Below are 144,179 nucleotides of genomic sequence, written 5' to 3' on the forward strand. Positions count from 1 at the left end.
ACATTCGGAATCCCACCAAGGAGGGGAAATTTTCCTTTGTGTAGAAGATTTGAGTGGAATATGTAAACTGGCAGATGAGGTGAGGGAGTTGACAAAATCATTGTATGAAGATAAGCAGTTTTCAGCAGAGACTACGGGGAGCGCAGCTATCTTAGAGTCAATAGAAGATGAAAAGTCTGACCAATTGGCCTGATTCAGTTTAAATTTTAAAAGAGGGGAAGGGCGAGTAACGTTCCTTAAATTGGTTGGGAGATCAATTAAAATGGGGAAGTGGTCACTCCCACAAGTGCTCTTAAAAACACGCCAGGATAGAAAAGGGAAAAGATCAGGAGAGCAAAGTGATAAATCCACTGCGTTAGCGGGATTCTGAGATGGAAGACTCCTTCTCGTAGGACAACCATTATTCAAGACACTTATGTTTATATCATCGAGTAAATCTAGTAGAAGGGACCCAAAAGAATCTGAGGAATGACAACCCCAAGAAACATGGTGGGCATTGAAATCACCCAACATGACAACAGGAGGAGGAACCGAAAGGATAATAGAACGTATATCAGAAATGAGGTCGATGTGGGGGTGGGGAATATAAACAGAAATAAACGAGATATTAAAAGCTCTCATAGCAACAGCATTAATACCATCACAATGAGGAAGAGATAATGAGTGGAAGGTGAGGGATCGGCTGACCAAAAAGGCACAGCCAGCATAGCCATCATCCCTGTCATCTCGGAGACATCGATACCCAGAAACCCTAAAGCGGGAACCCGGCAATAACCAAGTCTCCGAAATGGCTAGAATAGATGGAGCGAATTTATTGATAAGAAAGGTTAATTCTGATTTTTTACTGCGAACACTGTTACAGTTCCACTGAATTACTAAATTCGCCATTTTTGGTGACGAATGAGTGGAGCAAATTAATTTTTTGGGCAACGTGGGACGGTATGGGGATGTCATCATACTTGGATAGCATGTTACAAATGACTGCCCATAAGCAGTCGAGAAGATTTTCATTTGGGGATACTTCATTGTTTGTAAGGGAAGGGGAGCTTACGGCACAACCATTGGGTAAAGAGGAGGGTAAATTGGAAGTAATGGCCTCATGGGCCGCCTTATCAAAGGATTTTCCTGATGTAGGTCTAGAGCGAGGAGGGAGAAATATAGTTTTCCTGTAAGATGTAGTCTGACGGGAATCTTGGGAAGGTAAAGTAATGGGCTGGGATAAAGAGGAGGGGGTTGTTTTAACAGAATCTGCAAAAGTTTTGCCACTGATAGGTCTAAACCGAGCCGATGCTTCGATATAAGAAATGTTCTCTTGAGACATACAACTTTTTATATTTTTTTGTCGATTATGTTCAGGGCAAGCTTTGTTGGTCGCAAAGTGTGAGGCAGTACAAAATAAACATAATGACTCTGTTTCAGGGATATTACACTCATCACCAGAATGGGCTAGACTACATCGAAAACACCTAGGCTTCGATCGGCATTGTGACTTTACGTGACCAAATCTACAACAGTTAAGGCACTGAATTGTAGGGAGTTGGTACGTTTCAACGCGGAGGGAACTATGACAAGAGAATATTCTCTCAGGAAGGGATTGACCTTGAAAGGTTAGAACCACAGTTTGAGTTGGTATCCAATTAATTTGACCATCGGAGTTTGTCTTGCGGTTAAGGCATCTGGCCTTGAGGACTATACCAGTACCTTCGGGAACTTCCAAAGTTTCGACAAATTCCTGCATCGACCAATCAGCTGGGACACCTCTCACAAGGCCCATACGGGAAACATTATAATTAGGAATCGTAACAGAATAGTTGCTGGAAGGTACAATGGGATTAGACACAAAATTATTAGCATCTAAGCCCGACTTAAACTCAACAGATATTCTATTACGTCCCACTCTCTTAACACCATCTCGAACAATGTTGGGTATTTTATTTTTAACCAAGAAATGACCAAATTTAATTGGGCGGATTGATGTACCAGCGGATGGGTCAGATTCAGGGCAAGAAACATGGACTAAAAAAGGGCCCTTGTCATTGACAAGGTATGACTTGGGAGAGCCAGTGAGTGATGGATGGGAGTAAAATCCTGGGTTGACGTCATCAGCAGATGACCGGACATCAGTCATTGGTTTTTTGGAAGGTTCCACTAAACTTTCATGGACAGTATCGAGTCTGCGCTTGACACCAGGTTGGGGAAGCGGTGGGGTGGATAAATCCATTGATTCCACCGGAGAAGAGACCCTATCCGGAGGATCAGGGGGGTCTGGAGGGCGTTTCTCCATTATAGACTACCAAAAATATAACAAAGTAAAGGAAGAAATATAACAAATAAATAAAAATAACTTACGTAATTAGTTGATGTTATTAATTAACCACCACCAATAGGATAAGTCAACTTATATTCATTAAACTACGAGAAAAAATAGAAAATACTAAATAATGATATCCGAAACACGTGTAAACACTTATACCCGCAACGACGGAATCCAACCAAATGTGTCTCGTCAAACAAAGACAACATCAGAATTTTATCACTACTATCAAAGATAATGACACTATCAATGACATTGACATTAATATTTTTTATAACCACAGTTTAGTTAAGTGTCCTAGATAATATATACTAGAAGATGTACGTGTGTTATATTATTATTATGTTATAATATGACCTATAGTAATAGAAAGTAATTTACGATTATTTTCATTATTAACGATAACAAAACGTACAAGCAACGCTTTAGATGAGCGTTGTTTGCACGCCTGAGTTTCATCCGTTTGTTGTTGATATCCCCAAGTGCCGCACTGCAAAATTTGGACCACCGTCTCTTGTAAAAAGGTGTGAAATGAACCAACGTGAATAACGCTTAGAAGGCTGTTACTACATATATCTGAAAATAACTCTGAGCACTTTGCCGTCATTTCTGAGCGGTACAGGTGAGTACGTGAGTGAATGGAATTTCTCAGGTACAAATGAGGAATTACGACTATTTATTAAGGTACGACTTTGTTATAGTATATAGATGATTAAAAATAAGTGTCGAAAAACCTAGTGCCGTACTAAAATGGTGGTGCCGGAAGTCAGTGCAAATTTTTAATTCGACGATATTTGCAGAAGCAATATAGGTCATTTATAATATTTTCCAGCATGCCGTATATTTTTTGTGAAACATGATGGATGATATTAATTTATCCCTAATGGGAAACCGTAAAGAGTGACTTTCCGGTGACTTTTATCTGTATGGCAATAACACAGGTTATTAATACTTTAGACAGTCTTCAATAAAATATAAATACCGTACACTTTCGATAGCCCGCTAGTCTGAAATATACGTTACAGCCTTATGGTAGTATACTCAGATACGTTCACTTGTGGTGCAAATGAAGAGTAGTTTACCATGTTTGCAATATGCCAAATAACAGTAACATGTTTTAATAAAATGCTTCGATACCGTAGACGGACTATGGTATACACCAGGCATCAGCGTACAGCGTGTGAGATAGCGAATGATTGACATATATGCGTTGGTATTGATTGCGAGAAGCTCGCGAGAGCATTACTTTTGAGAGTGCTCAATTGTGCGAAGCGTTGCTGTAGTTGGTACATTCAACGTTGACCATTATGCCGCATAATGCGCTCTAGACCCTCTAGTGCTGTAATTGGAAAACGCACATAATGTCGTATTTACAGTTTTAATTCATTGAAAATTGCTTATTTTTGACCAAAATACACATTCGAATGAATAATTCTTGGACAAAGTTACTGAGTCGTCAAAATAAGCTACTTACCGATGAAAGGTTATGTTTGGTTCTTTACGTTCACTATAGCTTTTACGGCCAATTATGCAACAATTCACCATGACTGACACTTTAAATACACCTCTTAAAAGGATAAAGTCACAGATTTATCAATAAGCGGTGAAAACTTGTTTACCACCAATGGCTCGGTGGTAAACAAATAAAACCCGATACGCAAATAGAGACAGAAAAACTGATACTCTGTTTCGCTCGCACTTAAGTATTTCACGTTAATGCTTTCTCTCTTTAGTTATTATTGTTATTTTAGAAGCTCATCAGCTAGTTCTATACTCTATCTACGTTCGACACGGACATTTTTATTATTATGTTGGCTAACATGAAGCATCTACCTGTGTAACCAGTTCCAGCAATTTTGAAGCCAACAGGCATCGCAAGAGACGATGGTAAGCGACCGGATGGAATGTCGTTGATCCCTTGGAAAATGGGACGGGCTTTAGTATGGGACGCTACTTGTGTGGACACGTTTGCCCCGTCTCACCTCCTTCGGACAAGCAAAAAAGCTGGGACGGCCGCAGAGCAGGCAGAAAATAATAAACGGCACAAAATATTATATAAGACTCTTTCCTCCAACTTCGCTTTTGTTCCCTTTGGAGTAGAGACTCTTGGGCCGTGGGGTTCAAGTGCACAGGCGCTTATTAAAGATTTAAGTTAGCGCCTAGTAGATAGTACCGGTGACCTCAGAGCTGGCACTCTCCTGGCTCAACGAAGAAAGTATAACAATACAGCGAAAAAATGCTGCCAGCGTTATAGGTACACTGCCACAGAGACAAAACTTTTTAAATTTGTTTTGATTTTCTTTTTTAATAATTTTTATCATTACTTTGTAGGTTAAGAAAATTGTAGTTATACTGTTACGTTTATTATCTATATTTTTTTAATCATCTGTGGTTCACACAGACTGCACAGAGTACTCCTAAGTATAAAACTTTGATCGCGTTAGGTGAGGGGTACCGGGTTCGATTCCCGGTTCGAGGGCAAGTTTTAATTTAATTTAAATTTGTTCTCGGCCTTTCGGAGGGTTGTGCGGTACCGGGCGAGTGCCTAAACCGTACATGGACGGACACGGCCGAATTTCTAAAGACAAGCACGAATTATAAAAAATCCTATACTTGACGCTGGCTAATGCACAAATCGTGCCAGAGCCATAAAAAAAAAAAAACTTTGATCGCGAAATTTTAAAATTGCTACAAATGCAAAGGTAGGTACTTAACTACTTACTATTTGAATAACTAAAATACCCTCACTTTATTTGTCTTCAAATGTTTTAGTACCTAATATTTTTAGTGAAATGGCATCTAAAAATCTTGAATCATCTAAATTTAGCGCAGTGTATCGTCTTGATTTTTACAAAAACAAGGAAAAATGGAAATTATCTGACCAAAAGAGAACTGAAAGTAATAAAAAGTAAGTACACATTTGTAATAACCTATTGAGCGTCTAGACTAACAATTTTACGTAATGAAATCTTTCAAAATTCAATATTTCAATAGCACCATACTTCGAAGTTGATATTTGTTACAGGTAAAATATATTTACACCGTTTCTTTAGTCTTAATTTTCGGAAAAATATTAATAAATTAAAACGGCAAATTCTCAATGCCCCTTCATCTTCAATTTTATTGCGGACTTTGCATAAAGTATTTTAATAAGATTATATACATAAGAATAGAATACATAAGAATGATTTGCTATTTTAAAAGAGTACCGAGAGTTTTTTACGCCGGCTTTTTCTCTCGGCCTACACCCTCTGTCTTCTTTGCCGATGAGTAGGGATGTCTGAAAATTCAAATTTAATGATGTGGAATAAGTGATACATGTATTTTATGTTCCATAATAAACATATTTTATTTTATTTTTTTTATTTTAAGAGAAAAGCAAAGTTGGAATTGAATCTTTTATGACCAAGAATTGTTACATATTGGACATCAATTTATTCCTATATAATATTATGTCTTATTGAAAATGGATACTCTTTGTTATAACCAACATTTGTTTTGGCAGTATTACATTATGTCCTTTATTTAATATCACAATAATAATAATTCTAATATATCTCTTATTACAGTTTACAGTGTTTCATATATTGTATAATGCACCATAAAAGTAGACAATAAGATGCCAAATCCCATAGATACAAATATATGCATCAAGCCAGTCTTTTAAAACATGAATTAACCGTTATAACATAAAATAAAACATATACTACTCATATTACTGTAGTGTATTATTATATTACAGCTTAAAATCTCTTAATATAGTATATAATATCTTAATATAAGAATATTAAATAAATGATTCAAAGCAACAATCAAGTCTTGCTACTCATGGAGTTATAGGCTTTGTAGGGTTATCATTTAAGCAAGACTAGCAATATGACTTTATTGTTACATATTAAATACAGAGTTCAAAGCCTTATAATAATCTCAGTGAGCAACAAAGATTCCATTTACAGAACCAGTAGGGCACAACCTGGTTCTGGCCCCATATTTCTGTTTTATGATATTTTTTATTATAATAGGCAAGTCTTAATGGTTTCCTCCTTCTGCAAATGTTTAATAGAATGATTACACCTTAGGGATGAATGTCACAAACTTATGTCAACACTGCTCCTAAAAGATTTCATGCATTTATTGAAGAGTTTGAAGCATTATCATAATGATCGCGGTAATATTTATAGAATAGTATAGTAGTTTTAATGCATTGTAATAAATATCTTAAGTGCATCTTCAAATATAGTAGATATATCTTCAACCTACACTGAAATCAGTGATGTATGCAACCTTGCGTCATTATGGCAGACAGTATTTAGATAGACTGCTCCAAGATCTTTAGGTTAGAGGCATTTTCATCACTTATAAAATAAAATAAATTTCAGAAACACACTAAACATAACATTTGATATGGAACAAAGAGAGAATTTAAATGATGCATTTATTGAGACAGGCTCTGGTATGTATCTATTTTATCTATATAACACGTGCGCGATAAGTTGGGACCTTCGAGGAATGCGGCTCCCCGCCCGCTACCCTGCACTTCTCCGATGGCGCCCGTATTGTACCGTTCGCATCGCAAGTTTTTTACTAGGATTTTTAGTCTCGTTCTGGCTTATTCAAATAGTGTTAAAATAAAATAAAGATTAGATAAAAGCACCATCATCCCTGAGTAACATAATAAATTAGGTTAAAAAAAAACAAGGACGAACCCGCGGCGGCTGCTCGTTGTGTTCGCTTTTTTGCGGACGTTACAAACACGCCACTGTGACGTCACCGCGCTCAGGTCCCAACTTATCGCGCACGGGTTGTACATAGGGTTGCCAACTTTTTTTGACAAATAAAACGTATAACAGTGGTTTGGATAGGAAAAAAATAAAGTATTAGGAAGAAAAAAAAGTATATTTCAAATTTTATGTTTTTTTTGCTTTAAAAACGTATTTTTGTGTGCTTTTAGCACATGATAACAATTTCTTGTTATCTTTAAATGTTACAAAGCTTGTTTGACAATCAATATTTAAATTTAAATAGATAAACAATTCGTTTTTAATTAAATTTATTGATGCTCTATTTCTCTCTTCTCGCCACTTCAGATTCATTACAGAAAAAACTCTTTCAGTAAAAGCTGAAGTTGCAGGAACGGAGAGTAGGTAAGAAATAATTTTTTTTATATTTGGTAAGCTATCAGATGCATTTTTAAGTATATATTGCCATTTTTCTACTGTAATTTTCACTAAAAATTCTTTATCATCATTAGTGACTTTTCTTTGGATTTCTCTAAGTCTTATAGATTCGGAATACATATCGTCCATCTTAATATTTAATCTGTCTTGTAATTTGGCCTTTGTAATAACCATTTCAAAATGTTCAAATTTTACCTCATTTTTCAAAGACATGTTAGGAAGTATTGAAAGCCAGTTATCTTCGCTAAACTCAAACCATTTTATCATATATTTTAAGCTCATATCAATAAAAAGCGAAAAGTTACTGACAACTGTATTGAATGTTTCGGGTGATGACTTTTGAATTTTTTGTAATCTCATTTTTGATTCATAACCAAAGTACTTATCAGTTTTTCTTTGTTCTAATTCGTTTCTTAAATTATCCATAATATTATAGACATCTAGTATAGTTACATCATTTCCTTCCAGACGTTTTATCGTTTTATTAAAAATATTAAGCATGTGGCTTGTAAAGTGTAGATAAATTTCCACAACCTCCCTATCCTGATGATCACTTAGTTTTAATAATTCTTGTATAATTATTGCACAATTATCACCTAAACTTATAAAATAATTACATATTGGTTCCCAATTAAGTAAAAGGGTGTCAACGGCTGGATGTAGTGATAACCACCGTGTACCAATATGACGTTTGATTTCGTGAAATTCACCATCAACCATAGTAACAAATTTTTTTAAATCATCTCGTCTACAAGCAGATACCGAAAAATGACTGTATATTTTCAAAACAATATTTTCTATGTCACAAATCAAGTAGCCCATAGCATGTTTCACTGTATTATGGATAATGTGTGCATGACAGTTGCCTTTTATAAGGTTTGGTACTTCTTTTTTAATATTTGTGTACAATGAGTGATGAATGCCAAAATTAGCATTGCAATTGTCTGCACTGAGACCTGATACTTGATTGAATGACAGGTTGTGGGAATCCATAGACTTCTTTATAGCTTCTAACATGCCATCAGCAGATTCATTAGAATTTTCGTAAAAATCGATCAGTTTATTTTGGATCCCTTCATTTATTGAAAAATATTGCACTACAAGAGGAAATAACTTAATATTTTTTTTATTTGATGCATCAGTCTGGAGACAGAAAAATACATCATCATGTAAATCATTTATTACACTTTCCACAGAATATGGACCTAACACTTCTATCACTAAAGCTTCCATTTTAGTTCTTCCCAAGCGTATTTTACTAGCTATTTTAGAATCTACAAATACAATTTTGTTTAATTTACTTAGACAATCCATGCTATTATAAGATAAATTATGCTTCACAGTGTGAAAAGTCAATGCTAATTCCGCTGCTATAATATTCTCATCATCACTAGATCCTTGACATCTTGATTTAGTATCTGATGTAAGGAAATTTTGTAATGCACCAGATGTTTTCTTCATTTCAGTTTTTATCTTATGCTTCTGAGTATTTTGATGTTGCTTAATCTGTAGAAAGAAAAAAACAAAAACTGGAACCTCCACCATATTAATCCATCACCATTTTCAAAATAATACTGAATCATGAATTCTTCAAATATTCTTCAATTCAATGACAAATATTAAAATGTCTATTAATATAATTTTATCCAAAAACAATAGGGATGTCTCCTGGGTTAAAACAACAAGATTCTAATTAGTCCGTCAGTTAGATTATAGAGAAATACTCGATACGTATTTTTTTATTTGTCCATACGAATAATATTGACAAAGATACAGCACATTCAAATTCAGGAGTAGGGGCTCGTGACGTCACTCTTTCGTAAAAATTTTACGAAATAATGACGTAGCGCGAACTTTCGCCGCTCTGTAACTTTGTTATTTTAAGTTTTAGAAGCAAAAGAAAAAATACGTATCTACTATTTTCTGGCGTTCTAAAAGATGGACTAATTATTATTTTTTAGTCATCATCCCTATTATGTGAATGAGAATATAAACATTTCAGAATTCTGACAATTAGTATGAAAAATATATATATTTTTTATATTATTATAATAACAAGTAATAAGATTATTTTTAAAATAACTCATAGAATTTGAAACATTGAAACTAATTTCCCATGCTCATGCTTAAAAAATAATGTATAAATTGTCAATACAATCTAAATTTCAAAAATACATGCTGTTGCGACATTGCGCAATGTTTATATCAGGCGCATTCTTTCATTATAATAATTGTAAGGTGGGGCGACGTGCGCCATCACTTCTCTTTGTACTCGACTAGCGAAAGGTCATATTAAACAAGTTTGTACAAGAAGTCTTAAAGAGTTTCATTTACCGGCCCAGTCATTCCCTAAAGAATGAACATGGTGGCCCATGAGGGGAAAAAAGAAGAAATAGAAGATTAATCAAGAAATAATCAATCGAGCAGTAGTACAGCTAAAGTGCCACATCGAGAGATTTTACCAAAAGTTAAGTGTTCCTTGTCCTTTTCTTTTTGTGTTCCAAACTGTGTCCTTAATTCAATTAATTGTGCAAATAAGTATTTTATTGATAATCCTTTTTTAAAGTAGTGAGATTAAGTAATTGGTTAAAAATTTAATTTTTCATAGCACGTGGTACCTACATCTACGACCTACATTAAGGAAAAAATTGGTGTAATTTTTATTGTTGTTTCGTTTGATTTCGTTATATAACATTTAATTAGATACCAAAGACGCGGAGATATACAATATTATTTTTTATATTTTCGCATATAGGTATATATATTATATATGTATATTTTTTGTAGTATTTCGTCTTAGACTTCGTAAACACTTATTAGGTATCTAATTGCTATCTAGCTAATTCCGTGTTTAGGTAGCTAGATTCAAGCGCATTTTCCGATTTTTTCCGATTTTTTTTGTCGCGTCGACGCGGCAGTTGCGTTGCACCGGCCGGGAGCCGTGAGTAAGCAACTAAAGCATTGCGTGACAGGTACCACCGAATGAGGAGAGTGAGCCAATTTTGTTTAATTTAAATATTTTAAGTGTTTGTTATTATTTTGATTCTAGTTTATCATGTCTATAGAAGCAAAGTTAAGATTAAAAGAATTAATTATAAAAAGGTCGTCTGCTAAGGGACAGATAACAAAATTTAAAAATTATTTAACTGGTATTAATGATAAGCTGGAATTAAATAATATAGAGTTTACCGAGTTAAAATTAAAATTAGCTAAATTTGAAGCTTTGTCGGTTAGGGTTGACGATTTGCAAGGTGAAATAGAAGTTTTAAGTCCTGAAAACATTTCAACCGAAATTGATGAGCGTGATAATATCGAACAGGATATTATAATAAGCATTGCAACCGCCAAAACTTTAGTTGAAAGGTTTTCAAAGGTATTTGAGTGTGAACATAAGCGAAATTCAATGCATAACGTTTCATGTTGCGTTGATGAATCTAATTCTTGTACTGACCTGGGATTAAAATTGCCACAGATACAAATTAATAAATTTGACGGTGCATATTTCCGTTGGCTAGAATTTAAAGACACATTTGAGAATTTAATTCACAACAATGACCGTATACCACCAATTAATAAATTTCATTACTTAATTTCTTATTTACAAGGTGACGCGGCTAGGGTTATATCTAACTTCGAGGTATCTGCTAACAATTATGTCAGCGCATGGGATTTATTGTGTAGCCGCTATAATAATAAACGTATTCTTATTAATCATCACTTAAATTCAATATTTAATATTAAGCAGCTTCCTCGAGAATCAGAGCGTGCTTTGCGATTTCTGGTAGATCAAGTAACAAAGGATTTGCGTGCCTTGGCAAGTTTAGGGCAACCTACGCATACATGGGATACATTAATAGTGTTTATGTTATCTTCAAAATTGGATAACAACACTTTATTGAAATGGGAAGAGGTTCGCAGTAGTTTAGATGGTGATGTACCCAATCTGGAACAATTTTACAAATTTTTAATAGATCGAGCTGATATATTAGAATCTTTAAATCGAAATAGAAAGTCAGATATTAATGTTGGTAAACCTCATGTTCAAGTGCGTTCTAACTATAATAATAATTATAACACTAGTAATCAATTTCTAAAACAAGGACAGGGACAAGAAAATCAAATAAAAACATTTTTTAGTTATAAAAATAATAAAAATAAACAATCAAATACAAAATTTTTATGTATAATTTGTGATAAGAATCATAAAATATATGATTGTCCTACTTTCAAGGACAAAGGTTTAGATGAGCGTATGCAAGACGTAGTGAAATATAAACTATGTCAGATTTGTCTAAGGCAAGGTCATTCCGTAAATCATTGTCGTATGGGACCTTGTCGCGTGGCTGGATGTACGGAAAAGCACAACAGTATGCTGCATTGCTCATCCAACCCATCTACATCAAGCTCTCCTAAAAGAGACAGCGATCAAACAGATATTTTTGTAAATTATGCTAACGAAGACACATGTCACGTACTGTTGTCTACTGCTTTTATTGAGGTGTCGGATCCACTTGGTCAGCAAAAGATCAAGGTTCGCGCGCTTCTAGATTGTGGAAGTCAAGCTTCTTTTATAACGAAATCTTTGCAGAACAGATTGTCATTAAAGCCTAATCAAGTTGACACTCTAAAGGTCATCGGCATTGGCAACTGTTCAAGTAGTGTAACTGAAACTTGTAACATTCAAATAAATTCATTAAATAGCAATTACAGTTCAATGTTGTCTTGCTATGTTTTAAAAGAATTAACAGGGCAATTACCTAAAGGCCCAGTAGAAATAACATTTAAGTTGCCTAGGAACATGCAGTTGGCTGATCCAAGGTTTGACCAACCTGCTCCAGTAGACGTTTTGATAGGTGCAGACTTATTCTGGGATATAATAAGCGATGGGCAATATTCGCTAGGCAACTGTGGTCCACAGTTAAGAAACTCCCATTTAGGTTGGTTAATGTGTGGTCCTATTTATTCGGCAAGGTCTAGCAGAGCCATACAGTGCAGTCAATGCTTAGGACCATCTCAAAATAATGAATTGGATGATTTGTTGATAAAGTTTTGGGAGATAGAGGACTTTCCCTATAACTCAGTGTGTGGGAGAGGTTGCGATGATAGGGAAAGTGAACAGCATTTTTTAGAAAACACTACTAAAGATAGTGATGGTAGGTTCAATGTAAAATTACCTTTTAAAAGGGCTATAACTTGTTTAGGAAATAGTTATGGTTTAGCTAGACAACGATTTTTTAATTTAGAAAAAAGATTTAGGCGTGATTCTCAATTAAAGATAGGCTATTCCAAATTCATTGATGAATATAAAGAATTAGGGCATCTGTCAGTTTTATGTCAGGGTAAGATATTTGATGAAGGTCCACATTATTATTTATGCCATCATGCAGTGATCAGGTCAGATAGTGAGTCCACTAAGTTGCGCGTAGTGTTTGACGGTTCAGCAGCCACTACAACTGGTTACTCGTTAAATGATCTATTAAAGGTAGGACCGAGCATACAAGATAGTCTTTTTTCTATTTTAGTACGAGCAAGGAAACATAAATACTTACTTACGGCTGATATAGAAAAAATGTATAGGCAAGTAAATGTTAAAGAAGGTGACAAAAATTTTCAGCTGATACTTTGGAGGCCGAATGAATATCAGCCTATACAAACATTAGCTTTAAATACCCTGACATATGGAACAGCATGTGCAAGCTACCTTAGTACACGATGCTTATGGCAAATAGGCCAAGAGAAAAACGATGAACTCATAAAGGTCATCATCCAAAGGGATTTTCTTGTAGATGATTTGTTGACTGGAGCTGATGATCCAGAAACATTGATTTATATACAAAAGGCTGTTTCATGTGCTTTAAAGTCAGGGTGTTTTAATTTACGAAAATATAAAACTAATTTTCCGTCAATTTTTACAAAATTTGAAATAAACAAACAAGATAATTTAATATTGAGTGAATCCTCTAGTACTTTGGGTTTAGGTTGGACTCCTTCTACTGACACTTTTCATATACCAGTAAAAGAAAGTATATATATAACTGGACCACCAATCACAAAACGATTTATTATGTCAAATGCTTTTAAAATATTTGACCCGTTAGGACTATTAAGTCCAGTTATTATTATTCCTAAGATAATGTTGCAACGTCTATGGCAACAAAAGATTGGCTGGGATGAGCCTGTTAGTCAGAAGATAAAAGATGAATGGATAAATTTTGTAGATAATTTAAAGTATTTAAAACAATTGAATATTCCGAGATTAGTATTGGGGAATTCACCTCAGATCATAGAATTACATTCTTTTAGTGACGCATCGCAAATTGCTTATGGTGCAAGTATTTATGTGAGAACAATTAGCAGCAACAATCTCGTCACTGTTCGATTATTATGCAGTAAATCAAAGGTAGCTCCTCTAAAGCCTACTACTATCCCAAGGCTAGAATTATGTGCGGCGCAACTAGCCGGAAAACTCACAAAATCGGTGTTAGAGTCAATTAGATTTACACCTACGCGTATAGTACATTGGTGCGATTCCAGTGTTGTATTATGCTGGATAAAAGGGGATATAGGTAGATTGAAAACATTTGTAGCCAACCGCATTAGTGAAATAAAAGAAATAACTTCTTCTTCAGCATGGCGATACGTGCCATCGGAATTTAATCCTGCTGATCTTATATCTAGGGGAATTCAAGCTAAGAATATTTTGAATATGAACTTGTGGTGGTTAGGTCCTAGTTTTTTGCATGAAGACGAGGCTAAATGGCCTGTTTTAAAATCTTTTGATTTAAATAGTTTACCTGAAATTAAGGTTAATTCGGCTGTAATAAATGAATCTTTTATTGATTTTAATAGGTACTCCTCACTGACTCGATTACATAGTACAGTTTCATATGTGCTTCGATTCATATTTAATATAAAAAATAAAACTAATAAACGTCTAGGTGCACTATCAACTAGCGAATTGAGTAACGCCATGAACAAGTTATATGAGTGTGCTCAAAGGCAATCATTTCCAATTGAATATGATTTATTAATCAAGGGTAAACAGTTGAATAGCAAAAGCAAAATTTTATCTTTATCTCCATTTCTTGATGGAAATATAATACGCGTTGGCGGGCGTTTAGATGCATCAAATTATTACTCTTATGAAAGAAAGCATCCAATCATATTACATAGTACCAACCGCCTTACTCAATTATATTTTGAGCGAGAGCATTTAAAGCATATGCATGCTGGTCCTTTATTGCTACTTGCAGCTGTGAGAGAGGTTGTCTGGCCAGTTAACGGGCGTCGTCTTGCTCAACGGGTAGTTAATAGATGCGTTATTTGCAGGCGTATGCGTGGGCAAACTCTTCAACCTAAAATGGGAAATCTTCCAGAACAGCGGATTGCCCCAGATTACCCTTTTTTAGCTGTAGGAGTTGACTACGCAGGTCCATTTCTTATATTGAATCGCAAAGGACGAGGAAGCCGCTTAATTAAATGTTATTTGTGTATATTTATTTGCTTGCGTTTCAAATGTATACATTTAGAAGCTGTTAGTGACTTAACTAAAGAAGCATATATAATGGCACTTCGTCGTTTCATTGCTCGTCGAGGACGACCAACGGAAATATTTTCTGATAACGGTACCAATTTTGTAGCTGCAGCGCGAGAATTAGGTTCATTTATCAAACAAAATAAAGATTCTCTATTTGACTTTGCAAGTCAACAATCAATTAAATTTCATTTCATTCCGGCATATACTCCTCATTTCGGTGGTATTTGGGAAAGTGGGGTAAAATCTGCTAAGCACCATATACGGCGTGTTATGGGAAACTGTCATCTTACTTTTGAGGAAATATCAACTTTATTTGCACAAGTAGAAGCAATCCTAAACAGCCGTCCCTTGTGTCCCTTGTCATCTTCTCCCGATGACCTTCTTACCCTTTCCCCAGGACACTTTCTTATTGGTCGACCATTAACTTCACTGCCTTCTAAAGGTCTTGATGAATTCAAATTTAGTCACTTACAAAGGTACCAGAGAATTGAGCAATTAAGACAGCACTTTTGGAGACGATGGCAAAAGGAGTATGTGGTGGAATTGCAACAGCGCACTAAATGGAGAGAGAACTCTGCCAATCTTAATATTGGGGACCTAGTGCTGATAGCCGAGGACAATACTGCCCCTCTCTGCTGGAAGTTGGGTCGAGTGCAGCGGCTGATAAATGGCTTAGATGGAGTGGCCAGAGTGGCAGAAATTAAAACCAGCAGCGGCTGCATTACACGTTCGTTGGTCCGGCTGTGCAAGTTGCCGGTACAAGAAGATTAAATGAAGAATGTTGAAAGAGTTTCAACGGCCGGGAGTATGTTGCGACATTGCGCAATGTTTATATCAGGCGCATTCTTTCATTATAATAATTGTAAGGTGGGGCGACGTGCGCCATCACTTCTCTTTGTACTCGACTAGCGAAAGGTCATATTAAACAAGTTTGTACAAGAAGTCTTAAAGAGTTTCATTTACCGGCCCAGTCATTCCCTAAAGAATGAACACATGCAACTATAACTGTTTTTAAAACTTTTCAGTACAAAGTCCTATCATATACAAACTGGTGACTTTTTTCTGTAAAGATGTAAGAAAACCTAATGAATTAGGTTAGGTAAGTAAGTTAAAAAATGTAAATAAAATAACTATACGAAAGGAGAGGCAACGTAGCTTTAACAATATTTGAACACATTTACAAATTTTCATACCTGTCCAATGCCAGCTGAACTGATTGTAAAATTCACGCCGCAGATAATACATTTTGCATTACTTTTATTTTGAAGATCACTTGTTAGCCAGTTGTATTGTTTTTCCCACTCAGGTTTATATTTTTGTAAAACTTTTGTTATTTTAGCTTTTTTAGGAGTCACTGGTGTGTCGCTATCAGAATTACTCGTCATTTTCAGCATTAATATTTACTCCTCATTTTCAGCATTAATATTTACTTTAAAATGCATTCTTCACTTATAAACAAAACTAACGGACCAGTTTTGTACAATTTCGTCGATAATGAAAGACATCTGTGACAAATGTCACAAGTCACAACTGACATCTAACATTTCGTTCAGTAATTACAAATTGTTTCCATTATCCGTTTTAAATATTTCGTTCAGCAATTATGAATCGTTAAGTACCCATAATGAGTATTTTGTTTTACGCACCACAGTAAAGGTTGACAATAAAGTATTTTTGCATACTTTATTTGTATGTAAAAGTATAAAGTATAATTACCAAAAATAAAGTAGGATACGTTATTATATAGTATGGTTGGCAACCCTAGTTGTACATAATATTATAAAGAGGAAAGGTTTGATTTTTTGTTTGTTTGAAATGAATAGGCTCCGAAACTACTGGACCGATTTCAAAAATTCTTTCACCGTTGGCAAGCTACACTATTCCCGAGTGACATAGGCTATGTTTCATTTTCAAAAAAATTAGGGATGCTTACTAAAACTTGAATAATCTAACCCAAGGTGTATAAAAATAAACAAAAGACTTCCTTCAATCGTGTGCGCTGCGAAAACTATTAATGATAGAACAAAATTATGTATTTCAATTATTTAGGACACATCACTGTCTATAAAAATTGTCGCGACAGCATGTCTGTTGAAATGTATATAGTACGGACGCGGAGCACGAAGAATTTCGTACATAGACCCCTCATCTTATGTCTTTGTCGCTCGCGCATAAACATATTGCCGTTGCGCTCACACAGATGCAGTGACCGCCGTATTCAGAGATTGTAAACCTTGTAGTCATAACCATAAAGACTAGTGGTGGTGCACATGTTCTTTGGTTTGTTTTGTTATAAGTAGTAATTCTTTTTTTTAACCCTGAAATAAAAGAACATTCCGTGCTGGGATACGCTCGTGTGTAGTTGTTGAAATGTTTAACAAAATATATACCTACTAGCGCCATCTGCTAGACTGTGTGTTAATATTGTTTTTACAATAAAGTGTCAGTTGACAGTTGTTACCCGACCTCTGTGCGTATCATTTACAGGTTATGGGCTATCACGTGAATTAAATAAAAATTTTGGTGGAAATATAGTGCAAAAATGTCGACAAACCTTATTGCTAGTATTGCAAAGTTAAGGGGCAGAGAAAATTACGAAGATTGGGCATTTGCTGTGGATAATTATCTCGTATTGGAAGGCGTGCAACAGTGTATCACGACTGAAGATGATCCGAATGACGCGAAAGCGAAAGCAAAAATAGTGTTAACTATAGATCCCAGTTTATTCGTGCATATAAAAAGTGAATCAACTACAATGGGACTGGCAGAAACTAAAAAAGCTATTTGATGATAATGGCTTCACGCGACGCATCGGACTACTTCGTAACCTATCAATTCGTCGTGAAAATTGTGATTCTATGGCACAATATGTGACTTTATTGTTAGAAACAAGCCAGCGATTGAATAACACTGGATTCAAAATTAGTGATGAGTGGATCGGGTCTTTGTTGTTAGCAGGATTACCAGAAAAATTTGAACCAATGATAATTGATAATGGCGGTGGAGCATTCATGATTCGGGTATTGAGTTAACAACAGCTGACGTCATTAAGTCAAAATTATTGGATATGGAAGATGGTAGTGAAGTTGGTACGAGTTCTACACAGAATGCGTTTGCGTCGAAATGTTGGCAACAAAAAAGAAAACAAACGCATAGACAGTCGGAATCGCGTAATGTCGGCAAGTCAAATGTCAATGTCAAGTGCTTTAAATGTAAACAAATCGGACATTTCATGAATAAATGCAAATTAAACACTAATAACAAGGAATCTAATGCATTTAGTGCAATATTTCTAAGCGGTAATTGCGGATTTAAAAGCGGGAGTGTTATATGTACCAAACTTGGCTACGAACTTATTATCGGTCAGCCAGTTAGTGAGCAAAGGAAACAATGTGACATTTGATGAAAAGCACTGTTATATTTATAACCAAAATAACGAAGTTGTAGCAATCGCAGATGTAGTCGGAGGTGTTTATAAATTAAGAATCAAACAAGTGGATTGTTTGTTGACTTCGGTGTCTGGAAATATATGGCATAGAAGATTTGGTCATCTAAACAGCAAAGATCTTAATGTGATGAGAGATGGTGCTGTAAAAGGTATGTCATACTCGGACAAGGCTCAGGTTAGTAAGACTAGCTGCATTGTTTGTTGTGAGGGGAAGCAATCCAGGCTGCCTTTCAGTCATGTTGGCAACAGGGCACAGGAACTCCTCGAGATAGTGCATGCAGACATCTGTGGACCTATGGAAGTCAGATCTATTGGTGGAATGAAATATTTTTTGTTGTTCGTCGATGATTTTAGTCGGATGGCATTTGTTTATTTCTTGAAGACCAAAGATGAAGTATTTTCTTTTTTCAAAGCATTCAAGACGTTAGTAGAAAATCAGACAGGCAGAAAGTTGAAAGTGTTAAGGTCAGATAATGGTACAGAATTCTGCAGTAAGGAATTTGACAATTTCTTGCAATTGGCCGGAATAGTACATCAAAAAACCTGTGCATACACACCGGAACAAAATGGTCTCTGCGAAAGGTACAATTGTAGAAAAAGTGAGATGTTTGTTATTCGATGCAGGATTGAAAAAATTTTTTGGGCAGAAGCAGTAAACACTGCAGTTTATCTGCGGAACAGGTCAATCGCATCAGGATTGGATAACAAGACGCCTATAGAAATATGGACCGGTACTAAGCCAGATGTCAGTAATCTACGTATCTTTGGAAGTAAGGCTATGGTACACATACCAAAAGGAAAAAGTTTAAAATTGGACAGAAAAACAACTGAGGGTATTCTTGTTGGTTACTCAGACAACATAAAAGGTTATCGAGTTTACAATCCCAAAAATAACAAAGTAACATTAGCAAGAGATATTGTTGTGATTGAGGAGGGGATTGACCAGAAACAAGAAGTGATACACATTAATATTAGTGAGGGCACTAATAGTATCTTTCCTATGAAAGAAGAAAGGGAAGAATGTACCCAAGAAGTGGGGAACATGATGCACACAAAACCAGAGAAAGATCAGGAGCAGAAAGAGGAACTGAGTCTCAAAGAAAGCTACGACACTGATGAAGACAGCTTTGAGGACTCCGAAGACGTACTAGCAGCTGAACCTGCGGAGCCTGTGCCAGCCAGGCCACAGCTTCCTTCTCAGCCAAGGCACTCTCCCGTGTTGCCGGTGGAAATGCCTGCCAAGCGCCTACGCAAGCAGACTGATCGTTACGGTTTTGGTGTTGTGTGTGAAGGTCAAACCAGTGAAACAAGTGCTAGTGAAATATCTCTAAATGAAGTGTTGAATGGACCAGAAAGAGAACAGTGGAAATTAGCTATACAAAGTGAATTTAAATCATTTGAAGACAATGATGCTTGGGAATTAGTGGACATTCCTCACAGTGGCACTGTAGTACCATGTAAATGGGTTTTCAAGCGAAAAATTGATAATGATAATAATGTCAGGTATAGAGCCAGGTTAGTTGCTAAGGGCTTCACCCAAAAGCCAGGCATTGATTTCGATGAATGTTTTTCACCCGTAGTTAGACATTCTAGTTTGAGATTGTTATTTGCTTTAGCAGTTCAGCTTCAGTTGGATATTTGTCACTTAGATGTAGATACTGCATTTTTAAATGGTTTTCTTAATGAAAATGTGTATATGATGAAACCTCAATTTTTTCATGTTAGTCATGATAATGTGAACAAGGTTCTGCGTTTAAAACATGCTATTTATGGCTTAATACAGTCATCAAGGGCATGGTATAAAAGAGTTGATGATTTGTTGCAATCCTTAGGTTTTAAAAGAAGTAAACTAGAACCATGTTTGTTTATAAAAATGGATAGAAATGTAAAAGTTATTATTGCATTGTATGTTGACGATTTCTTTGTATTTTCAAATAATCAAAAGGAAACAGATTTGTTAAAAGAAAGTTTGTCATCTAAGTTCAAAATTAAAGACTTGGGATGTATTAAAAATTGTTTAGGTATGGATGTAGCAATGGATAAAGAGAATGGTATTATAACTTTAAGTCAAGAAAGGTATATTGATGAATTACTGTTAAAGTTTAATATTTCTGATTGTAAGTTTGCAGATACACCTATTGAATCTAAATTGAATTTAACTAAAAGTGAGAATTGTGATAAAAAGTTACCTTATCAGAAACTAATTGGTTCGCTTATGTATATAGCTGTGCTCACACGTCCTGATATTGTATTTTCTGTAAATTTCCTAAGCCAATTTAACAATTGTTACACTAAAGAACATTGGGCCTATGCAAAGAGGGTTCTAAAGTACTTAAAGAAAACTAAATCTATGTGTTTAAAGTTTTTAGCTAGTGGTAATAATCAGTTAGAAGCTTTTGTAGATGCAGATTGGGCAAGTAATGTAATTGATAGGAGATCTTATACAGGATATTTCTTTAGAATGTCAAATTGTGCAATATCTTGGGAAACTAAGAAGCAGGTTACTGTAGCATTGTCAAGTACGGAAGCTGAATATATGGGCATTTCAGAATGTTGTAAAGAGGCTGTGTATTTGCGAAATTTGTTATTTGAATTAATTGGAGTAACTTATCCAATACCAATATTTAATGATAATCAGTCAGCCCATAAGTTGTCAGCAAATCCTGTCCACCATAAAAGGTCAAAACATATAGATGTGCGGTACCATTTTTGTAGAGAAAAAGTTGCTAATGAAATTGTAAAAATTAAATACTTGTCGACTTCAGAGATGCCCGCGGATCTACTTACTAAAGGTTTATGTAAAATGAAACATTATAATTTTTTAGGAATGTTTGGTTTATTTGATAAAAATTATATGTAATGGATATATGTATTGTTGTGTGTTTGCATCTTTTATTTTGTTAAGTGGGGATGTTGAAATGTTTAACAAAATATATACCTACTAGCGCCATCTGCTAGACTGTGTGTTAATATTGTTTTTACAATAAAGTGTCAGTTGACAGTTGTTACCCGACCTCTGTGCGTATCATTTACACTATCTTTTATAGTTACGTCACAATAAGCGTCCTTTTATTAATTTTGTTTTATTAAAATACCACCGCTAAAAAAGGCTCTTTATTCGTACCTAGGTATTGATCCTGTAGGAGATGTAGGTGTTCGTGTGTATTTATGAAAACACAATTAAACTGTCCTGACACTTCTACCACTGTTTATTCATCAAACTAAACTAATATAATTTACATCAAGCGTAAGCAAAAATAAATATAACAGAAAAGATAATTAACAAAAGCGTAAGCGGAAAGATTAGCGAAGTAAAGCAAGCGTGTGTCTGCCGTGAGCGTGCGAGACGGACTGAGGACAGCGGGCGCGCGCGTCACTGCGCCGGCGATCATTCGAGACTTCCTTTGTTCTCACAAGTAGCGGGACTTCGTGCGCGCTCACTCGGTGCGACACGACACAAGGACGATCCGATAATGCTCGGGGACCCGACGATACGGCTATATAGAAATTATATGTTTGTTGGATGTATGTTATGTTATGTGTTATTATGCATGTCCAATATTTGTGTAATTAGTATGTAAAGTATTTATATATTATATTATTGTATTTATATAGTAGTTAGTTTAATTAATGTATTATTATTATAAATGTATTGTGGCTACGCCACATGACTCCCCCCTTGAGACCATCCTAGGATGGGCGATAATAGTCAGGGAATCTCACTCTTCTTCCTGAGCGAGTAATTCTTACTTCTTTATCTATGCTTACAGGGTTTGGAATTTCATCTTCAAACGAACGAGTCTCTGAATGAGTATCTGGTGTAAATATATAGGCTGGTTTTAACCTCTCTATCGATACTGTCTGTTCTTTTCCTTTAACAAGTAGCTTAAAGACTTTAGTGTCTCGTTGCAGGACTAAGTATGGCCCAGTGTATGCCGGCTGAAGGGATCCTCTCACGGTGTCATCTCGGACGTAAACGTGAGTAGCAGAAGGTAAATCTCGGTACACGAAGATGTTACGTTTGCTGTGTCTTGCGGCTGGCTGAGGGCGGATATTGTTCATAATAGAACGCAGTCGTGCTGAGTATTCGATGAGGTCACTGGTCGTATGCTGGTCGGTTGGTTGCAGAAACTCTCCGGGAAGTCTGAGGGGTTCGCCGTAGAGGAGTTCAGCGGGTGATGCTTGTATGTCCTCTTTGAAGGCGCTTCTCATTCCTAGTAGTACTAGAGGTAAGCTTTCTGTCCATTTAAGACTTCCATGGCATATTATGGCTGCCTTAAGTTGTCTGTGCATCCGTTCCACCATTCCGTTGCTTGCAGGATGATACGCAGTGGTTCTATTGCGTTGAAATCCGGCAAGTTCTGATAACTGTTTCAGCAGTGCAGACTCGAATTACTTCCCGCGATCTGTCACTACTTCAGTAGGGCAACCGTAACGTGATATCCAGTTGCAAACGAGAGCTTTGGCGACTGTTTCAGCGGTAATATCTTGCAAGGGGATTGCCTCGGGCCATCTAGTGAATCTATCTACGGCGGTTAGACAATAACGGTAGCCATCCGAGAGAAGGAGTGGTCCGATGAGATCAATATGCACGTAGGTAAATCTACCGTTTGGTAGCTTGAAGTTGCCCATCTGTGGAGTTACGTGCCTAGTGACCTTTGAACGTTGACATGGGTGACAGAGCTTGGTCCAATCGCGACAATCTTTGTTTACTCCTGGCCATACATAACGCTGAGCCACTAGTTTTGCAGAAGCCTTAGCGCCAGGATGGCTAAGTGAGTGCAGGCTGTCGAAGACTTGTCTTCTGAACTCTTTTGGTACGTAAGGTCGTGGGTTTGGCGTGCTGTCGTCACAGTAAAGTTCCAGTTTTGTTCCAGGTACAGTTACTCTGACAAGTTTAAGCGAGGTTCCACTTTCTAGGAGTTGCCTTAGTTCTGGGTCTTTACCCTGTGAAATGGCCAAGTTCTTTGTTTCGACAGGTTGTACTATTTCCTCTATTCTTGAGAGAGTATCGGCAACTACATTATCCTTTCCTGATATGTGTTTGATGTCAGTTGTGAATTGAGCTATATAATCTAAATGCCGAAACTGGCGTGGTGAACACTTTTCTTTGTGACTTTGAAATGCGAAGCAGATTGGCTTGTGGTCTGTAAATACTGTGAAGTGCCTTGCTTCCACCAGGTGTCGGAAATGTTTTATTGATTCGTAAATCGCCAGTAGTTCTCTGTCATACGGCGAGTATTTCTTTTGTGATGGACTCAATTTACGGCTAAAGAAGGCGAGGGGTTGCCATTCCCCGTCTTTCTGCTGCTGTATAACACCGCCGATTGCGACGTCGGATGCATCCGTGACCAACGCTAGTTTGGCGTCCATGTCTGGGTGCGCTAGGAGAGCAGCCCTGCGATTCTGTAACTCACTTCACACACCCTCAGCGCTGATTTTTGCTGTCAAATCGTTCGTTTCGGTGTCATGTTACAATTTGGTATTCTGTTAAACAATAACCGCGACAAAAGCGCCGCTCAAATGAGGTTGTTCACATTTGGAACTAAAATTTGGCACTGCTACACTTACGCTCCAAAATTGTTATATATATAAACATTAAGCTTTGTGAAATTGAACTTTGTTATTGTTACAGAAGGCCCGTTTCCACTTTTAAAGTTTAAACCTCTATTTCAAGAAATAAATGATGTAATCCATTAAAAAATACTTAATATAATATCTATAGATGGCGAAGAAAATGTAGGCACGAAACGACCAATTGGTTTCTCGGCGTTGGTTATTATCGCTTTTTTCCAATACTCAAGAAATTATATGGTATTGACGAAACCTAGAACATATGCTGCTGAGATGAACGAAGAGTCTAGTAAATACTAAATAGATGATCTAAGGTAAACATTTTGATTACTTTAGCATTAAAAATATAATTATTATCCTAGAACCAATTTTTCGATGCAGTCTTGATCATGTCTTGTCTCCAGCAGAGATAAGTCGAACAAAAAACGATAAATAAGATAGGTAAATATTGTAATATATTTGTATTTTTCTACTATACTAAAATTATAAATCTAATAATTTCAGAGATCCCCAAATGTTCAAAATTCCTGATAGAAAAATACATTCTGCCTTTGAAGAAGAAGAATATTACATTTGTATCATACAACAAGGCCCCTGGATATAAAAAGACACAATAGTGCAGACATTTTCAAATTATTGAATTTCGACTATCCTTCAATTTATAATAAATGATAACACACACAATACAATACAATTTCGGTTCCTATATTTTTATAAAATATATTGATATAACATTAAGGTTTTGGATAAAAACATTATTCTGCTTTACACAAGTATGAAATACCATCATTACATACATGATGGTTTAAGTACTTATTAAGCTTTTTTAAATTTATCGTTCATAACTATTACTTTTTACAAACTAATTAGAAAATATATTAAAATAAATATATTTGTCTACAAAATAAAGTAGATGTTATTGATTAGCTCTATGTGAGGCTGGGTTTTAATTAGTTTTTATTATACTTAAGTTTGTTTTACTGAAAGTTATTTTGTAGTGTGTTAAAAGTTTACTATAATCATTAAATTAAATGTTTAAGTTATTATATTGTTCTTTTATTCACCTATAAAGTAACATGGCTTATATATTTTTCATTTCGGCTTAGCTATGTATTTAACTCGGTTACTACGTTTTCTATAGGCAGTCATTAAATAAGTGGTAGATTTAATTAATCATTTTATTAATATAATATTATTAGATACAAAAAAAATATTATGAAGTACACAATTATCTTAAACACGGTAATACAATTTTTCATATAAAAATCATAGTTGTCCAAACTGCATTCAAAATAGATTAGTGGTCTCGGTTTAATATCTCTTCTTAACATTTCAATAATTGGTCATTTTCTTCCTCATTCTTGACAACTACCACTGATGGTTGTAATACAATGATTATCTGTTAAAATTGTAAATAGGGAAATGTGGTAGGTCACTGTACTGACACAATAATATTGCATAGCAATTTAATTATTGTAAAGTTAAGGTAAATAATAAAAAAAAACTTGCATAAAACACACAAAAACTTATATATGGGATATCTTTGTATTTCTAAGTAAAGTATCTTAAAAACATGTTTGATAATATTATAACTAAGCCAAATATTATTAAAAGTTTTATGGTAACAAGGCTTAGTAATTTCGCACAGTATTTGATTCAGTACTATGAATAAAAAAAATCTTGAGCAAACCTATATTTAGACTCAAAAATCCAAATCCAAGTATGTACTTTAAAAACAATTATTTATTAATGAAACAAATCCAAATATGTTTAGTGTTAAAGTGTAGTCAGCAGCAATAACTATCTTTTGATTGCTTCATTAAATAAGTTATGGCAATGTTGTTTCCAACATTTAAAATTAACGTTGATCACTTGAAATGGTATGAATTTGAGCAATTGAAAGCTTATATATTTGATCCAACATACCTAAAATGATTATTTATACTTGTATTCTGAAATCTGAACAATTAAATTAAATTCAACTTGATCAGTTAAAATTAATACTTCTTATATTTCATGAATGGAATTTGAAGTTAGGAAACCTAAAAATATTTTTTTATTTGACATTTTTAACCAACAATTTCATTATTCTTTACAATGTCGCTTCGATTTAACCTATTACATTTGACTTCAAATTTGCCATCAAACAAACAAACTTTGTTAACTGTTTTACTAGACACTACTTATTCCTATTTATTTACTATGATAGTTATTATATTTCTAAAATAGTTTTAATAGAATTCAGTTTTTATGAGTGTTAGTAAAAACATAGGTAATTTTGTTGTTGTGTGTTTGACCTCTGAATCACTTAAAAAGGTTGCAATAGTAGTTTCATGGCATCTAAAAAGTACCAACACTTGCACTTACACAAATGAATAAATATATAAACACTAATTTTTCTTCTTTATAGATAGGTACCCTTTTATTTTATAATTACTCAACAAAATATTATATGAAAACATTGGTATTAACCTTGGTTACCTTTAGTAACATTTTGAAAATTTAAAACACCTATCCATCCTGTTTACTTTGAATCCGTAGCCCATTTGCTGAGAGAATCACTTTTAGCGTGACATCATCTTTTATCTTTTTGTTAAGATAATATTCTTAAATTTTTTACAATATATCCAGATGTTAGGTATCCCTTGTTTCGTGCTGAAACATAATTAATATTTTTAAGTTTCTGTCGCTCATATACACCACGGCTGGTCAGTTGTCGGGTAAATACGAAATATAAACTCTTAATTGGAAGTTATAAACAAAATACGTAATTTTGTTTTATTAAAAATATTTTGCTTATGTATGATGAAAATTTTGACAATTAACTCTTTTTATAAAATAATAACGCAGTAACAGCGCTCCCTTCGTCACTGACGTAATTTTTGGAATCTCATGGTATTCTGTTAAGAAATTTTACATTACGTCTTGATAAGTGGAGGGAGGTAACCTAGTGAGTTGTTGTCTATTAATATCGTGACAATTGACTCATTTTATTTTATAAAAAGAGTTAATTGTCAAAATTTTCATCATACATAAGCAAAATATTTTTAATAAAACAAAATTACGTATTTTGTTTATAACTTCCAATTAAGAGTTTATATTTCGTATTTACCCGACAACTGACCAGCCGTGGTGTATATGAGCGACAGAAACTTAAAAATATTAATTATGTTTCAGCACGAAACAAGGGATACCTAACATCTGGATATATTGTAAAACATTTAAGAATATTATCTTAACAAAAAGATAAAAGATGATGTCACGCTTAAAGTGATTCTCTCAGCAAATGGGCTACGGATTCAAAGTAAACAGGATGGATAGGTGTTTTAAATTTTCAAAATGTTACTAAAGGTAACCAAGGTTAATACCAATGTTTTCAGATAATATTTTGTTGAGTAATTATAAAATAAAAGGGTACCTATCTATAAAGAAGAAAAATTAGTGTTTATATATTTATTCATTTGTGTAAGTGCAAGTGTTGGTACTTTTTAGATGCCATGAAACTACTATTGCAACCTTTTTAAGTGATTCAGAGGTCAAACACACAACAACAATATTACCTATGTTTTTACTAACACTCATAAAAACTGAATTCTATTAAAACTATTTTAGGAATATAATAACTATCATAGTAAATAAATAGGAATAAGTAGTGTCTAGTAAAACAGTTAACAAAGTTTGTTTGTTTGATGGCAAATTTGAAGTCAAATGTAATAGGTTAAATCGAAGCGACATTGTAAAGAATAATGAAATTATTGGTTAAAAATGTCAAATAAAAAAATATTTTTAGGTTTCCTAACTTCAAATTCCATTCATGAAATATAAGAAATATTAATTTTAACTGATCAAGTTGAATTTAATTTAATTGTTCAGATTTCAGAATACAAGTATAAATAATCATGTTAGGTATGTTGGATCAAATATATAAGCTTTCAATTGCTCAAATTCATACCATTTAGAGTGATCAACGTTAATTTTAAATGTTGGAAACAACATAGCCATAACTTATTTAATGAAGCAATCAAAAGATAGTTATTGCTGCTGACTACACTTTAAAACTAAACATACCCTTTATGGGTCTTGGATTTGTTTCATTAATAAATAATTGTTTTTAAAGTACATACTTGGATTTGGATTTTTGAGTCTAAATATAGGTTTGCTCAAGATTTTTTTTATTCATAGTACTGAATCAAATACTGTGCGAAATTACTAAGCCTTGTTACCATAAAACTTTTAATAATATTTGGCTTAGTTATAATATTATCAAACATGTTTTTAAGATACTTTACTTAGAAATACAAAGATATCCCATATATAAGTTTTTGTGTGTTTTATGCAAGTTTTTTTATTATTTACCTTAACTTTACAATAATTAAATTGCTATGCAATATTATTGTGTCAGTACAGTGACCTACCACATTTCCCTATTTACAATTTTAACAGATAATCATTGTATTACAGCCATCAGTGGTAGTTGTCAAGAATGAGGAAGAAAATGACCAATTATTGAAATGTTAAGAAGAGACATTAAACCGAGACCACTAATCTATTTTGAATGCAGTTTGGACAACTATGATTTTTATATGAAAAATTGTATTACCGTGTTTAAGATAATTGTGTACTTCATAATATTTTTTTTTGTATCTAATAATATTATATTAATAAAATGATTAATTAAATCTACCACTTATTTAATGACTGCCTATAGAAAACGTAGTAACCGAGTTAAATACATAGCTAAGCCGAAATGAAAAATATATAAGCCATGTTACTTTATAGGTGAATAAAAGAACAATATAATAACTTAAACATTTAATTTAATGATTATAGTAAACTTTTAACACACTACAAAATAACTTTCAGTAAAACAAACTTAAGTATAATAAAAACTAATTAAAACCCAGCCTCACATAGAGCTAATCAATAACATCTAGGTACTTTATTTTGTAGACAAATATATTTATTTTAATATATTTTCTAATTAGTTTGTAAAAAGTAATAGTTATGAACGATAAATTTAAAAAAGCTTAATAAGTACTTAAACCATCATGTATGTAATGATGGTATTTCATACTTGTGTAAAGCAGAATAATGTTTTTATCCAAAACCTTAATGTTATATCAATATATTTTATAAAAATATAGGAACCGAAATTGTACTGTGTTATCATTTATTATAAATTGAAGGATAAGTAGTCGAAATTCAATAATTTGAAAATGTCTGCACTATTGTGTCTTTTTATATCCAGGGGCCTTGTTGTATGATACAAATGTAATATTCTTCATCTTCAAAGGCAGAATGTATTTTTCTATCAGGAATTTTGAACATTTGGGGATCTCTGAAATTATTAGATTTATAATTTTAGTATAGTAGAAAAATACAAATATATTACAAAATTTACCTATCTTAACATATTTATCGTTTTCTGTTCGACTTATCTCTGCTGGAGACAAGATTTTTATATTTTTAATGCTAAAATAATCAAAATGTTTACCTTAGATCATCTATTTACTAGACTCTTCGTTCATCTCAGCAGCATATGTTCTAGGTTTCGTCAACATCATATAATTTCTTGAGTATTGGAAAAGAGCGATAGTAACCAACGCCGAGAAATCAATTGGTCGTTTCGTGCCTACATTTTCTTCGCCATCTATAGATATTATATTAAGAATTTTTTAGTGGTTTACATCATTTATTTCTTGAAATAGAGGTTTAAACTTTTAAAGTGGAAACGGGCCTTCTGTAACAATAACAAAGTTCTATTTCACGAAGCTTAATGTTTATATATATAATTTTTTCGTAAAATAATGCTGTATTATAAATATTATTTTATAAACATACCCCAAGATACATATAGATTGTCCTATGTTAGAATATTTTCACATAAAACAAGTTTTAACTTCGCTAAAAATGGCTAACTCACTGGTAAATGACGATTTCAGCGAGGGAAGAGCAACTTTTAATTTGACGTACAAAATGAACATTTAAATGAGTTGAGATGTCAAATGGCATTATCAGAATACCAAATACCAACCACTTTGGAGCGTAAGTGTAGCAGTGCCAAATTTTAGTTCCAAATTTGAACAATCTCATTTGAGCGGCGCTTTTGTCGCGGTTATTGTTTAACAGAATACCAAATTGTAACATGACACCGAAACGAACGATTTGACAGCAAAACTCAGCGCTGAGAGTGTGTGAAGCGAGTTACAGAATAGCAGGGCAGTTTATCTTTTTTTTAATATTATTAATTTTATTTCAAACGTCGACCATTTTGTTCTCTATTTTGTTTTATTAAAAATATTTTGTTTATGTATGATGAAAATTTTGACAATTAACTCTTTTTATAAAATAAAATGAGTCAATTGTCATGATATTAATAGACAACAACTCACTAGGTTACCTACCTCCACTTATCAAGACGTAATGTAAAATTTCTTAACAGAATACCATGAGATTCCAAAAATTACGTCAGTGACGAAGGGAGCGCTGTTACTGCGTAGTGGACTCACGGATTAACAGTGAGTTACAGAATCGCAGGGCAGCTTGGCATAGACTCTTCTTGCAGTCTTCGAATGCCTGGAGTGCTTCTCCGGTGACGTTTATGGGGTGATTGCCTTTTATGGATCCGGTAAGTAAGCTATGCAATGGCGTCTGGAACGAGGCAGCGTTTTTGATAAAACGACGGTAGAAATTAATCATCCCCAAAAATCTCCTTAACTCTCGAACAGTTTTCGGGGTGGGGTAGTCCTTAATCACTTTGACTTTGGTATCTAGTGGTCTGATACCTTTGCTAGATACGCTACAGCCGAGGAACGTTACCTCTTGTGCCCCAAAAACACACTTGGATGTGTTTATGACCATACCGTACTCTTTCAATCGCTCGAAGAGGAGGCGTAAGTGACGGTAATGTGTCTCCTCGTCAGGGGAGGATATCAGAAAATCGTCTAAATATGTGTAGCAAAAGTTCAGGTTTTGAGTCATTTCATCTACAAATCTTTGAAACGTTTGACCTGCGTTTCTTAGGCCAAAAGTCATATAAGGAAACTCGTACATTCCGAAGGGCGTGGTTATGGCCGTTTTCGGAATATCCTCGGGATTTACTGGAATTTGATTATACGCCTTGATTAAATCGATTTTTGAGAAGATTCGGCAGCCAGCTATGTTCTGGGTGAAGTCCTGGATGTGCCGGATAGGATATCGATCGGGAATCGTTCGTGCGTTTAACATCCTGTAATCGCCGCATGGTCGCCATCCGTTGTCCTTTTTTGCGGCGAGGTGAAGGGGCGACGACCATGGGCTCTCTGACGGTCGTGCTGTCCCTATTCTCAGCATTTCTTCGAATTCCTGTTTTGCAATCTTCAGTTTGTCTGGGGCAAGTCTTCTTGGAGTGCAATATACGGGCGGTCCGGCGGTTGTTCTTATGTGATGAACCGTATTGTGACGTATGACCCGATGTGTACTTGCTGGTCGAGTGATTTCTGGAAAATCTCGAAGAAGGTTCAAGTACTTGGACTCGCCTGTTATCGTTTTGACTGAAGTTATGGCATCAGATGCAGGAACTGGATTTGCGTTTGCTGACAAGCTGGTCTTGTTGTCGATCAGACGTTTGTTACGACAGTCTACGATTAAGTCGTAGTACGATAAAAAATCGACTCCGATGATAGCCTTCGTAACGTCAGCTATTATGAACTGCCAGGAAAATGCACGCCGAAGACCTAAGTCGAGTTCCATTTGTTGGACACCGTATATGGCGATTGGTGTTCCGTTCGCTGCGTAAACGTTGAGTTCGGTTGTGCGTGGTCGCCTTTGTTTCAGGGCGGAGCGGGGGAAAACGCAGATGTCACTCCCAGTGTCAACTAAAAACTGCGTTTTTGTTCTTCTGTCCGTTATGAATAAGCGACCAGTAGTAGGGCTACGGCAATCATGTGTCGCTACTGATGACTGCCTTTGGCATTTCCCGACCCTGATTTATAATCACAAGGTTTCAGGCATCTTCGTGCCTTGTCACCATATCTGTGGTGGAAAATACAGGTAGGGAACTTCCTATAACTTGACTGGGAACGCGTGTTGCTTCTTCCCCGTTGACTTGTACTCCTCGACCTGGATCTCGAATCTCTTGCTGAGAGGGCCTGCACTTGGCGACTAAGTTCTGCAATCTCTCTTGACAGTTTCTCAATGATTGAATTTGGGACTGCATCCGTGGCGGCCACTTGTGGCGCGGGTGGTACAAGGTCGTGCACTTTATCAGCCAGATCTGCTAATGCTGATAGTGATGACTCTGGCTGCGATGCCACGACGATTTGTATATTGCCCGGTAAGCGGCTAGTCCACACAGTCTTTATAAAATCATCCGGTATTCTCGGGCCTGCTAGATGCTGTAGATGCCGAAGAAACGCGGATGGTCGCCTGTCTCCCAATTCCTCATGCATCAGCAATTGGGTTAATTCCTTCTCACGTGACGCTGATAACCTTTTGATAAGCTCGCTTTTGATCTTTTCATATTTGCCACTTGCCGGAGGATGAATTAGAATATCTTTCACCTCAGCCGCGTAACGGTGTTCAAGCTGTGCACTAACGTAATTATATTTGGTGTCGTCATCTTTGATACCTGAGAGCGCAAAACTCCCTTCAATTTGCGCAAACCAGACTGCCGGTTCTTCCGGCCAGAAAGGCGGAAGTCGTACCCCGACACGACAAATGTCGGAAGGCATAAATGTCCTTTCTTTGGAATGCGAACTGCTTTCATCACTTTGTTCGTGGCTTTTAGGCATTTTAAAAACTGATATTCACTAGCTTACGGTTTAAGTTGCGTACGTAATGTTGCTCCGTGATATGTTCTTGATTCGGGGTCACCAATGTAGGAGATGTAGGTGTTCGTGTGTATTTATGAAAACACAATTAAACTGTCCTGACACTTCTACCACTGTTTATTCATCAAACTAAACTAATATAATTTACATCAAGCGTAAGCAAAAATAAATATAACAGAAAAGATAATTAACAAAAGCGTAAGCGGAAAGATTAGCGAAGTAAAGCAAGCGTGTGTCTGCCGTGAGCGTGCGAGACGGACTGAGGACAGCGGGCGCGCGCGTCACTGCGCCGGCGATCATTCGAGACTTCCTTTGTTCTCACAAGTAGCGGGACTTCGTGCGCGCTCACTCGGTGCGACACGACACAAGGACGATCCGATAATGCTCGGGGACCCGACGATACGGCTATATAGAAATTATATGTTTGTTGGATGTATGTTATGTTATGTGTTATTATGCATGTCCAATATTTGTGTAATTAGTATGTAAAGTATTTATATATTATATTATTGTATTTATATAGTAGTTAGTTTAATTAATGTATTATTATTATAAATGTATTGTGGCTACGCCACAATCCTTATCAAAATAATTACCAACGTTTCACATAAGCTACAATTTCATGGCATAACCACCAAAAAAGCATGGTGGATTGGTGTTCTCCTGCCGTTTCTCTTGAATAGTTTACTACTATGTAATATAACAAAAATCTTAGCCACAGCAACGCTTGGCCGAGTCTACTAGTTTAAGATAAATTTGTATGTAACAAATATATAATTGAACTTCATTACATTAAATAACACGAGAGTATATTAAAAGCACTACAACCCTTTGTTTTGGCAAGTTGGTGATACTGTTCCTACATCATTAGTTTCTTAGGTTAGGTTACTAAGAATATTCAGCCTAGGTTCTACCTCTGGGATGAGAGTCTTCAACCCCACTCTTTATCTACACAAATATAAAGAGAAAAATTTGATTGTTTGTATTAAATAGGTTCCAAATCTTCAGGATTTGAAAAATCCTTTCACCATTAGAACCCTACTATGATAAACTTCGGCTTTAGAATTTTGAAAAAAGCTAGGTGTAAAGGTGTTAAAAAGACTAATAAAGATTCCTATATGCTGCGGAAACTATTGACAATAGAGCAATGTACTACAGTTTTATAAAAGATATCAATCTACAAAAATGTCCGGGATACTATATGTTTATGACATATTTAATAATATTTAGCCATTTCTAATAAACGTGTTGTTTATAATTTTATCCTTTAATCATCTTGTGTACATACCAGAAAGTGCAGGATCACCTACCAGTGTATAAAGGTCGCCGGTCGGTGACACACCTGTAAGCCTCTCGGCAGAGGCACAATTTCGTTTAACAGTACAATATTTTTAGAATCGGAAAAGGCGTCTAAAACAGATTCATCCCCCCGGCCATCGAACCTGTCTCAACAATGGCTGGAGAATGTCAATATTTGGCCCGCTGACACTCAAAATACGCAGAAGGGGTTATTAATGGGACAGGCAGAGGACGTTGATATGATATGTGATGGAAAAGGACAGAGCGATGCTAAATCACTGTTTACATTGCAAGAATTTAAGGTGAGGAAACGGCCTATTTACTTTAAAAAATATCTATATTATATAGCTTCGAAACTACTGGACCGATTTGAATAATTCTTTCACCATTTGAACCCTACGTTATCCCTGATAAATATAGGATATAATATTTGTATGATGCTTTTTTTTTTTTTTTTTTTTTTTTTTTAATGGCTTTTATATGTGCCAACTGGGCACAAGGTACTTCGCCAGTGTCGTGTAGATGGAGAAGGCACGATGGAGATTGATCGGTGAAAATAATAATTAAGTTATTTTTGAATATGCACCTAAACAAAAACAAAATAGTTGCAATTCGATTGTTAGTTTTAAGGCTGCACAGACAACACAAATATGAGTGAGTAATAATACCATTATTAAATACTGTTTCCTCTTTATAATAATTTTTATATATATATTACACTTTAATTTTATTGCTTTCTATATATTTACATAAAAATCTACAATATGGACTAAACACAAACATTAACAAACATTTAACACTTAAAGGACGGGGGACTTTACGGGGAAGAACGTCATAGAGAGGATAGGTTAGTTTGGGACAATTAAATAGAATGTGAGATACAGTGCCTTCATCCAAGCCACACTCACAGATAGAGTGATCCCTTATCCGGAGCTTGGCTAGATGAACAGGGGTGCAAGCATGACCAAGACGAAGACGTGAGATTGTGGATGTAATCCAGCGATTTGCATTCCGATAATGACAAAACCAGGGTTGTCTTGGTATGTTTGGTTGGATGGAAGCATAAAACTTACCCTTAACCGATTTGGAGTCATTCCAAAATGTCTTCCAGGTTCTGTCCAGATATGTCTTTGCAAGAGAACAAAGATCCTGTGCTGAATTTTCAAAATGATCTAGAGAACCTGACTCAACAGCTGATTTGGCACATGAATCAGCAGTCTCGTTTCCAGGGATACCTGAGTGGCTAGGAATCCAAACTAGTATGATAGACAATCCTTTTTGATTACAAGAGAGCAGAGTCTCCCTGATTTTTAGAATAATGGGAAAACGTGATTTGCTGCGAAATGGGTTTTCTTTAATGGACATTAAACAACTAAAAGAGTCTGTCAAAATAGCTGTCTGTTGTATGTTATGGGAGTGTGCAAACAGGATTGCTTCCAATAGAGCAGTGGCCTCTCCTGTGAACACTGAAGATTCGGGAGGACATTTAAATTTCAGGATAATTCTATACCGAGGAACCCAACAGGCAGCACCAACACAGCCGTCTGGAGACAGCTTTGATGCGTCAGTGTAAATAAGAAGATGATTTGGCCAATTTTGATTAATATAGCTTTGTAATTTGATGTTGGTATCTGGGGCTCCTTTGATCAGACCAAGGTCTGTGATGATGGGAGGTTTGTATACCAGGGCTTTATAAGAAGTAGAATACAGGGGATTTATTGGAAAAGATATCAGGGGGTTAGGGAGGCTGGTGAACTTTAGATAACTATCTAGCAGATAGGAAGATGAGTTGCGGGTACAAGGAGAATGTGATAGTTGGGATAATCGATGCCAAAGAGGGTGGGATGATAGCTGTAACATCTTGCTAACAAAGCGGTCACATAAATACTGCCGGCGGATGTGTAGAGGAGGATCAACACACTCTACCTGCAAAGCATTAGTGGGGGAGGATTTCATTGCACCTAGAATGATTCTAAGGCACCTATATTGAATTTTGTTTAGTTTCTCAGCAGCTGATTTGTTAAAGGGATCCAGAACAAACATACAGTAATCCATATGACTACGTACTAAGGCATTATACAATAACTTTAAAGAATAGGGGTGAGCGCCCCACCAAACTCCCGCTACTGCTCTTAGTACGTTAATACCTTTTTCGCATTTTTTGATAATGTGTTCAGAATGGGCAATTCCGTTCAGCCGGTTGTCTAAATAAATACCTAAAAATTTTGCTTTATCTGTCAGGTTGATTGCTTGATTTTCAAATGAAATGAGTAGAGTGGGAATGTATCTCTTCCTTGTAAACACCACTGCCTGAGATTTGCCCACTGACAGGGACAAGCCGTGGTCAGACAACCACTGGCCTAGATAATACAAAGCAGAATTGATACGACAGGATACTTCCCCTATACTGCTTGAGCTGTGATAGAGGACAATATCATCAGCATATTGTAAAATATTGCAAAAACTGGTAACAGACAGTTCGAGGTCATAGGTATAAATGCTATAGAGCAGAGGGCTGAGAACTGAGCCTTGAGGGAGACCTTTCCAGACTAGTCTGGGGGGAAGAGAGGTATTCTGATGCTTTATCAAAATAGATCTGGTAAATAGCAGATTACATATGAGATGTACCATCCTCGAAGAAACCCTCAGCTTAAGCAGTTTCTGCCTGAGCGCTGGAAGTAGGACACTGTCATATGCAGAAGCAATATCAAGAAACACACCCACAAGGTACTCTCCTTTTGTAAAGGCTAGGCGAATGTCTGTTGTCAGTATACTGAGGCTGTCTGTGGTACTCATACCCTTCCGGAACCCAAATTGGGATGAGGGGAGAATATTTCTACTTTCCATTAACCATTCCAGTCGGTTTTTAAGAAGGTGTTCCGTTACTTTAGCTAAAGTAGATGACAAAGCTATGGGACGATAAGAATTTGAATCTGAAGGGTTTTCTCCAGGTTTGAGAATGGGAATGACTATTTGAGATGTCCAAGATGTCGGTATAATACCAGTTTCAAAAATTTTGTTGATTATTTTTAGATAGTAAAGTTTAGCTTTGTCATTTAGTCTAGTCAGGAAGGAATATGGAACGCCATCTTCCCCTGGAGTTGAATCTTTGAGACCATTAAGAGCGATTTGAAGCTCAGAGAAAGAAAAGGGAGCATCCATTTCATTGTTAGCCGGAGCTGGCGTAGAACTTAGAAATGAGTCCACATAGGGAGCGAAAGGTGGAGCCAGTTTATCCGCAAAGTTGTTAAGCCAGTCAGAAGGGTTATTTGAAGAAGGATTAACATGGTTCAGGGAACGACGGAATCTCCTCACATTAGACCACACAATAGAGGATGGAGAACGAGGGCTAAGGGATTCGCAAAATTGTATCCAACTACATCTTTTCTTCCTGGATACCAACCTTTTAATTTTAGCATCAAGCTTCTGGTAATTAATAAAGTTCTCCTGTGACATACTGGCTGAGTAGGATTTCTCTGCAGCCATTCTCTTACCAAACAAATCGCTGCATTCATCATCCCACCAGGGAGAGGAAAGCAGCTGATTTTTAGGAGAGTGCTTTTTGGGGATCTGGGAATCGGCCGAAGATATGAGAGAATTTAAAAAAAGATCATAGCAAGACAAGACATTTTCTTCGCATTCCAAATCAGGCAGAGTGTCTACCATGCAATCAACGGATTGGGCATAATCTTTCCAGTTTGCTTTTTTGAGTTTATATTTTAAAAGGGGGTTGTGGTAAGAGGGGGGTAAGGATTTGTTATTTAATGAAATAATTACAGGAAAATGATCACTGCCATAGGTGAACTCAAGGGCGTTCCAAGTTAGTTGCGAGGCTAGGTTAGGGGAACAGAGGGTGAGATCCACTGCAGATTTGGGATTCTGATTAGGGTATACCCTGCGAGTTGGAGAGCCATCATTGAGGATGCAGAGATTGACATCGTCGAGTAAGTCAATCAGCAGTGGAGCAAACCTATCACTAGCATGGCACCCCCACATAGTGTGATGGGTGTTAAAGTCACCCATGGCTATGATAGGGCTGGGAAGGGATGATAAAATTGATTGTATCTCAGGAAGAAGAGAAGGAGAAGGGTGAGGAATATACAAAGATACAAAAGAAATGTCTAAGGTACGAACAGCAACAGCATTAATCTGATCGCTGTGGGTAGGGAGAGGAATTTGGGAGAATGGGAGGGAATGCCGTACAAAGACAGCACTGCCCGCATACCCATCATTCCTGTCATCCCGCAGACAGGAAAAGCCAGGCACCCGAAATCGGGAACCAGGTCTCAGCCATGTCTCCGAGATGGCAACAATCGTGGGTTTATGGAGGTTTATGAGGGAAATTAATTCATGTTTTTTTGAACGTAAGCTTTTACTATTCCATTGAATTAGGGTTATTGGGTCCGTTTTGTAGTAATTTAAAAAGTTGGGATAGGTTTTTGGCAACGTTGGGCGGTAGGGGGATTTCGCTACATGGAGCGACAATACTTAGAAGAAATTCAGAAATAAATTCTAACATTTTTCCCTGAGAGGGAAGGGTGTCAACATTATTGTTGAGAGCACAACCATTTGGGAGGGATGAGGAGCACTCACCAACAATAGTCTGGTGAGCTGTTCTATCGTACCCCTTTGCTAGAGGAGCTTGGGGACGAGGGGAGCGATAAATTGTTTGGCGATAGGAGGCATTGGTAGGAGTTTGGGATTTTTGAGTAGATTTTAGAGAATAGGCAGGAGGGGTAAACATTTCTTTTGTCATCTCAGCATATGAACGTCGGACAGGAGGAAACTTAATTGCTGCTTCAACGTATGAGATGTTGTCCTGGGACATCACCATTTTTATGGATTGCTGTCGAGTAAATTCTGGACAGCCCTTGTCAGAAGCAAAATGTTTGCCTGAGCAATGTAAACATGTGGATTTTTCTAAAGTGACTTCACACGTATCACCTGTATGGGGCTGAGCACACCTGTAACATCTTGGCTTAGATCGGCAAATCGATTTGATATGTCCAAAACGGCAGCAGTTCAGGCACTGTATGGTTGGGAGTTGGTAGGTTTCGACAGGGAGGGAAGTGTGGTAGGAGTAAACCTTGGCAGGGAGCATTTGCCCCCTGAAGGTAAGGACGACAGATTGGGTAGGCACCCAGGTGGTGACACCCTCAGTGACTGTTTTTCGGTTCAGCCGCCTTGATTTTAATACTTCACCACATCCAGGAGGAAGCTCTAATGAAATCACGAGTTCGTCCATTGACCAGTCCACCGGTACACCTCTGACCAACCCCATTCTGGTAATGTTGTAAGTGGGGATAATAGCTTTAAACTTGCACATACTAAGAACCGGGTTGACCAGAAAGTTGTTGGCAGCTTCAGCAGAAGAGAACTCAACGGTGATTTTATTACGACCTATATTTTTTACACCATCGTGTATGATTGAACTAATTTTGTGCTTATGCATAAACTGGCCGAATGTAATAGCACGTAAAGAGGCTCCGGAAGATGGGTCTTCTACTTCACGGGAGACTTGGACAATGAACGGACCTTTATCTTCATTAGAGTAAGACCTAGGTCCATCGGAGAAGGAGGGGTGGACATAAAGGTGTTGTATAGACGGGTTCGCCTGAGCGGGATCCGTAATAGTTTTTTTAAAGGATGGTTCATTTCTCTCCTCTCCTTGTCGTTTGCGAGACGTAGAAGAGGTTCCCGGGTCAGGAGGCTCGGGGTCAGGATCTAGATCCATATTACTAAAACTGCAGCAACTATAATAATTTAAATTTTATACTTTACCAGCACCAATAGGGTTAGTTTTATCTAAATAGCACAATAACAACTATTTCAGCTTAGGAAAATCACAGAAACACCGAGAAAAACACGGAAATCTCACTAACACGTGCGTCAACCAAAGCTAACGCGAGTCGACCCCGTATGATGCTTTGTCTGTTTTATACATGACGTCAATATCTACAAAAAATTTCACGACAGTCTATAATAAATATCTCAGTGTCGCTACAATCTTTTTAGGGCTGGGCCTCAGATATCTGTATCTGTTTCATGAATTTTGGTTGTAGCACCACTGATTTATTTTTATCTTATTTTATTTTAAGGAATTATAATAATTTTCAGCCCACTACAATGCCCGCAGTATACCAAAATCCATGCGAAATAGAATACTGTGGTTTTGATAATGGTGATAACTTGGAGTTTCGTGGTTATAGGGGTATGGTATAGTTTGTATATGTATGAGCGAACAAAATATGTCAAAAAATTAACGGTCAACCGCCCATGGACACCTCAACGATGGGGCTAGCAATGTTGCCAGGAAACGGTATGCGAGAAGACTTCATCTTCTAACGCATTTACCATGGAGAGTGTTCAGAGGAGTTGTTCGGATTAATCATCAGACGCCGGAGCAGAATACAATATACCACCCGTATCACCTCGACGTCCCTTCCACAACTGAGAGTTTAAAGGCAGTTTTTGGCATCACCACTATGTGGAACCAGCTGAGCTCAAAAGTATTTCCGAACCAACTCGACTTAGGATCTTTCAAAGAGCGTACCAATTCTTAGCGATGCCAGAGCATTGAGACTGTCTTTGGGTTTTACTTAACATTAGAGCCTCCTGCCTGTTTGCCACCTGTTCCATAAAAAAAAAAAAGAAGACCAAAATGTCCATCAATTATCAAAAGTGGGACTACGGGTCTATATGGGTCTTGGGCTCAGACTTTTTTCAGACGTTACTTTGGATATTTTTATTAATAGCCATGGTGATAAGTCTTCTGTGCCTGACACATATCTAAGGCATGCCTTACGATGTTTTCCTTCATACGAGCGAATGTTCATACAATGTGCACCAAAGTAGGTCATCGCTGTTATCTTAATAATAATTAAAGCCTTTTATTTCCGATACTTTTACACTTTTTTGATTACTTATTTACTCTATCTCTCTCTAGTGTTTTTCGTATAAAACTAATAAATATCCTCAAAGAATTGTGTCAATTTTTGATCTAAGTTCTCAGTTTAACGTATTTGCAGGTTCTGAAACGAGAAATGTGTTTCCCGAAATACAATGGATGGATGTACAAGAAAGTATGTTTATTTCCACTTACGAAACAATTGTAAGCCAAACGAGCTAACTGTAACCTTGTTGATCTAGTTACTTTGTTAATTTTCCAAAGGAAACTAGATGGAATATTCTTTTTTTAGGGAACAGATCCTAAATATAAATCCTAACAACATTTAAGACATGCTTTTTAGGTTTATAAGCACAGCTGAGAGAGCGAGTTGAAAGAGTCACATATGAGGTTAGCGAGTTGACCGAGTTTCCCACAGAAATGAAAATGTATGAAAATCATCGTTACGAGTATAGCGGAGGTCCGTAATGGGTCCGTTCCGCTCGCAGTGGAAGGCGGGCATTAGTATCCTTAATTATCGTGGTGCCCGATAGCTTTGAGATAATCTCACCACCTTGAATCTCTGATCCTACCGGGGCTCCGTCTGTTACTGTTACCTCTCGTGGTGCAGACATCCCGTAATTCTTTATTCACTATTTATGTGTTAGGGTACGTCTGTAGGACTTAGGTAACCCTATGGTTGTTAGGTTCCTAGGTCTCACCCTCTCATATATTTAGTTATCTAGTGCAGTTTGCTGACACATTCAGATACTCCTCGAATTTATTTCGTTTAAATACACATCTAACAGTCCAAAGGCTGGCAAGCTGCACAGATAAATGTTGGTCCTTCGAGCCGGATTTATAAAATTTATTGAATAGACGCACAATTTTTTTTTTAGATTTTAGTTTGGTTACTGTATGTACTTCACCCTTAGTATTTATGTATTTAGGGCTGCCTGGATAGGATCGCTTGTTAGCGTTAGCCCTTAAATAATTGATGTTAAAAAAGGGTGGAGAGTTTCTTGCCAGCCATTCTCCGCCCTCGACTTACGAACAAGTAGTAAATGTAAATTTAGAATCAATTGAACATCTTTTCTGTTGACGTTTATAAGTGTATAATAATAATTTATCGCAAAGCCTAAGTCAGGTAGAGCATGTAGTGGTGAAAATGGCTTCGTTTCCTCGCGATGCTTTCCTTCGTACGAGCGAATGTTAAATGCGCAAAAAGTCCATCGATGCACAGCCGGGGTTCCACGACCTCAGGGATGAGAGACACGCTGAAGCCACTAGGCCAACACTGCTTTAATGATAACAAATGTATATTTTTTAAATAAATGATATTAAATTGATTAGGAACAAAAATTGTCAATTTCCGTGGACAGCTACAGTGCTTTCTGCCGCGGGGCCGATCTCAATCCCCACTGCTCGGAGGTGGAGTTGCCACTTAATGATTGTGAGTACATTCATGGGAAAGTCAATATTGTATCTGTAGTGTATGAGTGAAGCGCGTGTGTGCGTGCGCACACATTGAGATACCTAAATGTACCATTGTAGTGTGCTGTGCGTCAGTCACCAATAAACCTTGATTCATATTACACGTCGTGTATTATTTATCTCAGTGGCGACGAGGATTGGTTTTCGTAAAAAGTTAATAGTTTCTAGACAAAATGCCGATCGGGAAATTGACGGAATTTAATGTAAGGACTGGAAATTGGACTTTGTATATCGAAAGAGCGGAGATGTTCTTCAAAGTGAATGAGGTGAAAACAGATTTGTGGCTACCCACTTTAATCGCGGCTATGGGAGATGAGTCTTATGAATTATTAAGTAATTTGACTAGTCCAGATTTACCAAGCTCAAAAACCTACACAGAAGTCGTAAGCGTGATTAAAAACCATTTACAACCGAAACCATCATTTATATCGCAAAGGTATCATTTTCGACAGAGGAGACAAAATGCGGGTGAGTCGATATCGCAATATATCTCGGAGTTGAAGAAAATGGCCAAATATTGCGAATTTAGAACTGCTTTAGAAGATAACCTAAGAGATCAGCTGATTTGTGGGTTGCGGAGTGAATTAATCAGACAAAGGTTATTCGCGGAAGAGAATCTGGTGTATGGAAAAGCAGTAACCATAGCCTGTGCAATGGAAGCGGCAGAAAAAGATGCAGCGGCGGTGGAACAAAAGACGACGGGTGGCGTGACCGACCCGGGTGGCGGCAGCGAGACCGGCAGCGCGGCTAGTGCGCTGAACGCCGTGAACGCGCACTCCGCGCGGCGGAGCGGACCGGGCCACCGGGGGCGAGGGGGCGCACGCGCACCGGCAGCGTCGTCGGGGCCGGATCGGAAAGGACAGGGTGACTCAAGATACAATTGTTATGCGTGCGGAGCCGCGGGACACGGCAGCGATGAGTGTCGCTACCGACGCTTTATCTGCGGGAGATGTAAGCAGCGCGGGCATTTACGTCGTGTGTGCCCATTGAATAATGGGGGGCCACGAGGATCGCGAGGAGGAATACACAGCAACATGGTAGCCCATGTACGAACCATGGATGAAGCATCGTCGGAGGGGATGGATTTTCCTGAGTGGTCGGGAGATGATGAACCTCCATCAACCTCGGACGAGGAGGACTGGCAAGTGGAGGAGCTACATCAACTAAGTTTAAGTAGTTATAAGCCGGTAAGTGTTGTAGTGATAATTGATAATAAGTCGTTATCAATGGAAATTGATACAGGGTCCTTGGTGTCTTGTATAAGTAAGGAGAAATACGACAAATACTTTTGGAACAGACCTATAGAAAAAACTAATTTTGTTTTTAAATTTATTGATGGTGCTTTAATTAAACCGTTAGGTGTAATAAAACCATTAGTTAGTGTGGGGGACAAAAGTAAAAATATGGAGTTGTTTATAATCAATGGCGGTACGACTTCGATTTTGGGCCGTCAATGGTTATCAGAATTGGCAATTAAAGTACCTATGTATAAACAAAATATTATAACAGCCGGTTTAGAGCAGAAAATTTCAAGTAATGGGAATAACTTGTCACAATTACTTTCCAGGCATAGCGAGTTGTTTTCGGAGGGATTGGGCCGGTTCACGGGAGGGGTAGCCAGGCTGCGGGTGCGCGAGGGGGCGGTGCCGGTGTTCTGCCGCGCGCGGCCGGTGCCCTACGCGCTGCGCGAGCGGCTCGACGACGAGCTGGAGGGCATGCTGCGCGCCGGCGTCATCGAGCCGGTGGAGAGCGCGGACTGGGCGACTCCCCTCGTTCTTGTGCGTAAGGCTGACAATGAACTCCGTATCTGTGCCGATTATAAAGTAACACTAAATCCGGTTCTGGTAGTTGATAGGTTCCCGTTGCCGCGCATCGATGATCTATTGGTGAGATTAAACGGTGCTAGGATTTTCTCAAAAATTGATTTATCGCAGGCTTACAACCAAATTGAACTCAACGACCCTGATAACTTAACAGTGATCAACACACACAAGGGTTTATATAAGTACAAAAGATTAGTATACGGGTTATCCTCCAGCCCCGGTATTTTTCAACGGATAATGACAAATCTTTTCAACGATATTCCCAACACAGGGGTATTTTTAGATGATGTGATCATCGGAACGTCTAATATACAAGAACATTTAGCAATTCTAGAAAGAGTGTTACAACGCTTATTAAATAATGGAATGAGGCTTAAGAAAAGTAAATGTTCATTTATGATGAGTGAGGTAAAATATTTAGGATACTTAATATCGGCAGATGGAATAAGAGTCGATCCCGAGAAAATTACGGGAATAATAAATATTCCCCGTCCCAATAACGTAACGGATCTGAGGGCATTCTTAGGCACAATTAATTTTTATGCCAAGTTCATTAATAATTTGAGCGCTACACTCGCCCCACTGTACAACCTGTTAAAAACAAGTAAGTGTAAGCAGGAATTATATGAGGAACTGGGGTGCATCTTATGGGGACATAGGGTGGTAATTCCGGAGTCTTGTAGGGAAAAGGTACTTACAGTGTTACATGAGGCTCATATGGGGATCGTAAAAACCAAAGCTTTTGCGAGAAGCTATGTGTGGTGGCCAGGGATGGACGAGGCCATAGAAGCTATGTGCCGGGGGTGCGGGGTATGCGCAGCGGAGGCGGATATGCCACCGCGACATGCGCCGTGTCCTTGGCCATGGCCGGATAAGCCTTGGTCACGTATACACATGGACTTTTTAGGACCGATAGCAGGGAAACTTTTCCTCGTCATAGTAGATGCCAGAAGTAAGTGGATTGAGGTTAGCCAAGTGCCAAGTACAGCAGCGGGTTATACGGTTAAAGTACTTAGTGACGTCTTCGCAAGATACGGTTTGCCTAAACAAATCGTCTCTGACAATGGGCCACCATATACAAGTCAGGAATTTGCACAATTTTTAAATAGTAACGGTATCGAGCACATTTTTTCAGCGCCATACCACCCGGCATCGAATGGGGCGGCAGAGAATGCAGTTCGTACTGTTAAAAGGGTAATTAAAAAAGCCATAAGAGAGAACAAAGACGTTACATTATCGTTAAATAGTTATTTACTATATTATAGGAACACGGAACATTGCACGACGGGCGAAACGCCAGCAGTGTTGATGGTAGGTCGTAGGCTGCGTACCAAGCTCGATGCACTTACACCGAGCCGGAATGACGCGGTTAAAAAGGCACAAAGTCGCCAAAGGGACCAGGGGCCGAAGGGGACACGTCAGCTAGGCAAGGGGGAAGAGGTTTGGTTACGTCAAGGCGGGGGAAGAGAAAGATGGGTGCCGGGAACAGTAGAGGAAAGGACAGTCAAGGGGCGATTCACCGAGAACCCCCGAGACGCCAGTGACGCCGATGACGCCCGCGACAGTTTCCGTTTCTCCTAACAGCGGTGGGCAGGATGAATTCTTTGAGAGTAGGGAGCACCAGAGCCCGGGTACCTTTCAGGCTTCAACACCTACCCCTGAACCGGTTCAACCTCGTTGTATTCGACAATGTCGATTAAACTATCCACCTAATTATAAGTTTTGATTTACTAGTAGTCATTTATAATTTACCTAAGTTTAGTAATAAGTATGGTGTTGGTTTATATAATTGTTAGACAATAAGATAGGCTTACCTGTAATAGATCTAAGTAAGTAATTAGTTAATGTAAGTTTATTTTTTTAGTAACAGTTGTGTCAAATAAGGGTGGAGATTATGTAGTGTATGAGTGAAGCGCGTGTGTGCGTGCGCACACATTGAGATACCTAAATGTACCATTGTAGTGTGCTGTGCGTCAGTCACCAATAAACCTTGATTCATATTACACGTCGTGTATTATTTATCTCAGTATCAATATAATTTTACAAATACCTGGACCTCAAGTGGGAGGCACGGCACAACTGCATCAAATCAAATGGCATCAAAGAAAAACTTTGTCTAATATAATATTTATATTGAATGTTTCAGCGATGAAGGAACCAGATGCAAATACGATTGCTCGCATGTCGTCCACTGAACTGAACAACTCCATACAAAGGCACGCCAGAACCCTGGCCTTATTGCTGAGAGAAAATAATGAAAGACTGGTAGGTGTTATGTCATTAGTCGATCATATTATGTACAGGTCGGTGGTTGCATCATGCAGTACATTGATGTTATTGTTTCATGAGTTCAAATAGAAGTTACGCCAATCCGGCGCCAATGTGACCAACGAAGACGCGGATGTCACCCGTGACCATGCGGAGTTTGTGGCCGGGTCATTCCACATTAGAAACTATTGTATCCACATCGAATACGGTCGACCCGTGAGACTTTCCCAATGCACTTAAGTATTTACTTCAAAAATCTTTTTTTTTTTTGTGAAATTGTTTCATTATCCCTTTTTTTTTATCTAAGTTAATGTTGTCTCTGTCTTTCGTTACAGATAAACAAGAGACAACATTATATATACTATAAAATGGGACGGTACATAGGCGAATGCTACACGCTCGATATTTATCGTGATATTTATCTGGTATTTTTTTAGTATACTACACACTCAATACGAATCGCGTCAGTACGACGGTAAATTTCATTGAGTACACTCGTACGTTTCGTGTTACAATATGAGTAACAATATTAAGAAAGCTTGCGTTGCCATTATTATTATTATTATCAGTATACGCTGATATATATCAATATCCAAGACTTTGGATTGTAAACATTTTCCGCTGCAGCACCCGATCGTTTCAAATCTGTTATTTTTTAAATTATTTTCCTATACTTATAGGTAATGTTTCTAATACAAGTATGAATTCTCTATATTATTCCGCCTCCATATATGCGCGACCTCTTCCATCGCTGGAAGCATTAATAGTGACGCGATAAATATCGACCATACCCTAGACGCTCGATATTTATCGACGATAATTGATACAGATCGTGGATTTTTAGATTTCTAGAAATCCAGCGATCCGTATCACGATACGTGATACGCCTGTACTACACATCCTGATTCTGGATTACGATCCAAATATCACGATAAATATCGAGCGTGTAGCATTCGCCATAGTGTCGTCTCTTTCTTTCGTGTAAGATCTTACGTAGTTTACTATTTACAAATTTATGCAGATTTGTATGCTGACGGAACATCCAAAACAAGTCTGATTTCTTTATTTAATTGACAAAATTTAATTTTGTATAATTCTTAAAATCCAGTTAACGACATTACTTTGCTGACGGTACATTCTAAACACGTTGCCTGATTAAGTGTAAAGTCAATAATTGAATTAACAATTATTGTCAAAATTCCTGCGAAATGTGAGAAATGTCAAGTTGATTCCAAAGTTAGAATAAGTTTTGATTTTTATAAAGTTTATTTGCAAAGTTTTGTTTTATTTATGAATTAGATTATAAGAGGGAAACAAATTTTTAACCAAAAATGACAATAGTTCGTCTACATATCAATAGATGGCGGTATACGCTAAAGATAATTTAGTTAAACGCGCTTGCACAATACGTATTACGTACACAAATATACAGTATAACTGTTGTGATCTTTTCATCTGCAGCCGCAACTCTATTAAACTTAGAACACGGCTGTAGGTGGTTGAAGGTGTCAAGTTAAATATTAGGATGTTGTAGTGCACTCTGCAGTCTGCAACTATGCAGCCACCTGCCACACACCGACTGCTAAAACTTCAAAGCCAAAGCCAGTTTGGGCTGATGGTGATGAGGAGTAGACCTCTTTCCAGAGTTGTGGTTAAAGAAGAGAGCTGTATCACTGGCGAGTGGCGTAGCCAATTCCTCTCGGCAATTTGAAACACAAGTCATTTATGTATACTAGGAAGTCAGGAACAGTATAGGACCGAGAATACCAGTTAGCACCCTGCGGCACTGCATATTTCCAATAATTCCATAGATTTTTCATGAACCCTACACAACATGTTAATATTCTAATAAAGCAGTCACTATTTGCAAATTGCAGTACTGAATTGTTTTAATTATTTATTTTTTTAAGTAATATTGCAGCTACACAATTACACATTATAAACAAAACACTTAGACGATATACAAAGCCAAAACATTATATTCATAAACAATATGTTATGTTAAATCGTTACTTCTGCTAAATAAAGTCAACCCTCTTGGGTAAGGTGGAAAATGTCATCATAAATTGTGTTATAGTCAGCTTAAACCCGAAATATTGGCGAATTACACAGACAATTGTTCAATGTTTTCTTGATAATATTCTTTTGTAGGTATACTCGCGCTGTTACCCATAGTTAATTTTGCGTAACTTAGCACCGGTTTTATTTGTTATAAAATTCAACTAAATTTAATTGAAAACGTGTTCCTAGTTTTTGAATTGTTAAAAAAAACAAGATTACTTCTACAACGCGATTTTACTGAACATTCATTATAAGCTATATATCACAAAAGGGCCGATGATTGAGTACGATATAAGGTTAGGAAATAAAACAGCTAGAATATTTAACTTTAATAAAATATATTTCATACAATTGACAATTTTAGTACATCGCCATCTGGTGAGTAGGTGTGAAAACAAAATAGATGGCAATATATTAAGTTTTAATGGACGGAATTAGGTTTTGAAATTAAACCTTAAAATTGCATAATAGACGATAATACAATTATTATAATTTATTACAAATGAAAAATATAATGCTGTCTCGCTCATAATGTCATAAGTGTAAGAGAGACAGCAAATTGAAACATATTAATATTTCGAGTCAAATAAAAAATGTGGTTGCGCCGGATTGTTATTTTTATAATAATTTTTGATTTTTAAATAATGATTGCTCAATACATATACCCATCCTAATAGTTCCTAGACGCATGTCTCATCACCCACCTATTTTATGTCCCAATCCTATGTCGGTACTAGTTCCGGAACGGGCTATAGGTGGCGCGCACGTCGATGAGTCTCTAATAAGAATTAATTAGTGACAATTTTGATGACCCGCGTTATGGTTGATTATTCGCCGCACGCTCGCAACGCTTCCTTTTTCTTTTAAACATTTAATTTTTTATTATAAACTTTAACTATACTTAAATTCAATTAATTTTAACTTGATTAAGTATAATTTGTGAAAGTGATTGTTCATTGGTGTACAACAAAGGAAAGAAGCCACTAGAAGAAGCCACGAGGTTGAAGGTACTGTGCCGACATCCTTTCTTTCTTTTTCCCATTGTCCATTATTGAGCAATCATATTAGGTATCAATAAGAAAAAATACAGTCCACTATATAACCACTTCAAATATTTAGCTTATAGGTATAAAGTTTTATAAAGTAACATCCCGCGCCTCCAAAATGAAATACCCTACCCACCTGATAAGTGCCCACGGTTTCAATATTCTATCTAGAATAATCAACGACTCGTAATATTTACGCGTCGTAGTAACGACGAACGAGTTTTATTCAAATGCGTTCCCTTTAGGGAATCAAGTAGATTTGAAATACTTATAAATTATAAGTGTTATTATACTTTTGTTTTAGTTAAATTGATAACACCAGTGCCCTTACTCTGAAAAATTCTCATCTTAAAATAAAAAATAACTAACTTCATGTGGTTTTACAAGTACATATTTTCATTCTTCAAGCAAAAAGCACAAAATACAACAGCTATTTAGAATTAAATTTTATTTTAACTATCCCACGACAGATGGCGCTTTAATCAATTTACTAAATTATTAAAAATAGACCACTAGCTCACTTTTAATTAATTAAACTACTACATGTAGTCGATAGAGGGCGCTACCATCGATAAAGTTATTAATGCAATTTAATGTTGAATGAAATTCGCATATGTACAAATCTACTTATAGTAATTATAAAAATAATATATATTTTAAGTACTACACAGTCTTACGAGTACCCTTAAAGCCGAATTTTATAATTCAAGACAAGGACAGCGACATTCTTTCTTTACAATGATCATAGACAATACGACCTACGTTTAATACAACAGACATTTTGGCGAAATAAAAAACCGTTCACTCCTCTTGGCTGGAACTCTCGGAAGACGAGTCCAGCCGAGCGGTTCTGGCGGTCGATGTGCGTTCCGTGGTTTTATTCGGCATCGTCAACTCGCCGAGAAGATTACTGAAAAAAAAATAAGATCGAATAAGTTATTTAATTAATATTAAAAAGTGATTTGTCAAATGATCCCACGGATGGCGCTGCGCCAATAATAAAAAATTTTTGGTCTACTCACGCGACATCGTCAGCGTCCAACTTCCAGTTGAAGAACTCATCGCCGATGTTGAAAGTCAGATTCGATCTCATCACCAGACGGACGGGACGACCGTCGTTCGACTGAAATAATACGTCGTTAAAAACTTTATAAACTCCTCGGGCCAAACGGCTGAACCGATTTTTGTGGAATCGAGAATGTTTTACAATTATGACGTCGGGTCACAGGTGATTATATACAATACGTATATTTGTTAAACGTGACATAGGCTATATGAGACTGCAACGCAACAGCGCAGGCGCAACGGGACAGAAATAGGTAGATTAAACCTTCGACTGATATATATATATACATAGTAAATATAATATGTATATATATATATTGACAGGAATGCGATAACACTTGAAATGTTTAATGTCTAAAGAACTTTAAACTAACACTCCTCACGGTGTTAAAGAATTGTATTTGATATTGACCAAAATCTGCCTAAAAGTGATTTTAGTCTGTAAAAATGTTTTATAAACCTTGTACATGCCCTAAATATATAAATATAGGAAAAAACTAAAAATAAAGTAGTGTTATGAAAAAAATTAAAATAATCAATGTAAACTTGTTATATCAGACTATGCCATCAATGCCACATCTAGTAAAAACTCAAATTCGTACATCCGTGTTTTGCTTGGTTGACTGATCAAGTTTATTATGTCTACCCACATTTTTGGTGCTGTTCTGTTTTGTTATTTTATATATGTACCTACATCTGTGCGCTCTAATTTCTAATTTTTAATCTTAGTTTTAAATATGTGTTTCTCAGTAAGTGAATTTTGTATGCAATTCTTATGAGAAATAAAGTTATTCTTAAACTGATACCGTCTTTGTGTGAAGCCGAGCTTAGTGTAAAAAAAACACAAATTTAGTTAATTTGCTCATACCCGCAGAATATTTTTATAAATTTCATGTTAAATTGGGTCAGGTTAAAATTAAGCAGAAATGTCTGCCCCATGCCCCAGTATAACGCGACATCCCGAAGACGAATACACTCACGGCGTTATAAAGGAAGGTCCTAAGTTTTTTTTAATAGAACGGGAGGCTCATCTGATGTTAAGTGATACCATGGACCCTCCAAATGCCAGAAGGCAAGTGAGTTGCCGGCCTTTTAAAATGTGGTTGTGTGTGGGAAAACCCGTTACCGTGGTAACAGAACTTTTGAAATACCTGTATCTGCGTCCCCTTAGCGATGCTCTCCTCGCTGCGTAGTTTATCATAATTTTTAATCAAATTATCATCAGCACTCATTAATTTGTATCTCTTTGTGTCACCTTTGACATACGTCACATCTGTCAGACTGTCATCTGTCACTCCCGCGTCCGGCTTCATCCGCAAACTATCATCCGTCGCGTCCGTCAACTTTGACGTTCGCTCGGACGCTTTGCCTAGATCTATTCCGGACACATCGACGCTTTGGAAGTCTTTACGAACGTCCTCCGTCGGTGATAGAACTGTGTCCGGTTTGTCTTCATCATCGGCGTCATCGCTGCTCTCATCGTAACGTTTATAAATATCATCCGGTCGTTCGGGATCTGGGGAATTAACAGTTATGTCATCTATAGCCGAGCTTTGTTAAGGGAAGAGTGGAGTAGACTGGATTTCTTAGCTTTTTGGTCTGTATAGATTAGATCTGTGGAGCTTTAGTGACATAGACGATCGTGTCTATGAATAAACTATTTTCTTAAATTTTAAACAAACAAATTAAATATTTGTGACAGACTTAACGTCACAAAGAGTAAACGACGATGCTATTTTGCCAAAGTTGATTAAATATGCCCAAAGAGCTTAATCCTACACGTTTGATTAGATTAAAAATAAAAAATAAATTTTAAAAATGCTGATACTGGATCCGGGAACTGAAGAATTTAAATTAATTAATGGTTTCTTTTAAATGTAAAAATTCGCCAATAGGGCGAAAAACCTCTTCCTCAGTCCCAAAGCAATTACCTGAATGCGCCCGTGGCGAAGTCATCGTGTCTTCTAACGGCGAGTCCTCAATCGATATTGGTTTTAACACATCGTTACTGCAAGATTAAATTTAGCTTTATTTTATTATTTGCACTACACTTTGCTAAAATAACACTAGAACACATACTTAGTGTCAAAAATAGATTACAAACGGCCAATTCGATAATGTCAAAAAAATCGCCTGCCATAAGAAGTTTGACCTCGTTAGTAGAAGTCAGAAATAATGTTTTATTGTGTTTACAGGCATGTTACGTCACAGGGACTGCAACACCGTCTCGGTTTTGGTGGGTTGTTGAAAATGTTTTGAATTTGTTAAGGCAATATTTAACAATTTATACAAGTTCTACTGTCATTAATAAATAAACTAAAATGGTTTTTAAAATCCTGTAAACATTATTAACGACGACCACACAAAATTTCATCCAAATCGGTCCAGCCATTTAGGAAGTGTTTAAATACACACACGGGATATATTTATATAGATTAAAAAAAAATACTTACTTAATCATCGGTAGTATTTTCTTGTGATGTTTTCGTTTTCTCTGAAAAGAAAATGTTTCAAATTTAGCGGCTAAATTGCGCTGCCGATAGGATAACACGCGGCGTTATCGGTGTAGAGCTTTGTAATAAAGCTCGGTGAACAAACATACACCGAACCTAATATATAATTCATTATTGAATTAACTTAATAAACCGATAGCTCTTAACTTATAATGTTATTACTTTTTTTTTAAATGATAAAAGTAATACCTTAGGGTGGAGAGTGGGCTTCGAAGTGATCTCCACGAAATCCTCAATAATAATCTTCTTCTCGTTATCCTGGTTCAACCGCACAACGCCCGGGGCGGTGTCGACCGGGTGAACCGGTTTCTCGGTTATACTCGTTTTTATCACTCGAACGTCCGGTTTCACTTTCTTCGGCTGGATTTCTTTGTGCTGTAAAATGATATAAACGATTCGAGACGAGTAGAAAGATAAAACTACTCTATGTCATATGGCGTGTCAAAGATCGACGGAGAGATGTATGATAGGGAAGAAAAGATTAGGCTAAATAACGAATACAGCTTTAAAAAAGTTAAATAGCGGAGGCCAAGGAAACGGCTGATACGTGGCAGAGAATGGCACAGTCGTGTTCCGTGTTCGCCTCTGCGCACGGTTTGGCCGAAATAAGATACGGTTCGCTGTAGGCATACGGTAGACGGGCGAGTCCATAAGCGGAGTTGTACGAGCCAGAGTAATCAACGTTTCTACTCCATACAATCTTATTTCGGTTTGATAACAACTAATCTTTTCTTCCAGGCGACTAACATTTATCAGTAACTACTAACATTTGAAAAGAGGTACCGACCGATTTGTGTTTATGTGCGTGCGCATGCGTATGGAGTGGTGAGACTCGATGTTTTTCGAACACACGCCCATTGTTGATAACCTGTAAAAATATTTAAAATGATATAGTGTTATCAGTGTTGTCCGGCGGAAGCCTGATGTCGGGCGTTCGAACCCCGTCTGACCCAACCGATTACTTAAATTCAATTTCAATCTCAGGCTTTTTGGCTCAACTAGAGAAAGAGCGTCTCCGAGAGAGACTCGGGCCGTCGCAGGGTGGTCACTCGCCTGAATTCGTCCAAGGGATTCGATGATCATCGATGTCAAAAAATATTGTATCATCGACGTTAACTCGTGGCCTTCTTATACGCTTCTTTAGTATCTCTATCTGTTCCCCTTCCTCCCAGTATTTCTTTACTTCTTCGAGATTTAAATCCCCTTGTATATAGTATTATAGGTATATTTATTGTAAATAATAACATTAAACTATAATTTTGATGAATTTTTCCCCTTATGTAACTATTCTGATTTTGTTGTAAATTGAATGCTACGTTATGTCGCGATTAGTTTCCTTTTTTGCGCCCAGGTCGTTCCCTTTCTTCGTTCTTCGTAGTCTCGCTCGCTCTTTCTCTCTCACACTTCCTCACAGTGGTGACTAACTGCTAAAGAATTATATTAAAAGGTTCTTCTTTATCAACATTACTTTTAATTCGGTCAGTTGATGTCGGTCTTCCGATTAATGTCCAGGTACAATAAGCTTAACTCAATTGTCATTTATTACCAAACCTGCGTTTAAAGAGTAGCGTTTTATTTAACAAGTGCCGCCATCCAGTATCGGAATATAGAATCCCGAAAACTTACCGTAATATCCCTATCGTTGAGCACGCTGACGATGTCCCTCACGAAGCTGTTATTCGGGTACAGGGTTCGATGCTTGCAGTAAATATCCACCTCCAAATGCTCCTCGCTGCCGTTCGCTCTTCTCACCAATTTAAGTATAAACTTATCCTTCTTCCTCTTCTTTTTGCTCTTTCTGTGTCGACGTTGGTCCGTTTCGTTCACTGATAATAGAGAACGGGAGATGCGTCTGTGAAAATACCAGTGTTGCCGACTATTAATTACGAATTTGTCTTAAATTTGGTTAATTTTTAAGTTATCGCATAGATTTTATCGCGGGCTTCGATCGACCGAATCGAGAAATTCCGTAACGAAAATAAACCTAACAAACGATGACGTAAAAAGGTCCGGCCGACACGCGTTAGAACGGGACAAAACGCATACTGCGTCTCATATCAGTCTGGTGTGATCGGTGACGTAGCACAGGTGCGTTAGAGTGGGACAGAACGCATCCTGCGCATTCATATATCTCTGCGTAAGCGCGATCTTCGCAGTCAGCCAGAACCAAAAAATATTATATAGACATACCTCTGCCCTCTCAACTTCTGCAATCTGAGTTCTTGTTCACTCGGTTCACCTTTATCTAAAAAAGAATTAAAATCAAATTACAATATAATTCTAATCTGTGACCGATAACGTCATAAAATTTGGACATTATCACTGGATTGTTTTATTTTGATGTCTTTATTCGACACAACAAATTAGAAAACAAATTTTAATGAATATTAATAATTCAAAATTAAACTCACTGTCAAGTCTAAAGTCATTCTCCTCAGTATAGTCTATGGACCATTTCTGCTCCACACCCGGCACACACTTGGCCGCCGTGACGTCACCGCCCGCTTCCCTCGGCGACGTCAGACATAGGCTAGTCTCAATGTGCTGAAGCTGTTTAGAGGGCAGGTAGCGCCATCTCTGACAATTTTAATGATAAAAATGAAGAACTCGAGATCACGGAGAAAGCTTTGGCGTGACGCCCACGAAGCTACTAATGACGATGTCCATTAAATTATTTGCAAAATTGGTATTATATGTTTTTTCTTTTACCTCACCAGACGTTAAGTGATATCGCCGCCGATATACATAGACACTCACGACACCGGCGATATAGCACTTCACATAACTCGCAAGAGTGTCGCCGGCCTAATAATAATTTACTGGTGTCAGAAAAGATCACCTCGCATATTGAATTCTGAAATGCTCACCTGGCCTCTCAGTTTGCCGTGGCAGGTGACCATGAGCACCCGCCGACCGCTGGCTTCGTTTTCGCCCGGAGCACGTCTTAAACCACAATTGAAATTTGAACATCTTTTGGAAGACGACCCCAAACTGGAGCCAAACAAACTCTTGTTTGGATCCAGTTTAGGGAACCAGAGAGTATAGAGAAGGACTTTACCCTAACATTAATAAGTGATGGCTTTAAATTATTTAATTCACAGCGTAAACACAATCTGACAGAGACGAGAGTTTTGATAGAGTTATCATACAAATAATTTAAAAATATCGCGGGATATTTACCTAAAAATTAGTGTAAATGATATAAAAGTTACAATATTAATTCGGGATAGTAATATTTTTAAAAAATCACTTTGTTTAGAAGCATAAGTGCGACGCCATCTTTTGTATCGTTTTGACGGGTTTTTGAAATTATAAATAGACCAGCTCTTACCTCATATATTGCAATTCAGCGCATCTCTCCTCGTCCCTCAGTTCTCCTTTCAGTGAAAGAGCGAAGTACTGAGTGGCTTCGAGGGTGTTGTGACAAGGGTAAGAGCCGAGAGGAGAGCCTTCGCCCTCGCGTTGGAGACTGTCCAGGCAGAGACCGGACGGATTGCGGAACCTGTAATGACTCCCGCTTGTTTAGATCCATACGTGTACGATCAACTTAAGAAGTACTTCAGTGTCTCTCGTCCCAATGGTCGTCGAACCCTAGCTAAGGGTGCGTACAGACTATGTAACATATTATATAACTTGTGTTTTATAACACGTCCACATTATGTAACCTTGTTATTCCACATTATAACATAAAACAATACTGTACACATTAGAATAACAATGCAATATAACAATGTTATATAACCATTTTAAATAACAAAAGAAAAACAAAAAACGTAGATGCTGGGTTAACATGTTATTATAACATGTTGTATAACATTCAGTGTCCACATTATCTGAAACATGTTGTATAGCAATGTTGTATAACATGTTATGTTATATAGTCTGTACCCACCGTAAGCAACAAAGGACTTTTTGGATGGAAGGAAACATCGTAACGAAACTGGTCCTAACAAAACGAGACCTAGAGGCTAAAGTAAGTCCAAACCAATTTGATATGAGGTCTTTCAAGAAGCGTACCGTACATATGCTTAAAAGGCCAACAACGCACTTGCAAGCCCTCTGGCAGTGTGTGTGTCTATGGGCAGCGGTATCACTCAGCATGGTCCTTCAAGAAAAAAGCGTACCATATTTAAAAGGCCAACAACGCACTTACGATCCTTCTAGCAGTGTCAGTCCAGCTTCATGTCTATCCCTGTTTTATAAAAAAGGCTGAAAAGGTTTCTTTCAGAAAACAAACGGTGCCTTTTCTTCTATGGGTGAAGACCTAGGATTGTTTCCTCTTGATGAATGGGTTTTATTCAATGTCGATATTTTCTTTCGTTCCTAAGAAAGAAATCAGTACAGCCAGGATCTGAAGGTACCCTCACGGACGCTTAAGCTACTGGACCAAAAGCGCTTTCTAGCCAAAAATATACCGTCATTTTATAAATATTTATTAAAAATAAAGCCACATGGCCAATACCTGCCGAATCCGAAGACGTCTCTGACGGGCACAAATTTATCCTTATAAACATGTTGGAGATACCACGCGAAGCTCTTGCATTTGAGCTTCTCCCGGAGCACCTTTCTATGTGTCACGTCACCGATTTTTGGGTTATTCTAGAAGGAAAAGGAGAAACTTTAAGGCACAATATAAGAAAGTGCAGCGCCCAACGAGGATACCCTTCATCGTGACAAGCTAGTCTCATGATTACAGGTACTACTCTTGCACTAGAAGTAAAGTCAGAGAAGAAGAAGACAGGTCTAAATGTTTAAGGCTGTTCCATGTAGTTGTTAAAGATGGAAGAGGCCTTTGAAAGAAATGGCCTTGAACATATCAAGGAGAAGGTCTCCAACCGAGGGTTTAATAAAGGGAATTGGGCGTTGTCCAAGTTTATACTATCTCTTTTCATCACAGCGTCAACTGAATTTGAGAGAAGGAATAAAAGGCGGATGGTTTAGCCCGATGCAGGACGCTCACCTTATGTTAAATAATACCGTCCATGGACACTCCGTATGCCATTGAGCCCGCTTAAGCTCTTTTAAGAATTGTTACGTTCTTGCTTTTTTGGCACCACCATTAAGAACCAGCCCACTGAAGTATTTCGGAACCAATGCGACTTAGTTCTTAAGAAGCCGGCAATGAGCGAGCCTTCTGGTAGTGTGTCCATGGGCGTTATATAATATCAGGTCATTCTTCCGCCCATACGTCTTCTTTAATGAACAGGAGTTGACTCCTAGGCAGTTCGATAAAAAATGTTGTATTTAAGTCAATATGATATTTTTTTTTTGCAACAGAAGGCAAACAAACAGGCGAGTCACTTTGAATAAAGTGATAACCGCTGCAACGCCGGTGTTAACCTTTAAAATGAATGAATTAAATGTCATACACTTAACTATATATAGAATATACAAATTATATTTTTAACGCATCCAACAAAAACTGCTCCTCAGCATTCATATATGCGCGTGTGCATACATACCACGAAAGTGGAAGCAGTGCGGTCTCACATATTACTGAATGTTTGTAACAGCAACTTTTTATTTTTGATATTTAAGTCTTACCCTCAAATCTGGTCGATGGAGATAAAATAATTCAGCATATTCATCCATCCACACATCGGCCATTCGGGCTGTGTTAATTCCTGAAATATTTCAAAGTATTTACTCTCCTACCCTCACTATTCCCATCCCTTTCCCACATAGGTGCGGAAAAGAGATGATAATAACGAGAACAATTCTGCGAAAACAGGAAAAAACAAAGTGGTCATTTTTTAATAGGCAAGCAGCATAAAAGCTAATCACCTAGATCAGCTTTTATAGAACTGGGGCCAAACGGCTAGTGGCTCACTTGATGTCGAATAGCGCCCATGGACACACTGCCACCAGGCTCGCTCTTGCTCTTACGAACTGGTACGTTTTTTGAAGGAAATCAAGTCAAATTAGTTCAGTAGTACCCTGCCTTATGTGCCTGACACATTCCGTCGACTTTTAGGGTCTAAGACCAATTTCCTCACGATATTTTCCTTCATACGACGGAATGTTAAACAGATAGAAAAACCGTTGGGGAACAGCTACGACCTCAGGGGTGAGAAATGGCCAACACTGTGCAAAAAGAACTGAAATATATAGTTACCGTGCGTGTCTGTGTGTGCAGGCAGGCCATATGGATGGAACGATCGAAACACATGTCCAACCCGTGAACATGGAATTGTTTCGAGGGTACCGCCGCCTACGAAATAAGAAATCTGTTTAGTGACAAATAAAGGAGGGTAGGACCACGAAACTAAAATAAAATACTAAAAAGTATTAAATATCATTATTTTGTAAATACAAACATTTTAATATTTGATTAGATGCCTCTCTCATACCTAAGTCTAGTAAATCCCACATGCCAGAATGCCATAGGGCTCACTAAGAACAGTATCTTTCTTTCTTGAAGAACCCTAAGTCGAATTGTTACGGAAATACTACAGTGGTCTATTTTTTAAACCCAGTGAGTCAGTTCTAACAGTTTAAACCTCGGCTGTGCAACTGGACTTCACAGAGTACTCATCGTTACTCGTTTATTTTACATACAGCGTTTATTCTACAATAAAAAATATAAATACCTAGATCTTACGAGACCTACAGTTGGCCTACGATCTACTTAGTCTTGCTGGTGAGCAACCCAAGTGTTCTTCACTCGTTTTCCTTTCTAGGGGATATGCGAAGGCCAAGGTTGTGAGACGTTGCTACTGAATGCTGTCTCCACTCTCGACATCATTCTATGTTCGCAGAGTAGCGATATTATGTATTTAATATTATTTATTTTTCGACTTTATCGTATTGGCTTAGTACTGTAAGGATAGTTATGCGTTTTTTGTAAACAAATAAATAATATCTATTAATATAACAAGCAGCCCTGTGTACAGCCAGATTATAAACAAATAGGTAGATCTTGGAAACCTTCACTGGCGTGGCGTCTCGCCAAGTTGGAGAGCAACACCATACACAATTACCGATACCAAGGAATCTCTTTAACTCCCCAAAACCTTACCATGTAGGGGCAATATCTGATCCGCGCCGTTTCTTCTCCCATTCGGGAACATCAATCCACGTGAAATGACCCATGAACGTGAACCCTCCCACCTAGAAAATTATCGAAAATCAATTCCACAGACTTCCATAGAGCTGTCGAACACAGTTAATTCAATATAATCGGTGGATAGCATCCAGAGTCGACACATTACACCCTGGAGCTGGACTAAGGGTAAAACTCAGAAAGGTTTTAACACGGTGCAAGGCAAAGACTTATAGACTGATATTTCTCTTTGAATACGGCTAATGTTTTACTAATATGTGGAGCCTCCAGCATTGCAATAACATACCTGACTCTTCAAGACTGACAGTTTCAGTACTTCATTTTTTATTTAAAACAGTTTAATTGATACAAAAACAATGTGCACAAGTTTCTACATCTTGGCTTGTGGGCAAACTAATTTCAAATTCAAGCGGTTTTGCAGTTTTTTAACCAATTAATTTTGTTTGTCTATTGTCTTCAGCGTGCGACTTTCATACCTGAGGCCTTACAACCTCAATTGTTATGTTAGTTATGGATCAATTGGTGCTTTTACCAAGCCATTGGCTACAATTCTTCCACCACGACGTACGCTTACTTCCAGGTTTTCTTCTACCTGCCACTTTACCACTTGGCACACACTAAGTCAAAGTTGTGTTGATTTCTAAATACAATACGTGATGGACATACGCTCATTTCTCAATTTTACCCTTAGTCACGTTCCTTAGTTAAAATCAACCGTCAGACTATAACCACGATATTAAACCAATGTTAAGTTAAAACTACGTTAGTATTAGGTGGGCTGAAAAGTTCGGAGACCGACTCAAAGATGGCGCTGCTGGTATTAAATTAATATGATTTTAGTTAAGCCTTACCTTCAAAAGACACGTGTATATGTAAAACGGCGTAATTTTGTCTCTAAAGATCGACGGTACATATTGGACTGCATGAATATGTGGATATGCTCAGACAGATTTTTTTCTGATGAAGACGTACTCACCGAAACTGTAGCCTATTAGAAGATATATGACCGCTATAATCGTTGTATCGCTCTCGAAGGCAACTACAATCACATCAAATATTTATTCTATTTTCCCAAATATTTATTCTATTTTCCTACGAACTTTTCAGCCCACCATGACAAACACCACATGCATTACTATTTACAGGAAAATCAATTAAGTCACATTACTACCGTCTCCTTATGACAAATTGTATTTACGCTATGATGAAAAGAGATAGGGAGGCAATGTAGAAGAGAGAATTACATAATTCTACATTGCCTGGGTAAAGGCTGTATTTAAACCTTAACCAAGTCAATGGAGCAGAGATATTAATCTCTAACAATGAATAATTTAGTTTTTGGCTTCAGATTGCTTTAAATTTAAATCAAAATAAAATTTCATACATTTTGACTTATGTATATCAAAACATATGTAATTTACATTAACTGTAAGTTCTCAAATTATTTCTCCTTTCGTTTGACATTTAAGTAAAATCTGCTTCTGGCGCATGCTGTTATGAATAAGCAACCGCATTCCTCGTCCAATCAGTTAAATCCAAATGCAGTTAGTTAAGGCCAAAATTGTTATTTAAGGACAAGTTATCAAATAAAAGGGCAAAGTTGCTATTTAAAGGCCAAATTATCAATTAAAAAGCCGAGATTTATACCAACGTTGAATTAAAAGTGCAAAGATGCAATTTTAAGTCTGAATGTTCAATTAAAAGGCCAAAGACAACATTTTAAGGCCACAATGCAATTTTAAGGCATGCATTCTTTGCATATAACCTGAAACTGCTCAGCGGCCTCAAGTTGAAACGTCGTCTGATCTATGACATCGATCAACGGTGTCACGACCGCGTCCCGTTTGTGCGAGATCCTTTGCAACAGTGGCCTCAACCAATCGGGAGCGGCCTCGCAGTGCGCGTCCAGAAATATTAACACGTCGCCTCTGGCCTTTCGCGCGCCACGCATTCGTGCCCTCATGAGACCTTGCCTATGGAGAACTAAATGTTTGAGCCTAAGCGCGAAAATACTTTAAAGGAAGAAGAAAGGTAGGAGCACACGGTGTCTTCTTCTTTTCAGAGCTTACCAATTCTAAATAGGCCGGCAACGCATCCGCGAACCCTCTGGCTTTAATAGTGTCCATGGCCGGTAGGTATTTCCGGACAAATTTGACATAGGGTTCTCTAAAGAGCGTACCCATTTTCCAACGGACGGCTACGCACCCTCGAGCCCTCTGGCAATGTTAGTGTCCATGGGCTGCGGTATCACTTAGTACCATGTGAGGCCGTTTGCCTCCTAAAACATAACAAATTATAATATCAGTGTCGACAAAGGTTTTTTTTTAAGAAAAATAAACCTAGATACTACAATGCCTGTTTTAATTTTTAAATTAAACATTTATAAATATATGAAATAAACTCACCGATCAGGCAACCGTAATATCTTGATCAGGTCTGGTGGAATTCTGGTTCGTATGTAATGACTAAGTTTACCTTTTAGTTCAGGTAATGTTGAGTTATCGTCAACTAATATTATTTCTTTTAATTATACAAATGGTGATGATGGGTCTTGGCCGGGATACCCTGAATTCATTGAAGAAAGAAAACAATATATACTTATTTGCCCACAATAATTGAAAACTTTTTGAAATGTAGTAGAACTCTCAATGCTTGGGTTGTGGCTTGAAAACTATGCACCAATGAGTACTTCTATCTATGTGTGCAATGTTTTTTTTTAAATGGAGCAAACATGCAGGTTGCTCACCTGACATTAAGTGATAGTGAGTTCACTTAAAATCACTTCCCGCTTCCAAAGACTTTCCAGAGGTTATAAAAGTACTTTAAAGTTTGCTAGTATTGTGTGGGAAAGTATTGTGAGGAAATAAATGTACATGTCTCAGAACAAAACAAAGACAAACAGAAAGTTGATCACCTACTTGCCAATAAATGAAAATGATTTAGTAGATAGATGCAGGAATATATCAAATTTAACCTTTCAGTGGATTACCATTTGATTAAGATATAATTTTGATTCTAATATGGATGCATTCATAACACTTTAAACTTGAAATTCTAGAATATTCTAAGAAATGTCTATGACCACATAATAAATATTTTTGTATCTTTAAAGGTAAACTACTATTGCAATCCTGACCTAATATACTTATTATTCACTGTATGATTTACATAATTTATAAACTAATAATCATCTTGAGATATCCTATGCTTAATCAATAACTTACCCATTGTCATTTTGGCCCCTGTATTCCTATCAACATAGTTCACCCTTCTATACCAGGGCTGGTTCCTTCTTGCACTATTCACAACGCTCCATATAGTCCTTACAACCACTGAATATGGCTCATTGTGAAAGATTATTATCACAGATGCAGATGGTAGCTCAGCATCATATAATACACGCTTACATGCAGGATTACGATGATCTAAAAATGTATAGTGACAAATATAAAAAATCAAATTAACATAAAGACATACATACAAGTCAAAGGAAAGCTCAATTACTGCCTGTCAGATAGTTATACCTTAAGTGCCTGTCTACCCTAGCTGTTATCTCATACCCCAAGACAGCGTTTTAGCCGAATAGAGACAAAATAAAAATACTTTTGAATTTATGGACCTCTTAAAACTAAACTAATAAACTTGTAATACAATAAATGGCAGTTTAAGGTGTTAAGTCAAGTGTACCTTGTGCCATAGGACAGACTGTACTTCTATTTGTAATTAATAAACTCAACATCTAAAACAATGTTAAAGGTTCTTTGACAAGGACCAGAAGATATTACATAATAATATATCTAAAAATATAAATATTGTAGTCTTTAATAAATATATTTAAAGACAAAAACTAGCACTTACTGATTTCAATAACAGAACTGTGGCGGCAAGCTGATATTGAATATATTATAACTGTTCTTACCCTCTAGAGAGCGATTATACGGAATGCGATCGCTCAAATACACATTAATCGCCAGTTGCTTCTCAGATTCCTCCCCAAGTCGTTTCGCATCACCAAACAAATGTGCTGCCACACCACCTTCTCCCAAATCGGGAATAATCCTGGTCTCGTCTTCCAGAATCTGCTTTTCAAATTCATTTTGCTCTTCGGTCTGCGTTTTAACAGTTCTTTTACCACCACGATAATGTTCGAACAAACTTAATATTAAACAAACTAAAATTAAGAAGAAACTAACTTTTGCCACATAATAACACTTTCGCACCGGCAATTTCATATTTTGTAAATACGTGAACGACGCGTCCACTCGCAACGCGTTGTGGATTTTGACAGTTGACACTGACATTTTTTGATTACTGACGTTTAGTGTTTACAATTATTTTATGACCGGAAATCCATGTGAAAACAAACAATCCATAAATGTTTTCTTTTTAATAACACGCGACCTGAAGATTAAATTAAACCAATAATAATCAACTTTGCTTCATTAATTAGTGCATACATTTCACCAGTTTTCCTTTATTGTGTCTGGTCTCCAATGTATTTAACCCATTCAGCGAGGCTGGAAAGGGTGCAGAGAAAGTTTTTATACCATCTATCCTTTAGAAATAATAAATGTGCAATGTTGAGTAAATATGAGGATAGGTTAAATTTTTATAACTTGGAATCTCTGAGTGTTCGTAGAGCAAACATCGACTTGCTATACCTATTTAAAGTAATTAACGGAAATGTGGATTGCCCAGAAATTTTAGAACGTTTATCCATACAAGTTCCTCGGGTCGGGAGTCGTTTGTACAATCGAAGATGTTTTCACATCCCACATTGTCGAACAAAGGTTGGCAGAAACTCGCCAATTAATAGGTTATGTCGCTACCATAATGATATTGCAGAGAGTTTTGACATTTTTCACGGTTCTCTGACCTCAGCTAGAGTAGAATTAGGACACAGTACCGATAATTTATTTTCTTGGTTCAAATAGTTTGCATTTTTAATTCTTATGCTTGTTTGTATTTAACACTGTTTTTTGTATCTACTTGATTTCGCTGGTCGTCCTCAACTTAATGAGCGATTTAGTGGGCAACTTCATTCTGTTAATTTTGTGTCACGGTGCGCACGCATCGTAAAATTTCACTCTCATCAATTTTTCATAACGCGCCTAAAGAAGTATAACTTCAAAAATAATAATTCTTATGTAGTATTATTACTGAATTATCATGTACTTTTAGAATTTGTCTTTAATTAAAATCACTTAGTTCTTTGACAGCTCAAACGAACATACTATTAGTAAGGTTAACCACACGGATCCTATTCTTACGATGTGTTCGTACTTCAATTTATTATTCTTAATTAAATATTCTTTCCCCCTATTCTGCCCCTAACTCGGTTGAGAAACCTCTAAATCTAGGCGGAAATCCTCTGATCTGGCAACACTGAAATCACGCCGAGTGCGGCGGGTCGGCCGACGCGAAGCTTGCAGGATCGCCCCGTCCGCTGTCTGACCATTTTTGTCAACACGAACTGTCATTGAATAGACAAACTATTGAACACTTAAAATCGTAATAAAATTGTCAGTTATCATTTGTCAATTTTTACTGTCATTCATAATGACACATTTTTTAACTTGCTAGCAATTTGCATTTTTAGTTTTCACTTTTCCTCAGTTATTGTTCGCGTTTCTGGCGAGTTGTGCATTCGAGGTGCGATGAGCGGCCGCAGTTCTCCTGTCTAAATCAGTGATATTGTGTGTTGTGCTGTGAAATATGGCTCGATTAACGGAGGAGATGGTGATCGCTAGATCGAAACAATCGGATTTATCATCGGTAAAAAAGCTAAACTGCTGGTAAGTACCTACGGAACCCAGGGCTTGCGTGGTTCGTTCCGCTAGTGAACTCGCGTTCGTTCACCTTCTCAACCCTTAAATAAATCTAGAAATAGGACTAAAGACAATAACAGCATTTGTACAGCATGGTTGATCAAACAATGGTATAATAACAGCTGATCGAAATTGCGTGATGTTTAATGTAATTAAATTATACCGTTATGAAATACACTTTATCTACCTACGTTTTTATTTCTTTATCTACTATCTACCTACCTATGTTGCGTCTAAAATTACTAATTACCTACTCTCGGCATTTCCCTAGTATCCTATAATATTTTTTGCCTTATTAAGATATTATGCGAAATTGGATAAAGACTATAAATCATATTTACAAACACAAATATTTGTATATTGTTTTGCGATGCTAAATAGTTCCATATACCAGTACTCACTAAAAGATTGCTATACATAATAAGCCTATAATTTAGATAAAAACTTCTAATATTATTTATTACACAAATTTCTTATAAATGTTATGTATACGTTTTACAGTAGTAGTACTGAAAATAAATTTCTAGTACTACAAAAAGTAAAGATAATTTCTTTGAAGAATCTTGGATGAATAATTTTCTTAGTCTTAGTCTTGCTGTTGAGAGCACCAATGGACGTTATAAATTATTTGTTATTGCTATCTGATAGAACACTGGTTTTTTACAAAAACACATAAATTTTATCTCCTCATACAAATTTACTCTTATATAAACATACATAACTAATTTACATAATACTGTAAGTGTCTTTCCGTACATATTTGCATCTTGTTAGAATCTTGTATAAATTGAAAACCACACAATTCACTGTTCAAGGTTGACAGTTGTCCTTATGACAATATTTTCTTTGCAACAAAAATTAATTGCAAAATGTAGGATGTATTATGTATTTCATAGTAGAGTAAAACCTGAAACTAAATTTAAATCTATACAATTTATGGGGCTTAGAATTGGACCTCTTTATTTCTTGCTTATAGGGTATAAAACAACATAATGTGTTGCAAGTCATAGATAGTCAAATACATTTGCTATATGCCTATGGGTGTTGTTGATGTGTTTATAGTGGTACTGCAAAAGATGGTTACAGTGGATATTACTTACTTGATTATCTGACTAGGAGCGTGCATTGTGTGTGGGGTTCGGGTTTTAACTTCGGTATAAAATGATGGTTAAAGTGCATTAAATGAGTTGTTGCATTTGATGCAGTTTTATTAATTGTAATGTTATATTGTGTTGATATATATAATATACTATACATATATATCAACAATTATTTTAAATAATTTATGCTTTCTCACATAAAACAGAAATTATAACATACATATTCAATAGTTGTGGGCTTTATACACCCTTGCAAGCTATTAGTTTTGGGAGAGCCGTGTAAGAAAAAAATGTGTAGGAAACATGAAAAATACAAAATGATTAAACTTGTTTACATGAGTTAAGTTGGCTTTTTTATAAATTTGACTTACTTAACTTCAATGCATTATTCAATGTGGCCCACTCATTCGGAAGCAATGTATGCACATTTATACTGCAAAATACAAGTAAGTAGTTGTATTTTAAAATATTCCTAACCATTTAAGGTATGTATACATGACTAAGGTGTGTACAAGAGATTGTGTCATGCATTGTTAGGCTAATTAAGATACATTTGTCAATTTCTTTAAATAAAAAAGTCATATTTCTCCTGGACTTACAGGATTTTCTTAATATAACTTAAATTATATAGTTACTGTAACTGTGTTATGTATTACTAAAGACCTTTACAGATGTTATTTCAAATGTTTTTGACACCCCTTAAGAGAGAATAATAGTTTAACTAATGCTTATTACATTAATGAAACATCTGAACCGTCACCAGTATATTTAAAGTAAGCCTTTTCATGGCATCTTTGAAAGTAAGTGAAATTAGATGAAAATTAAAATGATTTCTGTATCTATTTTGTGATGATTTTTTTTTATAATAGGCAAGTAGGTCATCATCCTTCTGTGTCTGTCTAGTCGTCTTTCTGCCTCTTTCTGGCCTGTTTCCTTTCTCATTAGTGCAGGGTTTGAACCTCTGCCCTCAGGAGCATTGCATTCTGAAGCCACTAGGGTAACACTCTTCAAATAGTCATCTATTATTTGGTCAGTCTAACTTTAACACGTCATGTGAAGCAATTGTAAATATTTGAAAGTGTTTCTTAACATTTTCAGTTCTAGAATAGTTTATTATAACCTTATCTAACTGGGTTTAACTACTGTGACTTAGTATAAAAAGTTTGGTGGGGGTTAATGGAGGGATGTTCAAATAAATGAAACACTTGTTTGAGGTGTCATCTGGTTTTAATCATTCAAAACATGGGCTTATAACATAAAATTAGGGGTAGTGGAGTTGTGATGCTGGATTAACAAAAACCAGCCCATACCCATTAAAAATATAAGTGTAGTCGACCCATTGGACATTATCGGAAGGAAGAATGTTATATTACAATTCATGAATGCATGAAAACTAAAGGCTCATTCATTTCATTTGAAGTTTTAGAATTTATTGACAACAAGTGTACAATGATTGCTAACATTTGGTTTGCGCTTCTAATTATTAACTAATATATATATATATATATATAGTTATATCAATCCGTCAATTGTTGATCATGCGTGCTATATCGCGAGCACTTTGTTGATCCGAAAACCTATGTTGATCCGGGTGGTTTTTGTTGATCCAATATAATATTTTTCATACAAATGTGGTTCCGACCGGATCAACGATTTACTCCGTTGAAATTTAGGAAACGCAACCGAAATGTTGATCCAATATACAAATCCACTCCGATAGTTGTTGATCCGATTCAAATGGGCCAATCAGAAGTCAGCAAGTCCTCCTACTGGACTTACCTAAGGTATTTGGATGGTTTAATTCCTATAATTTATTGCAAGACCACCTAATCAGTAACTTTTCTTTATTTATTCAGTTTTTATGTTTATAGGTATGATATATATTTATGGTAAGGAAATTTATGACGACACGCGCTTGTCGCTTACCCGATGTTAAGCTTCGTGGCCAGCTGCATGCATGCCAGCAGCTCCATGTCATACAGAGTATGTGATATTGTATTGCACTCAGTAACCCTGAGATATAAGATCTAGAGTCTCGAAGCCCTGTTATTACTCCGCAAATAATGCCCTTCATCCCGGGACACCGTAGCGTTGTTTAGCTACCGCTTGGCCGTTGATTAACTGACAAAGGTCTGGCCTTTCCTCAGACTGGCCTTCGCAACAGTCCTACCAATACTCGATATAGTCTTATATAAGGACAATTTCTAATTGTTATTATAATGTTTAAGTGGCATGGTTACATATATTAATTAAAGTGATAATTTAGAAAGGCAAAAAATGATCTTATCGCATCATATCAAAGTTGAGTTTGGATGACATTTAGAAAAAAACATTTGTTATCAATCATATTTTTTTTATTATATAACATCTTTAATACGTTACACATTACTAACATTTACAAAATAATTTTGAAAATAAAACAACATAAGTAACATTTCGTTTATAGGTACTCAATCGACAATTCTAACATTTATAACAAACATTATAATTAGCCAGATAATAAGAAAAAATATGTTCTCAATATTTTTATGAATAATATAACTTAAAAAACATTTTTAAAATATTTATAATCAGTCAGTCAAAGATTATAATTATTAACAGGTAGAAAAAAAATCACATACCAAATATTCTTACTACCCATTCAATAGTATATAGTCAGGTACTATCACTAAACCACTAACATTAAGGAGACATTACATGTGCCCTTGTTATGAGATCTATTATTATACATAATATATTAATTATATATTATAATAATTACTATTAATATTATGAGGAACTTGACATATCACACAGAATCTTCATTAAAATATATTTACTTTTTTTTATAAATATTGTTAACATACGTCTTTCTGTTATTTGGTTTAATATTGATATTTTTATTTTTAGAATCTTTATGATACATATTATTTTCTTTGGCTCGTCTAGTTTTACTTCGTTTCTGAATCTGTTTATCATCATCAACATCGCTTTCACTTGTACTACTTGACCATTTTCTTTTCGTGTTGCTTCTGTTTGGCTTAATTTTGGGGTCTTTATTTGTAGGATCTTGGTTGTAATGATTGTCTTGTTTTTTATCGTTTACTTCATTATAGTCTCCAATTTCTATATCGTCCATGTTCTTATTGACTGTAGTTTCTGGTGTTTCGATAGATATTTTGGGGTTTGTAAGTAAGATGTTAGATTGGTCGCTTTCTATTGCCGAATTTTTTGAATGGCGTCTCTTCCTCAAAGTTTTTAGTTTCTTGGTATGATTGAGACCTAATGGTTTCTATTATGTTACTCTTCTTCTCCATTAATGTATTTTCATATTCTAAGAGTTGAGATCCTACAACAGCTTTTTGGAGTACCTGCATAGGCAATCTATAATTTTGTGCATAAACTGATATATTATGCCCTAGAAATCCTGCCAATTGCTCAGTATAATGATCATTTTGTTTAGAATGAATTTGGGACATTGTAGCAATATGATGTCTCATTCCGGTTGATGTAATCATCTAGGGGCGTTTCAAATTACACTGTTTTTTTATCATATCTAAACACTTACCGCGCTCAAAAGGTTCTTGTGTACCAGGTCTTGGAAATAAATATTGGTTGAAGCTTGGCATTTTTAAATCTTCACGGCAAGCTATTTTTAAATCTATGTTTTCTCGCATTATTTTTGTTAGTTTAGTTAGTTTGACCATGCCTGTTTGTTCATTAAAGCCACACATTTCTTTTATGGCACTTACAAATGTTTCATATTTTTCAGGATCAATTGCGTCGGTGAGATTTTCAATAGTTGTGTCTTTTTTCCGCAATAAAATTAAAAGAGTAGCTAAATCTCTCATTTTGGAGCAAATCGCTTTACGACTTCATCGTTCTTTTTTCTTCTTCAAGAGACGAGCACCGTATGCTATGATTAATGGATCATTTTTAACTACTAATGAAATTTCATCAGAACGAAGATGCGACAGTATTTTTTTCTTTTAGCTCAATCGAAGCGTTCGCCGTATTGGGAACGATTGTTAAGCTGTGATTAAACAATGCTTTTCTTTTAAGTGACGGAAGAACATGTTCAGAAGCTTTACAATTTCTTAAATGTCTGAAAAATGAAGATCTTTTAAATGTACCCAAGCATGTTTTACAAGTAGCGTAAGTTGACGGACTAGAGGTACCCTGGTTGCTTCGTTTTGATGGTAATAAGGTTAAATGAGCGTCCCGATCAAAGCTATTAGAATTGTGTAAAAAAATTCCCTTGTTTCTCAATTTATCTATAATTTTTTGTCGTTTTAGCTTTCGTATTTTAGGGTCTGTATCATTAATAGCTTTATACTGAAGAACTTCGATTTCATCTGCGTGGTTACGTAAAAGATGTCTAGAATAATTACGTATAGTTACAATTGCTTGACAGTAGAAACATGCATTTCTTCGGTCCCACTTACATTTTCTCGCCGTATTATTAACGCTTTTTTCAACTTTACCTCCTCCAAAATCCGGAATTCCTTCTATGAGTACACTTACGCCCTCATTAGTCGATAAGTTCTGGCTACTTTCCCCACTATTGACTTGTGTGTTTCTTTCTTGTAACTGTTTTACTTTTCTATTGCAATTTTTTTTCAACTGAACGACTGGATCGTCATTATATTCATCGTTAAAAGACTAAAAGGTCAAGGTCAAAAGCCCTCGGATCAACGTTAGTTAGTAAGATTTCGCATATAAAACGGATGCACATTTGACTCGTCGGTATAATGTTTGCGACCGTTACGGATCTACAAAAACATTATGTTAATGTATTTTTTGATGGCAAGTATGTTGCAAAGCGACCGATGCAGATCCCCAAACAAGCCTTCCATTTCTAATTCGGATCAAAGTATATCAGTTATATTTGTAAAGAGCCAATTATACACTGCAAGAAGGTGGATCAACATTTCTTTTAATATCTTACTAGATCAACGTTTACATAGAACGGATATATATATATATATATATATATATATATATACATATATGTAACTACATGAGAGTTCCTTATTACTGAACCAAATAGAGTAAGATATGATATGTAGTGCTAGTTGTGACTTCAATATAGAATACTTATGTGGGTACAACTTTTGCGTTTCAATGTCGTTACCCACTCACTTCCCACATTGAAACAATGGCCTATACATTACAGATTTATTGTATGGATTATTGGTTAAACGTTTTTAATTTTTTAGTTTATTGCACAAAATAATTGTAATTCCAGTGATCGAAGACTATGTAAAGATGAAAATATCTTTTTTTTCGTGAGACAAATGTGCGTGTTTATTGAATGAACACATTGCTGTTTGGCTTAGTATTTAACACTTTATGTATAAACATTACATACATACATTTTATTCTGTAATACTAATAAGTAGTTATATAATATACTAATTTTTAAAACATTTTGGAGTTAATTTGTTTGAAAAGAATTTATGTTCTAGTCTGATTTTCGTTTTTAATTACTTAAAAGGTTGTGTCATATTTATAGGTTCTTGTTTCTCGCTGATATTAAAGTGTGGGTGAAAGAATTTTCTAAATGTAACTTCAAATTCTTTTCTTATTATTTTATACTAGCGCCTATATAACCTTGAATACGACCTTCCTTATGGACCATTCGAGATATTGTTGAAAACCTGAATAAATTCCGTCCAGAACTTTTGGAGTTTCACGAAATAAAAGGCATTATTAAGCTCCACCTCCAGAACATACCTCTCATCGTTAAGACAGCGTTTATAAGAAAGAAACTGCAAATCCGACTACCACGACAGTCTTTTCATTCGTGTTCAGCCTATGTCACAAATACCATTACCCCCTGTTATATCACAAAATGTAACTCTTTATAATATTAGTAACCTAACCTAACTTATTTAATTGTTAAGTGAGTTTCATTAAATAAAATCACGTGGGATATTTACATAAACAAAACCATAGACAAGATAAATGAAAGTTAATGTCTTGCTTTTGAGTTAGAAAGTTATCTTGCTCATTATGCTAATTATATAAAAAGTATTTCGTGGTAATACGAGTGTTAATTGTGTGTGTGTTTGAAATAAAATAATATATTTCATAATAATTATCGTAATTTAATATGATTTAATTTTTTGTACATACTTAATAAAAGGCTTTTATTTCTGATACTTTTACACTCAAACACATTTTAATATAATCACATTAATTCCTTGGTATCTGTGAGCCCATTTTCACCATCTGCTACTATAGTTGTTTCTTCTATTTGTTTTCTATAAAACTGAAATACATCACATTGCTCATTGTCAATAGTTTCCGCAGCATATAGAAATCTTTATTGGTTACACTATCGTAACTTCATACACTAACTTTTTTGAACTATGTACAACTCAATCCTATAGTTTCGGAGCGTATGCAAAATATGTTGTCTCTTGAAGTGAATGCTCCTGTTACCATAACTTGCCGAAAGAGGTGAAACAGTGGTAATTCCTTTCATTATAATGATAATAATGAACTGCTGTATCGTGATGAGGAGCATGTAATGGTTGCAGGTGCTTATAAGCCTCTAAGAGTGACGAAGAGTGTATTGCCTTTTCTTACAGTAGATAGAATTACCTATGAATAAATGATATTTTGAGTGTGCTGGCTATACTCCAACAGTCAGCCTGGCGCCGTTATATGGGTCGAGGAAGTGCTCCAAGAAATTTTAAGTGTGTTTATATATGTATGTATACTGTATATATATATATCACTAAAATTATATATCGTTAAAACGAGGACAAGCTACAAAAAACTATGCCAAATCATAGGTACAGTTAGGATTATAATATAAAGCCAATGAAATAATAAAAAACCTCAGGGCGTCAGATTTCTGTATCTGTTTCATGATTTGTTAATGTAATAGGCAAGTGGGAGATCAGCCTCCTGTGCCTGACACACGCCGACTTTCCTTCGTGCGAGCGAATGTTAAATGCGCATTAAAAGTCCTGTGGTGCACAGCCGGGGTTCGAACCTACGCTGAAGCCACTAGGGCAACACTGCTCAGAAATAAATAATTTTAGTAATAATTATATGTTAAGCGCAACTTGATGACGGCTGGACCATTTCGAGTATTTTCCTGGATATTTGAAGGATAGAAAAATTGCTTTTGCAATTGAAATTCATGATTTATGGTTGCCCATGCAAAGCCGGGGCTTCAAAAGAGGGTGTGAGTTAAGGTTGGTAAAACTCGGCGGAAGGTCTTTATGGAGTTGCTGTATATGTCATATAAATAATATGTTACATTTAATTAATTTACTCACCATTTGATTTTATGCCTTTAACCAACAAAGCTGCTCCTAAAATGGAAGCCATACATCCAAGGATATTAGAGATATGGGTAACTTGTAAAGGTGGAAAGGGAGGAGCAAAGAACCCATCCACTTAAAGGAGCCCATGGGCTTGGCTCTTCTGCTCTAGCAGATTGTTTTATATAACAGCCTTCTGAGGCATGCTGCTGAGCGAGTAATAAATGCGGACATGGAAAGTCCATTGGTGTCTGTTCCACGAACTCAGGGATAAGGAAGAAGTCACCAGACCGTCGAAGGAGCCAGCTGTCCAGCTGACTTACAAGAGTGTACCAATTCTTAAAATCTCTCGCGATCCCCCTGGGCTTGTCCATGGGCAGTATCACTTAACATCCTGCCCGTTTGCTCCCCCCCTGTTCTATAAAAAAAGACAAACAGAGCTTCTGCTATTATATGTATTATATATTATAGGAATTTCGTCAAACAGCCGGAGTCATGATTACGATGAATCATTGTGTATTGTTGAAGAGATCGTTGAAGGTCACGCACGCCTACGCTATTATACTCGAGATGTAAAACGAACAAGTTAAAGTTCGTTAATTCCGAGACCACGGTCCCGTTAATCCTTTACACTTAATAACGAGTTAATGAAATTGAAAGTGACGTCAGTTGCGTACGCGCATGCACAAGCTCAAGTACGATATGGAATATTGCTCACATATCTGGACCGGTTCTCCCAAATACCAGCTATTTCCTTCAAATTCAGAGAAGTGCTTGTCGAATTGTCAATCTACGCAGATAATAGATGTATTGCCTCTCTCTGCTTATTCTACTATGGAGAGTGTTCTGAGGAGTTATTTGGGTTAATCCATCCTGCCTCTTCATCACATTACGAGCCGTGTTAACTTCAAATTTCATCCGCTTCACCTTCGCTGGAAGTCTTCCACGGTTCACAAGACATTTTATTGTGCGAACTAGCGAACGGTGGAATCGACTTTCGGTGGAGGTCTTGGAAGGTCGTATCTTCTCTAACAGTTTAAAGAAAGAGTAAACTACTCCCTCAAAGGCCGGCAACGCACCCACTTAAATGGGTGGCCATGGGCCGCGATGACTGCCCGTACTATAAACACAAATGTTAGAATTTTAATAGTGGAATTGTGATTGGTAGCTTGTCCGAAATGAAGTTTTCTGTTTCGGTAGGTTTGAGGGTGCAACCAAGCTTTTTCACGGTTCAAACCCACGACCCCATTTTGATTTTATGTATGTATTTTTATTAGTATGTCAGTACCAACATTGTCAAATTGAAATACACAAGAAATCGATAGTTTGTGCTATTAAAAGAAGAAGTAAAAGATAGTAGAAGAGGTTACAATGAAATCTTTTTAGATTTCTGTTCCTTAAACAAGTACGGCAAGTATTACTGAAGGTCTTGTTGGTGTTGCATATCTTCCTCCACTCCCCCTTTGGCAAGCCTGTGTGGTATGGCCTGCAAGGACCTCGGTCACTCCAGCGAGTCCGAGTTATCGGGACCATTATGCTATATGTCCAAAAAAGCTCAGAGTCCTTTGGTAACTCTCTGAAGAAGAACGGGTGAAACTTGTAGTTGTCTGACATATTCGTCCTTTTAACTCCAGGGTTCACGTTAGCCTGATTACGCGTTAAATTGACCTCATTCTCGTCAAAGCCGGTTTCTTTCCCAAACAAGAAACTAGTTATAAATAATTAATATTAAACAATTGCTTATATGGCGATGAATCGCGTGACCGACGCGTGCGCAACGAAATCAAAAGTTAATATTTAAATTGTTTTCGCTTGTTAGTTAGCAGTTTTAATCTATTTTAAATATTTTTATTAATTATTAATTAATAAATATTTTTATTTTCCAGGGGAGCCGAACTCGGTGATGTCAGCGTGTTGAGGAAAATGCCCAATGTTGAAGTTCTAGCGTTCAGGTAATGTTTGAACTAGTTATAGCCGATGAGTTAACTTAACTAATTTGATAGTTCATATTTAATTTTATATAATTATATACACTCGCGAGCAAACAAATAGACTCAAGCGCTACCTCTGCATTCAAAGATTGTTTTAAGTGAAAGTATACAACATTTTAATAAAAATGATATGACATTAAAATAAATACCAGCGAGTTCAGGGACTTTAACCATTTTGGTCCTCGGCGTTTAACGGAAATTAAGTCCTGTCTAGACGGAAGGCTAGGTATTCTATAGATGCCCTAGACGTTCAATAACCTGGCTTTGGAGGCCTTGATTGGGTATTTGGACGGAAATTGTAATTCACCTCACCTCAATAATTGTGCTATTACGAAATGAAAAATACAGTATTTTTAAGAGTATTCGGTATAAGACATGGTTGTAAAGGAGTAGAATAACTTGTAGATTAAAAAAAAGGATTTATACGTCAGTCACGTGACACAAAATGGTCACAACTTAGTGGAATTGAGCAAATTAATTAAGACTGTTTTTGATCGAAATAATATATTTATAGAACGACGCCATCTTGCTTCGAAGCGTTTGGGCGGGTTCATGAAATTATTGCTTAATTTAAATTTCTTAATTTACAGAATTTAATAACAATTTGTATAGGTTCTACAGTAATAATAATAAGTTTATTTCCATAATATAAAAATTACAAAATAATACTCTATTGATCAGTTTAGTGTTATACTGTATAACTTATACACTTAGTGGTATTATGGATCTGTTCTTTGCTTCCTCCATCCATTTCTCCCCAGGAACCTTTAGGATGTACACCTTGCAATACGGCCTGCCCGCTGCTAGCTGTAAAGGGCCTGATCGACGGACGAGTAAGACCGCGGTTTTATGGCTCGTCGGTAAAGCTCGCCGGTGTATCATTGCAAAACCACGGTTTTAAATACCGCCGAGCCTGGCTCGCGGCTCGTCGTCGTGTTATATTTTTTACTCGGCTCGCCATGCAAAACCGCGTGTCGATCACGGCCGGCGAGCCGAGCCGTCACTTTTCGGCGACAGCGCTAGAGGACGGATGTGCGCCAGAAGAGCTGTGCGTGCTCAGTCCGTGTCACAATAATGGATCTACGTACTTGCAGCCACGATTTTATAATACAATTTATAAATGCCTTTCAAGACTGTCCCTGTTTATGGCAAACTAAATCAAGCGAGTATAAAAACAAAGCAAATAGGCTTGCAGCATATAATAAACTCGTGGATATTGCAAAAAAATATGAACCAAACTCGGATATAACCGATATTAAGAAAAAAAATCATTAAAAATTAAAATAATAAAAAAATAAAAACATAAAATTTATTTATCCCATGGCGAGATAACACAAGGCTTCAGACTCGGAACAAGACATGTTTGCGACTGATTTGCTTGCTAATCGATCAGCACCAACGAGCCGCGAGCCAAGTTCGTCGGTATTTAAAACCACGGTCTTACTCGCCCGTCGATCATAGGCTTTAGGCGTGGGTTAGCGAGTCTGTGAACTGAGGTTTTATTAGTTTATCTATGTTGAGTCAGTTGTCAAAGTCACATAAGATTGCCATTCGGCAAAGTTGGAAATCCAAACATGGATCGTCAATCGGTTATTGGCTAATGCAAATTCGCCGATTGTTCAATTAACGTAGACACGCTCTGATTGGCTTAGGCCTTGCGGCTCGGGAAATGCGCTATTATAGCGAGTGTTATGTAATAAAGAGGAATAGAAAAGTGGAGCCGGTATTAAACTGGTGCCTAAGGTACAATAAACGCAAAAGATTATGACAATTTAGAAGCTGGATAGATGAAAGAAACAGCAGGGACATGGCAGAGAGTGGCACAGTACAGATATAAATACAATGAAATATTAGTGAGTTTAAAATGAAATTCGGCATTTTTCAGCATTAACAAGATCCGTACGCTGGTGGACTTTGCGGGGTGCCGCCGCCTTCGTGAGCTGTACGTTAGGAAGAATGAGATCCGGGATTTAGCTGAGATCAGGCATTTGAGACGTCTTCCTGATCTGACGAACCTCTGGCTGGATGAGAACCCTTGTACGAGACATTCAGAGTGAGTAGCTTTGTACTTATGTTGTCCTGGTACCTTAACTCCTTACCTCTGTTAACGCATATATATATATATATATATATATATATATATATATATACTAGCTGACCTGGCTAACTTCGTTCCGCCCTACAACCTTATAATATCGTTGTTACTTTAATTTAACTTATTTTAGGATTTCATTAATGTTAAGTATTACATTAATGCTTGCCATTGCGAAAGAAGAATGGCAGTTTTACACATTAGGCATCTTCTCTCTAGCGTCAATATGGCGATACTGCATGTTAAGCACTTTCTGATATCCAACATCTTTTGATCAGGATCAAAGCATGGTTATGCATCTCCTCATTCACCTCAAGATCGGAATTTCTTGAACACGAATTCGACGTAAAATGATGCGTAGTTTTGTCAACAGATGGCACCATATGGTTTTTGCATTCGTAAAATTAATTAATTAATTAATTGTTATTCGATAACTTATCCGATATTTTATTGCTTATTCTGCTATTCGGGACGGAAACAAATCCAACAAATCAAAAACCATGGCAATCGGTCCAGCCGTTCTCGAGTTATAAGTGTTGTAACAAACACGACTTTCTTTTATATATATAGATGATTTCCGTTATATTTTGTTATTTTACTACAACTGACTTCTGGTCATCGAAAGACTATGTTTGTCAAGTTTTTAAAGGTAGGTAAGAATTGACACTTGTTTTAGGAATTAAATTTTGCTCTTAATGAGCATCGTCGGCTTCAGCGTGCGACTCTCATCCCCGAGGTAGTAGGTTCGATACCCGGCTGTGCGCATTAACATAAACTCAAACGCTGAAGGAAAACATCGCGAGGATACCGGCTTTCCTTAGACCTAAAAAGTCGACACGAGTCAGGCAGAGGAGGCTGATCACCCTACAATTTTTTTTAAAATATTTAATTCGAACTGGTACGGTTTTTGCTTGCTCAAAATTGCCGCTGTATGAAAATCCGTCCTTTTCAGGTACAGAATGACAGTACTTCGTAATATTCCGAATCTGGAGAAGTTGGACAATGTTCCCGTTAGACCTAAAGAGGTATGATGATTAATAACCTTTAATGCTGGCTTTTCCTTCTTTGAAGGCACGTTATTTGTGACATAGGCCGAACTGATTTGCAGTTTCTTCCGGACGCTTTACGATTAGAGATATTTTCGAGAGGTGGAGCTTGATAAAATGCCTTTTATTTCGCGAAAATCAAAAAGTGCCGGACGGAATTTATTGCGGTTTTCAGAAATGTCTAGAATGGTTCATGGGGAGGTAAAGGCGTTCAAGGTTTGCGGGTTGCCCTCGAAAAGACAGAGTTGGCTTTAGATAAATTGTTTTCACTGAGTGCACATAAGAGATCCACACGTCCGTTTGCAGGTCCAAGAGGCGATGAGACGCGGCATTCATATACCAGATTCTGATGATGAGGGGTATCCTCAGCGAGTGAGTCTTATTTTTAATCGACTTTAAAGGTGTTTGATATTGGAGGATCGTTTATCTAGATTAAAGTGTAAATACTGTAAGTAATTAACTCGATGTCATTACATTCGGGGTTAGAACGCACGAAATGAGCTTATTAGGAAATGAAAAAGGTCAAATGTTTAATGTGATATTTCAGCAAGAGCAATACAGCCAGTACCGGACCGCTCGGTCGTGCGAGTCGAGCCCCGAGAGGGAACCCGACTATTATCAACCGCAGAGCGCAAGGGAGCAGGTAATAAAAAAAATGTCTTCGTTTTCATCCCTCTCCCCTCCCCAAGAAATATGAATGTGCAGAAGAAACAGAAACTATCCCAGGTAGGAACCACACGCGCTCGCAGTGGAGAATCGCTCGGCGCCGGCTGTACTTGGCATTCTGGCTTAACATCAGGTGAGCCTTTTGCACGTTTGCCCCCTGTTCTATAAAAAGTAATGAGTTGAGTTCGCAATCGGTTCCAAGTTATTTGTGGCTAATTTTAACTAACAATGTGTTTAACTACTATACATGACTTACAAAGCTCTTTGTATCGTTTCGTAAATGCCCAAGTCATAGTTTACTACGCTCACTAGATAGCGGTATACGAGTGTATCTTTTGATTTTAGTATTCGGTTGTTAAGGGCTTAAATTAATTAAGATTAGGGTCAAAACCGCCTTCGCCGGCGTAGGCCTCGGCCTTTACTTCGTGCTTCGCTTACGGCGGTGACTTCCATCCTGCCCTTCATCCCACGAGTGGAGGTCCAAGTCTCCCAGCAGCCCTCGCTCAGCGGCAGTACATCTCTCATTTATAATTAGTTCGATGACGTCACACCTTAAAACGCGCTAACGAAGCATTTTCCCTCATTTCAATCGATCTAATGAGCTTCCGAGCTGCCCTTCAGGTTATCGTCTGCCCGGCGACGACCCGAGCTCGGATCCGAGTTTCCTGTTAGTGATTTGACTCGGTTTTAGAATGTGATTAAAGCACGAGTGTCGGAGTGTGTACGTTCATACTAATATGTGTGTGTGTGTCAGGGAAGCGACGGTTCCGTCGAAGAAAGCTCTGAACCGAGATCTCCGCTCGCGCCCACGGTTAGTATATAACATTATTAATTAAAAGTCCGGCGACGCACTCGCGAACCCTCTGGGTCGGTCCACGGCCCCATTATTGAAAAAAAAAAAACATATAATTAATATTGAGTATCGAGCTATAATGACGTAACATGGTTCTCATTTTCCTTCTCTAGTATTCACCAGAGGGTCAGTATACCATTGAGACTGCCGGGAGACGTTTGTGGCACAGGCCTAGTGTTGTTTTGTTTTGGAGTTTTTATTAACGTTAATATTTCTTAGTGCCCGGCCTCACCGCGCCGGGTGGCCTCGCCCGAAGACGAGAGGTACGACCACCCGGCGATGACCACTTCCCATTACGAGGTACGATTATAATAATTACACAAGACGGGACAAAACGTAAGAAGAGAAGGGGTCTCACTACTGAAAGCTAAAAAAAATATGCTTTTTCAGCCAAGAGCTGCGAGGTCTCCGGAGGCGGCATCTCTGAGGCATTCGGTGTCGGCGCAGAGCGTCACGGTGAGTTCGAGGCTTTCGATCCTTTCGTCTCCTGACTATTTTATGAGTAGTTAACACCTAGAATAACCACCGTTCGACTCTCCAAAAGTTCCTCCACCTTCACGAGCGCCATCTACATTACCCACGTTGACGACGCAAGTGCGGTAAAATTTCCCTGATATTTCTCTATAAAGTCAGATTCTCAAGATTTGTCCAGATTAGGGACTGTCGAGTGTGTTCATCAAAATCGGTTGGGCAGTTTTTGCTTCTTTAAAAGCATCGTCCACTCGCCTGATGTTAAAACAAACCATCCGTGGGGCTGAAAGTGGTACAATTCGCCGCTCGTGGACAGGGCGTGGCCGGCGTTTTATCAATAAAATATCACATCGCTATCTGATATATTTCAGGACTTCGCGCCGAGCAATAGCGAGTGGAGACCGTCCGGTACGCTCGCGCAAGACTTTTGCGAGCGGATTGATCGGTTCGTGATTTATTTCCATTTTTATAAGTCATATTTTTTGGCAAACTCTTTTTTATACATTTAACCATAATAGGGCGTGGTGTTTATTTTAACTACATATAATTCCAGAAGCGATACGCACTCTGTCCGGGAATGGGAGAGGGGCGAAAGAGGCGAGAGGGGGCCCAATCCGGGGGGCAGGGAGTACTCCTCCGCGGTCATGACCGAGCGGAGGGGCTTCACCAGGCGACCCGTGGCCAGGGTAAGGTCGCTCTCTCTTCTCAAATGATAACACGAAGCCACGACCTAGAGGGAGATCAAAAAGGACACGAAACACGTTTATCTTAAATATATTTCCAGAGTTCGAATCTGCTGTCGGCCGTTCTTTGTCTGGTGAAGGAGTTGGACAACCCGAGCTTAGAGGTCGCGAAAATGGCTGTCAGGCAGGAAAAATACATTTTCTCCTTTAGTTCAGTTAATTCTCTTAAAATACCAACATATAGAAATTAAAACTATTCTTATTAATATAAGAAAATCTAATGTGCGCGGACGTTGTAATGAAAATAATAGTTATTATTGGGACTAGAGTACCTCACGTATATCAAAAACCAGGTTTAACCCTAGGTTTCGCTCGAGCCGAAACCCTCGCAAGAGCTTAATGAATTTGAACCTTATGCCTCACTACTTACGGCAGCTATTTGAATCCACGACACGAAATACTCTCTCTCTCTTTTTCACGTGTTGAGTGTAGGGAATCCTTATATCCAGTGACGATAAATAAGAGATGTATAGACGAAAAGGGAAAAATTGTCGTTTTCTTTCTCACTTTCACACCGAAGAATGCTTAAATGTTATGCAAAAAAGTGGTTCATTCGATTAACCCCTATCTGTTAAACCCGAGTGTTTAGTGTCAAACGTTAACATATTGTGTATTCGGTGTCTTAATATGTACAATTACAATTAATTAAAAACAACATAAATGATTTTTTAAACTGTGTTGCAGTAGGCATTGTTTCCTAAAAAGCAAACGCTTCTCACTGTTGTGTTCAGTACTCTGTGGAGAATATATTTCGTTAAAAAAATATTTAACTATCAGATGCACATATATCTATAAATACTCGTTAAAGGTCTGTCTTTTACTGAATACGAGTCACGGCGACGCACTCGCGAGCCCTCCGACGTTGAGAAGGTCGCTTATATATACTATTTCTATATGTTCATAAACATTTGATTTTATACATTTAACATGCCGGCAGGGCCATCTCTTGGCGAAATATGTAATTAATGATTTACGTTTAAATTTTCAGATGTCGCATGGATGAGCTGGCGAATAGCCAGTGACACGAAGAGGTCGATTAATCTTCCAATTATAATGGAATTGGTACAAAGCGATGGCCATTTTGTCAAATGTTGCCAGTTTTGTAATCGCAAATTGCTAATGCGCTGGAACTTTGTGGTACTAAATCTGTAACAATTCATTGCCCGTCATATTGCTTAGTTTTTTATAAAATAATTTTAAATATTTTCAGATTACTAAACATGAGTGTAATTTAATAATATTTCATAAAAGCCTTTCTCCAAAAAAAATTTTAGTTGACTACTTAAGAAAGCGCATTAGCAATTTGCGGAACGCATACAAATAATTAACATTTAATCTGTAAAGGGTACCCCGATGCCCCAAAAGTTGGGGGAAAATAATGCAATTGTGATTTAATGTACATATATATAGCTTTTAAATTTGCATGAGTTTATTTGTGCATGAAGTTTTGAATTTATTGCAATTAATTATACACACAAATATAATTTTACTAAAACTTGTTTATTAAATTTTCTTTTTATTTGATTTTTAATGTGTTACAAATTGTTACCTCGTCTTAATCTGGTAAATATGTAATGCAAAAAATTTAATTTTTCATTTAAACTCACGAAATTCCAACGATTCTGTCACTACAAAAATTACTTAAGAAATAAATTAGATGTCAACAATGATGTAATTGAAAGTAAATTATCAGCGATTGTTAAATTTAAATATTCCACCTTAATTTGCTTTTGATGGATTTTTATACATTATACCATTACTAAGGCAGATACATTAGTTTGTATAATTATGTTATATTATAATTATATTTGTAGTGTGTAACCGTCCTCGTAATTTAGTTAAAATATACCATATTATATGTCTCGCTTTAATTATACGTTAAAGATGGATGGCACGATGTATTCACCAGAAATAGTTTTGCTATGGCCATCTAATCTCATAATATGTGTAAGAGATTGCAATGCCTAGACACCTGAATAGAAAGATAGTGAAATCATAAATATGAATGATCTGGTATTTTTTATTAAAATAATTTTTTAACGACTACATTGCTTTTGGGAGTGGTCTATGACCTCTTCAAACGTGTAGGGTCTAAACGCTTTAAACGTCATCATTATTACTGAGACTGCTTGCCTTTGCTTAATAATGGTCATGTGACCATGCATGGCTGAATCTCACAATTGGCTTTACATGTCGAGACAACCCATAAGCATCTCAACAATTTGTATCGCGGTGGTCTCGTGACCTTGCGTCAGCTGACGTCACTCCCATACAAATACTGGCACTTGAAAGTCCATAAAATTATTTCACTAAACTGTGCTTAAATCACTCCAGAACCTCTACTACGATTCATCTTCGTACTCACAATACGAATTGGATAAGAATTTGAAATGGCGTGTAAATTTGTATAAACAATAATTTTGTAAAAGGTCGCCAACGCATTTGCGGACCTTCTAACATTGTGTCCATCGGCGTTTACGCACGAGCGTCCCGCTCGTTTGCTTCATACAAAATAATATATCATCACATTGATCTGCATCAAATTAAAATTAAAATCACAAAATAATCTTTAATTTAATAGATTATTTTTCCGACCCAAATGTCGGCCAATAGAATTGCACCATTCGACGTCACGTGGTACAACCTACATGGTATTATACTGATAATTTTTTGTGAAAATTTTCTCTGGTCGTTGCTTCAAGAAAAGTATTAAGTAGTTGTTTTATTCATTATGAAATTCTTATTTGTTAACTGTACATTTCGTCTCATGGTGCAATTCTATTGGCCGACATTTGGGTCGGAAAAATAATCCCCCGAATACCACACGAGCTTCAAAATTATTGTGGTATTATAAGTGAATATTTTCAAAATTAAATGCTATACTAAATATGTTTTGGCACTTGGCTTCATAACGCTTCATTTATTCAAAATATATTAGTCCTAAAGCTAAAATGTTAAATTGTATTAATATAAGATGTAAATAATGTAGAACAAATTAAAGTGCTATAACTTGCCCAAGGTATTGTTTTCATTTCACCCTAACTATAAACCCCTAAAAATACAATAAAGAGTAGAGAGAGAATCGAAACATGACATGAGGCGGGATGGAAAGGAGTATTTTAGGTATAAAAAGAAGAGATAGAGTAAAATTTCAAGAAATTAAAAAGAAAACAAAATTCAAAAATGTACACACAATCTACAGACAGCTTAAATGGCGTTGGACCGGACATATGTTGAGAGAAAGTACAGAAAAATGTATAGTATAGAGATGTAAATGGATAGTAACTGAGTGGTATCCAAGAGATACCAGAAGAAAAAGAGGTAGGCAAACGAAAAGATGGGAAGACGACTTCAACAAAATAGCTGGTCCGGTATGGACTCGTTTAGCAAAAGACAGGAATACGTGGAAATTTTTAGAGGAGGCCTTTGTCGACAGACAAGCTGTTCCAGACGAACATCCAGTTGCCGAACATACAATGATTAAACCAATTTAATTTAGTAAGTACTTCTAAAGTAATTTAAATTTAATTTAGTAGAAAAGTATTTAGTTAGGCATGTATTAATTAATGAGTATTATTGTAAGATAGAAACAGCAATAAAGGCTATTTTATTTTTATTTTTAATATAGCAAATAATTTCTATGTACAATTATTAATTTCTTAATATTATTACTTATCCTAAGGTCTACTCCCAATAGGGCAGTAGCCGTGTCAGTTCACAGTTATAAATTATTATTTACAATTATATTAATATATTAACTTAATATTAGGGTCTGTCCCCAAAAGGGTGGCAGCCGTCAATTTGTCAATAATTGTTTAAAACTTATCCTAAGGTCTGTCCCCAATAGGGTGGCAGCCGTCAAAATGTCAAATTTCTAAACTTAACCTAAGGTCTATCCCCAATAGGGTGGCAGCCGTCAACTTATTCTAATTTTGAGCCGGTTGTCACAGAAATTTTTTTCCCGACTCTATGTAGAGTCGTCTCTACCACCCAGTCCGATTGAGCTTCTTTAGCCCTTTTGTTTGATATGTCTTGTACTAAAATCGGTTCAGTAGTTACCGAGATATAGCGTTTTTAAATTATTCAAGATGGCGGACAAAATGGCCGCCAATCTGTAAAATTGTCGTATCTCTGTAAGATTTTGCCGGAGGAAGGAGCGGTTTTCACAGTCGTGATAAGCGCCCGACGCCCGACTTGTCAAGTGAGAAAACTGGGTTTGTAGAGTCGACTCTACTTTTTTACAATTTTTAAAATCTATCCTGCGGAGCGAAGTCTGGCCTTTTAAAAGTTGAGAGTCTCGCCGAAATCGGTCAACCCGTTCCAGAGATATCAAATTTTTAAATTTTCAAGATGGCGGACAAAAATGGCCGTCAATATGAAAAACGCCTCTAACTCCGGTGTCCTTGCTCCGATTTCGTCGCGGTTTTCTCTCAGCTGTAATATTTTTTTTACCTATTTTAACTAGGGGAAAAATAATTTTGAAAAAGAGGTGGGGATGGGGGTTCTAAAGAAAGGCTTTAATAAAAGTGGAATATCTATAATACTATTAGGTTTTTAAGGCGTAAATCGCTTCGCAGGGTTGTATTGTCCTAATTAAATTTACAAAATTTAGTTATTCTTATAAAATACTCGAGAACGGTGAGGGGGGGAGGTTGCGGGGTGAATTCTTGGGGGGGGGGGGGGATTTTTTGCCTAAATATTTATCTAATCAGTTGGAACAAGGGTTGTATATGTATACAAGTCTGCCGTCAAAAATCCCGAAAACAGCACCGTTTTTGAGATACGGGCGTTTAAAGATTTCCGATTTTGAAAAATTTTTCGAATTTTCGGGATATTTGCAAATTTTGAGTTTTCGAAATTTTTAAAATGTTATATTATAAACCTAAGCCCCGCAATCATTACCAGGATATGCCATATACTGGGGTGACGATAAAAATGCCCTATCTCCTACCGTTCCCGAGTTATTCCTGGTTTTTTGATAAAACTATTCCCGTCGACTTTTTTCTTCAGCTGCTGGGTCGATTTCAATTTAGCGGCTTCTTGTAGAACTCGACGAGAGCTATCGAATGATGTGTCGCACGTCTTCTTTATCCCACGGGAACACCGACCACGTGCCACGTGGTTTTGCGGTTTCTTCTTTGTTGCTCTTTGGTTCGTGCCCGGAAAAATCCGTGCGACCCCTCAAAAGACGCGTCTTTTTGTGCTCTATCTGGATGTGATTTTAATTTTGGGGTCGCCGCTTTAGTTTTTTAGTTATTTAATTAAAAGTAATTTTTTTCTAAGGTTATGTATGATTTTGCTTTTTAAAATTTTTTTTTTTTTTTTTTTTTCCTCTGAGCCGATTTTTTACAACGATACGTCAATCTTCTCGTCTCCTTAAGACGCGTCGTTTGATATATTGGTCTTTTGGGGGGCGGCCCTATTTCGCCGACTTGTGGTCACGCCCCTTTTTTATTTTATTCAATTTTCTGTCGTACCTTTTGGCGGAAAAATCCAAGTGATGCGTCAAAAGATGCAGCTCGTTGAGACGCATCTAACGATGTGAAGAACGGATAGGGTTATCGATCTGGATCGCGCACCGCACTCACTTTTAAACAGAAAATTTAGTATTTTTGGGGTTTTTTGCACTTTTCTCCACTGTTTTTGAACTTTTCACTTAAGATGTATATCTGATATCGCCGTCGCGAGACGAACAGGATGATATATAGCACTCTTTAATTCGCGATAAAAATACTATTTATCGGATTTTTTGAAGGCGGAGCTTACTGTTTCGTGACCGTTCACGTCCGCGGCTCGACTTGTTAGGTGTGACTTGTCTTGAAAGACTTCAATGTGTTCGTCGAAAACAATGGTCTAAGATCCCGCTGCAGGATTGGTGCGCTCATCGACTATTTGTTTAAAACCAAATTTTTATGTTTATTTATAATTAAGAGAATATATATGTACTAGGGTGCCTATCAAAATTTGGCCGCAATTATTTTTAATTAAATTATTTTTAATTGATTTTTGGTAAAAAATTTCGTTCATGTATTATTTAAATAAAATAACGTCTACATCACGGTAATTAATATGAAGATTCTAAAAAATCACGGGTGCCGTTGCGCATCTGGCCGCACCTCTTTGCAGCCAGGTGTAAACAGGTATGATTTCGATAAATTTATACGTTTATAACCTATTTTTATGAATTATATGTCAAATTGAAGCTAATTTTTTTCTATTAATTATCATATAAAGTTGCTTAATTAAATCTGGCCGCAAATAAGGGCTACTGGCTGTTAAAGATAATAAATATTTAAGGTAGAGTGAAAGAGAGTTAGCGCGTTACATCATTTGTCAGACGAGGACAGCGATTGTCGGCTACGCGACGCTTTTAAGGCATTGCGCATGCGTCGAACGTTAAGCCGGGTCCACATTTGTAGCATGTTGACGTATCACGATCACTCGTATCGTATCTAGTGTTTGTATCATAAATATGGACGCTCATTTTGTCCATGTCGTATATTTAAGGCGTATCATGTAAAAAACGCGTCCATACTTATCGAATGCTGTATCATGTCGGTGTATCGGCTTTAACTTTACAAATATAGACGCTTCACTTTTCTTCCGATGTATCCTGATACGCGTGTCTTTCAGTGCACCTTTCCCTTCTCGTACGGTTCAGTCATGTCTTCGTTCCCAAACGGTTTAGCCATGCCAGCAATTGCTCACAATTTGGCGGTGACTTGCGCCTGTTATATTATAATTAATAGTATTTCAAAAAAAGTTAAATCCAGACGTAGACGGCGCTGGTGGGAGCTTGAAGTGTTTAGAAACCGAAACAAACATGGTGGAATACCATTGATGCGAGATTTAAAATTTCAGCATACCAGTGGAAAATACAAAAACTTCACTCGCATGTCACCCATTGATGTTGAGTATTTAATAAACATGATTGGCCCAGTGATTAAAAAAACTGATACCAAATTTAGAAACGCGATTTCAGTGAAAGAAAGACTTAGTATTACTCTAAGATTCCTCGCAAGTGGGGATTCTTTTACAAGTTTGCAATATACTTTCAGAGTATCGAAGCAAGCAATTAGTCTAATAGTACCAGAGACTTGTCAAGCTATTCTCAATGTATTAAAACAACAAATAAAGGTAAGCCATATTTTATTATTAAAGTAAAAGAACATTACAGGTTATTAAATCTTACAAGGTCACTAAAATCATCAGAATGTTGCGACTTTTCAGAATTAGCAACGTTCTGATTTGGCGTTGAAGCCGGTGTAGACGCTTGACTGGAGTTGGAGTCGGTTAAATAACCTCTTTCCCAGTCAAACTCTCCTCTATCAGCAGAAAACAATATGTTGTTTATCTGGTGTTCAACAGCCATGTAAGTAGTGGCTGTATAAGTTCGAAATTTGGACGCTAAATAATTTGCGTAAATTTGATATTGATCTGGTGCAACAGCTGCAGATGAAGCAGTACTGGCAAGAGTAGCAGTGGCAGCTTGTGCTGAAGACCTCATCAATTGCAATGCTTCACTTAGGATTGGGTCATTTTGCAAAACACTTTTTTTTGCCTTTTTTATTGGTACAGGATGCTTGAATTTTGTCGCTGCAGACGCTGGGTTCCTGGACTCTTGCGTCATAGTCACTTGGCTCTCATCTAGTTGACTCTCGGGAGTCTCAGGTACCTCGTTCACATGTGCTTGGTTCCCGATTCCTTCCTCCGCTGATACTTCAGATCCATCGTCGAGTACTTTTTCATTGTCCTCAATTAAATCTTCCTGTAATTATCAATAACAACATTAATTTAATTTAATATTCTGATGTTTGTTACAGTTACCGAACACGCCTCATAAATGGGAACAAATCAGCGCAGAATTTCTGAATATGTGGAACCTACCAAACGCAGTTGGTGCAATGGATGGAAAGCATATCACGTTGCAGGCTCCTTTTAATTCTGGATCTGAGTTTTTTAACTACAAAGACTTTTTCAGTATCGTTATGTTTGCTCTTGTGGATGCCTCCTACAACTTTTTATTTGTGGATGTTGGGTGTCAAGGAAGGATTTCAGATGGTGGGGTATTTAATAATTCCGTATTGAAGACAAAAATTGATAACGACTCATTGAATCTTCCACCCCCGAAGGCATTAGAAGGAACAGATTACATTGTTCCAAATTACTTTGTTGCTGATAGTGCATTTCCTTTAAGCAACTATATTATGAAACCCTATTCAGGGCAACATGCCAAAGGGTCAATGAAACGTGTATTTAACTATAGGCTTTCAAGAGCACGCAGGGTTGTAGAAAATACTTTTGGTATTCTGTCAAGTGTTTTTAGACTTTTAAGGAAACCATTGCTGCTTGAACCTGAAAAGGCTCAGTTGATAGTGATGACTATATGCCACCTTCATAATTTTCTACGGAGAAGCCCAAATTCTGTTAATACGTATACGCCGAGAGGTACATTTGATACAGAGATAGAAGGCACAATAGTACCCGGAAGATGGAGGGTGGATAATACCGCCACAACATCGTTTTTGCCAATAACGAATACTCCTCGTAGACCAACATTAACAGCGGTAAATATGAGAGACCAAATTGCTGAATATTGTTATAATGTAAGAACATTACCATGGCAAAATGATGCATAGGTAGGTTAAATAGGTACTATTTTGCAGCAGAAATGACACTTGACCGTTGGGAAATCACTTTAAATGCTTATTTTATTAATACAGTTAATTAATTTGTCAACCTAGTAAGTTAAAGCTATACTTACGGTATTAATTCTGTCTCGTGGCTTGTTTCTGTCGAGAAGAAACAACATATGTGGGTAAGCAAACCAGGATGATCGGTACACTTCATCAGAACCTGTAATAAAATAAATTAGAAGAAATTTTTACTAAAATAAGTCAATTGTTTTGTAATTAACTGTGTAGGAAGTAGGTAATTGTGTAGTAAGTAATTAAAATAGACGTAAGCAAAATAAGAGGGTACCTATATAATTCAATAAAAATACTAACCTTGACCCGTAGTTTTTGTTTTTGTAATTTTTTGTTTTTCTCGCCGAAGGGCCGCCAACAAGTAATCCATCTTCTTTTTAATTTGTTCCAAAGGACGTTGTAACTCTACCTCCAGTTCATCCCAAGCGTCTTTTTTCAACAGTTTGTTGAAGTAATTCTTCTGCTTGGGATCCCATAACAGCTCTTTTCTTTTGTAGGCATCGATAAGTTTTATAACACTTTCGTTATCCCAGCTCATTTTTATCCTCTTTCACTACCAGACAGAATACCAAAAGTATTTTCTACAACCCTGCGTGCTCTTGAAAGCCTATAGTTAAATACACGTTTCATTGACCCTTTGGCATGTTGCCCTGAATAGGGTTTCATAATATAGTTGCTTAAAGGAAATGCACTATCAGCAACAAAGTAATTTGGAACAATGTAATCTGTTCCTTCTAATGCCTTCGGGGGTGGAAGATTCAATGAGTCGTTATCAATTTTTGTCTTCAATACGGAATTATTAAATACCCCACCATCTGAAATCCTTCCTTGACACCCAACATCCACAAATAAAAAGTTGTAGGAGGCATCCACAAGAGCAAACATAACGATACTGAAAAAGTCTTTGTAGTTAAAAAACTCAGATCCAGAATTAAAAGGAGCCTGCAACGTGATATGCTTTCCATCCATTGCACCAACTGCGTTTGGTAGGTTCCACATATTCAGAAATTCTGCGCTGATTTGTTCCCATTTATGAGGCGTGTTCGGTAACTGTAACAAACATCAGAATATTAAATTAAATTAATGTTGTTATTGATAATTACAGGAAGATTTAATTGAGGACAATGAAAAAGTACTCGACGATGGATCTGAAGTATCAGCGGAGGAAGGAATCGGGAACCAAGCACATGTGAACGAGGTACCTGAGACTCCCGAGAGTCAACTAGATGAGAGCCAAGTGACTATGACGCAAGAGTCCAGGAACCCAGCGTCTGCAGCGACAAAATTCAAGCATCCTGTACCAATAAAAAAGGCAAAAAAAAGTGTTTTGCAAAATGACCCAATCCTAAGTGAAGCATTGCAATTGATGAGGTCTTCAGCACAAGCTGCCACTGCTACTCTTGCCAGTACTGCTTCATCTGCAGCTGTTGCACCAGATCAATATCAAATTTACGCAAATTATTTAGCGTCCAAATTTCGAACTTATACAGCCACTACTTACATGGCTGTTGAACACCAGATAAACAACATATTGTTTTCTGCTGATAGAGGAGAGTTTGACTGGGAAAGAGGTTATTTAACCGACTCCAACTCCAGTCAAGCGTCTACACCGGCTTCAACGCCAAATCAGAACGTTGCTAATTCTGAAAAGTCGCAACATTCTGATGATTTTAGTGACCTTGTAAGATTTAATAACCTGTAATGTTCTTTTACTTTAATAATAAAATATGGCTTACCTTTATTTGTTGTTTTAATACATTGAGAATAGCTTGACAAGTCTCTGGTACTATTAGACTAATTGCTTGCTTCGATACTCTGAAAGTATATTGCAAACTTGTAAAAGAATCCCCACTTGCGAGGAATCTTAGAGTAATACTAAGTCTTTCTTTCACTGAAATCGCGTTTCTAAATTTGGTATCAGTTTTTTTAATCACTGGGCCAATCATGTTTATTAAATACTCAACATCAATGGGTGACATGCGAGTGAAGTTTTTGTATTTTCCACTGGTATGCTGAAATTTTAAATCTCGCATCAATGGTATTCCACCATGTTTGTTTCGGTTTCTAAACACTTCAAGCTCCCACCAGCGCCGTCTACGTCTGGATTTAACTTTTTTTGAAATACTATTAATTATAATATAACAGGCGCAAGTCACCGCCAAATTGTGAGCAATTGCTGGCATGGCTAAACCGTTTGGGAACGAAGACATGACTGAACCGTACGAGAAGGGAAAGGTGCACTGAAAGACACGCGTATCAGGATACATCGGAAGAAAAGTGAAGCGTCTATATTTGTAAAGTTAAAGCCGATACACCGACATGATACAGCATTCGATAAGTATGGACGCGTTTTTTACATGATACGCCTTAAATATACGACATGGACAAAATGAGCGTCCATATTTATGATACAAACACTAGATACGATACGAGTGATCGTGATACGTCAACATGCTACAAATGTGGACCCGGCTTAACAACTACTACACTTAGCTCAACAATGTTTATTTCACTGCATTCAAGTCTAAACTTGTTCGATACGATGTGTATTCCCTTTGATGATCGCGAAAAAACCGACACAGGATGGTTCGCGGTGTATCAAGTATCGTATCGCGATACAGTATCGTGATACAGTATCAAAATACGTCCATACCACCGATCGTGATACGCGTATCGGATACAAGGTGTATCAAGATACGCGCTTAGTGCGGATCGGGCCGTATCCGATACGGCATGTATCATGAACGGGTATCATGTTGCGTCCAAACTAACGATCATGATACGCGCCGAAGCCACGCAACGGAGATACGATACACCGAAATGCTACAAATGTGGACCCGGCTTTAGTGTTCTCAACCACCGGGGAGTAATAGAGACGACTTATAAAAAATATGTAATTTTTTTCAAAATGACAAATTTAAAAATTGCAACAAAAAATTAATATTGATTTGATATAATATCGACGGTCTAGTTAGCAATTTGTTGAACATTTTGATGAAGCAATAATCCAATTACGAATTATTTGAATGATTCAAACTTAAATATTATATCTCTATTAGATATTAAATGGTTTTTTAAAATGATAATAAATTTTGAAGTTTATATTTTTTTTCACGACGAAACAATAACATTAGCGAGCACTTTTGGAATGATACATTATTAAAGTCGAGTACATTGCTTTTTTCGTTACACAAAAAACACGACTTCATCTTTATCAATTTTATTTTACATTAATTAATATAATAATTTTTAGATGCACAAATAAAATAACAATGTAAATATAAAACGTTGTTTATTACGAACTCCAAAACAGCGTGGTTTTTTATGTTAGAATAAAAATGTTGCATCTAACATCAGTAGAACCTCTATAAGTCGAACATCAAGGGAGACGCCAAAAAATATGTACCAAAATGGCTTGTAGGGACTCGGTGATTATTTCGATTAACAGAGGGTCAAGATTTCAAGTAATGGAGGTTTTGGTGTTTTAAGGGAAGGGAACAAAACATTTTTTCGAGATTTGGAGGTTTTTGACTTAACGAGCTTCTACTGTATTCAGTTTGAGAACACTGACATTCGACGCATGCGCAATGGCTTAAAAGCGTCGCTTAGCCGACAATCGCTGTCCTCGTCTGACAAATGATGTTACGCGCTAACTCTCTTTCACTCTACCTTAAGTATTTATTATCTTTAACAGCCAGTAGCCCTTATTTGCGGCCAGATTTAATTAAGCAACTTTATATGATAATTAATAGAAAAAAATTAGCTTCAATTTGACATATAATTAATAAAAATAGGTTATAAACGTATAAATTTATCGAAATCATACCTGTTTACACCTGGCTGCAAAGAGGTGCGGCCAGATGCGCAACGGCACCCGTGATTTTTTAGAATCTTCATATTAATTACCGTGATGTAGACGTTATTTTATTTAAATAATACATGAACGAAATTTTTTACCAAAAATCAATTAAAAATAATTTAATTAAAAATAATGGCGGCCAAATTTTGATAGGCACCCTAGTACATATATATTCTCTTAATTATAAATAAACATAAAAATTTGGTTTTAAACAAATAGTCGATGAGCGCACCAATCCTGCAGCGGGATCTCGTACTACAAGTATCGCCGCCTTCACCGGTTTCTCTCCAGTGGGTACGCACTGCACTACTCTGTACATAGGGCTTTCTGCCATCTGTTTACTGGCCCCTATGTACGGTTCCTGGAGTAGTGCTATTTTCACGTTCCTACCGCCCGCTTCTTTTATAAACTCCTGGATCGCGATTCTCTTTTTTCTAAGGTTCGCTTGTGCCTGGAGAAAGCCGGTAATATTATTGGTGCCCTCGGCTTTTTTAACAGTACGCGTAGCTTAGCCTCGCTGCCTTGTCCCACCCCTGCCGGGTTGGACAGCTCTGGCTGAAGGCCCCGTGCTCCGCGTTTCTTCCTTCGTGTCTTTGCAGTTTATGCAGCTGGGAGGCTTTCCATCCTTGTGGATCTGGCAATCCGCCCTCATATGGGCTCCTGCACAGTGGCTGCACACCTCGGTCTCCTTTTTACAGTGTCTTCGGGTAATCCAATAAAGCTTATTTTAGGGTCTACTCCCAATAGGGTAGTAGCCGTGTCAATATAATATTATTATTATACAATATTTGAAATATACAATAAAACTTATTCTAGGGTCTACTCCCAATAGGGTAGTAGCCGTGTCAGTAAATATTATTTATATACAATTTAAATATACAGTAAAACTTATTTTAGGGTCTACTCCCAATAGGGTAGTAACCGTCAATTTACAATAATAGTATTTTTATATTTACAATTATTAATTTCTTAATATTATTACTTAATCTAAGGTCTACTCCCAATAGGGTAGTAGCCGTGTCAGTATAAGTACAATGCAGTATTATTTATAATTGGATTATTAAATAAATAAAAAGTCAATAATAAGGTCTAATACTGCTGACTAAAAATGTATATAATAACAGTTCCCAATAGGGGGAAGTTATGTCAGTAGTTTAAAACTTAGCCTACTTTCTTATCTAACTTAAAACTAGTGTCTTTTCCCAAAAGGGAAAAGGCAGTCAATAAAGCTATTTGTTTCAGGTCCTCGGGAAGGGCTGGTATAGTTTAGAAATAAATAAATACGCGCGCTGGACCGTCCGCCCTAGTCGACGAGGATGTGTGTGTGTATAAGTGTGGTGGTTGTCAGGTGACTCCCCTCTTTGAGTGGAGTCAAATGAGCCGTCACACTTAGTGTTTATGGTGTTTTGTGTGTGTGTGTGTAAGTCACTTGTGTGTGTGTGTAATTAGGTGCGGTAGCTATATATATAAACTTGCTAAGTATACGTACGTATACAAGTCCGCTGCCAAAATTGCCGAAAAACGCACCGTTTTCGAGTTATTTACTGCCAAAAGATTTTAATATTTCAAAAGTTTTAGAAATTTTTAATAAATTTAATAAATTTTGAAAATTTTGAATTTCGATCCTGGTAGGGGCGGGCCAGGCGGACAAATCCAATACATTGATCTGCCCTTAAAAACGCGAAAAAACCAACCGTTCCCGAGATAATTGTGTTGGTCCGATCTTCTGGTTCGAACCGTCGTCAAGTTCAACTCGCAGAGGGCTATCCAACGACGTATCGCACCTTTCCAGAAAATTCGGATTTCGCCGACCACGTGCCACGTGGTTTTTGGGTTTTTATGTCGTAACTTTTTTTATTTTTGATGGTAAAAATCCTTGCGACCCTTCAGCAGACGCGTCTTCATGAGTTCTATCGAGTGACGTTATTTAAATTGGGGGTCACCGCTTTAGTTTTTAAGTTTTTGAGCTTTAAGTTGTTTTTTATTAGGTTATTTTTGGTTTTTCAGTTATATATTTTTTTCCCCAAGGCATATATTTTAGAAAATTATGTCAATCGACTCGTCTTTTTGAGCCGCGTCTTTTGGTGTATAGCACTTGTGGGGGACGGCGCTAATTCTCCGACCGGTGGTCACGCCCCTTTTTTATTTTATTTAAATTTCTCAAAAACCTTTATCTGTAAAAATCCAAGATTGGTGTCAAAAGATGCGGCTTAGCAAGGCGCATCCAGCGATGCGAAGAACGGCGGTCACCGATCAAATACGTCGCACTCACTTTTGTCACTGTTTTTTCACTTTTTTGTTGTTTTTCGAACTTTTTAGTCACTTATATTCACTTTTTATTAGACAATATTTATATATTTATCGCCGTCGCGAGACGCACAAAATGATGTATCGCGCTGTTTATTTCGCGACAAAAATCCTATTTTTGGGATTTTTAGTTTGCGGAGCTAAACGGTTTTGCTGCTTACGCGACGGCGGTTCGACTGCGACTGGTTAGGTTAGGTTAGGTTAGGGTTTTTTTTTTTTTTTTTTTTTAAATTACCTAATCAGCCTACTCCCCGGGCGAAGTTTATCCCCGGGCCGTGGAAATTCGAGCTAGATTGAAACACGAGATCTTTAAATGTTTATTTCAAAATCTGTAGGTTACATGTTTTTGTTCAATGAGTGTTATTATTTATTACATATTGTTCATTAATTATTTACATCATTACATTTTTTATTTACGTATTATCATACATAGTATCTTAGTTTACAAATTTAATGTGGCAATACGCTGTATCTGGACGCGCCGCCGAGTGGCACGGGCCCTCCCTCTGATGAACGGTTGTTATCCATGGGAAAGCCCCATCCCCACGGCGTCGTAGTCCGTCGAGTGTGTTGGCATGCTACAGTCCCTGTTCAGTCTGCGGACACTTTCTATAATTTTGTCGCAAAACTCCTCCAAGCATGTCCGAGTGTCGTCGCGGGACACCAGGTGTGGGAGCTCGTTTTCATTTAAAGAAATTCCAGTTTTCTCCTCCACCTCGTGCCTCGCGACTCCAAACATTGGGCAGCTAAGCAGACAGTGCAGGGACGTTTGCGGCGTGGTGTTGTCACATGGGCATGACGGGTCTCGCTTTAAATTGAATCTGTGTAAGTAACTGGCAAAAGGGCCGTGGCCCGTCACGATGTGCACTAAGTTTCTGAGTGGTCTGTTTTGTCTAACAAAATTGTATGCCGATTTTATGTCGGGTAGGAACACCTTAGTCACCAGACCCCGCTCACTCTCCGCATACCTCTGCTCCCACTTCTTTATTGTTTCTTCACGAATGGCCCTTTTTATGTGGGATATCGGGCATTTTGTGTACGCCGGTTTAGTCTTTAGATTGTTTGCTGCGTTTCTGGCCAATTCGACAGCTCTCTCATTGCCCGCAAGACCACTGTGCACGATTAAATTGTAGTTTTGTTTAGTTTGATAATAAATAGCATGATGCAACTGCGGGGGGCGGGGGCCGGGCGAGCGTGTGGTGTGCTATCGTCTCGTTCATTCACCTGAGGTCACTGACCACACTACACGTCGCTCGACACTGCTTCCGCAGCTGCACACTTTTTCGAAAATAGCATTTTATTTCTTCGCCTCGTCACCAACATTTTGGTCTTCGGCCGGATCTTTGAACATTTATAGACAATTAGTGAAGTGTGTAATCGTATAAAAGTGATTTGAATCGTGAAGTTTTGTGTGCAAGTGAATATTATAGTGAATCACGCGCACGCCCTGTGTTTCCTTTGTTCTCGGTTCTTATATGTTTGGTACTTTTATTGCGGAATGCACATTGATTTATTTTTAGGTAAATTGCGTATTTCGTGAAATCTAATAACTATTTAAAATTATTGTTCGTTTCGTTTTATTATTTAAATAGTTAATTAGGTATTTGTTTCGTTTCATCGAAGTACGTAATAAATATACCTGTTTAAGTGTTAGTGAGGTGAAAATAGTTGCTGTTATGAAATAAATAGCTATAAAATTATTGTTCGTTCGATTCGTTTTAAGTATTTAAATAAAATACTTGTTGAAATAGTTATTTGTTTCATACTGGTATTCATTATTTTTTTGTGATAGTGAACCTACGTAGGTACGTTTAAAGTGAATGTTAGTGAGTAATTAATAGTTGTTCGGTTCGTTATATATTTTGTAAAACTATATTTATATAATATTAAAGTGGGTGTTTATGAAAATATTAGTGTGAATAATTTTGTGATTATTTTTACGTTTCGTATTGAAATAAAATAATAGTGCTCGAGTGCGGTATTACAATTATAAATAATAGTATTTTGCTGTTGTGTTCGTACGTAATACGTAAATAATTTTCGTTTTAGTTTCGTAGTAACGAGTTCTTTTCAATAACTTTTTTTGTGTAGTGAATAAAGTTATATTTTTTTGTGCGTTTGGGCGTAGCGTGTGTGTTGAGTGTTGAGATTTCTTTTAAATTTATTAATTACTTTTTTCTCCCAAACATGCCAATTACTAGGTCGCTTAGACGTCAGGCCGTAAAATGTGAATCGGCCCCAGTACATCCTACACACGAAGACGATAACTTAGCAAATCCGCAAGCACCAGCTCCTGCATCAATGGCAGCCATTCATCATCAATCAGAGAAGTCATTACACGAATACCCTAAGGCTCCTTCGGAGAAGCGATCGGTGGTGAGCAAGAAGAGTGTGCAGCGGGCAGAGGCTTTAAAAAGATTAGCAGCTGCAAGAATAGAAGAGGCTCGCGCTACAGCCGCTTTCGCTGAAGCTGAATTAGCGGCTATTGAAGCGCAGGGTAGTGAAAAGTTAAAAATCTAAAAATATGGGGCTGGTAATCCACCCTACCTTGAGTTTAAGTTCAGGATTGCTCGGCAGCTGTTGCTCGTAATGTAGTGGTGATTGGTGTTTTATGACTGCCCCCGGAGAGGACAAGTCGTTGGTGTTGGAGCTGGAGCTGTTCCAGCTGGTCGCCTGGTGACTTGGTGTCCAGTAGGGCAGGTGAAAAAGTGTGATGTGCGGTTTGGAACTAATCCGATGGAACCTTGTGCGGGCTGTAAGATGGAGGTAGATTCCGATTTTTGGGAAGTGTGGATCCCCTGGAAACCCTGGGTTCCAGGCTATTCCTGGTCGTGGTTCCTAATTTACTGGGCGAATATTGATGATACTGGTGTCAGACGTAAGCTTATTTTCTGAACTTTGTCCTTATCGTGACTTTGATTTGGTGTTCTAATGTTTGGGGGTGGTTCACCCCCAAAAACTGTTTTCTTGGAGTTTGAGGGGATATTCCTCTTCCGATTTTAACAATCTGTATGTCTTTTGATAGCTTTCCGTCTAGCGTATCTTATTATTGTATAATATGCTCCCTAACTCTAGGGGCTGCAGGCTGGGGGATGAAACCCCTGTTTTGGTCCCCAATAAATCAGTGGTTGGTCCAAAAGTGTCAATATGGGTATCAATCGGTAGCCCTTGATAAGGACAATCTATTTAAGCTATAATATTGTGGTGTTACAGATCTAATTTAAAAGTTATTTACCTTTTTCTGGTTTTTGATCTCTATTATCTTCAAATATGAGGCCTTATCCTCAAATTTTTTGTCGAAATGTAGAACAAAATTTGCTCTACAACACTGAACTGCACTATGGATTTTTACTATAGGAACACTATTTTTAAATTAGGAAAAATTTTATGTTTTTTGGAGAAATAAAATATAAATCGTAAACTTAGAAAACTGAATTAAGCATTATTGGATAGATCGCTAAAGCGCGCATCTATTGATATATTACACTTTACTAAAATATCATTGTATACCATTGAATTTTTTAGACTTTTTCAAGGCGCGGAGCGACGTGGATTCGACCGTTTCGCTTCGCGTTTGGACGCGGACTGGTTAGGTTAGGTTAGGTTAGGTTAGGTTTTTTTTTTTTTTTTTTAATTTTTTTTTTTTTTATTTATACCCTAGTAAGGCCTACCTCCCCCGGCTACTTTATCGCCGGGGCCGTTGCATATCGAAGCTCCTATCAGTAAAACTACAGATAACTCGATTCTTTATTTGGGGGATTGTCAGGTTTGTTTTACATAGATCTCTTATCATTTACAATTTTTAACATATTTTATACTTATTCTATGTTACATTTTCATTGCTTTATTTTCTTATAATCATTACATACTTTACGTGTATATACCATACTAACATTCTTATTTCACTTTACATCAGATGTAAAGTGACGATTACGAAGTTAAGAAAGTAATAGATCTATGTAGATATTCTGCGAATGTCCCATGACCTGTTATGACCTGTACGGTTTGTTCCTCAAACATTTTGTCCTTTACTGTTTTATAAGCCACCCTTTGACTGTTTTCGTTCTTATGACTCTTTTAATGTAAGAAATGGGACATTTACTGTAATGTGGTTTTGTTTTTAAGTGACATGCGGCCGCCTTTGCCGCTTCGTCCGCCGCCTCGTTACCCTGTAGGCCAGCGTGTGCCTTGACCCAATATAAGTTTACCATCTTTCCATTATCTATTATTTTGCCTATCTTGTTTCTCGCCTCTGTAGCTAATCTGTTGGTACTCCTTCCGCTCGATATGGCTTCTAGTGCTGATCGCGAGTCGCTTAATATTGCAGTTGTTTTTGCTTTTTGTTTCACGGTTTCTTCCAAGGCTGCGTTCAGGGCCAATAATTCAGCCTGATAGACAGAGCAGTGGTCTGCTAGTTTGAGCTTTTTCTTCCTTGTCTCTTCACCACTCTGCCCATCAGTGGCCACGAATGCTGTTTCCGTTTTCCCGTCTATTTTACTCCCATCTGTGTATATTTTTGTTTCTACTTCAATCTTGTTGATGTTTTCTTCATCCAGTAGTAACTCAAAACCGATGTTTACGATTTCAGCTGGATGCAGGCTTTCTGTGTAAGGCACCCTCCTTTCAATTTCTGTGTCCTTTAGTTCTTGAGACGTGCCATATCTTCTAGCGTTATATAGCTCCGCCGCTTCTTGAATCCTGAGGTCGAGTGGCAGTATGCCTGCTAATGTCAGTGCGGCCTCGTAAGATACTGTTTTATACCCTCCTATTATTTTCTGGGCGAACTTGCGTTGAATGTTTCTCAGTTGCCGTTGCACACATTTTTTCCTTGCGGCTGGTGCCCAAGCCGCCGATGCATAGAGCACTATTGGCTCGACTACTGCCATGTATATTGTTCGTGTAATTTCCGGGTGAATACCCCAACTCACCTTTGCAGCCTTATCTATCCTTTTATAGAGATCTATGGTTTTTTGCATTGTGTTTTTTATGTGCGCATTAAAAGTGAGCTTTCTATCGATGGTTAGTCCGAGGATTTTTATAGATTCGGCCATTTCAATGTTGGTGCCTGCCAGGTTAGGTTAGGTTAGGTTAGGTTAGGTTAGGTTAGGTTAGGTTAGGTTAGGTTAGGTTAGGTTAGGTTAGGTTAGGTTAGGTTACGTTAGGTTAGGTTAGGTTAGGTTTTTTTTTTTTTTTTTTTTTTTTTTTTTTTTTTTTTTTTTTTTGCTAGTGGGCCTACCTCCCCGGCGACTTACGTCCCGGGGCCGAGGAAGCTAAGCTAAAATTAAGTTTTTCACTACAATGTGTTTATTATAATATATTGAATTTGGACATGGGTTAGGTGGTTGAGGGTCAGTTTTGCTATTTGATACAATGACTTTCCCTCAGCCACCTTGATAGAGTCCGCGTCTTATACACTAATTTCTTATAACTAAATTTACAAAGTTTATAATAATACAAAAAATCTTAAATGTTAAATATGAGGGTCTTATGAGCTAATATATTTCTTTCGCAATGGGTGAATACAGTGCTAAAGTAAAATTTAAAGTAAAATCTAACTATAAAAATCTTATGATTAACGGTTTACTGCAAGGTTGTTTTGTAATTAACAATTATTGTATAAGTTTAAATTCACATATTCTGAACACAATACTCCGCAATAACAATACTTTAGTGTATGCAGGAGGAAAATTTTGTACATTTGAAGTTAGGGCTTATAATATAGTAATGGTAAAGATAACAGGATATTTCTTTGTTGTCAAACTGATGTTAAGTATGTTGTGGTTGAAGAATACAGTGTTAAAGTAAAATCTAAATATAAAAGTCTTATAATTAACGTATAAATGTAAGGTTGTTTTTAAAATTAACATTTATTGCATAGGTATTAAGTTCACACATTATGAATATTATACTATGTTATGACAATACTTTAATTTGTGCGAAAGGAGAGCATTGTGCCTATAAAGTAATTATATGTACATATAGAGGCTTATGATATGGTAATAGTAAAAATAACAAAATAACGATTGGATTAGAGTGGATTACGAGCCTGTTATTTGTGGGTTATTGTACTCTTTGATAGCATCTATGATTTTAGTGACCATGCTTAGAAGGGATTCAATTGTTTGGGGTTTGTTGTTGATGAGGGAGTAGGGATTGTGGGATTTCCTGTGTTTTTGTAAGTGTTTGTATCTTAGGTGTTCGAAGCGTGGGCATTCCTCTATTAGGTGTTGTAGTGTTTGTGTGGTGTTTGTGTCACATGGACACGTGTCATTGTCTGTAATATGAAAGCGTTTTAAGTGGTCTTTGGCGAAGGAATGCCCAGTGAGTAGTTGTGTGATTTGGAATGTGGTTGGGTATAGTTTTATGAATGTATTAATGTTTTGAATATTCTGTAAAAGGTGTTTAGTGTGTTTAGCTGTGGGTTCGTCGCTGAACCGTTTGTCCCACAGTCTAGCGGTTTCTTGTTTGGCCTGATGTTTGATATATGCCGTCGGGCATTGTGCATAAAAATATTTCATATGTGAGTTGGCAGCTGATTTGGCCGCCTCGTCGGCCGCCTCATTTCCGGCGATCCCGGAATGACCTTTAACCCAGTTGAACTTGAAGTTAATGTGTTTGTTGTGGGAGATATTCTTGTGTATACTTGTGACTATGTTATGTGTGTTGTTTATTTGGCCAATAGCTTGAAGTGCGGCCATTGAGTCGGAGTTTATTACGTACGTGTGTATGTTTTTATTTGATTGTTTTTGTGAATGTGAGGTGATCCAGTCGCTGGCTCCCTTTATGGCAACCAGTTCGGCCTGGAACACTGTGCATGATGGGTGTAGTTTCCGCTTCCATTGGTGTATTATTTGTGTGTTATTCGGGGAGTAAGCAACGTAAGCGGCTCCTGTTTGCCCCGCCTCTTGCTTGCTCCCGTCTGTGTATATGTTAATGGTGTTGTCGGCCGTGTGTTTGTCGAGGTTGTTTTTATATGTTCGGTATTTGATGAGTGGTCTGGAGGCGGGGTGTAAGAGTTCTGTGAATGGTGTTGGTCGTTCAACTGGGATGTCATCCGGTATGTGTTTACTTACGCCTTTAATACGTGCTCCCTCGATCTCGCGGGACTCGAGGACCTTAAGATCTAAGGGAACGAAACCCGCGAGAGCGACGGCCGCATTGGTGGAGACGTTTTTAAAAGCTCTGGTGGTTCGCAGAGCGAACCCCCGTTGTGTTTTCGCAAGCAGTTTTTTGTTATATCTTCTAGTGGCCGCGTGGCCCCAGATCGAGGCACCGTAAGTAATTATTGGCTCAATTACCATCTGGTAAATGAGCCTTATGTTTTCTGGGTGTGGCCCCCATGTGGGTCGTGTAAAGAGGGTGAGTTTATTAAATATATGTGTGGCTTTAGTGGTAATATATGTGATGTGATGTTTGAAAGTGAGTTTGTTATCTAATATGATTCCTAAATATTTTATTTTGTGTGTAAACTGTAGTAAGGTGTTATCAAAGTGTATTTTACAGGTTTGCGCTGGATTTGAGAAGGCTATGAGCTGTGTCTTGTCGGGTCCGAAGTGGAGTTTGACTCCTTCACCCCATTCTTTAACTATGTTCAGTGCATGATTAGCTTGAAGCTCTAATTCCTTGATGTCTCTGTGTGTGATTAGTAAAATGACGTCGTCCGCGAACGCTTGGATGTTGCACCCTGGTGGGAGTGTGGTGTTTAATAATGTGTTGAGTATGATGTTCCAGAGAATCGGACCGCATGCCGACCCCTGGATACATCCCTTTTGTGTATTGCGTGTTGTGCTTGTATTGCCCATATGGAGTGTAACTGTTCGGTTGGTGAGATAATTTTGTATTAGTTTGTATATGTTGAGAGGGCACTTAACTAACCGTAATCCGCTCAATACCGCGGGCCACCAAGCGTTGTCGAAGGCGGCTTTGATATCGAGGGATACGGCTATAGTGTGTTGTTTGTGTTGTTTGGCGTTTTGTATGATGTCTAAAGTGTTCTGTACGGCGTGTATTGTGCTTGTTTGTTCGGTGAAGCCGAATTGTGCTCGGTTCAGTAGCTTAAGCTTGTGCGCATTATATGTAAGACGTTTGGTGAATAGTTTCTCCAGTACTTTTCCGAACACAGGGATTAGCCCTATGGGTCTGAATGAGCTAAGATTGGTATAGTCAGGTTTATTAGGTTTTGGTATAACCCTGACTATCGCCTCTTTCCACATGGTAGGGAAGTGTGAAAGTTGTAGGCAACGATTCATAACGTTGGTTATTAGCTCGGGGTAATTTTGGGCAAAGACCAGGCAGATGTCACTAGTGAGGTGGTCCTTGCCTGGGGCTTTGTGGTGTCGGATGGATTCAATCGCTGAGATTATTTCAGAAGAGGTGAACGGAGGGTCGTCCTCTGTGTCGGGTAGTAGACTGGAGTTGTTGCGCATGTTCGTGTGTCTGACGTCCGTATCCGGAGCGTCGTCGGGGTAAAAATGTGTGAGTAGTGCCTGTGATGTCTCCTCCTCATTGCTTGTGTATTTGTTGTTAACCTTAAGGGTGCGGGGTTGAATGGAGTTGTTGGATTTGAGTAATCTGTTTGTTACAGACCAGACGTCCTCTGCGCCTTGTGCGTTGCAGAATAGTCTGAAATGGTCTGTAGATGCTTTCCTAAGTGTCTGTGTGTATACGAGTTTTGTCTCGTGATACGTGTTTATTAGGTCTGTAGGAGGTGTACGCTTGTGTTTTGAGTGTGTGTGTATTTTGTGGTGTAGGCTAATGCATTTATTTTTCAGGTGTTCGAGGTTTTCACTCCACCAGGGTGCTTGAGGCTTCCTCAATCCTGTCTTGATTGCGAAGGATTCCAAGCAGGCGTTATTTATTGTGTCAGTGAGGGATAGAACGAACTCGTCTAACTGTTGTGGTGTTAGTGTTGATATATTTGTTTTGAGCGTATGTTGTTGAGTTATTAATGTGTGGAGTGTTTCTTTAAACGTGTGCCAATTTGCCTTGCTGGTGTTGTATTTAAACGTGCTATTATTTGTGGCGTGTGGTATAGGATCCGTTTGGCAATCCAATACGAATCCTATAGGATTGTGTTGTGTCGATGGGAATAAACGCTGTTTAACTTCCCATTTGTGTATGTGGTGATATGTGTGCATGGATGAGAGCGTGAGGTCGATAATAGATGACCTCTCCGTTCCGTGTGTTATTGTTTCGAATGTGGGAGTATTGCCTGTGTTATTTATGTGTAGATCGTTAGAGTTGATGATATCGGTTAAGTATAGTCCCCGAGTGTTACTTCGGGGGCTGCCCCACAGCATGTGCCACGCGTTGAAGTCGCCGCCAATTACGATGTTTGAGTTAGTGTGTGTTTTTGTGAATGTGTCTAGTATAACTAGGGTGTTGTTGGTGTCGGTTTTCGGTTCAACGTAAACCGACGCGATGTATAGAGTTTTTGTTTTAGTGGGTATAGCGATAACTACTATATTCCCTGTGGTGTATTGAGATATGATGTGTGCGTTGATGTCTGTGCGGGTTATAATGCAGGCTTTCGTTGTGTCCGCCGAATCGGACTGAAACACGCGGAGGCCTGCAATATTTTTAACTGTGTTATTGTTCGTGTAGGGTTCTGATATGATGGCGATGTCGAGTTTATTTGTGATAAAGTGGTGTTTGAATTCTTGAGTGGCGTTGCGAGACCGGTCAAGGTTCGCCTGAATGATTTTAATGTTCCTGTGCATGTTTATATGTAATTAACTTTGGCCTCAACACGGGCACGCATAGCTTTAACTTTGGGGCAGTTTTCAGAGTCGGCGCGGTGTTGTGTGTCGGTGTTTGTTTTGTGTTGGGCATTATGCTCATTGCAATTGGCACACTTGTGTGTTTGCGCCTTGCACTCTGTAGTGGGATGGTGAGCAGAGCACTTGGCGCATGTTGGTGTGGTTGCAGGGCAGCGGCTCTTGGTATGGCCGAAGTTTAGGCAGTTTTGACACTGCCTAAACGGTGAGAAGTTGCTGCAATGGACGCGCTGCATCCCTATGTTTACCCTGCCTAGGTCGGCAAATGCCTTCCAGGCAGAGGGCGTGGTGTTGAGTACTGCATTATATAGGGTTGCGTTCCTATTTTGGGCTATAAATTTAATGCTAAATGTGTGTTCGGTGAGGGTTGGGTTCTGATCTTTTATGGTTTTTTCTAATTCAATTTCGGGTGTTATTTTCTTTATACCTTTGAGGATGATCATTGGATCAATCCGTTTCTCTTCTTGTGTTTTGATGTTGATGTTTTTTTGTAGCTGTGTAACTGTATGCTTTTTATGCTCGTCTTTTTCAAAGACGAGCTTGATTTTATTTTTGGAGAGCGGAGTTACCTTTAGCGGGGCGTATCCGCCCTGTCGGAAGTTCACTGTTTTAGTTATTTGCGCAATTATCTGCTCCGCTGTATTGAGACCCTCTCCGGACACTACGACAGAAGGGCCTGCAGGGGGTTTGGGGGTGGCGGCGGCATTGGCGTAAGATTGATAGATCCTATGCGGGTCCTCCGCCCCTGGCATTAACCCCGTCGGTGCGGGTTTAGGACATGCCTTTAGGACCCTGGTGTGTTCCTGCAGGGCCTTATTAGATTGCTCGAGTAACCGAGAGTGGGCCTCGAGTTTGTGTAGTAGTTGTTGCTGTGTGTCGTTAGATGGTGCAGTTGTGGTATCAGTGGCCTGTGGTGTTGGTGGTTTAGGAGGGGAAGGGGTGGAAGGGTCGAGCATGGCGATGACTCCAAAGAGGCCGTTTATTGCCTCAGTGATCGTGGTTTTGAGATCACCCTTTAGGTTGCGGGAGGCTAATACTGCGTCCAAGCCTTTCTTTCTATAGTCTCTCGCCATCTCTATGTATGTGGACTCCGCAGGGGGAGCTGAGCGGGTGAAAGACGGGCTCAGAGTGTCCACTAGGGACCGCCTGGCGGCTGCTGTGGTCATGTGAGGTGACGGAATGTCCGATTTGGATGATTTGGGAGGGGTTCTGGGTAACATGTCTGCAGAGGGGGGTGAGCGGGGGCTAAAATGTGGACGGGTGTATACACCTCTTTGAGCTGAGTTGTTTGATACCCAACTCGAGGGGGTGGGGGTGAGGGGGAAGATTTTGTTGCAATGGGGGGGGAAAACCTGTTTTGTGGGGTGGAGGGGGGTTTGCGAAAGGAACAGTATACGCTATCAAATAGAACTCGCCGAGCCGGTTTAAATGAGCCCAAGCTCGACGGGTTTAGGATGAAAATTTGAGAATATTGGAAATTTCTGAATATGGGGCTGGTAATCCACCCTACCTTATATTTAGGAGCAGGATTGCTCAGCAGCTGTTGCTCGTAGGGCAGAGGTGCTTGTAGTTTTCAGACTGCCCCCGGAGAGGACAAGCCGTTGGTGTTGGTGCTGGAGCTGTTCCAGCTGGTCACCAGATAATCTGGTCTCCAGCTCGGTGAATGGTAAATTCTTGTTGATGAAATGTAAGATGTCTGTTGATGTTTTTTACGGGCTATCCGGTGAATGTAAATTTAGAATTTTAGCTGTTGTGGATCCTGTGGATATCCTCGTTTCCAAGCTGTTTCTGACCGTTACTTCCTGGCTATGATTCCGATTCTTACAAACTTGGTGTCAGTAGCTTTGTAATTATTAGCTTGTCTGTGGTATATATAGTGAGGTGTTGTGCATTTGAGTTTGGGGCTGATTCACACCCAAAAACCGGTTTTCCCTCAGTTCGAGGGGATATTTCAGATCGGATTTTCTTGTTATAAATATCAAACGATTCCTCTTGGTCTAGCGGATCTAATAGACACGTTAAATAAACTGTAACTTATGGGGCACTGGCAGGAGGGGCAAAACCCTTATTTTTGACGTTATTTGGCTCTAAAAAGTTGGTTCTTGGGCCCAAAATTATAAACTGGGTATCGGACGATAGCCCTCAATTAGGACTATCTTTGAAAGCTATAAAAACACTATGTCACTGATTTAGATAAAAAGTTATTGACCTTTTTCCGGTGTTTTGTCCATGGAATCCTTGGTTGTGGACCCTTATCAACCAAAATTAGGTCGAAATGACCGCCTTAATTCACTCTATTACACTATACCACAAAAACAATTTTTGAAGAACTAAAAGTATTTTTAAAAGACAAAAAACCAAAAAATTTACTGTTTTTTATGAAAATAAAATATTAAACTAAAACTTTTAAATTTGATTTTAACACTGTTAGATAGATCGCAGAAGCGCGCATCTACTAATATATAACACTGTACTAATAACTTAAGAAAAACCACTGTTTTGATTTTTGCAAACTTTTTTAAGGCGCGGAGCGACGTGAGTTCGACCGTTTCGGGTGGCGTTTGGACGCGGACTGGTTAGGTTAGGTTAGGTTAGGTTTTTTTTTTTTTTTTTTTTTTATTGCACCTAATAGGCCTACCTTCCCCGGCTACTTTATCGCACAGGGTCGTTGTCTAAGCTAAACTTCCATCATTTCTATCATCCTTCCTCTAAATAATGTACAACACAGCTTTATTCTTTATTAGGATTTTACACCTATCAATATCACAGTTCCGGTTACACTTTTTATTTTCCTACTTATATCTATCTCCTTACTTTCTATTTATCTTTACATTTCTATCACAGTCAGTCTCTTATTTTCCTACTTTTATCTATATCCTTACATTAATTATTTTCAACACATTCCTATCCAGAGACGGGGCCCGCGACGCGGGCGGCTTTTACTTTTCCGTGAGTATTCTTATAATACTCATTGGCAAGTGGGCGCCGGCCGCCTCGCGGTCCCCGCCCCGGCCTTACTCTCATTGAACTTAGCTGTTCTTTTGGTAATTTTTTGGCAAAAATCCTCCAGGTGCGATCTGTTACAGACTAGCATGTCGGGCAGTCCCTGAAGACTAAGCGACATGCCTGTCATCTGTTCCAGGTCGCATCTGGAGGAGGCAAAAATGGGGCACTCCAAAAGTAGGTGTGGGATGGATTGTTCCACCCCACTCTCACATTCGCAGTCCGGTTTTTCTTTCAGCCTGAAACGGCACAGGTACTCGGCAAAGGGCCCATGGCCTGTGAGGACCTGTGCCATCCCAGGACTGAATCTTCTCTCTCTTATTTGCTTCTGCGCAACTGCTACGTTCTTTAGGAACAGTTTTGTTATTCCCCCTGTTATCCCTTCCTTGTACCGCCGGTCCCATTCCTCGATCGTTTTCCTTCTCACTTCTTTTCTAATGTATGACAGTGGGTACTCTACGTGGGCTGCTCTGACCTTCGAGGTCTCCGCAGCGGCTCTCGCAAGTTCGTCCGCCCTCTCATTCCCCTCCGTGCCGACGTGCGCTTTCACCCAGTGGAGTCTTATATTTTGGCCCTTTTTTCGGCTCTCCACCAGGTGTCTGCGGATCTCGACTACTCGGGGGTTTCGAGAGCGCCCGCCCGCAATCGCCTCGAGCGAAGACCGCGAGTCGCTGCAGATATTCACGTCAGTACCCATTGTCATCGCCTCCCTTACTGCACCAACGAGAGCTGCCAGCTCTGCTTGGTATACGGTGCAGTAAGGGGCCATCTTTATCTTCTTCCATTTCTTTTCACTTCCACTCTCCCATTTGGACCAGGCGGCACCTACTCCTTTCTCCGTCTTACTTCCGTCTGTGTATATAGCCGTAGTGCTGTCATTTTGTATTAGGCCAGGGTCAGTTGTGATGGCGAAGCTAATATCCGGTTTTTCCGCGGGATGAGGTTGTTCTAACGCAGGTACGGCTCGCTCAATCCGGTCTCCTTCGCGTATGAACGGAGACGACCCCCTTCTGGCCTCAAACATCGCGGCGGCTTCTTCCACCCTGAGGTCGAGGGGCAGTATCCCCGCCAATAGCGTCGCGGAATTTAGCGATGCCGTCCTGTACGTCTTCGCTATTTTTTGTGCGAAAGCCCTCTGCACCGTCTCCAGTTTTTTCCTTGTACACAGTTTCTTAACTGTCGGTGCCCAGGCTGCCGACGCGTAAGTCACTATCGGCTCTATGACGGCTTGGTATACCTGGTGTACCATGTCTCCCGTCATTCCCCATTCCAGCTTCGCCATTCTTGCTACCTTTTTATGTATGTCTGCCGCCTTTCTCGTGACATTTTGCACATGCTTGTTAAACGTTAGCCCATCGTCTATCGTCAACCCCAGTAATTTAATCTCCTTTTCCATTACTATGTCTTGTCCATTCATTCTTATTCTTGGAGTATCGAACTTCAACCTTCGCGTCAGGACCATTGCTTTGGTTTTTTGTGGCGCGAAGTTGAGCTTGTTCTCGATACCCCACTTCCTCACATACTCGAGGGCAACGTTTGCTCGGTTTTCGATGGAGTGCGTGTCCGTTCCGCTGAACATCAGCACAACATCGTCTGCGAAAGCTTGTGCGTATGTCCCATCCTCTTCTAGTTCGACCAGTAGTGGGTCGAGCAAGATGTTCCAGAAGGTGGGCCCGCTAATCGAGCCCTGAATGCATCCCTTTTCAGGTTGCCTCACATTCTCTCTGTTTGCGTAGCGGACCACCACCTTCCTGCCTTTAAAGTAGTCTTCCACTACCAGCCTAAGTTGCTTGGGACACTCCTTCTTTGCCAGTTGATACTTGATCGCCGGCCACCATGCGTTGTCGAAAGCCCCCTCGATATCTAGCGACACCATCAACACTATTTCTTTGTTTCCGATGTGGTTTCTCGCTTTCGTAAGGATATCGTAGAGGGCATCCTCCGTGCTTTTTCCTGGCATGAATCCGTATTGTCTCCTGCTCATCCTGGGGAGTAGGCTATGTCTTATTCTGTTGATTATTACCTTTTCGAGTATCTTCCCCATGACTGGCAGGAGGCCTATTGGACGATAGGATTTGGCGGCCGCGTAGTCCTCCTTTCCTGGCTTCCTCAGTATAACTATCGTGGCTTCCTTCCATAGATCAGGGAAGCATCCCACTTCGAGGCATTTGTTGAAGATGGCCAAGGGAACCTCCGGGTTCGCCGTGATAGCTGCGCAGCAGATATCCGCAGTGAGTCCGTCAGCTCCCGGGGCCTTCCTCGGGTTGAAACTTCTAGCAGTACTGATGAGCTCCGCCATTGTGATTGGCACTTCATCAGCACTACTTCCCTGCAAGCTGCTGGTCATTTCCTCAACCGTTTTTCTCATTCTTTGATGGATGTCATCATCCATCTCGCAATTATCAGGCGGGAAAAATTTCCGTGCCAGCAGCTGCACCGATTCTTCGGAGTTCAACGAAATGCCCTTCTCTATTAGCGTGGTGTCTTCCCTGATCCCTTCCGCCTTTCTTATTATTTTATATATCCTGTCCCATAAGCTTTCCCCTTCTTGCTTCGTGCAGAGTTTTTTCCACCCTTCCTTTTGAGCCCTTTCGATCTCTTCCTCGTAGGTCTTTTTTGCCTCCAGGTAGGCATTTACTACGCACTCTCTCCTCCTGGGAGCTGCGTATGAGATCCTTTTCTTTTTCCTTGTCATGTCCTTCTTCAGGGCCTCTATTTCCTTGTTCCACCAGGGTGGATTGAAGTTTTTCCTTTTTTGTTTAACTTTGGGGATATGTTTTTCTGCGGCTTTTATTATTGTTTTCGTATATTCCGTTACTATGTTATTGACCCTGGCCTTCGTGTCCAGTTCTTTTATTTTGTCTGTGTTTATTTCCTTATTTGTCATGTCTGTCCTTACCTTGTTCTTAAAATCCTCCCAGTCTGCGTTTTTCGTATTGTATTTGCGGGTCGTCTTCGGTAGGTTGTGCGTTTGGGGTTTTTGAAGGGCTGTAGTCATAAAAATCGTGTTATGGTCTGAGCTTGTGATAGAAGTATCAACCCACCATCTCGTTACCTTACTGAGGAGGGCCGTTGTGCATACTGTGATGTCTACTACACTCGTGTATCTACGGCCCCCTCTTACGGTGTCGAAGGTGGGTGTGTTGCCACAATTTAGGATGCTCAGCCCTTCTTCGTCAAGGAACCCTCGTAGTTCCTTTCCTCGTGTGTCTTCGTTTCGGCTCCCCCACCATTCACTCCATGCGTTCACGTCCCCTCCAATCAATACCATCTTGGTTTTAAGTTTTTTCGTGAAGCTTCCTAGTTGTTCGAGGTATGGTTCGATGGGTTCATCGCCTTCGAAGTACACTGAAACTACCCCTATTTCCCACTGGTCCGTTCTCAGGACGGCAGCCACTATGTTTTCCGTGATAAGTGACTTGTCTTGAAGGACTTCTATGTGTTCGTCGAAAACAAGTATCGCCGCCTTCACCGGTTTCTCTCCAGTGGGTACGCACTGCACTACTCTGTACATAGGGCTTTCTGCCATCTGTTTACTGGCCCCTATGTACGGTTCCTGGAGTAGTGCTATTTTAACGTTTCTACCGCCCGCTTCTTTTATAAACTCCTGGATCGCGATTCTCTTTTTTCTAAGGTTCGCTTGTGCCAGGAGAAAGCCGGTAATATTGTTGGTGCCCTCGGCTTTTTTAACAATACGCGTAGCTTAGCCTCGCCGCCTTGTCCCACCCCTGCCGGGTTGGACAGCTCTGGCTGAAGGCTCCGTGCTCCGCGTTTCTTCCCTTAGTGTCTTTGCAGTTTATGCAGCTGGGAGGCTTTCCATCCTTGTGGATCTGGCAATCCGCCCTCATATGGGCTCCTCCACAGTGGCTGCACACCTCGGTCTCCTTTTTACAATGTCTTCGGGTATGTCCGTACCCCAGACACATAGTACATTGGACCAGAGGGGATTGGTCCTCTACCCAAACCCTCTGCAGGTCCACGTGTATCCTGCCAGCCAATGTTAGAGCTTGCCAGAGTTTAGGCGTGACCTGTAGGACCACGTGGCTCTCCAGAGGGTTCCGGTTAGGTTAGGTTAGGTTAGGTTAGGTTAGGTTAGGTTAGGTTAGGTTAGGTTAGGTTAGGTTAGGTTAGGTTAGGTTAGGTTAGGTTAGGTTAGGTTAGGTTAGGTTAGGTTAGGTTAGGTTAGGTTAGGTTAGGTTAGGTTAGGTTAGGTTAGGTTAGGTTAGGTTAGGTTTTTTTTTTTTTTTTTTTTTTTTTTTTTTTTAAATCTAGTCAGGCCTACCACCCCTGGCTACTTTATCGCCAGGGCCGTTGATTAGCTAAGCTCCTATGAGTAAAACTACATGAAAATGGATTCTTTATTGAGGGTTTGGTTGTCGGATGTCGGTTTACATTTGAATTCTTATTCTAGTTTTTTAATACATCTTTTTATTTATATTACTATTATTATATAATCTAGTTATTATTCTCATATTTTTTGTTTCACGATTGTTTATTAATTAGCATTAACAATTTTCTATTTTCAGTCTTATGCCAGGATTTGGGGAGGGATTAGGATGTGGAGTTGGAGTTCGGGTTGGGCGTCGCTGACGGCCTGCGGCCGGGCTTCTCCTTTAATATTATATTAATATTCACGGGCGAGCTTCGGTCGGTCGCCCGACGTCTCGACCCCGGCCTCCGCTTCCATTCATCTGTTTAGTTTTCCTAATAATCTCCCCGCAGAATGCTTCCAGTTCTGACCTCGCCTCTTTCAGGATTGTTGGCATCTCTGCGATGGTTATCTCTTTTCCTATCTGAGTCTGGAGGTTAAATCTAGATAGCCCCACTATTGGACACTCTGTTAGCATATGAGTGGTACTTTGTGGCGTTTCTTGGTCGCAGGGGCATGTCGCATCATCTTTAAGTTTAAATCTATGTAAATATTCTGCGAATGCCCCATGGCCTGTGATGACCTGTATTGTGTGTTCTTCGAATCTTTTCTCTTTTATTATTTTATAGGCCATCTTTATATCTGGCAGGAATTTCTTTGTTATTGCACCAGTCTGAGAAAGATTATGTCTTGCCTGCCAGGCCTCCACGGTTCTTTCCCTTATTTGTCGCTTCACTTCAGAGAGCGGCCGTTTGCCATACTCGGGTTTTGTTTTGAGTTTTTCGGCTGCTTCTTTTGCCAGTTCATCTGCCCTTTCGTTTCCTGGCGTGCCAATGTGCGCCTTAATCCAGTGGAGGTTTATTTTCTGGCCCCTCTTTTCCGCTTCTCCAATGGCTCGGCGAATCTTGACGACCTGGGGGTTGCAAGAACGGCTGTGGGTGATAGCTTCTAGGGAAGCTTTGGAGTCACTGTATATGTCTATTTTGTCTGTTTTTAATGAACCAACATATTCTGTGGCGCTTCGTATGGCTGCCAGTTCTGCCTGGTATATCGTGCACCATGAGGCTAACTTGATTTTCCTCGACTTGACCTCTACCCCTTCTCGCATATATACCCAGGCCGCGCCCACTCCTTTCGGGGTTTTGCTTCCATCTGTGTATATTGCGGTTTGCTCTGGGGTTTCAGCGTCGGTGTACTTTATTACTGGGCGGTCTGATGGATGAGGTAGTTTGTGATAGGGCGTGCGGCTCTCAATTTCCTCCTCGTCCGGGTCTACTTTCCGCCCCGTGCGGGCCTCATATAGTGCGGCGGCTTCTTTTATTCGCATGTCTAGAGGGAGTATTCCGGCTAACAGTGTGGCCGCTCCGCATGAGACAGTTTTGTAGCATCTCGCTATTTTTTGCGCAAAACTTCTCTGTATATTCTCTAACTTTTTGCGAAGACAGACTTTATCTACTTCCTTTGCCCATACTGCGGAGGCGTACATTAATATGGGCTCCACCACTGCCGTATATATGGTCGCTCTTACTTCTTGGTTTAGACCCCATCCCACTTTTGCAGTTCTACACAGTTGTTTATATATTCCGATCGCTTTATTACATACCTGGTTGACGTGCGCGTTAAAAGTGAGGGCCGAGTCCACCTCCACTCCCAGTATTCTGATGCTTTCTTCCATTTTTATAGGCTCACCGTTCATACTGAGGATCGGGTTGTCGTACCTCAGCTTCCGCGTCACAACCATTGCTTTTGTTTTATGAGGTGCAAAACGGAGCTTGTTTTGGACTCCCCACTTATACACACGATCCAGCACCCTATTTAATTTCGTTTGGATTTCCTGCCCCGTTACCCCTTCGGATATCAGGAGAACATCGTCCGCAAACGCCTGGACGTGCACTCCTTCCACTTGTAATTCCCTAAGGAGTGGATCTAATAACAGGTTCCACAATGTAGGTCCACCGATCGACCCTTGAACACATCCCTTTGTCGTATCACGCTCCACTGTATGTCCTGCATAAGTTAGTTTTATTTTTCTTTCCTTGAGGTAACTGTCCATTACTTTTCTTAAGTTTCGTGGGCAACTCTCTTCCGCCAGCCGGACTCTGATCATGGGCCACCATGCGCTATCGAAGGCGCCCTCTATGTCTAGCGATACCACTGTCAGTATCTTCTTATGTTCCACTTTTTCGCGTATATAGTTAATTGCGGTGTAGAGGGCGTCTTCCGTACTTCGTTGGGGCATGAATCCGAACTGGTTTTTGGATGTTTTAGGCACGAGGTACCACTTCAGGCGTTCGACGATCATTTTTTCAAAGATTTTCCCCATCACCGGTAACAGACCAATAGGCCTGTACGACTTTGGGTCTGCGTAGTTCTTCTTGGCCGGCTTTCTCAGGATCACTATATTTGCCTTCTTCCATCTTTGGGGAAAGCATCCCAGTTCCAGGCATTTGTTAGCTATGGCAAGGAATAGGCCCGGGGCTGCAGTTATTGCATTCAGGCCTATGTCTGCCGTTATGCCGTCTTCGCCGGGAGCTTTCTTTGGATTGAAACTTTGGGCGGCGTTCATAAGCTCTTTTATTGTAAAGTGAGGATCATGGCTTTCATCATGCTCCCCTTCATTTACTTTGTCTGCTTTTATCCTTATTTGTCTGTGCCCATCTTCTTCAATTCCTACATCATCCTCTGGGAAGAAGGTTTTAGCTAGTAATTCTGCCGACTGTTTTTCGTCTAATTGTCTCCCTTTATTAATGAGTGGAGTATCTTCTTTTCTTTTTTCCGTGCCTCTAATTACTCTGTAAATCCCCTCCCACATGGTTTCTTTCTCCTGCTTTTGGCAGTATTCTTTCCAACTTTGTGTTTGTGCCTCGTGTGCTTTGTTCTCATAGTGGTTTTTTGCTTCGAGGTAGTCATTTACTACCTTTTGCCTTCTGCAGTCAGCTGCCCATCTTATTCGTCGCTTCATTGTCACAACCCGTTTTTTGAGCCGCTCCAGTTCGTCGGACCACCACGCCAATCCAGATTTTGAACCTGTTTTTATTTTGGGAATTGCTGTATCGCTTGCTGCGACTACTACTTCACTATATGCGTTTACTATTTTTTCTAATTCTTCTATATTGTTTATGTTTTCCATGGTTAGATTAGTGATTTGCTTTAAATTTAATTTTTCTAATAAGACTTCTTTTGAGAGTTGGCAACACTGGTCGTAAACGTAAACACGTACAAAATTGAGCTCCGTAATTAAATAGTGAAAAGTGACAAAATACTGAACATACAACTACAATTCACCAATAAAGTTATAAGAAAAGTGCAAAGATAAGAAATACAGTTATAAAAACAGTGCGATTAAAAACTATATCGTAAAACAATCCCGAAACAACTTCTGATATCCCAGTAAAAAGTGAAAGTTCATAGTCCGCCATTACACAATTCAATCGTAATTCGCGTCTGACAACTGACATCTCATCTAGTACCAACCTACGCAGCAGTGCCGGGCAGTGTTGCAAGGTTTAAAAAAATTATTAAAAGGTGTTACAATTTATTAATTCCACTTTTCCCTAAAATGGATAAAAATATCGAAATGCTTTGGGAAAAATTAGAGGAAAAATTAAACCAACAAACTCTAACTATAACATCAGCTGTAACCACAAACGTTATGGAAGCGATAAATGATAAGATGGATTCAATTATTCAAGAAAACAAAAAATTAAAAACTCAGATTGCAAAACTTGAACAAAAACTAGATCAAATGGAAATAGATAAAAGAAAAAAGAATTTGGTATTTTTTGGAGTTGAAGAAAAGGGAAAAAGGGAATCTGAACTGGTAGACTATATCAAAGAAATTGTAACAGATACAGGTTTACATCTAGACAGCCAAGAAATAAGCAATGTTTACAGAATTGGAGCACAAACTAACAAGAATCGGCCAGTTGTCGTTTCCTTGTCGACAAATTGGAAAAAACATTTGATACTTAAAAATAAATCCAGCCTTCCATCTGGGATCTATGTAAAAGAAGACTACTCGAAACACATATTAGAAACCCGAAAGCAACTGCAACCAAAAGTAGAGGAAGAAAGAAACAAGGGTAACTTTGCATATATCAAATATGATAAGCTAATCGTTAAGAAACCAAATGATCCAGGCCGTGAAAAAAGGAAGCGGGAACAGAGTGGCTCGCCGATATCACCTACACAAAAGAGGTCAAACCCTAACAAAGCAACGATGCCAACTGCAACGAATACAAAGGATGTAATAAAACCTAATTTATTAAATTATATAGCAAGGGGAAGGTCTAGCTCACTTTCAGAGGTATCAAAAAACAACTAACTGCCCCCGACAACCGGAACAAAAACAATGCTAACTGTAGATCAACACCAACAAAGGACAACGAAAGAAAACATGCACCAACCACCCCAAGCCGGCTGGTCACCGTGGGGCTCAGCGACTACTACCCTCCATCCAACAAGATACATATAGCAACACATATAACAACACTTAACAGCAACACACAGTATGACCAAAACCCTCCAATGATCACACCAACGGAGCAGGGAAACACCTTGCATAAAAACAAATTAATGATCGCAACATACAACGTCCGAACCCTCTCATCGTATGACCGTTTGCTCGAGTTTGAAGAGGCTATAAGAAATATTAAATACGATATCATCGGAATATCTGAAATGAGAAGACATGGAAATAAAATAGAAGAGTACGAAAATTTTATACTGTGCTACATAGGGCAAACCCCTGGCAAACATGGAGTTGGCTTCATTATAAATAAGTCTCTCAAAAAACACATAATAAGCTTCAATGGCATAACAGAGCGAGTGGCAACACTAAACATAAATATACAGGGACATAAAATATCCATTATACAAGTTTATGCACCAACAGAAGCGGCAAGCGACCTTGATATAGAAGAATTTTACACTACAGTTGAGAAAGCCTTGGGCACAGCGCAAAAAACCATAATATTAATGGGTGACTTCAACGCCAAGCTTGGAACCCCCAAAGCTGACGAATATTTAGTTACTAAAAAACATGGATACGGCGAGAGAAACGAAAGAGGACAAAGACTAGTAAAGTTTGCGCTCCAACACAAATTAATGATAATAAACACATGTTTTAAAAAAAGACAGAGCAAAAGATGGACCTGGCGATCTCCTAACGGACAATACAGAAACGAAATCGATTTTATCTTGTCTAACCAACATAGAATATTCCAAAACATCGAGACGCTCAATCTGAACTACAATTCCGATCATAGAATAGTCAGATCAACAATAACACTAAACAAACAAAAAATATCAAGAGCCAAGTTTACAAACAGCCAAAATAGCAAATTAAAGAGCGAAGAGGAAATAAGTAAGTTCAACGAAAACCTAATATCACAGCTATCTACAACTAGCTGCGAAAACACCACGGTACAATACTGCTACGACATGATAGAAAAGGCTATCACTTTTAGCTTGAAACAAGCTCGCCCAAAGAGAGAAGAAAATAAACAACATAAAATACTATCGGCAAGTACAGTAAGGCTACTAAAAAGAAGGAAGGAACTACAGAAAACTAAAAACAAATCACGAAGTCAGAAAAATGAATTGTCCGCAATATACAAAGTAGTCAATAAGTATATAAAAGCAGACTACAAAAGATATAGGAAAGACACAATAAAAGAACATCTACAAAGAAATGGAAGTACAAAGAAGGCCTATAAGAAGCTCAAAACTAATACATCATGGATAGAAGGACTGAGGAAAAAAGATACAGAAATGTACACTAGAGGCGACATCATATCTACCGCAACAGAATTTTATAGACATCTTTACAGAAACAGAGACACGAAATCATTTAATCTTGTCACAGAAACAGCAGCTACACCTAGAAATAACGTTAAACTCATAGACGCAACAGAAATAATTGAAGCAATAAAGAAACTGAAACTAGATAAAAGCCCTGGTTCAGATAATATTACGAACGAAACACTAAAAATTGGACACAAAACTCTAGCACTGCCGCTAGCGGAACTGTTTAACAAGATCTTGCAAGAGTCGGAAACACCTTCCCAATGGTCCAAATCCAACATCATACTAATTTACAAAAAAGGCGACCCGAAGGATATCAGAAACTACCGACCAATCAGCTTGCTGCCGAGTCTATATAAACTTTTCTCCACAATTATAAACATAAGGATTAGAGACACATTGGAAAAAAAACAGCCAGTGGAGCAAGCAGGCTTCAGAAGGGGCTTTTCAACAGTCGACCACATCCATACCCTTGAGTTGATAATGGAAAAGTATCAGGAAAAACAAAGAACACTCTATATATCATTCATAGACTACCAAAAAGCCTTTGATACAGTAAGACATAACAGCATCTGGGAAAGCTTGAAAGAACAGGGAGTAGAGGAAATATATATAAAAATCATCAAATCCATATACAAAAACAATAAAGGTAAAATTAAGCTTGAAACATTAGGCCCTAGTTTTCCAATAGAACGAGGAGTAAGACAAGGGGACCCGCTGTCTCCAACAATATTCATAGCTGTTCTTGAGTCGATCATTAGCAAGCTAGATTGGAGTAAACAAGGTCTATACATAGACGGTACTTACTTGAGTCACCTGAGATTCGCGGATGACCTAGCACTGTTATCCGAGTCATCTTCCCAACTACAGAGCATGGTAGAAACCCTGAACCAAGCTAGTGGAAAAGTAGGCCTAGAGATGAACATTACAAAAACTAAGATAATGACAAACAGCTCTCAAAGACCAATAACAATCAATAACAAACCATTGGAATACGTTGAAGATTATGTCTATCTGGGAAAAACCATAAGTTTTCACAGAAAAAATAAAAATACAGAAATAGAGAAAAGAATAAAATTAACATGGAACAAATTTTGGGGTCTCAAGGAAATTTTTAAAGGTGATCTACCACAAGACATTAAAACCAAAGTCATGAATTCAAGCCTCTTGCCTTGTTTGACATATGGTTGCCAAACGTGGAAATTCACTGCTGAAACAAGAAAAAAGATAATCGTCTGTCAGAGAGGACTCGAAAGAAGTATGCTAAAGATCAGAAAATCAGATAAAATACGTCATACTAAAATAAGAAAAATAACCAAAGCAACAAATGCTTTAAGCTACGCAAAAAAACTGAAATGGAAGTGGGCAGGACATGTTGCCCGGCTAACTGACCATAGATGGACTAAAAAAGTAACTTTCTGGAAAGGCCCACTAGGCAAAAGAACAAAAGGTAGACCTATTACGCGATGGGAAGACGACATAAAAGCGATAGCTGGTCGGAATTGGAGTGAAGTGGCCGAGGACAGAGATAAATGGGCGTCACTGGAGGAGGCCTACACCCAACTTGGGGTTCCAGTAGATTAAATATTTAAAAGGAATATATATGTATATATTTTTTTTAACTAATATAGATTAATAACATGAACTAACACTAAAAATAAATTGTAAGAAGTGTAAACTTATATAATACTGGAAATAAAAGGCTTTTTATTTTATTTTATTTATTTATAATAAGACTTCTTTAAATAGGGTCCAATTGGCTTTTCTTGTATTGTAAATTCTTGTCGTGCCTTTTCGTGCACTTGTTATGGCTTTCGTTGTTTTTATTTTAAATAGAATGGCGTTGTGGTCCGAGGTTACTATGTACGGGTCCACTCTCCAGTCCTCCACTTGTCCCAGTAGGTCTTCTGAGCATGCTGTTATGTCCAAGTGGCTGGTGATACTTTTGCCTCTTCGTGTAACTTCAAAAGTTGGCTCCTGTCCATCATTTATAATGTGCAGGCCAATTTGAGTCACTGCATTCTCGAAGGCTTCTCCTCTATCGTCGGCCACTGGGCTGCCCCACCACGGGCTCTTTGCATTTGCATCACCTCCTAGGACTATTTTCTTTCGAATCTTGCTAGTGACCTCATCCAGCTGTTTCAAGTAAGGCTCTATAAGTTTTGGAGCCGGCTCCATGTAATATGAGACCAGCGCAATGCCCCCCCTCTCTGCTGTTTTTATTTTTATTGGAACTATGTTGGCAGTGGTCATCTCCGGGTACTGAATTATATCAATATCGGCGTCGAAGATCACCACCGCGGCCTTTACCACTTCGCCTATTTGGGGGTTCTGACACTGCACTACTCTCACCCTTGGGTAGTCCTTCATTTTTCCTATCGCACCTATATAGGGCTCCTGGACTAAGGCTACTGTGATTTTTCTTTTAATTGCCTCCTGCATAAGTTCTTCAGTGGCGAGCCTTTTTCTTTGTAGGTTTATCTGAACTATGGTTATTGATTTTGTTTCTGCCTGGGTGCCCTTAGCAGTACGCTATTGGGCTGCGGGCTAACATGTCCCACCTTTTCCGCACTGGGCACTCGATATCAAAGGCGTTATGTGTATCTGGGCCAGTATTTGCCTTTCGGCAGTTTACGCACACTGGTGGTGCTCCCGCTGGGTGGTCTGGGCAGTCGACTTTCAGGTGGGATCCTCCACAGTGCGAGCAGGTTGGGTCGGCTTCTTTGCAATATTTCCGCCCGTGGCCGTAACCCAGACACCTCGAACACTGTATTAGTGGTGATTGGTCCTGCACCGATACTCGCTGTAGGTCTATATGCGCCTTCCTTGCTTCTGTGAGCATTTTCCACACACGCGGGGAGACCTGTAGGATTATGTTCTCAGTGTGCGGATTTCTAGCCCGTCTTCGGTATTTTACCACTGCTCTTACCTCTTCCTCCCGCAGGTCTTTGAAGAGGTTCCGATTTTGGTTTTTGAGTGCACTCACCACATCCTCATCTGTGTGGGATTTTATCACGTCTCTGAGGACGACCAGTGGGTCTTTTGTGATTGCTTTTTCCACTGTGAGGGATGGGTCGGTCTTTAATCGGTCCGTGATTTTGTCGAGTCGCTCCGTGGTGGTACATCCTATCACTATCTTTTGATCCTTTACTTTTCTTATTTTGTCCACGTTGAGCCCGGTGTTTTTGGCATCTACCGTGTATCGGATGCGTTCTAGTAATTTTTCGCTCGTTTCTGTGCCTGTCGACTTTATTATGATCGAGTGCATGTGCCCTCGTATATTTGTAGTTTTACTCGATTCGCTTTCATTCGTTTCAATGTTACTTCGTTTGATTGCTACAGCTTCTGCATATGTCATTATCTTTCCTTCTATCCTTTTTTCCCTTTCCTCCTCCTCGCGTCTGTATTCTCTTAGTTCTTTTCTTATTTCTTCTACCATATTGTTTCCTTGTCCTGTACCAAGGGCTTTTATGTCCTCTTTTAGTTGTTTTCTGGTTTTCTCCATCTTATCATTTTCTATTGATATATCATTTTCAACGAGACTGAAAGATACAGTACTGACCAACCTGGTCAATCAGCCTTGCCTAATTATGACGCCTACCAACAACACTCTAACAACAATTCCTTTCGCAAAACCAGATATAGTTCTAAAAATCCTCTACCAAAATTTCCAGAGTCTTTACAATAAACAAAGTACATTAGAAGCCTTCATCGATCAAGACCCAACATTTCAAGCAATATGTATTTCAGAATCTTGGCTTTCTCAAGCCAAATTAGATTTAATAAAATTTACAGGGTACAAAACTGCAGCATCCTTCTGTCGCGAGAAAAGGATTGGAGGCGGCGTCTGTATACTTCTGCAAGAGCACATCGAATGTACTGAAATACGAGATATAAGTAACCTATCAACGGAATATGTCCTTGAAGCATGCGCCACTTACCTGATTAAAGAAGACATTTTACTGGTAACTGTATACTGGAATGGAAGGAGTGAGAACATATTTTATGATATTATAAATTTAATCTTAAAATATATTAATAAACATTATTCTAAGTCCAAAGTAGTAATAGGAGGAGACTTTAATATAAACATGCTCGAAAATACACCAAAAACTACACAATTTTTAGAACTTATGCTAGAAAACAGATTAACCCAACACATTAAGGAAGCAACACACTTTACACAAACTTCATCAACATGTCTAGATCTAATATTTACAAATTTCATTGACAAAAACTTACACATATCAGTAAAGGACTTCGGATTTACAAATCATCTATCTACAGTCTTAAATATTAAAATACCAAAGCTCTCAAAGAATAATAAATGGTTTATAACTAAAAGATTATATAATGATAAAAATATAAACCTTTTTAAGTCACAACTTGCCGAAATAAATTGGTGTGATGTAATTAAAGAAAATAATAATATAAATGAAAACTATAATGCATTTCATAACATGATGACAAATACTTTAAATAAATGTATACCCAAAACAAAAATAAACCTCAAAACTACACCAAAAAAATACTGGCTAACTAAAGGTATAAAAAGGTCATCTAAAAATAAAAGATTATTAAAAATATTTATATTAAAAAATAATAACAAAATACTATCAGAATACTATAAAAAGTATGAAAAGCTACTTAAAACTATTGTAAATAATTCCAAAAAACTTAATTACATAAAAAAAATGAAAAAGTCTAATAATGTCATAAAAACAATGTGGAATGTAATAAATGAGCGGACGAATAAAAAACCATTTAAGGAAAAACATAACGTAGAACTACAGATTAACAACGTAAAATATACAGAACCAAAACAAGTAGCTAACGCCTTCAATAACTTTTTCGCAACTATCGGAGAGACTGTAACTTCTTCACCGTCACTATCGCACGCTCGCCATTCTTCATATCAAGCAGAGCATACTTTTTTTCTCAGACCTGTGCAACCCCTAGAAATATTTAATATATTAAAAAACCTCAAAAACAAACATAGTCATGGAATTGACGAACTTCCCCCAACTCTCTTCAGAGAATGTGCAGAACTGCTGACCATGCCTCTATGTATGTTAATAGATCAATCATTTAGTGAAAGCATTTTCCCAGACTTATTGAAAATTTCTATAGTTAAGCCCATTCATAAAAAGAATTTAAAAACAAATCCCAATAATTACCGCCCAATTGCCCTTTTACCAACAGCTTCGAAGATATTTGAAAAAGTTATGTGCGATCGCATCTATCAGTTTTGTGAAAAATTTAAACTATTCGATGAGTCCCAAAACGGCTTTCGAAGACATAGATCAACCACATTGTCCGTCTTTAAATATATTCAAGGAGCACTTGACATTATTAATGACAAACAATACGCAATAGGATTATTACTCGACATGACGAAAGCATATGACAAAGTTCAATTTGACATACTATTAGATAAACTATACAATATTGGAATTCGCGGTGACACTCATGAGTGGTTCAAATCATATTTATTCAATAGACAACAGCAAGTTGAAATAGAACATTTCGATCACAAATCTTGCGAAATTCAACACATTAGATCTGAAAATAGAAGGCTGAAAGCTTCAATTCCTCAAGGAAGCGTGATAGGATGCCTTCTATTTTTGATCTACATAAATGACCTTCCTAAAGTGATGCATGAGCCATGTATTTTGTTTGCTGATGACATTTCGATATTGATATCAGGCGAAAATAAATTAGAAATTAACACAAAACTACAAATGACTATAGATAAAGCGGATAGCTGGCTAAGACTACATAATCTGGAAATAAACTACGAAAAAACTAAACTTATGACATTCCATCCCTATCAAAAAACTCAAATTGACATAAAATTAACATATAATGGTTATAACATAGAAAAGGTTCAAAAGTTCACACTATTAGGTTTAGACATAGACTCCCATATAGACTGGAAGTCTCATGTAAATAAGGTTAAATTAAAACTGTCTCGATTCGCATACGCACTTCGCGAAATTAAAAAATCCACAGATATGAAAACAGCTCTAGTCACCTACTACTCTTATGCTTACTCCTGGTTAAGCTATGGTGTTATCTTATGGGGTAGCAGTGTAGATGCCACTGCCGTATTTACAAGCCAAAAAAAACTTCTGAGAATTTTAGTTAATATAGGAAATACTGACTCATGCAAGCCCCACTTCATTCGGAACAATATTCTTACTCTACCTGGCATATATATACTTGAAACATGTAAATTTATTCGCAAATATCCTAATATGTATAAAAAAAGGGAAGATACAAAAACCCTTTACTCATTAAGACCTTCTCGTAAAAACCAACTGATTCCACCTACATCCAGACTAAAGTTACATCAATCAGGACCATTGACCTCCTCCATAAAAATATATAACAAATTACCAGAAAATTTGAAGAATGAAACAAATAACCTGAGGTTTACCAAATTTCTAAAGGAATTATTATATAAGAAATGTTATTACACTGTTACAGAGTATCTGACTGATAGATTTTAATTTCTTTATAAAAGTTAAGTTTATAAATAATGTTAAGTACCTTTTCGCAACGTAAAACCAAAGTAAATATACCAAATAAATAATGTATCTTATAAGAATAGGAATGTATAAGAATATAATGAAATATAATAAAGCATGCCCTTTTAAAACATTGCTGTGCCTAGCCAAGGTCCTTATTCATTATTTTGATTAATTATGTACATAAGGAATGCAATAAAGTTTGAGTTTGAGTTTGAGTTTGAGTTTGAGTTTGAGTTTATTTCCAGACGTTTTATTTGTTGTTCTAGTTTGTCTGTATATGTTTTACTATCGTCTCCTTCTTTTTCTGCCACTTCCTTACTTCCCCTTTCCTTTTCCTTCTTTCTGTCCCCTCCTTCCTTTGTTTGAGAATCGACCTCTTTCACTAGCTCGTAAAGTCTCCTAACTGCCGAAGTAACTGCTGCTTTTATTTCACCTTTTAAGTTTCGGGCGGCGTCAAGCTGTAGAATAGCGCTCTGCTGCACTGCCGCGGCTTCCGTGAGTCTGTTTTTATAGGGCTTTTGCTTTTTCGGCCCTTCTACACTCCGAGCTATAGCCGCTTCCAGTTCTCCGATGCTTTTCCGCACCGCTGGAGTTGAGGTCGGGGTTAGTGGCTGTACAGGGGCCGTTCCTTCCCTTTCCTCCTTTCCAGTAGCGTAGGGTTGTGGGGCAGTTACCTTTGTTGGGGTGCGTATTCCGAACATTTTTTATGTTTTATTTCGCGCGTGGGTAGGCTAGGGTGTGTCAATAGTTAAAATCGAAATATGATAAGTGAGAGTACTTTGTCAATAGTTATGTAAAGTACAATAAGTAACTTAATCAAGAGTTTACTCCCAAAAGGGTAGTATCCGTATCAGTGTACAAAATAAAATCAATATTCAATATTGTCAATTTGTCACAAACATAATTAAAATTTTAATAATCTTTTAAAACTTATACTAATGGCTATCCCCAAAAGGGGTGGCAGCCGTCAACTTGTCAATTTTTGACTTAATCTATGGTCTGTCCCCAATAGGGTGGCAGCCGTCAACTTATAACTATTTCGAGTCGAATTTACAATGAAAAATTTTTTGGACTCTATGTAGAGCCGTCTCTACCCCCCAGTCCGATCCGATCCGAGCCCTTTCGTTTAATATAACTCTTAAAGAAATCGGTTCGGTGGTTTCTGAGATATATCTTTTTTAATTTGTCCAAGATGGCGGACAAAATGGCCGCCAATCCGTAATATTCCCGTAACTTTGTTAGTTTTGCCCGGAGGAGAAAGCGGTTTTCACTCACGTGAAAAGCTCCCCGTGCTCGTCTTTTACAATCCAAAAACTGGGTATGTAGAGTCGACTCTATTTTATTACGGTTTTTATCTGCGGTCCTACGCAGAGTCACCTGGCCTTCTTAAGGTTGGAAATCCCGTCGAAATCGGGCAGCCCGTTCCCAAGATACAGCCGTCTAAAGTTTTGCAAGATGGCGGACAAAATGGCCGCCAAAGTGAAGATCGGCTGTAGTTCCGGTGTCTGTGCTCCGATCTCGACGCGGTTTCTTCACAGTGGTATCCTTTTATTTATTCTATTTACTGAAAGGACTAAAACTTTTGCAAAAGAGGTGGGGATGGATGTTTTTTTTTGAAATTTTTTTTTTAATAATATTTGATTTTCTCGAAGGCCAGTAGGTTTTTGCGGGTACAAACACTCCGCAGGGGTGTCTTATTTTAATTTCTTACACTAAATACAGTTTTTTGGGTGAAAAACTCGTGAACGGCGGGAGGGGGGGGAGTTGCGGGGGAAGTTCCCCAAGGGGGGAATTTCTTATGGTTTTATATAATATGAATTTAGTAACACAAGGCTTGTATACATAAATGTATACAAGACTGCCGTTAAAAATCCCGAAATCTGCACCGTTTTTGAGATACGGGCGTTCAAAGATTTCTGATTTTGACAAATTTTCCAAATTTTCGGGATTTTTACAAATTTCGGATTACCACTATTTTAAAAATGTTTTAATATAGATCTGAGCCGCGCGATCAAAGCCAGTATATGGATATATATCCATATACTGGGGTGGCGTTAAAAATGCCCTATCTCCTACCGTTCCCGAGTTATTCCCTGTTTTTTAGCTTAATTCTTCCCGTCGGCTTTCCTCGGCAACCGCTGGGTCGATTCCGATTTTGAAAACGGCGCCTTGCTGGTCTTGACGGGAGCTTCACGATAATATGTCGCAAGTCGTTGGCGTCCCACAGGAACTGCGACCACGTGCCACGTGGTTTGAAGGTTTTTCTTTTTTAACTTCCTGGATCCTGATCCGAAAATTTTTTGCGACCCCTCTAATGAAGCGGCTTTTTGAGCTCTATTTGAATTTAATTTTTAATGTTGGGGTCACCGCTTTACTTTTTAAGTTATTTGGTTTTTTGTTGATTTTTCATAGGTTATTTTGTATTTTTATTTGTAAAATTTTTTCCCCAATTCCGATATTTGAAAGTGATACACCATTCAATTCGCCGTCTCAGGGCGCGTAATTTGGTGTATTGCACTATGTGGGGCCTGCCTTATTTAGTCAAGTTGTGGTCACGCCCCTTTTTGGTTTTTATTCCTTTTCTCCGTTTCTCTTGAAGGTAAAATTCAGAAACTGACCTCAAAAGATGCAGCTCGTCAAGTTGCATCCGATGATGTGAAGAAAAAGGGGGGTCGTCGATCCAAATCTCGCGCCGCACTCACTTTTGTCACTGTTATTTCACTATTTTTTAGTTTTTTAGACTTTTTACACACTTGTAAACACTTTTTAATATACAAATATTATATTTTTAGATTGGCCGTCGCAAGACGCACAAAATGATATATCGCACTAGTTGTTTCGCGACAAAAATCCTATTTTTGTGATTTTTCAATTGCGGAGCTTCACTGTTTTGCTGTTTACGCGACGGCGGTTCGACTGCGACTGGTTAGGTTAGGTTAGGTTAGGTTAGGTTAGGTTAGGTTAGGTTAGGTTAGGTTAGGTTAGGTTAGGTTAGGTTAGGTTAGGTTAGGTTAGGTTAGGTTAGGTTAGGTTAGGTTGTGGAGACCCTATCGGATCATCGTTATATCCAGATGTGGGTCTCCACTTCGATGAGGTGGGATGTGCGGGGGCAGACTCGGATGAGATTTCCTCGCTGGTCCATAGGCCGACTGGACCGTCAGATTGCGCAGGAGGTGGCAATTGTCGAGGGGTGGTGTGCGCCCACTGGTGTTCTGGATGTAGATGAAGGAGCTGGCAGACTGAGCCTAAGTCTCCGAAGGGTGTCGGATGCGGCAATGCCCAAATGGAGGCCGCCGAAGGGGAGGAGAGCGGTCTACTGGTGGACATCGGAGATTGGCAATCTCCGAGGCGCATGTGGTGAGGCCAGAAGGGCCTACTACAGGAGCCGCCGGAGGAGGGGAGATAGCCCCAATGTCACGGAGGGCCTTCGGTTGATCTATAATGATCGCAAGAAGGCTCTCCAGGGGGCTATCTGTGAGGCAAAGGAAAGGACTCATCAGGAGATGCTTCGGGGGTTGAATGATGATCCATGGGGGCGCCCCTACCGATCGGCTCGTAAGAGGCTGAAAGGTACGGGGATGCCTCTCGTGGAGAGTCTGGAACCGACCTTCCTGAAGCGGGTGGTGGCGGATCTGTTTCCTTTGCCTTCTGACACTATCCCTCTGAATATGGCGGCGTCTGTGGGGGATGTGGCGGGCGGAGAGGAAGGGATAGCTCCGGAAGTCTCTGATATAGAGATGGAGGCTATCCTTACCCGTCTCAAAGCCCGCAAGAAAGCACCTGGCCCGGATGGTGTGCATGCGCGTGTCCTGGCAGTAGTCCTCCCTCATATGGAGGTCTCCGTCCGGGAGTTGTACACCGCGTGTTTGCGCGGTGGACGGTTCCCGGTGGCTTGGAAGACGGGACGACTGTGTCTCGTGCGGAAGGAGGACCGCCCGGCGGACAGTTCGGCGGCTTACCGCCCTATTGTCCTTTTGGACGAGGCGGGCAAGGCGCTGGAGTGGGTCGTGGCGTCTCGGTTGTGCCGGCACCTCTCTGTTGAGGGGCCGGATCTGAGCGAGGCACAGTACGGCTTTCGGGCGGGTCGGTCGACGCTAGATGCTCTTCGGGACCTGAGGTCTCACACCGGTGGGGTGGTTAGCGAGGGTGGAAGGGCATTGGCAGTATCATTAGATATTGCCAATGCCTTCAATAGTCTCCCTTTTGGCGTGGTTGGAGAGGCCCTTGAATTTTTTGAGGTCCCTCTGTATCTGCGCCGGATAGTGGGGGACTATTTTGCGGAGAGACGGATCGTGTACTCCAATAGAGAGGGCACGGTCTGTTACCACCCTGTGCGGTGTGGGGTACCTCAAGGCTCGGTCCTAGGGCCACTCCTGTGGGACATGGCCTACGATTGGGTATTGCGGGGCGCGCTTCTGCCAGGATTGCGCGTCTTCTGCTATGCAGACGATACCCTCGTAGTGGCCAGTGGGGCAAGCTATGGGGAGGTGGCTCGACTTGCAACGGTTGGCACCTCCCTTACTGTTAGACGGATAGGGGCCCTGGGACTTAGGGTGTCTCTCGATAAGACGGACGCCCTATTGTTCCATGGCCCTAGGAATGGTCCACCTCCTGGGGCGGTCCTGATGGTGGAAGGAGTAAGGGTTCCGGTGTCGTCCAAGATGAAATACCTTGGTCTCGTCTTGGACGGTCGCTGGAACTTTGAGGCCCACTTTAAGGCTCTCGGGGGGAAGTTAGTGGGGGCAGCGGGGGCGCTAGCAAGGCTTCTGCCTAATATTGGGGGCCCTCAGCAGAGTGTACGGAGGCTGTACTGCGGTGTCATACGCAGTATGGCCTTGTATGGGGCCCCAATATGGGATGATAGGCTGGGGGCGAAGAACCGCGCCCTGCTCAGGAGGCCGCAGCGAGTGATGGCGGTTCGGGCAGCTCGCTGCTATCGGACTGTCTCATTCGAGGCGGCGTGCCTGTTGGCGGGGACTCCGCCCTGGGAGTTCGAGGCGGTGGCCCTAAGTGGCCTGTATCGTCTCAAGTGTGAGACGAGAGCAGATGGCCGATGGGCCGAATTGGTCGGACCAGCGAGGAGGCAAGCCAGGGAGGACACCTTTAATAGGTGGGCCCATGATCTGGCTATGCCAAGGGCGGGTTTAAGAACAGTGGAGGCGATTCGCCCATTTTTACGGGAATGGGTGAATCGTCCGGGTGGGGCTGTGTCCTTTCGGATGGCGCAGATGCTGTCCGGGCATGGGTGCTTCGGACGGTTTCTGCACAAGGTGGCGGGACGGGAAATCCATCCCATCTGCCACCATTGTGGCGCCCCGGAGGACACGGCGGAGCACACCCTGGCTGAATGTGCCACTTGGTCGAGGCAACGCCACGACCTAGTGTCGGTCATCGGGACGGACCTCTCGCTACCGAGCGTTGTTGCAGCAATGCTTGGTAGCCAAGAGGCATGGCGAGCGGTAGCTTTCTTCTGTGAGCGCGTTTTGCTGCAGAAGGAGGCTGCTGAGCGTCAGCGGGAGGTGTGTGGCGATGGCCGGAGGGGTTGTGCTCGGCGAAGGCGTGGCGTGGGCGCGGGGGCTGGACGCGAAGAGCGTACGCCCAACAGCGTTCAGCTGCGCCGTCGTTGAGCCCTTATGCGGACATATTCGCCTGAATTCCCTGGGTTGAATGCCTTGTGCGACCCCCGGGGAATTCAATGCGGTGCCAGATGTCATTCATTCAGAATGGATGTGTCTGGCACTGCAGGTGATATGGAGGGCCTAGGAGGAATTTTTAGTGGGTCGGGTTTCTCCCCTCTGGTTAGCAGAGGGATAAGAGATAACCATCCCCACAGTCCCCGCGGTAGCGACTGCATACGCCCGCGGGCCTGCAATTGTGCATTTTAACCTCCTTCATAAAAAAAAAAAAAAAAGGTTAGGTTAGGTTAGGTTAGGTTAGGTTAGGTTAGGTTAGGTTAGGTTAGGTTAGGTTAGGTTAGGTTAGGTTAGGTTAGGTTAGGTTAGGTTAGGTTAGGTTAGGTTAGGTTAGGTTAGGTTAGGTTAGGTTAGGTTAGGTTAGGTTAGGTTAGGTTAGGTTAAGGGCCTCATAGCCAAGCGGCTTTGTATGTGACCGTGGTGGGTGTGAGGTTCCGGGTTCGATTCCCGGTCCGAGTGTAAATTTATATTTATTCTCGGCCTTTGGTAGGGCTGTACGGTGCCGGGCGAGTGTTTAAACCGTACATAGTGGGCACAGTTGAGATTCTATAGTGTGCAGTGGGCACCCAACTATATCGATACTCCTGTGTAGGCTTAGAACGTAGCAATACGTTCTAGGCCGAGGGTGGCAATTACAAGTGGTTAAGTAATTGGACATTCCTTTTTCCCTGGGTTGAATGCCTTGTGCGACCCCCGGGGAATTCAATGCGGTGCCAGATGTCATTCATTCAGAATGGATGTGTCTGGCACTGCAGGTGATATGGAGGGCCTAGGAGGAATTTTTAGTGGGTCGGGTTTCTCCCCTCTGGTTAGCAGAGGGATAAGAGATAACCATCCCCACAGTCCCCGCGGTAGCGACTGCATACGCCCGCGGGCCTGCAATTGTGCATTTTAACCTCCTTCATAAAAAAAAAAAAAAAAGGTTAGGTTAGGTTAGGTTAGGTTAGGTTAGGTTAGGTTAGGTTAGGTTAGGTTAGGTTAGGTTAGGTTAGGTTAGGTTAGGTTAGGTTAGGTTAGGTTAGGTTAGGTTAGGTTAGGTTTTTTTTTTTTTTTTTTTTTTTTTTTTTTTTTTTTTTTTTTCTTTTAATTGTTAGTAGGCCTACCATCCCCGGCGACTAACGCCCCGGGGCCGAGGAAGCTAAGCTAAAGTACAGCTTGAAGTCTTTATTGATGTAAAAACAAATATATACATTGGGCGTGAATTAGGTGGTTGAGGGTTGGTTTTGCTATTTGATACAATTCTTTTCCCTCAACCACCTGAACAGAGTCCGCGTCTTAAAACTAGTAATTATATAAAGTGAAAGTAAACATTTTTATAAATTATTTGTACTTAAGTAAGTAGGTTATTACAAAAAAAAAAATGTTTTACTATTAGACTAAATAAATTGTGTTTATAATTATTCCAGTATTAAGAATTGAACGCGGGTCGGTTGATGAGGGTTGGTTCTGCTATTAGATACAATAACCTTCCCTCAGCCGCCCAATTTAAGTCCGCCTCTTAATACCAGCACATATTGAACAAAGAAAACAGTTTAATCTATACATCATCGTTGGGCAATGCAAAACTTAATTTAAGCAGAGATATGCTTTAGTAATTGCGCTTATAAATAGCTATGCAGGTGTTAGAGTAGGACACGGGTAGGTTGTTGAGGGTCGGTTCTGCTATTAGATACAATAACCGACCCTCAGCCGCCCGGTTTAAGCCCGCTACTTAACACCAACATTTAGTATTACACAAAGAAAAGTTTATCATTATTAAACATAAAGAATAAAGAAAAAATAAAAAGTTTTACATTTACTTTTACAGTTGATACAAAGCTAAATTTGAACAAAGATGAATTATGATTAATTGCGCTTATAATTATGCAAGTGTTTAGCGTTGGACACGGGAAGGTTGTTGAGGGCCGGATCTGCTATTAGATACAATAACCGACCCTCAGCCGCCCGGTTTAAGCCCGCTACTTAACACCAACATTTAGTATTACACAAAGAAAAGTTTAACATTATTAAACATAAAGAAAAGATTAAAAGTTTTACATTTACTTTTACAGTTGATACAAAGCTAAATTTGAACAAAGATGAATTATGATTAATTGCGCTTATAATTATGCAAGTGTTTAGCGTAGGACACGGGAAGGTTGTTGAGGGCCGGATCTGCTATTAGATACAATAACCGACCCTCAGCCGCCCGGTTTAAGCCCGCTACTTAACACCAACATTTAGTATTACACAAAGAAAAGTTTAACATTATTAAACATAAAGAATAAAGAAAATAAAAAGTTTTACATTTACTTTTACAGTTGATACAAAGCTAAATTTGAACAAAGATGAATTATGATTAATTGCGCTTATAATTATGCAAGTGTTTAGCGTTGGACACGGGAAGGTTGTTGAGGGCCGGATCTGCTATTAGATACAATAACCGACCCTCAGCCGCCCGGTTTAAGTCCGCTACTTATCACCAACATTAATATTACACAGAGAAAAGTTTTATATTTTTAGGAATAAGAAAGTTCTACATTTACCCATACCGTTGATATAATGCTAAATTTAAGCAAGGATGAGCTATAATTAATTGGGCTGATAATTATGCAGGTGTTTAGAGTTGGACACGGGTAGGTTGTTGAGGGTCGATTCTGCTATAGGATACAATAACCGACCCTCAGCCTCCCAGTTTAAGCCCTCTTCTTAACACAAGCCTTTAATATTACACAAAAAAGTTTTACATTATTAAACATAGGAAAGTTTTTTATATTTACAGTTAATACAAGGTTAAATTTAATCAGAGATAAGCTATAGTGAATTGTGCATGTATATATTAAACCTAGTAGTGAAATAAACCGTAACTAGTTACAGATCGAGACTAAAGTGATCTGTAACTAGTTATACAAATGGTATTAGTCGTACAGTGAAATAGAGTTGAGATTATAGTAAAATAAAAATATACAATGAAATAGAATTGAACTTATAGTAAAATTAGAATCGAGTCAATTTGTTTAGTACAAATGGTATTAATACAGTAAAGTAGGAATTATATTTATTGTTTAATGAAAAATAAAATGAATAAAATTGAGATTATAGTCTAACATAGGTTAGTAGTAGTTAATAATTGAATCGAAGTTAAATAGTATAGTTAAGATAGTGGGTATTATAGTTGTAAAAAGTGTAAAAGGTAATAGATGAATAGAGGTAACTTTATACATTTTTGTATTTTTGTAGGGGTGAGGGTGGATTATTTGCAAATTAATTATTGATTGAGAATGTAAAATATAAAATATCATTGTAAGCTTTGATAGAGCACACAAGGTTGGGAAGGGTTGTGTTGTTTAATAAGGGGTAAGGATTGTGGATGTTTTTGTGTTTTTGTGTGGATAGGTGCCCTAGAGGAGGTGCAGCGTGTAAAGGTCGTCGTGAATTTAATCGTTTTTAGTTTGTAAGAGGTTTTGTGTGGGCAGACAAATGCCCCAGTGAAAGTGCTGCGCGTTGAGGTCGCTGTTAATGTAAGTGTTTGATTCAGAGTGTAATTGTGTTGTTTAATGTGAAATTAGTGTTTTGTGTATGTTTTAGATGTAGTTAATTTTTGCCTCAACGCGGGCACGCATGGCTGTAACTTTGGGGCATTTGTCTGAGTCGGCGCGGTGTAGAGTGCCGGTGTTGGTGTTGAATTGTTTGTTATGTTCGGCGCAATTGGTGCAGTTGTGTACTTCAGCCTTGCACTCCGCTGTAGGATGGTGAGCGGAGCACTTGGCGCATGTGGGTGTGGTATTGGGGCAGCGGCTCTTTGTGTGTCCGAAATTTAGGCAGTTTTGACACTGCCTAAATGGTGAGAAGTTGTCACTATGGACCCGCTGCATCCCTATGTTAACTCTGCCTAGGTCGGCGAACGCCTTCCAGGCAGAGGGTGTTGTGTTTAGAACCGCGTTGTACAGTGTAGTGTTTCTGTTGTTAGCAATGAATTTTATAGTGAATGTGTGATTAGCTAGTGTGATGTTTTGGTCTTTTATTGTTTTAGTGAGTTCAAACTCGGGAATTGTTTTCTTTATGCCTTTTAGTATAATCATTGGGTCTAAGCGCTTTTCCTCTTGAGTGTTTATTTTTGTGTTATTTTGTAGTCGTGTAAGTGTGTGTAGTTTGTGCTCTTCTCTTTCGAAAACGAGTTTGATTTTGTGTTTTGAAAGCGGGGTGACCTTTAAAGGGGCGTATCCGCCCTCTCTGAAATTAACGGTTCTACTGATTTGTGTCAGTATCTGTTCTGTTGTGTCGAGACCCTCTCCGGACACGATGATGGAAGGCCCTGCAGGGGGTTTGGGCGTGGCGGCGGCCTTAGCGTAGGATTGATGAGTCTTATGCGGGTCCGCCGACACTGGTTGTATCTCCGGCGGCGCGGGTTTAGGGGATGCCTTAATAACCCTGGTGTGTTCCTGCAAGGCCTTATTCGATTCATCGAGTAACCGAGAGTGGGCCTCGAGTTTGTCTAACAGTTGTTGTTGTGTGGTGTCTTTAGTTGGTGTAACTGTTGTATTGGTGGCCTGTGTCGTGAGGGGTTTGGGAGGGGAGGGGGTGGAGGGGTCGAGCATGGCGATGACTCCAAAGAGGCCGTTTATTGCCTCTGTGATCGAGGTTTTGAGATCACCCTTTAGGTTGCGGGAGGCTACTACTGCGTCCAAGCCTTTCTTTCTATAGTCTCTCGCCATCTCTATGTATGTAGACTCCGCAGGGGGAGCTGAACGGGCGAAGGACGGGCTCAGGGTGTCCACTAGGGACCGCCTGGCAGCTGCTGTGGTCGTGTGAGGTGACAGAATGTCGGATTTGGATGATTTGGGAGGGGTTCTGGGTAACATGTCTGCGAAGGGGGGGTGAGGGGGGGCTGAAATATGGACAGGTGTATTCACCTCTTCGAGCTGAGTCGTTTGATACCCAACTCGAGGGGGTGGGGGTGGGGGGGAAGATTTTGTCGCGGTGGGGGGTAAAAACCTATATTGTGGGGTGGAGGGGGGTTTGTGAGAGGAACAATGTGCACTATCAAATAGAACTCGCCGAGCCGGTTTAAATAAGCCCAAGCTCGACGGGTTTAGAATAAAAATTTGAAAGTATAAAAAATTTATAATTATGGGGCTGGTAATCCACCCTACCTTGTGTTAAGGACCAGGATTGCTCGCCAGCTGTTGCTCGTAATGTAGTGGTGATAGGTGTTTTCTGGCTGCCCCCGGAGAGGACAAGTTGTTGGTGTTGGAGCAGGAGCTGTTCCAGCTGGTCGCCTGATGACTTGGTGTCCAGTTGGGCAGGTGAAAAAGTGTGATGTGCGGTTTGGAACTAATCCGATGGAATCTTGTGCGGGCTATAAGATGGTGGTTGATTCCGATTTTTCGGAGGTGTGGATCCCCTGGAAACCCTGGATTCCAAGCTATTCCTGGTCGTGGTTCCTGAATTACTGGGCGAATATTGATGATATTGGTGTCAGTCGGTAGGTTATTTTCTGTACTTTGTCCTTATCGTAATTTGGATTTGGTGTTCTGATGTTTGGGGGTGGTTAACCCCAAAAAACGGTTTTCCCGTGGTCCGAGAGGATATTTCTGGTCCGATTTTGTCGTGAGATATGTCAAAAGATACCTTTCCGTCTAGCGCATCTTATAGACATATAAAATTAATTGTGTGTTGTGGGGCCGCTTGCTGGTGGGGAAAATCCTTATTTTTGGTGTTTTTTGCCTCTAGAAAATTATTCCTTGGGTCCAAAATTGTAAACTGGGTATCAGGCGATAGCCCTCAATTAGGACTATCGTTTTAAGCTATAATAAGTAACTGTCACAGATCTAAATAAAAAGTTGTTAACCTTTTTCTGCGGTTTTGTCCGTGAAATCCTCAGTTATGGACCCTTATCGACCAAATTTGGGTCGAAATGTCCGTCTTAATGCACTCTATTCAACTACACCACAAAAACAATTTTTTAATAACTGAAACTATTTTTAAAAGTCAAAAAACCGAAAAATTTACTGTTTTTTGTGAAAATTAAATGTAAAACTAAAACTTTTAAAACTGAATTTACCACTATTGGATAGATCGCAGAAGCGCGCATCTATTGATATGTAACACTTTACTCAACACTTAAGAAAAACCACTGTTATTATTTTTACAAACTTTTTTGAGGCGCGGAGCGACGTGAGTTCGACCGTTTCGGGTGGCGTTTGGACGCGGACTGGTTAGGTTAGGTTAGGTTAGGTTAGGTTAGGTTAGGTTAGGTTAGGTTAGGTTAGGTTAGGTTAGGTTAGGTTAGGTTAGGTTAGGTTAGGTTAGGTTAGGTTAGGTTAGGTTAGGTTAGGTTAGGTTGGGTGGTTAGCGGGGGTGGAAGGGCATTGGCAGTATCATTAGATATTGCCAATGCCTTCAATAGTCTCCCTTTTGGCGTGGTTGGAGAGGCCCTTGAATTTTTTGAGGTCCCTCTGTATCTGCGCCGGATAGTGGGGGACTATTTTGCGGAGAGACGGATCGTGTACTCCAATAGAGAAGGCACGGTCTGTTACCACCCTGTGCGGTGTGGGGTACCTCAAGGCTCGGTCCTAGGGCCACTCCTGTGGGACATGGCCTACGATTGGGTATTGCGGGGCGCGCTTCTGCCAGGATTGCGCGTCTTCTGCTATGCAGACGATACCCTCGTAGTGGCCAGTGGGGCAAGCTATGGGGAGGTGGCTCGACTTGCAACGGTTGGCACCTCCCTTACTGTTAGACGGATAGGGGCCCTGGGACTTAGGGTGTCTCTCGATAAGACGGACGCCCTATTGTTCCATGGCCCTAGGAATGGTCCACCTCCTGGGGCGGTCCTGATGGTGGAAGGAGTAAGGGTTCCGGTGTCGTCCAAGATGAAATACCTTGGTCTCGTCTTGGACGGTCGCTGGAACTTTGAGGCCCACTTTAAGGCTCTCGGGGGGAAGTTAGTGGGGGCAGCGGGGGCGCTAGCAAGGCTTCTGCCTAATATTGGGGGCCCTCAGCAGAGTGTACGGAGGCTGTACTGCGGTGTCATACGCAGTATGGCCTTGTATGGGGCCCCAATATGGGATGATAGGCTGGGGGCGAAGAACCGCGCCCTGCTCAGGAGGCCGCAGCGAGTGATGGCGGTTCGGGCAGCTCGCTGCTATCGGACTGTCTCATTCGAGGCGGCGTGCCTGTTGGCGGGGACTCCGCCCTGGGAGTTCGAGGCGGTGGCCCTAAGTGGCCTGTATCGTCTCAAGTGTGAGACGAGAGCAGATGGCCGATGGGCCGAATTGGTCGGACCAGCGAGGAGGCAAGCCAGGGAGGACACCTTTAATAGGTGGGCCCATGATCTGGCTATGCCAAGGGCGGGTTTAAGAACAGTGGAGGCGATTCGCCCATTTTTACGGGAATGGGTGAATCGTCCGGGTGGGGCTGTGTCCTTTCGGATGGCGCAAATGCTGTCCGGGCATGGGTGCTTCGGACGGTTTCTGCACAAGGTGGCGGGACGGGAAATCCATCCCATCTGCCACCATTGTGGCGCCCCGGAGGACACGGCGGAGCACACCCTGGCTGAATGTGCCACTTGGTCGAGGCAACGCCACGACCTAGTGTCGGTCATCGGGACGGACCTCTCGCTACCGAGCGTTGTTGCAGCAATGCTTGGTAGCCAAGAGGCATGGCGAGCGGTAGCTTTCTTCTGTGAGCGCGTTTTGCTGCAGAAGGAGGCTGCTGAGCGTCAGCGGGAGGTGTGTGGCGATGGCCGGAGGGGTTGTGCTCGGCGAAGGCGTGGCGTGGGCGCGGGGGCTGGACGCGAAGAGCGTACGCCCAACAGCGTTCAGCTGCGCCGTCGTTGAGCCCTTATGCGGACATATTCGCCTGAATTCCCTGGGTTGAATGCCTTGTGCGACCCCCGGGGAATTCAATGCGGTGCCAGATGTCATTCATTCAGAATGGATGTGTCTGGCACTGCAGGTGATATGGAGGGCCTAGGAGGAATTTTTAGTGGGTCGGGTTTCTCCCCTCTGGTTAGCAGAGGGATAAGAGATAACCATCCCCACAGTCCCCGCGGTAGCGACTGCATACGCCCGCGGGCCTGCAATTGTGCATTTTAACCTCCTTCATAAAAAAAAAAAAAAGGTTAGGTTAGGTTAGGTTAGGTTAGGTTAGGTTAGGTTAGGTTAGGTTAGGTTAGGTTAGGTTAGGTTAGGTTAGGTTAGGTTAGGTTAGGTTAGGTTAGGTTAGGTTAGGTTAGGTTAGGTTAGGTTAGGTTAGGTTTTTTTTTTTTTTTTTTTTTTTTTTTTCCTTTTAATTGTTAGTAGGCCTACCATCCCCGGCGACTAACGCCCCGGGGCCGAGGAAGCTAAGCTAAAATACAGCTTGAAGTCTTTATTGGAGTAAAACAAATATATACATTGGTTGTGGATTAGGTGGTTGAGGGTTGGTTTTGCTATTTGATACAATTCTTTTCCCTCAACCACCTGAACAGAGTCCACGTCTTAAAACTAGTAATTATATAAAAAAGTGAAAGTGAAATATTAACAGGTTATTTTGTGCTTAAATAAGTAGGTTGATACAATAAAATTTTTAACAACAAAGTAGTAGATAAAAGTGGTTATATAATTATTAAAGTAACAGTTATGTTTATTATTATATAGGTATTAGGAATTAAACGCGGGTAGGTTGTTGAGGGTCGGTTCTGCTATTAGATACAATAACCTTCCCTCAGCCGCCCAATTTAAGTCCGCTTCCTAATACCTACATTAAACATAACACAAACAAAATTTAGAACTAAAGTAAAATAAAAATGTAAAAATACACACTGGAATGAATAAGACAGTTGTTATAGAATTAAGTTTAAACAGATAGGCTTTAATAATGAGCCTGTAAATGACTGTGCTGGTGTTTGGAGTTGGACACGGGTAGGTTGTTGAGGGTCGGTTCTGCTATTAGATACAATAACCTTCCCTCAGCCGCCCAATTTAAGTCCGCTTCCTAACACCAACATTAAACATAACACAGACAAAATTTAGAATTAAAGTAAAAAATAAAAATGTAAAAATACACAATGGAATGGAATAAAACAGTTGTTATAAGATTAAGTTTAAACAGATAGGCTTTAATAATGTGCCTGTAAATGACCATGATGGTGTTTGGAGTTGGACACGGGTAGGTTGTTGAGGGTCGGTTCTGCTATTAGATACAATAACCTTCCCTCAGCCGCCCAATTTAAGTCCGCTTCCTAACACCAACATTAAACATAACACAGACAAAATTTAGAATTAAAGTAAAAAATAAAAATGTAAAAATACACAATGGAATGGAATAAAACAGTTGTTATAAGATTAAGTTTAAACAGATAGGCTTTAATAATGTGCCTGTAAATGACCATGATGGTGTTTGGAGTTGGACACGGGTAGGTTGTTGAGGGTCGGTTCTGCTATTAGATACAATAACCTTCCCTCAGCCGCCCAATTTAAGTCCGCTTCCTAACACCAACACTAAACATAACACAGACAAAATTTAGAATTAAAGTAAAAAATAAAAATGTAAAAATACACAATGGAATGGAATAAAACAGTTGTTATAAGATTAAGTTTAAACAGATAGGCTTTAATAATGTGCCTGTAAATGACCATGATGGTGTTTGGAGTTGGACACGGGTAGGTTGTTGAGGGTCGGTTCTGCTATTAGATACAATAACCTTCCCTCAGCCGCCCAATTTAAGTCCGCTTCCTAACACCAACATTAAACATAACACAAACAAAATTTGGAGTTAAAGTAAAATAACAATGTAAAAATACACAATGGAATGGAATAAAACAGTTGTTATAAAATTGAGTTTAAACAGATAGGCTTTAATAATGTGCCTGTAAATGACTGTGCCGGTGTTTGGAGTCGGACACGGGTAGGTTGTTGAGGGTCGGTTCTGCTATTAGATACAATAACCTTCCCTCAGCCGCCCAATTTAAGTCCGCTTCCTAACACCAACATTAAACATAACACAAACAAAATTTGGAGTTAAAGTAAAATAAAAATGTAAAAATACACAATGGAATGGAATAAAACAGTTGTAATAAAATTGAGTTTAAACAGATAGGCTTTAATAATATGCCCGTAAATGACTGTGCTGGTGTTTGGAGTTGGACACGGGTAGGTTGTTGAGGGTCGGTTCTGCTATTAGATACAATAACCTTCCCTCAGCCGCCCAATTTAAGTCCGCTTCCTAACACCAACATTAAACATAACACAAACAAAATTTGGAGTTAATGAAAAATAAAAATGTAAAAATACACAGTGGAATGGAATAAAACAGTTGTTATAAAATTAATTTTAAACAGATAGGCTTTAATAATGTGCCTGTAAATGACTATGCTGGTGTTTGGAGTTGGACACGGGTAGGTTGTTGAGGGTCGGTTCTGCTATTAGATACAATAACCTTCCCTCAGCCGTCCAATTTAAGTCCACTTCTTAACACCAACATTAAACATTACATAAGGAAAAATCAAAATTGCAGTAAAAATAAAAATACACAACAGAATGGAATTAAACCATTTGATATAGAGCCAAATTTAAACAAGTGAACATAGGGAAGTTTTACATTTGCTTAGAGTTATATTAAAATAAAATTACCCAGTGAAATGGGATTAAACTTATAATAAAAATAAAAATGGAATTAATATTATAATTTATGTTTAGTACAGATGGTATTAGCACAGTAAAGTATGATTTAAATAAAACAACAATCGTAAAAAAAAAATCTAAGTTAAATATTTAAGTGGTTAGTATAATAATTGTAAAAAGTTTAAAAGGTTATAGATGGAGAGAAATGACTATATACATTTTTGTACGGGTGAGGGTGGATTACTTGCCGATAAATTGTTAAATGTGAGTGTAAAATATAAGATATAAACATTTTGAAGGCTTTGATAGAGCACACGAGGTTTGAGAAGGGTTGTGTTGTTTAGTAAGGGGTAAGGATTGTGAATGTTTTCGTGTTTTGTGTAGATAAGTGCCCCATAAGAGGTGCAGCGTGTAAAGGTCGTCGTGAATTTAGTAGTTTTTAGTTTGTAAGAGGTTTTGTGTAGACAGACAAATGCCCCAGTGCAAGTGCTGCGCGTTGAGGTCGCTGTTAATGTGAGTGTTTAATTCAATGTGTAATTGTGTTGTTTAATATGAAATTAGTGTTTTGTGCATGTTTTAAATGTAGTTAATTTTTGCCTCAACGCGGGCCCGCATGGCTGTAACTTTGGGGCACTTGTCTGAGTCGGCTCGGTGTAGGGTGCCAGTGTTGGTGTTAAATTGTTTGTTGTGTTCGGCGCAGTTGGTGCAGTTGTGTACTTCGGCCTTGCACTCCGCAGTAGGGTGGTGAGAGGAGCATTTGGCGCATGTGGGTGTGGTATTGGGGCAGCGGCTCTTTGTGTGTCCGAAATTTAGGCAGTTTTGACACTGCCTAAATGGTGAGAAGTTGTCGCTGTGGACCCGCTGCATCCCTATGTTAACTCTGCCTAGGTCGGCGAACGCCTTCCAGGCAGAGGGTGTTGTGTTTAGAACCGCGTTGTACAGTGTAGTGTTTCTGTTATTAGCAATGAATTTTACAGTGAATGTGTGCTTAGCTAGTGTGGTGTTCTGGTCTTTTATTGTTTTAATGAGTTCGAATTCAGGTATTGTTTTCTTTATGCCTTTTAGTATAATCATTGGGTCTATGCGCTTTTCCTCTTGGGTGTTTATTTTTG

General features: G+C 38.7%; 7 protein-coding genes and 3 long non-coding RNA genes across 20 annotated transcripts; 5 read left to right on the forward strand and 5 right to left on the reverse strand.

The window, feature by feature from the left end:
* Positions 1–7,189: 7,189 nt before the first annotated feature.
* Positions 7,190–16,794, reverse strand: LOC125062049. The gene is made up of 2 exons (XM_047667660.1): positions 16,222–16,794; positions 7,190–8,997 (listed from the first exon to the last, which is right to left on the reverse strand). The coding sequence occupies exons 1-2, from the start codon at positions 16,420–16,422 to the stop codon at positions 7,222–7,224; spliced, it is 1,977 nt and encodes a 658-aa protein (XP_047523616.1). The 5' UTR covers positions 16,423–16,794; the 3' UTR covers positions 7,190–7,221.
* Positions 12,896–15,973, forward strand: LOC125062048. The gene is made up of 2 exons (XM_047667659.1): positions 12,896–13,613; positions 14,822–15,973. The coding sequence occupies exon 2, from the start codon at positions 14,825–14,827 to the stop codon at positions 15,797–15,799; it is 975 nt and encodes a 324-aa protein (XP_047523615.1). The 5' UTR covers positions 12,896–13,613; positions 14,822–14,824; the 3' UTR covers positions 15,800–15,973.
* A 5,372-nt stretch (positions 16,795–22,166) lies between the features above and the next one.
* On the reverse strand, positions 22,167–22,781 carry LOC125062016. Its single transcript, XM_047667629.1, has one exon. The coding sequence runs from the start codon at positions 22,779–22,781 to the stop codon at positions 22,167–22,169; it is 615 nt and encodes a 204-aa protein (XP_047523585.1).
* Positions 22,782–26,900: 4,119 nt separating this feature from the next.
* LOC125062093 lies at positions 26,901–28,541 on the forward strand. The gene is made up of 2 exons (XR_007119177.1): positions 26,901–27,410; positions 28,512–28,541. It is a non-coding gene; the product is annotated as an uncharacterized LOC125062093 (long non-coding RNA).
* Positions 28,542–29,342: 801 nt separating this feature from the next.
* LOC125062057 lies at positions 29,343–29,932 on the reverse strand. The gene is made up of 3 exons (XR_007119150.1): positions 29,892–29,932; positions 29,545–29,790; positions 29,343–29,388 (listed from the first exon to the last, which is right to left on the reverse strand). It is a non-coding gene; the product is annotated as an uncharacterized LOC125062057 (long non-coding RNA).
* A 12,479-nt stretch (positions 29,933–42,411) lies between these two features.
* On the forward strand, positions 42,412–46,859 carry LOC125062098. The gene is made up of 3 exons (XR_007119182.1): positions 42,412–42,498; positions 46,509–46,627; positions 46,721–46,859. It is a non-coding gene; the product is annotated as an uncharacterized LOC125062098 (long non-coding RNA).
* On the forward strand, positions 42,538–44,242 carry LOC125062097. The gene is made up of 2 exons (XM_047667689.1): positions 42,538–43,726; positions 44,107–44,242. Exons 1-2 carry the CDS (start codon positions 42,713–42,715, stop codon positions 44,110–44,112), a joined length of 1,020 nt encoding a protein of 339 aa, XP_047523645.1. The 5' UTR covers positions 42,538–42,712; the 3' UTR covers positions 44,113–44,242.
* A 2,153-nt stretch (positions 46,860–49,012) lies between the features above and the next one.
* Positions 49,013–64,675, reverse strand: LOC125062062. Of its 3 annotated transcripts, XM_047667664.1 has the most exons (20): positions 64,298–64,675; positions 63,603–63,803; positions 62,784–62,943; positions 62,144–62,351; positions 60,334–60,425; positions 59,431–59,526; positions 58,860–58,939; positions 57,778–57,914; positions 56,647–56,817; positions 56,183–56,258; positions 55,727–55,892; positions 55,506–55,560; positions 54,942–55,167; positions 54,103–54,183; positions 53,505–53,690; positions 53,256–53,296; positions 52,734–52,810; positions 51,954–52,318; positions 50,760–50,860; positions 49,013–50,647 (listed from the first exon to the last, which is right to left on the reverse strand). In XM_047667664.1, exons 5-20 carry the CDS (start codon positions 60,383–60,385, stop codon positions 50,539–50,541), a joined length of 2,019 nt encoding a protein of 672 aa, XP_047523620.1. In that variant the 5' UTR covers positions 60,386–60,425; positions 62,144–62,351; positions 62,784–62,943; positions 63,603–63,803; positions 64,298–64,675; the 3' UTR covers positions 49,013–50,538. The 3 variants fall into 3 exon arrangements, with proteins under 3 accessions (XP_047523620.1, XP_047523621.1, XP_047523623.1); XM_047667665.1 differs by lacking the exon at positions 62,144–62,351; XM_047667667.1 differs by lacking the exons at positions 60,334–60,425; positions 62,144–62,351; positions 62,784–62,943; positions 63,603–63,803; positions 64,298–64,675 and adding an exon at positions 59,906–60,317.
* A 1,126-nt stretch (positions 64,676–65,801) lies between these two features.
* On the forward strand, positions 65,802–85,049 carry LOC125062043 (cilia- and flagella-associated protein 410-like). 9 transcript variants are annotated; one of them, XM_047667649.1, is made up of 14 exons: positions 65,802–65,900; positions 65,995–66,173; positions 76,452–76,517; positions 78,442–78,609; positions 79,601–79,673; positions 80,001–80,066; positions 80,242–80,337; positions 81,115–81,171; positions 81,433–81,513; positions 81,604–81,669; positions 82,056–82,129; positions 82,238–82,370; positions 82,469–82,577; positions 83,416–85,049. In XM_047667649.1, the coding sequence occupies exons 2-14, from the start codon at positions 66,094–66,096 to the stop codon at positions 83,577–83,579; spliced, it is 1,233 nt and encodes a 410-aa protein (XP_047523605.1). In that variant the 5' UTR covers positions 65,802–65,900; positions 65,995–66,093; the 3' UTR covers positions 83,580–85,049. The 9 variants fall into 9 exon arrangements, with proteins under 9 accessions (XP_047523605.1, XP_047523604.1, XP_047523607.1 ...); XM_047667648.1 differs by lacking the exon at positions 65,802–65,900 and having other exon boundaries at positions 65,939–66,173; XM_047667656.1 differs by lacking the exon at positions 65,802–65,900 and having other exon boundaries at positions 65,940–66,173; positions 82,469–82,551.
* A 3,780-nt stretch (positions 85,050–88,829) lies between these two features.
* LOC125062119 lies at positions 88,830–91,688 on the reverse strand. Its single transcript, XM_047667700.1, has 3 exons — positions 91,436–91,688; positions 91,192–91,283; positions 88,830–90,195 (listed from the first exon to the last, which is right to left on the reverse strand). The coding sequence occupies exons 1-3, from the start codon at positions 91,671–91,673 to the stop codon at positions 89,599–89,601; spliced, it is 927 nt and encodes a 308-aa protein (XP_047523656.1). The 5' UTR covers positions 91,674–91,688; the 3' UTR covers positions 88,830–89,598.
* Positions 91,689–144,179: the final 52,491 nt, after the last annotated feature.

This window comes from Pieris napi, chromosome W (assembly GCF_905475465.1).
Source record: "Pieris napi chromosome W, ilPieNapi1.2, whole genome shotgun sequence".
Classification (NCBI taxonomy): Eukaryota; Metazoa; Arthropoda; class Insecta; order Lepidoptera; family Pieridae; genus Pieris; species Pieris napi.

Bases quoted from the DNA above. Each gene is read 5' to 3' on its own strand.
- LOC125062048 (XM_047667659.1), top strand. From the start codon at position 14,825: ATGCGTGGGCAAACTCTTCAACCTAAAATGGGAAATCTTCCAGAACAG.
- LOC125062049 (XM_047667660.1), bottom strand. From the start codon at position 16,422: ATGCTGAAAATGACGAGTAATTCTGATAGCGACACACCAGTGACTCCT. The intron at 8,998-16,221 runs GTATGAAAATTT...TTCTTTCTACAG, and splicing joins GTTCAGCTGGCATTGGACAG to ATTAAGCAACATCAAAATAC.
- LOC125062016 (XM_047667629.1), bottom strand. From the start codon at position 22,781: ATGGTGGAACGGATGCACAGACAACTTAAGGCAGCCATAATATGCCAT.
- LOC125062097 (XM_047667689.1), top strand. From the start codon at position 42,713: ATGCCGATCGGGAAATTGACGGAATTTAATGTAAGGACTGGAAATTGG.
- LOC125062062 (XM_047667665.1), bottom strand. From the start codon at position 60,385: ATGTTCCCGAATGGGAGAAGAAACGGCGCGGATCAGATATTGCCCCTA. The intron at 59,527-60,333 runs GTAAGGTTTTGG...CTTATTTCGTAG, and splicing joins TCAGATATTGCCCCTACATG to GCGGCGGTACCCTCGAAACA. The intron at 56,259-56,646 runs GTAAGAGCTGGT...TTGTGGTTTAAG, and splicing joins GCTGAATTGCAATATATGAG to ACGTGCTCCGGGCGAAAACG.
- LOC125062043 (XM_047667649.1), top strand. From the start codon at position 66,094: ATGGCTCGATTAACGGAGGAGATGGTGATCGCTAGATCGAAACAATCG. The intron at 76,518-78,441 runs GTAATGTTTGAA...GGCATTTTTCAG, and splicing joins GTTGAAGTTCTAGCGTTCAG to CATTAACAAGATCCGTACGC. The intron at 78,610-79,600 runs GTGAGTAGCTTT...CGTCCTTTTCAG, and splicing joins CCTTGTACGAGACATTCAGA to GTACAGAATGACAGTACTTC.
- LOC125062119 (XM_047667700.1), bottom strand. From the start codon at position 91,673: ATGAGCTGGGATAACGAAAGTGTTATAAAACTTATCGATGCCTACAAA. The intron at 91,284-91,435 runs GTTAGTATTTTT...ATTTTATTACAG, and splicing joins AACAAAAACTACGGGTCAAG to GTTCTGATGAAGTGTACCGA. The intron at 90,196-91,191 runs GTAAGTATAGCT...TGATAATTACAG, and splicing joins CACGAGACAGAATTAATACC to GAAGATTTAATTGAGGACAA.